The sequence below is a fragment of the Amphiprion ocellaris genome, chromosome 23 (genome assembly GCF_022539595.1).
Source record: "Amphiprion ocellaris isolate individual 3 ecotype Okinawa chromosome 23, ASM2253959v1, whole genome shotgun sequence".
Lineage (NCBI taxonomy): Eukaryota > Metazoa > Chordata > Actinopteri > Pomacentridae > Amphiprion > Amphiprion ocellaris.
The window spans coordinates 24,198,086-24,342,264 of record NC_072788.1 but is presented as its reverse complement, the minus strand read 5'-3'; the positions used below and the strand labels follow the sequence as shown (position 1 = coordinate 24,342,264).

The 144,179-nt window shown below is 38.0% G+C and overlaps 4 protein-coding genes and 1 long non-coding RNA gene across 9 annotated transcripts; 1 reads left to right on the top strand and 4 right to left on the bottom strand.

Moving 5' to 3' along the window:
• Nucleotides 1–19,773: 19,773 nt before the first annotated feature.
• Nucleotides 19,774–67,376, bottom strand: rbm46 (RNA binding motif protein 46). The gene is made up of 11 exons (XM_023262474.2): nucleotides 67,239–67,376; nucleotides 64,737–64,913; nucleotides 60,622–60,802; nucleotides 58,214–58,370; nucleotides 55,467–55,596; nucleotides 50,147–50,244; nucleotides 45,918–46,299; nucleotides 37,479–37,678; nucleotides 35,572–35,674; nucleotides 22,022–22,259; nucleotides 19,774–21,157 (listed from the first exon to the last, which is right to left on the bottom strand). The coding sequence occupies exons 1-10, from the start codon at nucleotides 67,255–67,257 to the stop codon at nucleotides 22,024–22,026; spliced, it is 1,683 nt and encodes a 560-aa protein (XP_023118242.1). The 5' UTR covers nucleotides 67,258–67,376; the 3' UTR covers nucleotides 19,774–21,157; nucleotides 22,022–22,023.
• Nucleotides 67,377–73,642: 6,266 nt separating this feature from the next.
• LOC129348177 (uncharacterized) lies at nucleotides 73,643–74,929 on the top strand. Its single transcript, XR_008600657.1, has 2 exons — nucleotides 73,643–73,936; nucleotides 74,589–74,929. It is a non-coding gene; the product is annotated as an uncharacterized LOC129348177 (long non-coding RNA).
• A 3,617-nt stretch (nucleotides 74,930–78,546) lies between these two features.
• Nucleotides 78,547–104,429, bottom strand: LOC111575125 (lecithin retinol acyltransferase-like). 5 transcript variants are annotated; one of them, XM_055007554.1, is made up of 7 exons: nucleotides 103,454–104,429; nucleotides 87,239–87,302; nucleotides 84,906–85,126; nucleotides 84,354–84,459; nucleotides 83,074–83,148; nucleotides 82,139–82,291; nucleotides 78,547–78,809 (listed from the first exon to the last, which is right to left on the bottom strand). In XM_055007554.1, the coding sequence occupies exons 3-7, from the start codon at nucleotides 85,115–85,117 to the stop codon at nucleotides 78,654–78,656; spliced, it is 702 nt and encodes a 233-aa protein (XP_054863529.1). In that variant the 5' UTR covers nucleotides 85,118–85,126; nucleotides 87,239–87,302; nucleotides 103,454–104,429; the 3' UTR covers nucleotides 78,547–78,653. The 5 variants fall into 5 exon arrangements, with proteins under 5 accessions (XP_054863529.1, XP_054863533.1, XP_054863531.1 ...); XM_055007558.1 differs by having other exon boundaries at nucleotides 84,906–85,102; XM_055007556.1 differs by lacking the exon at nucleotides 87,239–87,302 and having other exon boundaries at nucleotides 84,906–85,102.
• On the bottom strand, nucleotides 89,256–97,880 carry LOC111575111 (lecithin retinol acyltransferase-like). Its single transcript, XM_023280043.3, has 2 exons — nucleotides 96,503–97,880; nucleotides 89,256–89,608 (listed from the first exon to the last, which is right to left on the bottom strand). The coding sequence occupies exons 1-2, from the start codon at nucleotides 97,058–97,060 to the stop codon at nucleotides 89,456–89,458; spliced, it is 711 nt and encodes a 236-aa protein (XP_023135811.2). The 5' UTR covers nucleotides 97,061–97,880; the 3' UTR covers nucleotides 89,256–89,455.
• Nucleotides 104,430–104,585: 156 nt separating the features above from the next.
• Nucleotides 104,586–136,282, bottom strand: lratb.1 (lecithin retinol acyltransferase b, tandem duplicate 1). The gene is made up of 20 exons (XM_055007552.1): nucleotides 136,023–136,282; nucleotides 135,219–135,319; nucleotides 133,704–133,773; nucleotides 133,272–133,402; nucleotides 133,096–133,184; nucleotides 130,791–130,890; nucleotides 130,482–130,525; nucleotides 129,627–129,704; nucleotides 128,670–128,866; nucleotides 124,952–125,016; nucleotides 124,757–124,863; nucleotides 124,581–124,683; nucleotides 123,197–123,296; nucleotides 122,176–122,215; nucleotides 122,033–122,084; nucleotides 120,847–120,955; nucleotides 118,547–118,630; nucleotides 117,674–117,791; nucleotides 111,178–111,268; nucleotides 104,586–109,116 (listed from the first exon to the last, which is right to left on the bottom strand). Exons 1-20 carry the CDS (start codon nucleotides 136,174–136,176, stop codon nucleotides 109,042–109,044), a joined length of 1,908 nt encoding a protein of 635 aa, XP_054863527.1. The 5' UTR covers nucleotides 136,177–136,282; the 3' UTR covers nucleotides 104,586–109,041.
• Between the last annotated feature and the right edge of the window lie 7,897 nt (nucleotides 136,283–144,179).

Below are 144,179 nucleotides of genomic sequence, written 5' to 3'. Positions count from 1 at the left end.
CAAAATCTATCAAAAAGTAGATGCAAAACAATCAAAAGATGTGAAAATCAACCTAAATTAGATGCAAAAACACAGATAGAAGTGGAAAAAGGCCACAAAGAGGTTCAAAATGACAAATTAGAAGCAAAGGGACCATAATCAGATGCAAAACCACTAAAGGAGGCACAAAATTACTAAAACTGGGTGCAAAATGACCATCAGATATGAAAAACACATTCAATACAACAAACATTAGAAGCAAAATGACAAATCTTAGATTCAAAACAACCAAAAGAGGCACAAAATTACAAAAAAAAGGTGTGCAAAATGATCAAGAGATGTGAAAAATATCCTAAATTAGATGTAAAATGGCATAATGACGTTAAAAAACAAACAAAAAGATGCAAAAATGACAAAAAGTTAATGAAAAAGGACCAAAATTAGACAGAAAACACTAACAGAGATTGGAAATTGTGATAAAGAAGTTCAAAATGACCAACGACGGATGCAAAAGAACCAAAAGAGGCACAAAATGACTAAACATAGACGTGAAAACACCAAAAGAGGTGGAAAACACAGATAAAGGTTCAAAGTGACTAAAATTAGATGAAAAATGATGTAAAGAGGCACCAACTACATGTAAAAACTCACAAAGTGGCAAAACTAACAGAAGAAGTACAAAATGAAATGCAAAATTACCAAAATGACAAACAAAACTGATATAATGAGAGACGAAACAAATAAAAAGAGGCAGGAAAGATTAAAATTAGATCCAAAACACCAACAGGGTGGAAAATGACCATAAAGAGGGTCAAAGTTATAAACGTCAGATGAGCCAAAAAAGGTGTGAAATTATTCAAATTAGATGTAAAATGACAAAAATGAGATATAAAACAGTCCAATGGTCACAAAACATCCAAAGCTCGATGTGAAACACCAATAAAGGTGGAAAATTGTCAAAATTAGAGGCAAGACAGGCAGAGAAAGAGACAAAATAAAACTATAATGACTAAATTAGATACAAAACAACCAAAAGATTCCCAAAATTACAAAAACAAACAAAAAACAGGTGCAAAAATGACCAGGAAATGTGAAAAAAGACCACAATTGGAAACAAAACCACAAACAGAGACAGAAAACCAACAGAAGTAAGAAATGGTCAGAGAGATGCAAAATTACAAACATGAGACGCTGAAGAGCCAAAGTAGGTTCAAAATCACTAAAACTACAACGAAAGCAACTAAAAGAGGCAAGAAATTACCAAATCTGGGTACAAAATGGTGTTTCTGTTGTATGTGAACATTGGTTCATCACAGAAACGTTTTGTCCACGAGGCCATCTTTAATAATTGATCAGACATTTGTCGCATTTCAAACATTGTGAGAAGCGGCAGAAGATGAAACGAAGCCATCAAAGGCTCAACTTCTACAGGCAAAGCAGATCAAATTACAGCTGGACAAAGTGGAATTTCAATGGGATTTCTGTGAGCTACGACCAGAGAAAGAAAGAGCCAGAAAAGAACCACTAAGAGACACACAAGAGATGACCGACAAGTGACAGGAAGCAATCAAAGACACACAAACCCATCAGTTCTGGACAGAAAACGACCAAAAAGTTGTGCAAAATAACAAAAATCTGAGCCGAAATGACCAAAAGACGCACAACACAGCCACAGAGCTCAATTAAATACTAACAGCCAATCAAACTAACGACCAAAAAAAGACGAAAATGAGCCACAAAAAAACATCAGAATGATTCTGAACAATCAATCTTAGATGTAAAACGACCACAAGTTCATGTAAAATGTAGAAAACGACCAAAAACCTGCACAATAAGACACAAGACGGCAACAAAAGAGGCGCAAAATGACGGAAACTAGACGTGAAACGACCAAAAGATGAACACAACGAGCAGAAATAGACACAAAGCAACTGATGCTGGACATAAAACGACAAAAAGAGATGCAAAACGACCAAAACGTGACACAAAACAATCAATCTCAGGCACCAAACGGCCAAGAAGTCGTAGAAACAGCAGAAATTTGATGCAAAACGACCAAAAGAGGCACAACTCGACCAAAATAAGATGCAAGACGGCTAAAAGTTGTCGAAAACAGTCACGATGACACACTTTTTTGTCATTTTGCATCTTTTAGTGTCATTTTTGAGCCTTTATCTGTCATGCTGTGGTTTGATTTTGCATCTTTGGTGTCATTTTTAAAAATGTTTTTGATTTTAGTGTCATTTCTGCATCTTTATGTGGAACATTTTTCATCATTTTGTGCTGTTTTTCCATCTTTTGTGTCATTTTTTTCATTGTTTTGTGCTATGGTTGCATCTTTTGTGTAATTTCTGGACGTTTTATGGGGGTTTTTGCATCTTTTTGTGTTATTTTTTCATCTTCTTGTGTTATATTTCATCTTTTTGTGTTGTTTCCATTTTCTTGTGTTACATTTCATCTTTTTGTGTTATTTTTTCATCTTCTTGTGTTATTTCATCTTTTGTGCTATTTTTTTTTTTAATTTTGTGATTTTGTCTGATTTTTGACTTTAGTGTCATTTCTGCATCTTTGTGTCACTTTTTTTCATCATTCTGTTATTTTTTGCATTTTTAATGTATTTTCTGGACATTTTTGCATCTTTTATGTCATTTTTGTCTGTGATTTCTATGTTTTTGACTTCTCAGGCATTTCTGCATTATTTTTCATGTGTCATTTTATACGTCCTTTAGTGTCATTTTTGAGCCTTTATCGGACATTGTTTTTATTTTGCCTATTTTATGTAATTTTTGAAATCTTTTTATGATTCTATGACTTTTGACTTTAGTGTAATTTTTCTGTCATTTTTTCATCAATTTTTGTCATTTTTTGATAATTTTGTGTTATTTTTCCAAGTTTTGTGCAGTTTATGGACATTTTTCTGACATCTTTGCAGCTTTTGCATTATTTTTTCATCTTTTCTGCCATTTTTGCACATATTCTGTGATTTTTGTCTGATTGCTGTGGTTTTTCACCTTTCAGGTGTTTCTGCATTTATTTTTTCATGTCATGTTGCATCTATTTGTAGAATTTCTTTCACCTTTTTGTCTGCGATTTTTGATTTTACTGTCACTTCTGCATCTTTTTGTGAAATTATGTTATTTTTGCATCTTCTGTCTGATTTGATGCTTCTCTTTAATGTTTGGATCGTTTTTTCTGTCATTTTTGTGTTGGTTTTTCCTCCTTTTCTCTCATTTTTTGCTTCTTTCCATCATTCTAATTGTGTTCTATGTAATTTCAGGTTTTAATCAGTGATTTTTTTTAGCAGTAAAACTCAGCAGGAAGCTTCTTTAAAACCAGAAGCTGATGATCAGAGTCTCATCAAAACCAGCATTTTTCAGGTAAATGAGGTTTGATGTTGGAGATTAACCGGTTTGTTATTCAGACCTAGAACTCGTCCTTCTCATTATTCTGGGTTCCAGCTGGTTTGTGTTGATTCGGAGAAACCGAAGCAGATAAAGAGTTTCCGTCTACCTGAGGACTGACGGATTGTTTGTATCTCTGCTTTCTTTGTGTATTTCTAACCGACAGATAACGGCGGTAACTGAGAGACAGCTGTCGGCTGATCAGCCTTTCCTGCACTCGGCTGGATCTATTTCTGTCAGCTGGAGAGGAAACACTGACTCACCGCTTCTGTTTATCCACCATGAACTTTAAAAGCACAGATTTGCTTCTGGGAGCTGCTGAATCCTGATTATCCAAAACTTAACTGACTTTCTGAGTTAAATGTCTTTACTGCAGAAATACAAACATAGAATCCAACACTAACATGTTTTTGACAGCTTCGACTCTGGATTTTTAGTAGTTAAATTGAAAATTTTTACAAAAATGTCAAGTTTTGGACCAAAATATTCTCACTTTAACCCTCAGGTGTACCACAGGGATCCACTGTGGGCCCACTTTGGTTCAGTTTACTCACATTTTCACATTTTTCCTAACTGTGGGCTCAAAATGAAACACAAAAATTACAAAAAGTAGCACTAAATATGACGCAAAACAACCACACAGAGATGCAAAATGATCTCAAAGTGCTGAAAATTAGCAAAATGTGATTTAAAACAGCCACAAATGACACAAAACACCCAATATGTCACACAAAACTACCAAAAATGCAACCAAAATGACCAGAATTCTACACCAACTGTCAAAAATGTGACATAAGAAACCGCAAACAATCACAAAATGAGGCTAAATGATCAAAATGTGACAGAAAACCAAGATGTCACATAAAACATTTAAAATGTGTCGCAAAATGATCAATCTGTGGTACAAAACTTCTACAGAATGACGTAAAATTACCCAAATTTGACACAGAATGATCAAAATGTGACAGAAAACAACCCAAAATAGCAACAGGGCACAAAATTGCAGCAAAATGGTACAAACTGATCGATTTTAGACACAGAATGAGCACAAAGTTGTACAAAACAACAGAAATCAGATGCAAAACAACCACAAGCGGCACAAAAACAACCAACCCTAACCAAAGCAAAGTGAAACACAACACGACAAGAATATGCGGCAAAACCAACACAACGACACACAAAGGCTCCAGAGTCGCTTGACTCCAGAGCATGATACTGCCACCACCATGCTTGATGGTAGGTTTAGTGTTCTTTCAGTTTAAGGCCTCACCTTCTCTCCTCCACACATATTTCTGATCAGTTTTTCTTCCATCTGACCACAGAACTTTTCCTCTAGAAGGCCTTTTTTTTGTCCATGTGATCAGCAGCAAGTTGTACACGATATGTTTAAGGAGTGGTCATTCTGTGCATCATGTTGGTAATGTTGTGCTCGGTTTTAATAATTTTGTGCCTTTTTTTGGTCATTTTTTGTATAAAGCTCCAGAGCATGATGCTGCCACCACCATGTCTGATGGTAGGTTTGGTGTTCTTGGGGTTAAAGGCCTCACCTTCTCTCCTCCAAACATAGTTCTGCTCAGTTTTTGCTCCACCTGACCACAGGATTGATAATTAAAGCTGCAGTACGTATACTTTTAACTCCGAAGTTACGTCCAAAAAGACTCAAATCCGTTCAAACCCAACAGTGTGTAAAGGTTGTGTACTTTTGTCTTCTATGTACACATAAATCCAGTAATGTCCATTTAAAGTCGTATAAAGTATTGCCATTTGACAGATATTTAGTCTGCAGCGGAGATAAAACTTTCCAGCGTATTTATCTCCTCCTACAGCTGATAGAACAGGAATGCTCGATTTATTGATACGAAGCAGTCTGAAGGAAACATTTGATAGTGATTCTGGGTTTTTGGTGTCATGAGGATAAACAGTTTTCCTTTTCCTGATAAAGAGGAGGCTCAGGAATCTTGTGACGTGTTTTTGCCTCCAGGAGTTTATGGACGGCGGTATCTCTGCAGCTCTTTTACGAAGAGGAATCTGTTTTGCTGAAGCTCAGTCGGTTGAGACGCCATCAATCACCTCTTCTGACGTCTGAGCTCATCGATCAGGACTCCTGAATCTGCAGAAATCTCCTCCAGCCTGACATGACGAACGAGGTTTTAAGTTTATGAGCTCTCAGATGAAGGTTCAGGGTCGAGGCCGACGACACCCGCTTTAGATTTATGCTTTATTTACGGGGTATTTTTTATTCGCACTTCCATTTTTGGCACTTTTATCTGTTTCAAATTAAACCTCTGAATTCCAAACACATTCTGGGAGGTTTTACTTCAGATCCAGTCACATTTTTCACTGGAATCTAAAGTCTGCAGCTCAGTGGAAACAGAATAAATATGAAGAAGAGAAAACTCAGAAATTCAAAAGCATGTTGCTGCCACCACCGTGCTTCACATCATAATGATACTGCCACCACCGTGCTTCACATCATTCTGTGTCATTTTTCTTCACTGTTGTTTGTTTTTCTCTGCCATCCAAAGTCCTGCAGCTATGTGGAAGCAGAAAAAACAGGAAAAAGGACAGAGTACTCAGAAATGTCTTCTGTTAGTAGGAAGACAAAATGTTCCCACTAACAAAATCAAAAAATCTGTCTAAAGTGACTTAAAGCTTGTCTAAAATGACACAAAATTTGTCTGAAAATGACTTAAACTGACCCAGATTGCACTCACAATGACTGAAAACTTGTCCAAAATGACTCCCTGACATTACTGGAATTGTGTTTATAATGACCTAAACCTATCTGTAATGACTCATAACCTGTTAAAAGTGACTCAAAACATGTTGAAAATGACTTTGAAGAAAACATCATGCATGAGAGAGAACAGTTTAACAAGCAAAAACAGTGAAATTATCCTTAAAACAGCCCCAAAGGCCTCAGAGGGTTAAAATGAATCACATGCCGCTCTAGATTTGTCGAACTTGATATTTCTGGACTGAGTAACGTCCCAGTAAAATCCAGCTTTTTCCAAAAATACGCCTGAAACTCCGAAACCCCTGCTGCAAACATGAAAAGCTGTAAAAAGCAGCTTAGAGGGAAAGCAGGAAACGCTGAGAGAACCGTTTCCCTGCAGGACGAACTGACAGAGTTTGTTAAAATCATCGGCTTCATCTGCAGACTGAAAACTTCCAACTGCAGGAAGAAAAAGCTCAACGTTCACCACAAACCGGCAGAAAACCAGCAGCAGCCGGGAGTTAAAACCAAATAAAACCCAACAGACTGATCAGAGCTGCAGAATATTTAAGCTGAGTAATAAAAAAAGATCGGCACTGAAGAGTGACGCAAAACAGTCAAACACAACATCTCACAACTTTCTGCTGCCTAAAACAGAAAGAAAATCTCATCTGCACTGTAAAAAATAAATTAAAAATTAAAGCTGTAAGCAGCATTGGTCAGGTCTTCACGTCTTTGCGGCTCAGCTATCCCACACATGTCCAACAGGTGGCGCTGCAACTGAGAGGGTATTTCAACCTATGGATGTGATGAGGGCTGGACTCTGATCACACGTAAAGTTTACAGCAGATTGGAGCATGTTCAGGCCAGTTAGTCAACACTTCCTGTTTGATGGCGAAACATCTAAAATGACCGCATTCTGCTGGTCGTCATTTCCACGCCCTCAGACTTTTGTGGAGCATTTTGCTAAGTTTTGATCATCCATGCCAGGGGTACATCCTGGTAAAATTTTAGCTCTTTCGGGGTTACCCTGTTTGAGTTCATAGCTTTTGAAGAAGTTCAAAAATTACACAAAATTGTCCAAAAATATGAATCATAATTCAAAATGGCTGACTTCCTGTTGGGTTTTGGGTATTGGTACAGGAGAGTTTTTTGTGTCTCCCAATGAGTTACATATGCGCACCGAATTTCATAGCTCTAGGTGAAACGTGGTCTGGGGGCTGAATTTTCATAATATTCCAGGGGGCGCTATTGAGCCATTCCCCTAAAATATCACATTTTTTCGCTGGTCCTGATGTGTGTGCAAGTTTTGATGCGTTTTTGAGTATGTTTAAGGCGTCAAAATTGCGTTTCTTCCGTCCGACAAATAGCAATAATAATTCCTTGCATTCCATTAGGGTCCTCGCATAAATTAAAACATTTGGCAGAAAGGGAATCAGAAAAACATATTTTAAAAACTAAAAATCAGAGACTTTGACAGTTGTGTAACTGGAGGTGAATGGAGGACACTCAGGTGTTTAGAGAGGAACCGAGTGGAAACTCCATCTACAGAAGTTTGGTTCAACTGGAGCCACTTTGGCTCGACTTTAAAGCGTCTGCAGAAGGAAACCGTCGCTGTGACTGACTGAAGAATAAGCAGAACTGCTGTGAACAGGAGATTAAACAGCTGCAGCCATGAAAGCATCTCCAGTATTTAACTCAAACCTGGATGAGCTGACGTCAACATGGTTTTAAGAAACACCTAACTATAAACCTGTTATATAAGAAAAAAATACAGTTTTCTTTTGGGAAAAACTAAAAAAGCCAACAGCTACTCATGAAGCTCCACCATTAGCTACTGCTGAGGCTTGTTGAAACATCCAGCTGTGGCCAAGATCAAGCTTATGATGGTGGTTTTAGGTTTTCCTGAAGAACATCTTCATTATTCCATTTACTTTGTGGAAAGCACCCAGAACATGATACTGCCACCACCATGCTTGATGGTCAGTCAAGCATGGCAGTGTTGAGTTTACAGCAACTGCTACAAATGAAAATATTTGGTTAAATTTGTCCCTTTCCACTTCAGTTCAGTACTTCTGGTTTCGATCTTCTGGTTTATGTTTGATTCCTCTGGAAATTATACCTACCGTCAAGCATGGAGGTGGCAGTATCATTATACTATCAATTTAATTGACTCAGACTTGTTTCTTCATCAGGTTCTTGATGGGTTTAAGTCAGGACTTTGGGGAGACCAGTCTAGAACCTTCATTCTAGCCTGATGGAACCATTTCTTTACTACGTCTGATGTGTGCTTGGACTCATTTTCTGGTTGAAACATCCAACTGTGTCCAAATAGTGTCGGGGGTCATAATAAGGATTAGGATGTGGAGGTCAACATGAACTGGGGACGACGCCAGAAGAGCCGTTAGCAGAAACCATCAGCAGAAGGTTGATCTTGGACACAGCTGGATGTTTCAACAAGACAATGAGTCCAAACACGCATCAGACGTGGTGAAGAAATGGTTCAGTCAGGCCAATGAAGAATAAAGGTTTTAGACTGGTCTCTCCAAAGTCCTGACTTAAACCCATCAAGAACTTGTGGACTGATGAAGAAACAAGTCTGAGTCTGAAAGACAATACATTTAAGGGAACGGCACCAATTCCTAAATTTGTCTGCATCAGACTTGAGTCAGTTAACTTGATAGTATAATGATACTGCCACCTCCATACTTGACAGTAGACATAGATTCCAGATGAGTCAAAGATAAACCAGAAGCTAGAAACCAAAAGAATCAAACTGAAGTTAAAAAATTGACAAATTTTACCAGATATTGGCATTTGTAGCAGTTGCTGTAAACTCAACACTGACATGGTCTTTCCTTGTGGATGTAAACTTTAGTTCACAACCATACATACCGGATTGTCGCGGTTTAAGTTGGAATTAGATGCTTTCATGAGCCACCATTATCATAGTAATAGTCCCACCACCATGCTTGACTGACCATCAAGCATGGAGGGGGCAGTATCATGTTCTGTGGAACTGGAGCTTTACACAAAGGTGCCGGGCATCCAGATCTACAGCTTAAGTTTTGTTCTGTTTCAAAGCAAATTCGAGGTCTTTTCCGGATTGAATAAATCCAATTTACAGGTTAACAAAACAAATTCAAGCCGAATTACGCCGGAAACCTCTGTGGGAAACAAACCTGGTCCAGTTCAAGCCAGAATCTCGTCAAACTGCGCCACAACATGTCTGCATTTGACTGAGAAAATGATGAATCCAAATCATGCATGAGTCATTTTTACGTACATTTGATGATAAAGATGCAGAAAAACTGAAATGTAGGGTAACTGCACCTTGTCAATATTTTCGGCCTTCCAAAAATTCACAAATCATGCCTCCAGATGAGCTCATGTTCTATTTAAGGCTCTAAACATTTTATCATATTTTACTTTTCCACTTGAAATGCAGCTTTTCTCCCCGGTTCTGCTTTAACTTCCATTTTTCTTGTCGCACTTTTAGGAACAATTCACAGGAAAACACAAAACTCTGATGTAGTTCTTGGAGTTGCAACGATATAATGAAGGTTCGACTCTTTGTCCTCCACCTCCAGAGTTTTGTGTTGTAAAAAGCTTCGGTTTGTGTGTTTCATTGTGTTCTCTGTAGAGAGTAGGAAGTTGAACAGAAGTCATAGACGCTGAACTATCATTGTGCCTTAACAATCTGTTGCTGGGGTTCGTTTTCTTATTTTTCCATCAAGGACAATGGTTTTATTCACCACAGTTCTCTGTAATAAAAGCTGAAATACAGTCATTATTGGATTCAACACAGTTTTCTTCGGGGAAATTGTAGAAAGAGAAGCTTGAGGCTGCTTTTGTGCTGAGAAAAAACTCAAGGAAAGGACGTCCAATTGTGCTGTTGATATCAATTTTTAAAGAATCAGCTCCAGCAACTTCAACAAACCCAAAGAAAAAGAGCTAAAGGTGTTTACGTTTTTGAAAGACTGAACGCTTATGATACATTTAAACAGCATCTCTATACAAATCATCCATGAAAATTAATTGTTTAAAAATGACTAGATTTTAATGTAATTAAATGATATTTAGTCAAAGTGAGAGTGTTTTTCTTGTACAAGGATTAAGTTTTTATTCCTCTGTTGGACTCGGTGTTGGAGGTTAAATGCATTAACATACTGACGCTACATATTTTGGAGGTTTTCTGAGGTCACGGCTGTTTTTAAAACTGAACTCCCACCAGGAAATCTACATAAGCTGCCTGCTCTCAGGTCCAACCTTCTCCGCTGCTTCTGATTTTAAAGTTCAACATGCAAATCAGCTTCATTTGTGAAGTCTGTGGGGCTGCCAGATAATCTGCCATTTAAACTTCAGTTTTCCATCTCGTTGTGAAAAGACACAAGACAATGTCAGCTACGTTTGCTGTTGTATAATCTGTATTTTTGCCATTTAGTCTTTGTTTTGTTTGGAGATAACCTTAAAACAGTTAAAACTGACCCATGTCAGGGACAAATTATAATAAATAAACAACAAAACAAAGTTAGTGCTTTGTGCAACTTTCGAGTCGCTACTATTGATCCTGCCGCTGTTTAATAAACTTCTAAAGCAACAGACTAAACCACTGCTCCTGCTTTTAAATCTTCAACATGCAAAAAACTTTCAGCTTAATTTGGTCTGTCACCTTAAACAAATCTGGAATTGAAACTTCAGTTTTTTGTCTTCCTGTGAAATGACAAAAGACAATTTTAACTACATTTTTACTTGTATATAGGCAGTCCTCGGTTTATGACGTCCTCGACCTACGGCGTTTCGTCGTTCATATTTATAGTCAGGTCTTCGGTTTATGATGTAAGACCTTTCGTCCTTACGTCGGAACTGATTATGTGGAACTAGTTGGCGAGCAGAGTGGAAGAATACGTCGTCACGCGGCGCTATACAACGGCTTTGTTTACATTGTACACCACCTTATATTGTGCTACATTCACTAACTTTTTGTCCATTATGACTCCCAAGCGTGATCAAGTACATCAAGTTGGAGAACCAGCTTCAACATTAAAGTGACGAACATCTTCATGCTTGAATAATTAAAATCCCAGCACTTTCACTTTGGTATTCTGAGTATATTTTAACACTCCAGTGCTTCTATGTGAGCATAACTCTGAATACAGGGTTAGAACTTGTATAAAACCTACATCTACACCCTGGTGTTGCTACTTTTACTTGAGATCTTCCACCTCTTGTCATGCTAATCACACCAACTTCGAGGCGCATGAACCTCAGCTGCACATACTAACACGCTGCATATAGCATTAGCACGTTAGCATGCTGCAGAGGCTACCTCGGTCAGCATGGGGTTAAAAGTCTCGAGGAATGAGGTCGCCACAGTTTTACTGTCACACTTTGTCCTGCAGTTTTGTTTTTAGTGCCTCGAACTTTCCCCCGAGATGAAGTATGAGCGCGAGCAGCACATAAATTTAGGTTTGCCTCCGCAGACAGCCTAATCGGAACAGTGAAATAGAAGAAAAAGGATCTTTTAATGACCACATTTGTTTCTGGCTGAAACGCGCCGATGACAAAAACTAATTCCTCTCATTTTCACAAAGCGAAACTGCATAAAATCACCCCACAGAGTCTCCACGGGACCGAGGCCTTCGATGCCTCCCAGGAGGGAAAATCCAAACACAAAGAGACTCGTGTCCGTTGTAAAGTCCCGGAGCGTTCAAGTCCAGTTTCTAAAAATTCAGAGGGAAAAGAGGCTCCACTTCAAAGCAGAGTTGGGTTTGTAACAGAGAAACTGCAACGTTGCCTCCCCAGGGACTCATGTCTCCGAGGAACATCTCAGATTTGGATTAATTGAAGCAGATCGGCTGTGATTTAAATCCTGTGTAAATGTGCCACATCGGATTTGTATAGTAAGGATTAAAGCGCTAACTAATCCCAACGCTCATTTCTTCTTCTGCTGCCAGGACACCTGGAGTCCACAGAGGAGCTTCTTAGCAGCAAAGTTCGGAGGGCGATTAAATTAGAGCAGCGCATCGGTGATGCTCATTAAATCTGTCTCGAGAACCAGTTAAGAGTCGGCACACTTTCACTTCACTTTTTTTTCCCTTTCACAGTTCACATTTCGACAGACCGAGAGGAAGACGTGCTGAAATAAGAAAAGTGTTCACAAAACGATAGTGATAAAGAAAAGTAAGGAAATCTAAAGGAAAAGCAAATTTAAACTGTACATGGGGAACATAAAAACAACTTCAAAACCCCTCATGTAGAAGTTTAACATCAGATAAAGGTGGAATATTGAAGTGTGCAAACCTAATTTATGATTTTTATTGGTAAGTCAAAAAGCACCCTGCTAAGTTTTTAATCAGGGATGACCTGATAATGGGAATTTTTAAGTAATCGGTATCGGAACAAATGTTTGAAACATGAACAAGAAGCCACAAAAATGGCCATCACATCTCCAGTGGGATGTAGGATCAATGTTCTGCTTTATACTAGTTTAACTTAGCACTCATTTGCTGGTCAGAGGTCATTAATCCTCATCATCGTCTCTGTCATGATGCTCCTTTACTTACTAAACCAACTACAGAGCTGAAACAGTGCAAGAGTCGACCAGGTACTACAGCTAATCTACAAAACCTGAAAAGAATGTATAAATTAGGAAAATAAGGTCGTTAAGCCTCATCAAACTCTCTGTCATGGAGCTCCGTTACCAGCTAAACAGTAACAGGTACTACAGCTAATCTACAATACCTGAAAAAAATGTATCATCTAGGAAAATGAGGTCATTAACCCTCGTCAACATCTTTGTCATGGTGCCCCTTTACTAGCTAAACAGTAACAGGTACTTGCAGCTAATCTACAGCACTCAAAAAATGCATGATTGAGGTAAGTGTACTACATATATTAAAAGCCGGAACAACCTTCCAAAAAACAGGGAGATGCCTTAATGGAAAAATGACATCCCAGCATTTGACGGAAACTGCAGAATTTTTCCTTACATCTGTCGTCACAAGGAAACAAAAATATCAACCACATGGCCACTGGGAGGTATGATCGCTGATCTACAATTATCTCAGTTGAACACTCATTCACTGGTCAGAGATCATTAAGCCTCATCACAGTCTCTGTCATGGTGCTCCTTTGGTGGCTGAACTCCCTACAGTACGAAACAGTAAGAGGCTCCTACAGCTAATCTTAAAGGTCATTCTTGAAAAATGGATTATCTTGAAAAAAAATCAGGTCATTAAGCCTCATGGAAGTCTTTGCCATGGTGATCCTTTGCTAGCTAAACACAGAGGCTCAACCAGATACTTCTGCTAAGGAATAATGCTTTAAAAAATGTATTATTGATGAAAATGTAGCGGCAGATACTAAATGACTCCGATCAGGAGAATAGAATAGAATGTGTTTTATAGTCATTATACAGTGGACAACGGGATTGGAGAGCTTCTCCTTTTCAGTGCAAACACAGCAGAAAGTGCAAGATAAAAGCCCTAAAAATACAGTCTCTATTTACAAATATACAATATAAATCTCACAAACGATAAATATCTTACATGACATATAACAATGAAACGTCTGACTTGAAAATGATAATGACAAAGTGGGAAATTTTTGTTTACATCTGTTGTCACACGGAAACGTGAAAATGGCCATCATGAGTCCACTGGGAAGTACGATCACTGTTCTACTTTATCCCAATTTTCTTTAACACTCATTTGCTGAATTGAGGTCATTAAACCTTATCAGACTCTCTGTCATGGTGCCTCTTTACCCGTTAAACTCTACAGTACAGTATTAAACAGGAAAAGCAAAATATACCGGCGGACTGGAAAATTAACTTCCGGCATTATCCCGTTTACTATAATACACATTTGCTGGCCAGTGGTCATTAAGTCTCATCCAAGTCTCTGTGATGGCGAATCTTTACCAGCTAAACACCCCCCAGTATTGGTAGAAAAGGGTTGAATTTACTTAGTTTAGACTTCTTAAAACTTAGAGCAAACTAAAAGACTTATAACAGCTAATTTTCTAAGGAATCCCTACACTCCTGACTCAAAGTCTCCATCATGGTCAAGCTCCGTCTTTTACAAGCTAAACAGTACTAAAGAGCAAACAAAACACAACGAAAAAAAGATGCCAGACTGTAAAATGAACTCCCAGCGTTGTCAGAAGCACAGACGAGAAAACAGTGGAAGGCGGCAGGACACAAAGCTCAGACTTGGGGATGACTGTTTTTGTGCTGACGGAGAAACAAAGCGTGGCGGCGCTATAAAGAGCAGAGGAGGAGGAGGAGGAGGAGGAGGAAGAGGAGGATCACATTAAACATTAACTGTGTCGACTCGGATGTATTTGTTCCCTCCTGCTGATAATCACACAGTCTTCTCATCTCCTAATTAGAGCCACAAATATCCCACCGTCGTCCCTCCTGCTGTTTTCGTTTTCCATAATCCCATCTGCTTAACTTCTGTGCCTCCTCCTCCTTCATCCTCCATCATCCTCCTCCTCCCTTTTCAGCTCAACTGGTGCAGAAAAACAACATTGGTTTCGTTCCTCCTCCCTCATTTTTTTCGCATTATAAAGCAACTTGAAGGAGGAGGAGGAAACATGAGGCTGAAATTGAAGCTACAATATATTACCTCCTTTTTCTCCTCCTCCTGTCTCCATCATCTGCTTTCTTATTTATCATCATCTTCTTCTACCACGCCTCGAATGATCTGAAGGAAGACAAAAGGACAGAAAATAGGAAATGTCAAATGTGGATGAAGAGGAGAAAGAAAAAGGAGGACAAGAATGATGGAGGAAATCCTCCTTTTTCTGTTTTCTTGTGGAAGAAAAAGGAGGTGAGAGAAATGATTGTAAGAGGGGAAGAAGAAAACTAGGAGGAGAAGGAGGAGAGGAAGGATATGTGGATGAAGAGGACGAAAACTGGAAGGAAAACAAGGAGGAGATGAAGGAGAAAGTGAAAGTAGGAGGAAAATAAAGAAAAGGAAAAGAAGAGGAAGGATTATCTGTTGAGGAGAAAGGAAGAAGGTGAAGACAGAGGAGGAGAAAAAGAAAAAAGGAGAAGATGAGAGGGAGGAAAATGAGAAGAGAAAGCAAGGGAGAAATGAGGAGAGGTGAAAAAGGGGTGAAAAGAAAAAAGAAAAGAAGAAGGATTACAAGAAGGAGAAGAAGACGAGGAAGAAAAATGAAGAGATGAGGGAGAAAGAGGAGGACTAGAGGGATGGGATGAAGGAGAAGGAGGAGAAGAAAGAGGAAAAGGAGAAGATGGACAGGTGGGAGAGGAAAAGAGAAAATAAAGGAGAAAGAAGGAGATGAAGAAGGAAGAAAGGACAAAGAGAAAAGATGGAGAAGGATTACAAGAGGGATGAGGAGGAAAACTGAGAAAAAGATGGAGAAGAAAGTGAAAGGAGGAGGAAAATGAAGAAAAGGAGGAGGAGAAGAAGAATTTTAAGAGGAAGAACTTTAGAGAGGACGAGGAGAAAACTGGAAGGAACCAAGGAGATGAAGGAGGAAGTGAAAGAGGTGATGAAGGACTGTAAGAGGGAGGAAAATAGGAGTAGGAGGAGAGGTGGTAAGGAGGGAAGACAACAAAAAGAAAAAAGAAGCATAGAAATAAAAAAAGGAAAACAAAGATGGAGGAAGGAGGAGGAGAAAATACTGAAGAAGAGGAGAAGAAGGATTATAAGAGGGACGAATGGGAAGAAAATGAGATGAACAGGAAGGGAGAGGAGGAGAGGAAGACTTATAGGAGGGATGAAGAGGAAAAGTGATAGGAAAACGAGGAGATGAAGGAGAAAGAAAGAAAGAAAATGAGAAGTCGAGGGAAAAACAAGAGGAGACAAGGAGGAAAACGTAGAGGGAGGAGAAGGAGGAGAGAAGATGAAGAAAAACTAAAATAAACAGTTGAAGTGAATCAGCAGCTTTTCTTAACAAACACAAAGAGGAAAATAAAACCAGTCCAATTATGTTCAGTGGAGCAGGTCGAGTCATTTCGCTAGAAACTGCTGCATGATGGGAAAAAATAGAAGAGTTTAGATCAAACTTGCTCATATAAATACACATTTAATTATACACCAGGGTGAAGACCAGGAGAGGAAAACAAGGAGGAGGAGAAGAAAAAAGATGAAGGAGTGAAAACGAGGAAGAGAAAAAAAGAATAAAAAGGCAACAATTAAAGCTGCAAGCAGCGTTGGTTGGGTCCTTGCAACCTTGCTGGTCAGCGAATCCAAGCATGTCCACCAGGTGGCGCTGCGACTGAGAATGTATATTGGTCTATGCAATTAATCAGGGCTGGACTCTGATCACATGTAAAGTTGGAGGCAGATTGGAGCATGTACAGGCTAGTTAGACAGCACTCAAAACTGTGATTTTAGATGCGACAGAAGAAATAAAAATAAATCCATGGGTTTCAATAGGATCATCACAGCATTTGGTGGAGAAGGAAAAGAATAAAGGAGGTGAAGAAGAAAAGCAGCGACCTCTGAAAGACAGAATAAACTGATGAGGCAGAAATGTTTCATCTCTGATGTCTGGAAAACGACAGAAAGAAACAGGAGGAAGTAAGAAAAATGTGATAAAATAGAAAATAAATCCTCCCAGTGAAGCAGCAACATCTCCCAAACATACCTCAATTTGTTGTTCTGTGTATATATATAAGCATCCATCCAGGTGTTTCAGCAGTTTTCTCCCAGTTTAAAAACAGCAGCTCCTCATTTTTCTCCATCAGCAGCTAAAAGAAAGAAAGACGACTTTGATGTCTGTTAAAAACTACGCAGCAAAAAAACAAAACAACACAGCAACAAGCTGCTGAAAACACCTCGAGACTCACTTTTCTCACAACACACACAGACGCACACAAAAAAACATTAAAATAGACACAGACGCACACTAAAACACACACAAAGACGCTGACAAACACAGAGACACTCAAATAGACACAAACGTACACAGGAACCCACTGAAACACACACAGGGATGCACACAAATGCACTGAAACACAAACACAGAGAAATACAGACGTAAATAAAGTCTAAACGGGTTGAAGAACGACAGAAATGATTAAAAACATGCTGAAATGATGGAAAGATGTTCTGATTTTACAAGCAAATGACTGCAAGTCAATCTGGGATTAGTGGAAACACATAAAAGTGATCATTGATGAGAATAATACACAGTCAATCAGCAAGAAAGACACAAAACAACCACGAATAAACGCAAAACGATCACAACGAGATGCAAAACGGCCACAAAGACACACAAAATGACCACAAAGAGACAAAAAATGACCACAAAGAGACAAAAAATGACCACAAAGAGACAAAATGACGACAGAGAGACAAAATGACGACAGAGACATAAAACAATCCAGTAAAAAGATGTGAAACAACCACCATAAAATTACACTAAAGAAAGTGAATTTAACAATAAAAAAAACCAGCAAAACGAGGTTAAAAAATGAACATGACGGCGCTGTAATATTTGTTTTCTCCTGGAGGGTTCTTAGATGAAGCCGCTGAGGAAGCTGAAAGCTCCAGAAGAACCAGTAAATGGACCTGGAGGTGTGAAACAAAACAAAAACCTGAGAAGAAAACAAGTCTCTTCATTTCTGAGCTGTTAAACTTGAGGGAAAACGTGCCTGTCGCCAGGTGAAAAGCTGATTTCTCCGTCTGCGTTGACGTTTTCAGTTTTCAGGATCTGGAGCAGAAAGTTTGTGTTTTTGTCCCCGAGGCGCTGAAGGTTCAGGGTTCAGAAGGATGTTTATGGAGAGAACAGAAAGCAGAGCTGCAGAGGAAACACAAACTTTAACAGCAAAACACACGAGTCTGAAGGCAAAGAAATCTGTTGGATTTTCTTTATCCAACAGGTATCCCAGATGTCCTGGTCCAGACTCTGCCTGAAAACATCCACAAGAAGGCAACAAAACATCAAGAAACATGTGGGTTTTATTCCTCAACATGAAAGATGATGTTTCGTCAAGTTCCATCATTCAGAGCATCTGCTGCAGTCAATACATTACAATAAATACCTGTTAATGCCACATTTTCACACCAAACCAGTGAGAAACGACCAGTAGCAAAGCCTGTAATTATTAATTACATTCAATGACATCCTAAAGCAGCGAGCATGACACACAAAACTACACAAAAAGCCATGAAATGACAAGAGTACAAGCACACAAAGAAGACCACAGAAAGTAAAAAGACCTGCAGATGTCAAAGAAACACAAAACAACCATAAAGAGACACAAAACCACCATAAAGAGACACAAAACATCCACAAAGAGACACAAAACATCCATAACGAGATACAAAACAACCACAAAGAGACGCAAGACAACCATAAAGAGACACAAAACAACAATAGAGAGACACAAAACAATAACAATGAGACACAAAACGAGACACAAAATGACCACAATGAGACACAAAACGACCACAAATAGACACAAAACAACCACAAAGAGACACAAAACAACCACAAAGAGACATAAAACAACCACAAAGAGACACAAAACAACCAGAGACATAAACCAATCAGAGACACAAAACCACCAAAACACAAAATGTGGATTCAGGCACAAAAACACTTAAATGTGTAAACTATTTCCTGGGTTATCAGACTAAAAGCACAGACGAGCTGAAAATAATCGACTGTGGCAGAGTTTTATTCCAGTTTTTTACACCCCAAAAACTACACAAAACTCCTCATGTTGTTCATTTCTGTTTGTAATTTCATGTTGTGGTTTTCATTCAGAATCAAACCTTCATCACTTGGTGTGGAATGTCTCTAATAAATAGGGTCACATCTATAAAAACTAACCATCTAATGCCCTTTTCCTGATTCCTGTTGCTGAATAAATAACTTTGACGGATTCAATTTTAACCAATTCCAGTTTCTAATTACAAACGGGCGGATTTGTGAGTTCACCGAATTAAAAGGATCCGAAATTATTGAATTCTCTGACACAAAAATTAGTTGTTTTTTTTTTTTAACACAATTACACCTTAAATCCTCCAAAAACATCAATAAAACCGAGAACTGGGAGAACTTTCTGTCCATAAAACACGAAACATTCACAATCGGACTCTAAAAATGAGGTTAAACTGCACAAACACTGTATTTATATTTATATTTATGCAACAGAAAACATTTTAAATCCCCACAGAACAATAAACATAAAAATCCTAAAATAACCATCAATAAAAACTATTTTAAACCAGTGAAACATTCTTAACTTTCTTCGAAAACCTTCTCCACACTAATATAAAATATTTTATTTATTATATTTATCAATTTATTTCTCCTGTTGCCTGTAAGTCATCTGTAAAAAATTTATTATAATTTTTGGGGAGGTTTCCTGCAAAAAAGCAGACAAAAAATGGATTAATATGTGAATTAAATGTAAAAATAAATCAAGTTTAACATTTACAAGCTTACAGAAAACTGATAAATATCCAGTTATGTTGTTTATATTTGAAAAATGATCAATAAATTAACAAAATTAAGAAATACAGGGAGTGCTTTTGTGTAAATTGATCCTATAAAAAGACAAATTAATTTATTCTGGGTCAGTTGAACGTGCAAAAATGTAAAATGAAAGTATAAAAAGCTTCAAAAGACATAAAAACAATGAAGGAATATTTACTCAGGTTGAAATTAGGCAACTATAAAGCAAAATATGAGTAAATTATAAATGCTTTAATGTGTTTTCTACACTTTGCAGCTACAAATACTGTATAAAACTGTCAGAAACTGAATGTGGTTAAATCTGCTTTTTCTCTTTTTCATTTTTAATAGTTTTTTTGCTTCTAATTGCCTTAAAAATCCTCAAAAACAAGTAATTAATCATTTAAAATTAATTAATCGAGTTTTAGTCTAAATGGTTCCTGAAAACACAAACATATTTGAAATTTTTGCATATTTATAGAAGAAAAATGTAAAAGAGAGCTCAGAATTTAAACAATATGAAGCAAAAAAATTATTAAAATATAAAAATAATGAAGGAATATTTACTCAGATTGAAATTAAGCGACTAAAAAGTGAAAAATTAGTAAATCACAGCTGTAAAATAAACATTTTACCGTTTTTTACACTTTACAGCAACAAATATTGTATAAAACTGTGAGACACTGACTAAATTTGGTTAAAATCTGTTCTTTCTCGACATTTTTGAATTGTTTTTGCTCCAAACTGCCTTAAAAATCCACAAAAATAATTAAAATCAAATAGTCAAGCATTTTAGTTTCTGTAGTTTTTTCTCCTGGAAAAAAAATTGCATATTTAGAAAACAATGTTCTATGAAAGAGTATTACAGCAATATGGAGCAAAAAGCTTCCAAAAATATCAGAATAATGAAAGAATATTTACTCAGGTTGGAATTAAGCTGCTATACAGTGAAATGTTAGTAAATTACAGCTGTAAAATAAAGATTTTAAGGTGTTTGAACGCTGAGCAGCTACAAAGTAGCGAGAAACTGACTGAAGATGTACAAATCTTCAGAAACGAGACATGAAGTTGGTAGTTTCTGGTTTCAATCAATGAAAAAGGAGAAAAGACAACAACAGGAGGAGCATAAAGTGCCTCGGTGGACTCAGGTGAAATAAATCAGCGGCTGCAGAAGATAAATGAACCGTTTTCTGCAGAGGTGAGCGTCGTAGCGGCGGGATGAAAGGAATGTAAAAGAGGCTCTAACGTGGTGGAAAATCTGCTCTTATTGTAGCTCTGCACACCTTTACAAACCTCAAGTATCACCGAGGAGAGGAAGAAACTGTTCGGCCTGAAAGCTGAAACCAAACGGGGACAAAAACACGAGGAGTTAGCCGTGACATTTAACAGTCGTCTCCTGTTTGTTCTTTTTCTGTTTATCGGAGGCGATAGAGGAGAAGAAGAAGTTAAACACCGTCCCGCTCTTCCTCCCTCACCTCGAACCCAAGATAAAAACACAAACCAGGGTTACAGAAACACTGCGATAGCGAACATTTAGTAATAATAAAGACGGTCCTGCCTGCTCTTCCTCCTCCTCAGAGTTCTGCTGACTCTCCAGGACCTCCAACGGCACCGGCTGGGTCACATGGAAACACAATTACAGAGCGTCAGGCGGTAAAAACACAACAAGCACAACTGGAAAACAAGTGAAAATCAACACAAACTGATGATACTATCTGCTGTAGTTTAAAGAAACATCATGATCCCTCCTTAAAAACACATAAAAGTGTATTAAATTGTTAAATTCACTCAATTTTCGGTGCAACTGCTGTGAATTGTGCAACATCTCCACAAAAATTAACAATAAAAACTACAACTGCATGAATTAAAATTAACGCATCGCCACCTTCTAAGTAGATATGAACAACTTTTTAACAAATAGCTGCTTATTTTCACATCTAGTAGACCCATTTATCCCACAATACTCTCTTTTAGCTCTGTTTTTGGTCTCCACCACCTCCTGAGGGAATTATCTGTTGAGAAACAACCAAACAACCACAAAACAACAGAACAGAACCACAAAGATACACAAAATGACCACAAAATTACCAAAAAGAGACACACAAAACAACCACACAGAGGAAGCCATAAAGTGAAATATTAGGAAATTCTAGGTGTAAATAAAGGTTTTAATATATCTGAACACTTTACACCTACACATGTGACATAAAAATGTGGTTTAAAAGTGACTTTATTTTTATCCCAGTAGTTTTCTTCCTGTTAACTGCATTAAAAATCAGTTAATGAGCTTTTATGATGTAGATCTGATGGCGTTTTCATACCGTTACTAAACAGGCCTAAGTGTTAACATAGATAAATAAAATCCGACCTATTAAGATCAACATAAGAACAACCAGGTGGCTGAAAAACAAATCAGTGACTCCTGGGACAAAAGTTTGAAATCTTTAACTGAAAACAAGTGGACGTTTCAGCGTCTCACCGTCAGTAAAAAGGCGACGGCGGGCTGATGTAGAGCCTCTGGATCTGGGAGGAGGTGGGCAGCGAGGGGGTGGGGAATGGAGACGGAGCTGGAGGAGGAGGAGAGGTGAGGCAGGAGGCGAAGGCTCGGCCTCCACAGGTCAGAACTCCTGGACTGGTGACCGGCGGCGGAGACATGCCCAGAGGAGAGGAAGGGCTGCTGGGAGATTCACAGGAAGCTGCACTCAGGAAGGACGAGTCTGGAGGGACGAGAACATTCCAATATTATTTCAAAATAAGCAGCGATATTAAACATTAAAACAGCTGCAGCTTGAAGCGCTGAAGATCCACACATGCAGCTTGTTGAATTATAAAACTAGAAGAACAACTTATGGTGGAAAGGGTGAAGGAACGGGAAGCAAAGCTGATTTTCTACAGCCTCACTCATGTATTCTTTACGTTTTTCTTCAATGTGGTTGATTTTCACTGCAACATAAAGTCCTGCAGCTCTACACAAACAGAACAACATGAAGGAGAGAAGATTTGTTGTTTTATGTCCCAACAGTATGGAAAGAACTGTGTGAGTTACAACCAGTCGAGCACGTTTCTCAGAGTTTAGGGGTTCAAAAATAAACAGATAGACGAACAAGGAGCCTCATGTTTAACCCCTCAGTGAAGCACGTTTTATTTTTTAAAAATGCCAGAAATGACGCCGTTTGTCAGAACCAGAAACTGCAAAACTGGAATATTTGTCAGGGTTTCACCTTTCAGACAGCTCTTGAAGCGCAAAATAAAATTTCCTCTATTTATGCTACATATCACATTTAAGAATTCATTAAAAAGAAACCGTTTGCACCTGATTTTGTAAAAGAAAAAAATAGAAATTCTCCAGAGCTCCTATGTGAAACACAGACGCTGGCAAAAAATGTCTCCACATGCTACAGTTTTGTGGGGTTTTTGTCAAGTTTTTGTCGTTTTCTGTCTCATAGTCTCGTTTGCCATTTCTATAACTTTTTGTTTTTTTCTCAGTTTTATGTAGATCTTTTGTGTAGTTTTTGTCATTATGTGGCTATTTTTTGTAATTCTGTGTCTAAGTTTCTGTCTCGTTTGCCATTTTGTGTAACTTTGTCCTTGTTTTTGGCCATTTTATGTCATTATTTTGTCTAGTTTTTTGTCATTTTGTGTCTAATTTGGGTTGTTTTTTGTCATTTTCTGTCTCTGTCATTTTGTTCTGTTTTTTAGCCATTTTAAGTACATTTTTTTTGTGTAGCTTTTGTCATTATGTGGCTATTTTATGTAATTTTGCATCTCATTCTGTCTTGTTTGCCATTTGTCATTCATTTTTTTGCTGTTTTATGTTGTTTTCTTGTCACTTCCCTCAGGATTAATAAAGCATCTATCTATCTATCTATCTATCTATCTATCTATCTATCTATCATGTCATTTCTGTTGTTTTGTCTCCACATATTTAACTATCTCCATGTTTCCTCTCTAGCCTTTTCCTCTCTACTCTGCTCATTATCAGTACAAAGATGTTTCACCATGCTGAAAGGATCTTAAACAACCTGCTCCTCCACTCACTCTTTCTAAGCCATGCTGCATTTATTTTATTGATCCAGTAGGTTGTACTTTCCTCTCATGATCATTTTGGATCAGTTTTGTTGGTCATCTCTCATTTTTGGCGACTTTTGTGTCTCATCTGTGCAGCTTTTTGTCTGTTTTTGTTGATTTAGTGTCCGATTTGAGTCATTTTATGTCTTACTTTTGACGTTTTGTTTCCACATATTGAACTATTTCCATGTTTTCAACCTCTACAGACTTTTTTCCCTCTTTTTCTGTTCATCATCAGTAGAAAGATGTTTCACTATGCTGAATGTATCTCTAACAACTTGCTCCTTTGTTCACTGTTTGAACAGAGGAGCTGTTCACTGTTTGGTTGCTGAATTTATTTTATTCATCCAGTAGCTTTGATTTTCCTCTCATTCTCTCTGTGGAAACACTGCCTGCAGTTCAACCTGGAAACTCTGAATTTTTGAATTTTGGTTACTCATGGCTTCTCGGTTGACAGGATCTGCAGCAAAAGCTTTACTTTTGCTGAATCCTTGAATCCAATGTGTAGAATAACGTGATTTTGATAAAATTTCACAATTTTAAACTCTGATTTCGTTGTTCTTACTGACAGCAGACCATACAGGATTTGTTGGAAGACCGTTGGAAAGACAAAAATCTAACTATAGTTTCTGTTTTTACAGTTTCTGGCAGATAAACTGTGGATTTTTATGGTTGATTTTCATTAATGAAAACACACCCTTCAAAGCCAAATGGTGTGTTTTAGGGTTCTAACTGTCCAAGGTTTGAATATATGATGTAGAACCAAGGGCGAAATAAACAATATTTGTTACGATATCCTTCTATTTATAAGCTGTTAATCAAAATATAACATTAGAAGAAAGATGGACAAACTCGAAAACATAAAACATACTCTTTGTTTTTGCAGTAATACATCAAGACATGGTGAAACATGAATTACTTCAACTGTTTTTAAGCAAATAAAGTGAAAAAAACTACTGGTTCCGTACTGACTAAAGATTTTTGGACTAAATGTAATAAAACAGCAGCTTAGTCACTTTTTGTTGTATGGTGTACTTAGATGTTAGTTTTTATTATAGTAGATGTTAGCTTTTATTATAGTATTTACTTTATCTTTATTTTTATCTCTACTATTTGTTAAATGTTTAATGTAGCAGCATTGCACCGAGTCAAATTCCTCGTTTGTGAACCTCATAAACAATGGCAATAAAACTTATTCTGATTCTGATTCTGATTCTGAACAACAGAAATAAATCTAACATTGGGACTTAATATAAAGAGCCTATTAGCTTCTACTTGTGACGCTTCATCGCTCTCATCAAGCTTCTCTGAATAGCTGTTCTTAAAGGACTGAACCAGGTCCAATCTAAAACTAACTCAATGATCAGCTCCTTGTTGGCAGGAAACACCGAGACGATGTTACAGATTCAATTAGGGAGGAAGAATCGCCTCCGCTGACAGCTAATTCCTGAGCTCCTTGGAGATTTCTAAACTAATTCAAGTCTCTGATCATGTTAGAAAGTTACCACGTAGATGGTGATGGGGTCAGGCTTCTGTCAAAACAAATGGCGGTTTGTTCAGAATAAAAGATGCCTTTGTTCTAAATAAATGTTTCTGTTCTGAAGGTTTGAAGGATTTCACCATGGATGTTTTCTCCGATGTGTAACATTTATTAACCCTGTCAATGCTGATTTAAAAACACTCGTTTCTGCGGTGTTCTTCAAGTCAAATGTAGGATCTTTTGATTGCTGCGTAGACTACGGTACATGGATCAAAAAGTGACATCAAACAATCACCAGCAGGTCAACGTGTGGTTTCCACGACAACCAGAAGAGGGTCTGCGGTTACCATCCAGAGAAGAAACAGCACTTTTAAGAGTGGAAACGTCTCCAGAACTGGAGAAGAGTTAGGGTCCATCCATTTGGTTGTGCAACGTGAATTCTTCCCCTCAAGTCGGACTGTCAACACAAAGTTCTACCGTATCGTCCTGAATTTTGTCATAATGGCATCTTGGTGCTCATATATTCGTCACTCACGATCTGCCCTTTCGACAGATTTCACTCCTTGAGACTTCTTCCTCTTCCAAAACTAAATTCAAGCTGAAGCGTCGTCGTTTGGACACACTTTAGGAGAGTCTTGGGTGCTGAACAGGAGCACTTGGAGTAGTGTATCGCTGCACTTCACTGAGGATGGCAACCAAATTTAAATCAGGTATGGTATAGTACGGGTTTGAAGGTCATACCATCCAAAGCAGGAAAAAATAGTTACATTTATATAACTTATGTGACATTTTAGAAGCTTAGACGGTTAACCCATGAAGCCCCAAAATCCATGACTGATGACTGCATGTTATGTTTTGAAAAAAAAATTTTTAACCACCAAAATTACACTGTTTATCATAAGGAAAATGTAAAAACAGAATGAAGAAACTGTGACTGTTCTCTCAGAAGGATTAACCAAATCTAATCTTCAAATCATAACATTTTATCATAATCACTAGATCCTGTAAGAAACAAACTTCTGTATCAGTGTCTGATTTTCTGCATTGGAAAACTGACACAACACTGCCACCATCAGTTCAAACTGGAGAAAACAATAGTCAATGCTATGGCAAGTTTCTAGGATCTTGTAAAAGAACTACAGTACAGTGAATTTCAGTTTTATATGAAGCAAGAAAAGCAGTTCTGATATATGGCAAAGCCGGAACCATCAAGTGGTTTATGATCCCCTAATAGATTACCTTGTCGCGGTTTAACCAAAAAAAATTACATTGTCAAACACCACAAAGGTTCAATGATATTACATGAACCTGGTTTTCGTTTGCACAAAATTAACCTAAAATACCACAAGGTAAATCTTCACCACAACAAATAAGAAAACGAACTAAATCTTGCAATAATCAACATGATCTGTTTATTCCCACAAAGAGAAAGGAAGTCCAGTCCGGGTGTTCTTAGATACCCTTTTGTATGCAGTTCGAACTGCCAACTTAAATACTCCATTCCAGGCTTTCCAATAATCCAACAAAAAAAGAATCAAACAAGGAAGTACTCTACTGCTGTCCGTTCAGCTCCAGGGAAAAGAGTAATCCAACGTAAAGCGCTGCCGTCCGGTTAAGGAACGGAGGAGTAAACGAAACTCGCTGGCCTTGCTGACTCACGTATGCTGTGGGGATGTGCCGTGCTGCAGTTTTGCGTCCTTCAGGGGAAGTCCAAATTCCGATGGCAACAGGTGGCTGAAGACCACAGGTAACTTATTTGCCTGAGGAGGCCGACAGACACCGGATCCAGTCTGTCACTGACGTGCCACCGCCATACTGCTCTGGAGGAGGCCAGATATGAGGAAGTCGCACGGCCGGCTCACCGAGAGCGTGGAAAAATTAAGCCATATCACTGGCTGGAATGCCGATGGGGTGTGGGGGTCAGGATTAATTATATATTTTTCCCATGCATTGAGTGCAATATATTTTTGCTGTCGCCGCAACTCTTCTGAACAATACTAGAAAGAAACGGTGTCTGTACATACTATAGGTATTGTACTACTTACATTTTTAAATTCCATCCCTATATGTCCTCTTTGCTCCGAGGAAACACTGCCTGCAGTTACGCTGAACTTTAAATCATGACTTGACAGTTACACCAACTAGTGTAGATTTTGGGTTAGGGTTACCTTGCTGGTTCTACATCATATGTTGAAACTTTGGACAATTCCAACCCAACAACACACTGCTTGGCTTTGAAAGGTATGTTTTCTTTCTTTTTTTTTTTTTTTTTTTTTTTTTAACAAAACAGCCCCTCAGCTGCCTCATTCCTGCTATTACAAACACACCAGTATTTTTTTACAGGACAAATTTGCAGCTCGAGAAGCCAGAATATCTGACAAACTCTACTGAACAAACTTCAACTACTGAAAAGGAAAGAGGAGCGAGAACTTCCTAAAGCTGCTGGAGGCTCTAAAAGTCTGCAGCTTGTCCAGAATCAGAACAACTTCGCCCACGAGACAAACGCTGAAGACGCCTCATCTGTCAAGTTTAGCCATAACAACGAGCATGACAATCAGAAATACTTTATTGATGCCTGAGGGTTGACTTGCCTAGAAATGATACATGACAAAAACTTATGTTTGTTTTTCATAAAACTCTGCTAAAAACATGAACATGTAGCTGAATCTGCCTTGTATAAATAGTCTGTAGTAGTGTTAGAAAAACAACCCATGCATTTAAGGGTCAAGTAGCAATTTTAATCAATACTGGTTAGAGTAAAATAACAATCAATAAACCACAGGTCTGAGACGAACACATAAAGAAGAGTTCAAGGAGAAGATATGCGTGAGGAGGAAGGAGCCACATTTTGCATTTTATGGGCTGAGCTCTGACTAGCAGAGATATTCGGCTCCCTGTGGAGCTGCGAGCGCAATAAAAAATGGATGCAGTATAAGAGAGTTTGATTAAAAGCGTCCACCACAGGGTGGACTTCCAGTAGCCAGGGCGCTCCCAGCCTTCCTCTTCAAAATAACACTAAAAACATTTTAATTGCATTGGGTTGGCAGCTGGTCGGTGCTTCAGACCGGAGGGAAACAAACCTGCTTCCTGCAGATCAATTAAGTAAACTCTGAATCGCATTTCAGCCCCTTCGTGCTCTGAAGTGACCCATTTTCTGACTCCTTCTTTCCTTTTCACACTGTGTCAAGATCTCTTCATGTCCCACTTCTAACAGCATGGATGCTGAATTAATGCTGCACTTAATCTCCTTCCCACAAGAGACACGTTCAGCAAAACCTCAAGTTCTACTGTATTTTCAAAGGGATGAACTTGGGGACAGGAATCTGAGGGACTCAGCGCCAATAAAGCAGGCAGACTGAAGATTGTCAACCAGAACGGTTGTCGTCTGTGTTGCAGCATGAAGGCAGTCCCAACAGCGGACGCTTTTTGGGAAACATTCTGAAATTAAAACATTTCAAAGGTTCAGCTTCCCAGCGTGTCTGCTGTCAAAAGATCTGTCATCTACTGCAGCGAGCTTCATTTCAAAGTCTCTCTTTTCTGAAAATTAACATAAATGTAGAATTTGAGTCGATGTAAATCATGAAATTCCTGCACAAAAGATGGATCAACAAAATGTAAGCACAAATACACTTTTTAGGGCCAAATACGAACCCTTGACTACTAGTACCAAGAAAGACTATGAATATGTAGAATAGAAAAGTAAGTGGCATCACGTCAATTAATTGTTTTATCAGTTATTTGTTTATAAAAACTAAACTAAAAGTTGAGAAAAATGTCGGCCCCAAGAATCACTTGATCCCTACCCACCAGTAAACATGGTGGTGGCAGCATCATGATGCGAAGCATGGTGGAGGCAGCATCATGATGTGAAGCATGGTGGTGGCAGCATCATGATGTGAAGCATAGTGGTGGCAGCATCATGATGTGAAGCATGGAGGTGGCAGCATCATGATGTGAAGCATGGAGGTGGCAGCATCATGATGTGAAGCATGGTGGTGGCAGCATCATGATGTGAAGCATGGTGGTGGCAGCATCATGATGTGAAGCATAGTGGTGGCAGCATCATGATGTGAAGCATGGAGGTGGCAGCATCATGATGTGAAGCATGGTGGTGGCAGCATAACGATGTGAAGCACAGTGGTGGCAGCATCATGATGTGAAGCATGGTGGTGGCAGCATCATGATGTGAAGCATGGAGGTGGCAGCATCATGATGTGAAGCATGGAGGTGGCAGCATCATGATGTGAAGCATGGTGGTGGAAGGATCATGATGAAGCACGGTGGTGGCAGCATCATGATGTGAAGCATGGAGGTGGCAGCATCATGATGTGAAGCATGGTGGTGGCAGCATCATGATGTGAAGCATGGAGGTGGTGTAGCATCATGATGTGAAGCATGGAGGTGGCAGCATCATGATGTGAAGCATGGTGGTGGCAGCATCATGATGTGAAGCATGGTGGTGGCAGCATCATGATGTGAAGCATGGTGGTGGGCATCATGGATGTGAAGCATTGTGGTGCCAGCGAGAACTTCCTAAAGCTGCTGGAGGCTCTAAAAGTCTGCAGCTTGTCCAGAATCAGAACAACTTCGCCCACGAGACAAACGCTGAAGACGCCTCATCTGTCAAGTTTAGCCATAACAACGAGCATGACAATCAGAAATACTTTATTGATGCCTGAGGGTTGACTTGCCTAGAAATGATACATGACAAAAACTTATGTTTGTTTTTCATAAAACTCTGCTAAAAACATGAACATGTAGCTGAATCTGCCTTGTATAAATAGTCTGTAGTAGTGTTAGAAAAACAACCCATGCATTTAAGGGTCAAGTAGCAATTTTAATCAATACTGGTTAGAGTAAAATAACAATCAATAAACCACAGGTCTGAGACGAACACATAAAGAAGAGTTCAAGGAGAAGATATGCGTGAGGAGGAAGGAGCCACATTTTGCATTTTATGGGCTGAGCTCTGACTAGCAGAGATATTCGGCTCCCTGTGGAGCTGCGAGCGCAATAAAAAATGGATGCAGTATAAGAGAGTTTGATTAAAAGCGTCCACCACAGGGTGGACTTCCAGTAGCCAGGGCGCTCCCAGCCTTCCTCTTCAAAATAACACTAAAAACATTTTAATTGCATTGGGTTGGCAGCTGGTCGGTGCTTCAGACCGGAGGGAAACAAACCTGCTTCCTGCAGATCAATTAAGTAAACTCTGAATCGCATTTCAGCCCCTTCGTGCTCTGAAGTGACCCATTTTCTGACTCCTTCTTTCCTTTTCACACTGTGTCAAGATCTCTTCATGTCCCACTTCTAACAGCATGGATGCTGAATTAATGCTGCACTTAATCTCCTTCCCACAAGAGACACGTTCAGCAAAACCTCAAGTTCTACTGTATTTTCAAAGGGATGAACTTGGGGACAGGAATCTGAGGGACTCAGCGCCAATAAAGCAGGCAGACTGAAGATTGTCAACCAGAACGGTTGTCGTCTGTGTTGCAGCATGAAGGCAGTCCCAACAGCGGACGCTTTTTGGGAAACATTCTGAAATTAAAACATTTCAAAGGTTCAGCTTCCCAGCGTGTCTGCTGTCAAAAGATCTGTCATCTACTGCAGCGAGCTTCATTTCAAAGTCTCTCTTTTCTGAAAATTAACATAAATGTAGAATTTGAGTCGATGTAAATCATGAAATTCCTGCACAAAAGATGGATCAACAAAATGTAAGCACAAATACACTTTTTAGGGCCAAATACGAACCCTTGACTACTAGTACCAAGAAAGACTATGAATATGTAGAATAGAAAAGTAAGTGGCATCACGTCAATTAATTGTTTTATCAGTTATTTGTTTATAAAAACTAAACTAAAAGTTGAGAAAAATGTCGGCCCCAAGAATCACTTGATCCCTACCCACCAGTAAACATGGTGGTGGCAGCATCATGATGCGAAGCATGGTGGAGGCAGCATCATGATGTGAAGCATGGTGGTGGCAGCATCATGATGTGAAGCATAGTGGTGGCAGCATCATGATGTGAAGCATGGAGGTGGCAGCATCATGATGTGAAGCATGGAGGTGGCAGCATCATGATGTGAAGCATGGTGGTGGCAGCATCATGATGTGAAGCATGGTGGTGGCAGCATCATGATGTGAAGCATAGTGGTGGCAGCATCATGATGTGAAGCATGGAGGTGGCAGCATCATGATGTGAAGCATGGTGGTGGCAGCATAACGATGTGAAGCACAGTGGTGGCAGCATCATGATGTGAAGCATGGTGGTGGCAGCATCATGATGTGAAGCATGGAGGTGGCAGCATCATGATGTGAAGCATGGAGGTGGCAGCATCATGATGTGAAGCATGGTGGTGGAAGGATCATGATGAAGCACGGTGGTGGCAGCATCATGATGTGAAGCATGGAGGTGGCAGCATCATGATGTGAAGCATGGTGGTGGCAGCATCATGATGTGAAGCATGGAGGTGGTAGCATCATGATGTGAAGCATGGAGGTGGCAGCATCATGATGTGAAGCATGGTGGTGGCAGCATCATGATGTGAAGCATGGTGGTGACAGTGCCATGATGAAGCATGGTGGTGGCAGTGCCATGATGTGAACCATGGTGGTGGCATCATGATGTGAAACATGACGGTGGAAGCATCATGATGAAGCATGGTGGTGGCAGCATCATGATGTGAAGCATGGAGGTGGCAGCATCATGATGTGAAGCATGGAGGTGGCAGCATCATGATGTGAAGCATGGTGGTGGAAGGATCATGATGAAGCACGGTGGTGGCAGCATCATGATGTGAAGCATGGAGGTGGCAGCATCATGATGTGAAGCATGGTGGTGGCAGCATCATGATGTGAAGCATGGAGGTGGTAGCATCATGATGTGAAGCATGGAGGTGGCAGCATCATGATGTGAAGCATGGTGGTGGCAGCATCATGATGTGAAGCATGGTGGTGGCAGCATCATGATGTGAAGCATGGTGGTGACAGTGCCATGATGAAGCATGGTGGTGGCAGTGCCATGATGTGAATCATGGTGGTGGCATCATGATGTGAAACATGACGGTGGAAGCATCATGATGAAGCATGGTGGTGGCAGCATCATGATGTGAAGCATGGTGGTGGCATCATGATGTGAAACATGACGGTTGAAGCATCATGATGAACCATGGTGGTGGCAGCATCATGATGCGAAGCATGGTGGTGGCAGTGCCATGATGTGAACCATGGTGGTGGTGACCCTCTCAGGGGTCATTTTATTTTATCATGTTTAAAATTGGTCCCAATATTATTTCAAAAATGGTTTTCAGGTGAGAAAAATGCTAGTTTAGCTTGGAAGAGAAGAAAAAAAACAGTGAAAAAGACGTGTTTTTGGATTCACTTTCTGTCAGAAGCTTCTTTTCTGTTCTCCATGAGACTGCGGTGCTTTAAAGGTGAAAAACAGTCGAACATCTTTCAGGAAACACAGCGTAAAAACAGTTATTCTCTCGTGGCGTTCCTCACTCAGCCTGCCAGCTGCTACAAGCGGCTACTTTGTCGTTCTCACAGCACAGATTAAACATTTCATGGACCGCTCGTCGTTGATTTGTTCACGGCATCAACGTTTTTCTGCCAGAAATCTGTCAGCTTTTGTAGTGAGCGGGACTCCTCAAAGCTCCGATATGTTGTTCCATTGGCACCGGCAGGGATTCAGTTAACTCGGAGGTAGGCTCCAGGTGGACTGAATTCAGACTCCACAGCATCATGAAGCTGCCAAACACTTCCTGTTGCTTTCTCTGGAAATGGAGTTTTCCTTCGGTTTCAGGTGACCCAGTATTTAATTCAGCTGTGGCCCCTTTAGGGTCCTGAACTGCCAATCAGCAGCTCGTCTGAACTGGTTCTACTCTAGTTTAATTTCCTTTATCTGCAAAATGCCAACTGAAAACATTAGAGGACAATAACGTGAATGTGAATAAATGATGGAAGTGTAGAAGTGAGCTGCTGAGGCTCCAGGCTGCTGAAATAAGTCCAGCTCTGAGGTCTGTCGTCTGAATACTAATAAAGTGTGTCAACCTCGTTTCTGAGCTTCAGATTATTATCGCCTCATAAAAAATGTGATTAAAAGTGACAGCACTTTTGATTTATGATGCAACGTAGGCTTGGTTCTGTTTCTGCAGCGGAGAGATCCAAATGAATCTGATAAAATCTCATTCTTCTGGTATGTTTGGTTACATGGTGCAGCAAGAAAAGGAATGACGGAGGCGACATTTGTTATTTTCTCTGGGGAGGAGAAACCTCTGATTGTTGCAGCTACTCCAGCTGTCATGTGATATTTGTGAGTTTGCACAGAGATGATCTCTGAAGCGGTGCTGAATAGATTTAGTTTTACATCAGTGTTTTAACCCTGTCAGTCCCTAAACCTGCTGCTGGGGTTGAAAAGGTTCCAAAATAAAACTGATTTTAACTTTCCACAGGTCCTTGAATTACTCATGTGATGTGCAAAATGAACGGTGAAATACTCAAAACCGTTTGCATCAGATCCTGTTAAAAAATAATTAAAAATCTGAGCTTTTCAGCAAAAACGAGTCTGAATGACTGATAAAGAAAGAACTGTTAGACATGAACTGCAGGCAGTGTTCAAAAATACTGGATCAATAAAATAAACACAGCAAGTTGTTGGAGACACATTCAGCATGGGGAAACATCTTTCTACAGCTGATGAGCAGAAAACTGTACATGTGTGGTTTCCATTGAGGCTTTAGAGTTTACGCTGCAGTGACGAATGACATTTAAGGTTAAACTGTGGAAACTCTGGAAAGAAGATGTCCTGAAGAACCCGTCTACTCTGAATAAGTCATCTAATCTGCATTCTGTTGAGGACTTGGGTTCCTGGCTACAAACGAGGCATCCCTCAGAGCTGTGGATTGGAATTATCAGCCAAAAACCCCGACTGTTCCCGGCTTCATCACTGTGAAACGCACCGCCGACTACACGCCTGCAGTAAGCGTGTTCCAGCCAGCAGAGCCAAGCCACACGGAGCAGCAGGTTTCATATTTATGCTTTAACCACCGCTGAAGGCCAGCTTTCTAAAACGCTGTCTGGGCAAGAGGGGGGATAATAACGTCCACGACACTTAGAGGAACAGCAAACTGAATGTTTGTGACCCGAGTGACACATTAAAGCACATTCAGGTCCATTAAAGCTCAGAAACTCCCTTCAGTCTGATCCACACTGAACTTCTAGTGTTTTACTCCAAAACCCCATTTCTCCAGATACGTCCTCAACACATAATCACAGAGCAGAGAGCAGCTGTGAAACCCACACAAACACCACTTTAAAGGTCCCATATGGTGGAAATACATTTAAATACGTGTTTGTGGAGGTCCTAAAAACATGGAGGTGGAGATTAAAAGCTGTTAAGATACGAACAAGCTTACATCTGTCATTACTCACTGAACTAGTCACACTCCAGATGTACAGTCACAATTTATGTTGTTTACATCTGTCCTGGTCATTTTGTGTCTCTTTATGGTCATTCTATGTCTTTTTGTGGTTGTTTTCCATCTCTTTATGGTAAGTTCTCGCCTCTTTTGGTCATTTTCAATCTCTTTTTGGTCAGTTTCCGTCTCTTTGTAATTGTGTTATGTCTCTTTTGGTCATTTTCTGTCTCTGTCATCATTTTTTGTTTCTTTGGGGTCATCTTCTATGTCTTTGTGGTCGTTTTGTGTCTCTTAGTGGTCATTTTACATCTCTTTATGGTCGTTTGTCTCTTTATGTTCATTTTCCATTTCTTTATGGTTGTTTCTGTCTCTTTATGGTCATTTTCCATCTCTTTATGGTTGTTTTCTCTCTATGGTCATTTTGCATCTCTGTTCTTTTCTGTCTTGTTATAGTCGTTTCTGTTTCTTTGTGGTCATTCTGCCTCTTTGTGGACCTTGTATCTCTCTTCATGGTCGTTTCTGTCTCTTTATGGCAATTTTTTGTCTCTTTATATTCATTTGTTGTCTCTTTATGGCAATTTTTTTGTCTCTTTATTGTTATTTTGCATCTCTTTACGGTCGTTTCAGTCTCTTTGCGGCCGTGTTGCATCTCTTGTGGTTGTTTTCTGTATCTTTATTGTCCCTGTCTTCTCTTAGTGGTCATTAATGCTCTTTGTGGTTGCTTTCTGTCTCTTTGTTGCCATAAATAAGACAAAAAGTGTAGATTTTGTATTTGTTGGAGAAATTCTGTTGCTGTATCCAAACTTGGGAACCAGGCGAGCAAACTAATCCGCTTTCACTCCAGATTAAAAATGTAAAATTATGCGTTGGTTTGTTTAACGTCATACGAAGCCTCGCAGCACCTCAGCAAAGGAACCCGCCTGTGGATTTACATGACGGCATGTTTACACATGCAGCCAGTAGATCCCAGGCCAAGCCTCATTTCATATTTACATGTGTGGCGTCTCAGCACATGCTGAGCTGGATTTATGCCTGCCGTGTTCTGTGAATATTGAACAGTACCCAGGTTCCAGAGGGCGGTCTGGGCAGCCAGCTCCTTGGCGTCGTCCAGCAGCACACACAGCTTGTCGGGCATCCAGGTGCTCCGTGTGGACGGCATCACCACCTACACAGACACACACACACACAAGCAGCTTTGAACTCCTGACTCTGGGTATTTGTAGGGATCAAACAAGCAAACGTGGACGTGTGTCTTTATTAAGTGGCTTCTGTGTTGTTTGTTTTTGTGCGACTTCAGCAAGTTTCCCTGAGAGAAATGTCAAGTGTTGAAGTGTGGTCATTTAATTGTGTGTTTTTTGTCCATATATGGTAGTTTTACATCTCTTCATTGACTGTTTTTGTGGTCGTTTAACGTCTTTGTGGTAGCTTTGTGTCTCTTTGTGGTCGTTTTGTGTCTCTTTGTGGTCGTTTTTTGTCTCTATGTGGTAGTTTTGTTTCTATTTGTGGTAGTTTTGTTTCTATTTGTGGTTGTTTTATGTGTTTGCAGTCGCTTTGTGTCTCCTTGAAGTCATTTTGCTTCTGTTTTCCATTCTTGTGGTTGTTTTGCATCTTTTTGTAGACAGTTTTTTAGTTTTAGTGGTCATTTTGCGTCTCTTTTTGTTTCTATTTGTGGTCGTTTTGCGTCTTTTTGAGGTCATTTTGCATCTCTTTGTGGTCATTTTGCGTCTCTTTGTGGTCATTTTGCGTCTCTTTGTGGTCGTTTCACGTCTATTTGTGGTCGTTTTGTGTTTGTGGTTGTTTTGTTTGGATTTGTGGTCGTTTTGTGTCATTTTGCGTCTTTTTGTGGTTGTTTTGTGTCTCTTTGTAGTCATTTTGTGTCTATTTGTGGTTGTTTCATGTCTATTTGTAGTCGTTCTGCATCTATTTGTGGTTGTTTTGTGTCATTTTGCGTTTTGTGGCTTTTTGCAATTATTCTATGTCTATTTTTGGTTGTATTGTGTCTCTTTGTGATCTTTTTTTTCCTTTTGTGTTTTCATCATAGTTTTGTGTGTCTGTGGTCGTTTTTTGTCTCTATGTGGTAGTTTTGTTTCTATTTGTGGTAGTTTTGTTTCTATTTGTGGTTGTTTTATGTGTTTGCAGTCGCTTTGTGTCTCCTTGAAGTCATTTTGCTTCTGTTTTCCATTCTTGTGGTTGTTTTGCATCTTTTTGTAGACAGTTTTTTAGTTTTAGTGGTCATTTTGCGTCTCTTTTTGTTTCTATTTGTGGTCGCTTTTCTGTGTTTTTGCAATCGATTTGTGTCTCTTTGTGATTGTTCTGTTTTTCTTTGTGGTCATTATTATGTGTTTTTGTGGTAATTTTGTGTCTCTTGTAGTTTTGCATATTTTTGCAATCGTTTTATGTCTCTTTTTGGTCGTATTGCGTCTTTTGTGGTGTTCTATGTCTCTTTGTGGTCGTTTTATTTTTGTTTGTGGTCAATATTTGCTGTTTTTGTAGCAGTTCTGTGTCTCTGTGGTAGTTTTGCATGTTTTTGCCATCGTTCTATGTCTCTTTTTGGTAGTTTTGCGTCTCTGTGGTTATTTTATGACTTTTTGCAATCACTTTGTGTCTGAGGTCGTTTAATTTTTTCTTTGGGGTCATTATTTTGTGTTTTTGTGGTAGTTTTGTCTCTGTGGTAGTTCTGCATATTTTTGCAATCATTTTACGTCTCTTCTGTGTCTGTGGTAGTTTTGCGTCTTTTTGTGGTTATTTTATGTCTTTTCTGTCCTTTTGCAGCTGTTTTACGTCTCCTTTTGGTCGTATTGTGTCTCTTTATGACCGTTTTATTTTTTTAATGGTCATTTTTTTGATGCGTGGTAGTTTTGTGTCTCTCTGTGGTCGTACTGTGTCTCCTTATAGCATCTCTACATACAGCGGGATGTGAGGTGAGGTAATCTTTGTGTTGTTGTACATGAGCAGCAGACTGTAAAGACCTTGTAGACCAGCAGCAGCTTCCCGTCCAGTCCAGGTGTGGCGTACAGGTGGTACTCGGGCGGTGACCAGTAATGTTTGCGGCAGTAGAACTCCAGCAGGCTGACGGCGGAACCGATCTGACTCTGTTTGAGCGACAGCAGGGTGGTGGGAGACAGAGGAGTCCCAGGCATCAGGGGCAACACACATCTGTCCAGCTCTTCTGATGGGACAAACACACAGAGGGTCACAGCTTCGTTTGTCCACTGTTCAATAAAGGTTATTCAAACAAGATGGCTGCAACCAGAGTGTTGACAGAAAGAGAAAACTAATTAGAAACATGTTGACTTTAAATAACGTTCTACTGGATTTGTTTCAGTCTGCAGTCATAGCTGGAAGAATTACTCAACTCTCCGCCTCATCTGAAAACAACTCATAACTAATAACTCTTTTTTTCCTGCATTTATTCTCATTGTTTCACTCCACGAAAGGGGTGTTAACATTTTGTGAGATTGATGCATATTTTAGTCTTGCAGCCGTAACTCTAATAACTAATAACTCTAAACACACAGAAACATACATTTAGGATTCTTGATTTACTGAACGTTTACATACGTTGTTGAAAAGTTGTCATTTGGTACTTGATTTGATTTTATGTTCAAACTAGGAATGTTGATGTTTTGTCTTTCTTTGTGGTCGCTTTGTGTGTTTTTGTGGTAATTTGTGGGTTTTTTTGGTCGCTCTGTGTGGGTTTTTTTTGGTCATTTTGTGTAATTTTGTGGTCGTTCTTGTGTTTTTTAGAGCTTCTGCAGGAATCAGCCAGTCAGATTTAATGCTTTTTAATGCCATTTTAATGCTATACTGTAAAAATTTTAATGCCATTACCGTGAACTCAAGACAAATTACACAGGTTTGTTTTTTGTAAAAGATGATTTTTATATGAAAACTGTTCCTGCATTTTACTGTTTCTGAATCGAGAAACATTGCCTGGAACAATTCAGAAATGCTTCCACTGGATGCGTATGAGTGGTGCTGCATATCAGTGTTCAGACACCAGAGCACCTCCACCTGCAGCGTTGCATTCCACCCAAAAGATGCCTGAAGACTGTCTGATGTTCCAACGGCAGCGGCGGCTCTGGTGGGAGCAGTGGTCACTACAGATGAGGTTGTGCTGTTTGTGGTGGTCGAAGTAGACGCTGCAGACGTTATGCTGTTGGTCAGGTAAAGTAACTAGTAACTAGCCACAGCTAACCGCTGTCTGCCTCTCACAGCCGATCTGTGGACGTCAGACTGCATGTGACATTTCATGGCGTTGACACCCATTGGAGCAAGCTTTTTTTTTTTTAATTTTTTTTACAACCACTGCAAAATCCTTCCCCTTCTTGACCACCAACGGGCTGTAGTCATTCACTAAATTCCATGTTTTCGAGCCATTTTTGCTTGAATTTGCATTTCCCAGCTCTCCTCCACCTGGTCCAGCCTGCTGACCACTTCCCAAACATCTAGTTTTACGGCAATTGTACCCGACCGGCCGGAACAATTATCACAATGGCATGTTTACGCAGATGTAAATATCTGGCAAATTGCATCCTATAATTACACATTATTATTGTTATCAAATATTTTTCTTGAAAACTGCAGAAAGATGTTTTAATGCAACTGAGAATCAAATTTATTGATTTTTAATGCCATTTAAGGCCTTAATTTTCACAAAATCAACTTAATGGCTATTAATGGTTTTTAATGCCCTGCAGAAAACTTGGTTTTTGTGGTCATTTTTTGTATTTTTGTGGTCATTTTGTTTGGGTTTTTTTTTGGTCAATTTGTGTGATTTTGGTTATTTTCGGTGTTTTAGTGGTCATTTAGTGTGTTTTTGTGGTCATTTTACATCTTTGCGGTCATTTTGTGTCTCTTTGTGGTAATTTTCTGTGGTTGTTGTTGTTTTGTGTCTCTGCGTTTGCAGTTATATTTCGGTCTTTTCGCATCTCTTTGTGGTTGTTTTGTGCCATTTTATGTGTTTTTCTCTAGCAAACGATCAACTTTGTTTAGATTTAGAAGTTCAGGGAAATGACTGATAATCGACCAACAGCATTAATAACTAAAGGATTACAACCAGATTAACTGACACATGAATACAGTATTTTGAAACTAAAAGTTTACATCTCCAGTTTACAACCAGATTTAGTCAAATATTCGTCATTAATAAGACACAGTTCGGTTGGTGATAAACCAGATAAACAAATTATCTAGACATGAATGAGTAACAAACTAACATTAGACTTCATACAGTTTACTTAAGTTGTATTTTTTATTTATTTTTCCTCTGATGAACTTACAATGTTATTGTAACTGTCTAATACTTTCCACTGACACTGAACTAAATTAAAAACAGCTCCAGAACTCAGAACTTGTGATTGAAACGGAGCTCCGGACTCGCCGGTTATCTCCTCATTAAAGCAGCAATCATGGAATGTGACTGAGTCAGCTCGGCTCCATCTTCCCGACTTTACATCTCAATTATTGCCTCCCTAAATCTCCCTTCTCTCTCTTTATCTTCCTCCATATCTCCATCCAGTAATAATAAGTCTAATTGCTTTCTGTCAGCAAAGTTCCTTCAATTATAGAACAGTAAAAAAAAAAAGCCATAAATAAATAAGCTCAGGAACCACTGCAGCAACAAAGACTTTTCAGAAGCTGCATGAAGCGTCGCAGACATTAGGAGCAATGGAACGTATCGGGTTATGCTAATTGTTGGGATATTCATTAGTACATGCATCTGTGTCAACAAGCTCAGTGCAGCTTGTTTGTGTTGAATGTAAATGAACGCAGCTCTGGTTCAACATATGGAACTAATTAATGTTCCAGCTGAGCAACGTATCGGCTTCAGGAAAAGCTTCACAGCCTTTGCCTTTCACCATCAAACCACTGGCTTTAATATTACTGCCTGCTGATTCTTTTATTTTATTGTCTGAAATCTGTGGGGGAAAAAAAACACACAAAGAGAGTTTTAAAAAAAAGAGAGACGCAAAATCATTGCTGAGGTACACAAAATGACCAGAAAGAGACCAAGAGATGGAGAAACAACACAAACAGATGTGAAACCAATGAAAACAGACATAAAACAACATAAAAATATGTAATCCGAGTGAAAAGGAATGCCAAGAACCACAAAACTGAGAAAAAAAGATACACAAAAAACAGAAAGAGATGCAAATGCATCACAAAGAGACAAAAATCACCTTTAATACAATCAAAAAGACGAATATGACCGCTAAGAGACATAAATAACCACAGAAAGATGCAAAATAAATGGAAAACTGTCACGTAGACACAGAAAATGACCAGAAAGAGAATAAAACTGACCAAAAAATGTGCAAACTAAATGCAAAACAGCTGCAAAGAGATGCAAAAATACAGCAAAGAGATGCAAAGATACCGCAGAGAAGCAAAAATACCAGAGACGCAAAAATACCACAAAAAGAGATGCAAAAACAAAGCAAAGACACGCAAAAATATCACAGAGACGCAAAAATACTGCAAAGAGACACAAAAATACCACAAAGAAGAGCAAAAATACCAATAAGAGATGCAAAAATACAAAAAAGTGGTGCAAAAATACCACAAAGAGATGGAAAAATACAGAAAAGAGGTGCAAACATACCACAAAGATGCAAAAATATAGGAAAGACATGCAAAGAAACTGCAATGAGATGCAAAAAACTATGACATGCAAAAATACAGCAGTCACCCAAAAATACTACAAAGAGATGCAAAAATACCACAAAGACACGCAAAATACTGCAAAGCGACACAAAAATACTGCAAAGAGAAGCAAAAATACTGAAAAGAAATGCAAAAATACAGCAGAAATGCAAAAATACAGCAGAGATGAAAAAATACTGCAAAAAGATGCAAAAATACTGCAAAGAGGCACAAAAAATACTGCAGAGACACACAACTACAGCAAAGGGAAGCAAAAATACTACAGAGATGCAAAAATACCACAAAGAGGTGCAAAAATACAGCAAAGAGATACAAAAACAACAAAAAGAGAAGCAAAAATACCACAAAGAGATGCAAAAATACCGCAGACATGAAAAAATGCTACAAAAACACTGCAAAGACATGCAAAAATAACACAAAGAGGTGCAAAAATACAGCAAAGAGATGCAAAAGTATCAAAATTGAGTAGAAAACAACCATATCAAAATGCTTTAATGCTGAAAATAGCAGCTTTTTATGTTGATTTAAACCGATAATGTGAAGAATTTGATTCGTTAAAGATCAGCTACAATTCCAGTCAACTCAGATTCTCTCTGGCTAAAATAAAAACTACACAACGTTCATTAGACGACAGGAGAGCCGGCGTTTTCAGATTCACGCCGGCCGGAGCTCAGCTGGGAGCAGCTTCATTTTCAGGGCAGAAAAACCTCGTCTTCATTCTGAATCTCAAACCAGATGTGTTTTTCTTTGACCAGGCATCTATTTTCCAGAGTGAGTCGTCTTCCCAGGAGTCTCTCCTCATCACCACTTCATCTCTCCACATCCACATCTCTGTCTCGGTGTCATCTTCCCTCATAAATATTTCACAGCCCATTTGTGGGAGAGTTAACTCGAAAAACTTTTCTCATTTTCACTAAATGTCCGCAGGCGTCGAGGGAAATTGGCAGTTTTTGCTTCGTCACCAGATAATTGTCTCGGCTGTATCGATGTAACGGGAGAGGCTTGATGAATGTGGTTTGTAATGGATGAGGCCAAACCTGCTCAAAGTTAGAGGAGGAAAAGAAATCAAACAAAAACTGAAGGGAGACGGTGTGGATAAAAGAAAGCAGGTGCAGGAGTTCATTAGAAGGTCCAGCAGAGAATGTTTCTTACTCCTCTGAGTGACGTTATACTGATTGTTTGGCTCCGGAGGATCTTTTCTATCCGAGTCACGGAGATGATTTCAGAAACAAAAGGTTACGGCTGCTCAGGGAGAAGTCATCTGGAAGCTGGAAATGTGTCGGCTCAGAACAAGCAGAACTGGATGGCTGATCAGTGCACGTTACCACAATGTGACAGCAGCATTCAGCTGTCAGTTTTTATAGGAAGAAAACTACACAAAAACACACAGAAACACCAGAAACAGAGAAAAAGCACACACACAAAAAGACAACAATATGCAAACTAGCTACTAAGAGACAAAAAACAAACACCAAGAAAAGATGCAAAATGAAGACAAATGAACATAAAATGAGCACAATGAGAAAAGACTGACTAAAAGAGATGCAAAACAAAAATCAGGAGCCACGAAATGGCGACTACACACACAAAACAAACAAAAAGAAAAAAACTAATATAAAAAGACGCAAAACAAACAAAAATAGATCTTAATTTCTTGTGAACAGACATGAAAATCACCTCTTAGGCATACAAAAGGATTACTAGATATAGAACAGCAGTAAAGACACGCAAAAAACACCACAAAGACGCAAAGTAATAAAAATAAGATGCAAAATGACTACAAAGACACAAAGTCATCAAGAAGAGATTAAAATCGGCTAAAACAGAAGCAAAATGTGCATAAACAGACGCAAAACTAATGTAAACTGAGACAAAACAACCCCAAAGACACACAAAATGACTTAAAAGAAAACCCAAGGGCCAAAAAATGACAGCAAAAGGACCAGAAACAGAGATTAAACTACTTATAAGACGTATAAAAAGACGATAAAATGCAAAATAGCTACTATAGGAGTAAAAAACAACCACAAAAAGATGCAAACCATTAAAAAAACAGATGCACAATGAAGACAAATGAATGTAAAATGACCATAAGGAGAATAAAACTGACTAAAAGAGAAGCAAAACGAGCACGGACAGATGCAAAACCAGAGCAAAACCAGAGCAAACAGAAATAAAACCACCAAAAAGACACACGAAATTACTTAAATATGAAAATCAGGAGCCACAAAACGGCACCAAAAACACAAAACCAGGGAGAGATGCAAAGAGATGCAAAATGAACAAAAACTCATCCTAATTCCTTGTGAACAGACATGAAAATCTCTTAGGCACACAAAAGATACAAAATGGCAGCAAAGTGATGCAAAACACCGCAAAGAGACACAAACCAAAAAAAATGAGATGCTAAATAACTGACAAGAGACAAAATGATCAGAAAGAGATTAGAACTGACTAAAACACAAGCAAAATGAGCATAAACAGATGCAAAACCAGCACAAACTGAGACAAAACAACCCCAAAGACCAGAAAGAGAACAAAACTGACTAAAGAGATTCAAACCAAATGCTAAACAACTCTAAAGAAACGCAAAAATACCACCAAGATAACGTAACTTTTAAAAGAGATGCAAAATCCATGAAATGGCACCCAAAATAACCTGAAAGAGATTAAAACTGAATAAAATGCAGGCAAAATAAACACAAACAGATGCAAAATCAATTAAAACAAAGAGAAAACCACCTGTAAGACACACTAAATTAATCAAATATCAAGAGCCACAAAATAATGACAAGCACACAAAAAGACCAAAAACATTCATCACGGAAAGACAAAGCCAAACACAAAAGTATGCAAAACAAGCACAAACAAATGCTAATTCAATACAAACACAGATAAAACCACCTGTAAGATGCACAAACGGACGACTCGGTGCAAAAAATTAGCACAAAAAGACGTAAAACAATAGAAGAGATGTGAAATGAACACAAGTAAATGGAAAATTTCACAAAGACACACACAATGACCAGAAAAAGATTAAAACTGACTTAAAGAGAAGCAAAATGAACATAATACAGCTGCAAAGAGACACAAAAACACCACAAAGACCCCCTAACTTGGTCTAAAACCTTTAACTCCAGAGTTTAGTTCCTCCATGTGTCACCTAAGATTCACATTAATCAACACATTGATTGAAAACATGGGCAGGTTTGTTATCAGGTGGAACAATGAGCTGATTTCACTGCATGAAATCTCAGTAATGAAGCAGAGAGGATTCAGGCAGCGGATCTAAAACGGAAATAATCGTCCAGAAACCATGAAAACCATCAGTCATCGTTAATATTTAACAAACCGGCAGCTCACAAACCCAGATAGAGACCAGCCTCGGTGTCACACAGTGGGCGGAAACATTCATAAATACACAGACTTATGATGCAGATATTGTTCACGGTTTTGGCTCTTTTTCTAGGGGTTAACATTATCTTGAATTTAACAAAACAAGGAAACTAACAGTAAATTCTTCAAAATATTACAGCTAGAAACTGTTAAAGATGTAGACTGTTTTTTTTAAAGTGTCACCAAATAAATGGGCGTTCAGCTCTTTCTCTCAGACTTTTCATAGCACTGGGCCACTTTTGAAACATCAGGTAGAGGATTGTACACTTTCAGGTTTTATGTGTTGTGTTTATGGCTAAATTCAGACGCCTGCAGCAGCTTAATGACATTAATGAACTGTAGTTGAACAAAAACATGAAAAAGACACACAAAAACACCACGACGACACACAGGAATATCACAAAGACACACAAAAACACCACAACGACACACAGGAACATCACAAAGACACACAAAAACACCACGACGACACACAAAAACACCACAATGAAACACAAAAACACCACGACACACAGGAATATCACAAAGACACAGAAAAACCCCACAACGACACAGAAAAACACCACGTAGACACACAAAAAACCCACAATGACACACAGGAATATCACAAAGACACACAAAAACACCACAACGACACACAGGAATATCACAAAGACACACAAAAACCCCACAACAACACAGAAAAACCCCACGACACAGAAAAACACCATGTAGACACACAAAAACCCCACAATGACACACAAAAACACCACAACAACACACAAAAACACCACAACGACACAGAAAAACACCACGTAGACACACAAAAACCCCACAACGACACATAAGAATATCACAAAGACACAAAAAAACACCACGTAGACACACAAAAACCCCACAACGACACAGAAAAACCCCACGTAGACACACAAAAACCCCACAATGACACACAAAAACACCACAACAACACAGAAAAACCCCACAACACAGAAAAACACCATGTAGACACACAAAAACCCCACAATGACACACAAAAACACCACAACAACACACAAAAACACCACGACACAGAAAAACACCACGTAGACACACAAAAACCCCACAACGACACATAAGAATATCACAAAGACACAAAAAAACACCACGTAGACACACAAAAACACCACGTAGACACAGAAAAACCCCACGTAGACACACAAAAACACCACAACGACACAGAAAAACCCCACGTAGACACACAAAAACCCCACAATGACACACAAAAACACCACAACAACACAGAAAAACCCCACAACACAGAAAAACACCATGTAGACACCCCCCCCCCCCCCCCTCCACTGCTGTTACTAACTCCTGAAGCTGACCTGTTGTGTAGAAGGGGCTGCCCAGGCGAGGCGGCGGTCCGACGGGCCTCAGAGGAGAACATCCTTCTCTGGTTCCTCCGTCCAGCAGGAACATCCCGTCTCCTGCCCCTCCTCCCCCCAGGTGCCTCCTGCCGCCGTACCTCCTCCCGGCCACGCCTCCGTCCTTGGCGCCCGCCGGCTTGGCCAGCATCACCTCCACGGTGGCGCCGTCGATCTGGGCGCCGTTCATGACGCTGAGCGCGGTGACGGCGTCGCTGCGGCAACGGTAGTGGATGAAGGCGTAGTCGGTCAGCTTCTTGACTCGCTCCACGGAGCCCGGCTTGAAGTAGGAGAACTCCTGACGCAGAGTCTCCTCCGTGGTGTCCAGCATCAGGTTACGAACCTGAGAGGAAAGAAAACAGTCTGGATGCCGTGAACGAACGCAGTAAACTAGTTTTATTTACATCTGACAGCTAGATCATTTATTCAGACCAAAACAATCCATCACAGAGAGACGCTAACAGACATAAAAACATCTAGACTAGATGACTAGATGCAAAACAACTACAAAAATCTGCAAACCTGGAAAAAAATAACAAACTTAACACAAACAATTAACCACATAAACACAAGATTAAAACTGACTGAAACAAGTGCAAACTAAACACAAAAATGCCACAAAGATACAGTTTTTTTCTGGGTCAATATGGAAATTAATACTTTTATTTTGTGATTTTAAAAGTTATCTTAAAAATAACTATTTACCTAAATATACTAAATATACTGATATTTGTTGTGGATGTTATTTACAGTTTTATCCAACTTTTTTTGTAGTTAACACGTAAATGTAAAATTCTGTTTTGTGATTTTTACTAGTTATTGTATTTAATTTAACAAAACATGGAAAATTTGTGAAACAACAGCTTAAAAATAACTGTTTACGACTTTCATTGATCATTTTTCTCTCAAAAAACAGCAAATATCTGTAAAATAAAACTTGTTTTACGCTGACTGTAATACGAATAATTGTACAGTAGAATGGTATTTAAAAAACATATTTGTTGTGGAGATTATTTTTGTTTTTTTGTGGTTAACCCATAACCTTAATAGTTTTATTTAGGGATTTTTTATTAGTTATCTCTAATTTAACAAAACGGGGAAAAAAATAATTATTTACACTTTCATTCATCATTTTTCTTTTAAAAAAACAGCAGATATCAGTAAAATAACATTTATTTTGTGCTGATTTTAACATTAATAATTTTACAATATAATGTTATTGGAAAAAACTGATCTTTGTCGTGGAGGTTTTTTACAGTTTTAGTCTGTTTTTTTATGGTTAACATGTAAATTAATACTTTTTCTCTGTGATTTGACTCGTTTAAACACCGAAAATGTGTAAAATAACTTAAAAATGATTTATCATTTTTTAAATCTTAATTCTGACCACTTTTCTTGCAAATAACAGCAAATATCTATAAAATAAGATTAAGATTGCTGATTTAAACACAGTAAAAAATAAAATAGAGCAGAATATATTTTTTAAATGGCTGCAAGGTGACAGATAAAATGTGCAACATTATCTGACATGAAATACTCTTTTTTTCAACCACAACACGCACTGAATCATGTATGAAAGCCGGGTTCATCATCTGTTTTATCAAATTCCTGTCAGACTTTAGTGAAGCTGGGACTTCTCATCTCTTTAAATAAAGCCAAAATGACTACTTCCAGTTCTTCCCAGCTTGAAGACTGGAGCTTATAGAATAATTTACAGCCTTAAATGTGAAAAACAGCCAGATTTAGTGGCGCTAAACCTGGTGTGTAACAGAATTTCTAACCTACTGGATAATAAATCAATGAATGATGGATGAAAATGTCTGAAGGGCTCAAGAAGACAAACGCATTAAAAAGCAGCTGATTTTAGCTCCCTGCTACAGACTTTTCCAGCTGATCTTGAAGGCAAACTGGACCCTGCAGCCACAGAGGACTCTTATTGAACCGAACATCTGACAGAAAAAATAAACCGTCCTCTGAGAATTAACGGGATTTCATAACGCCTCCTCCCTAGACTCCCTTCAAACTGGAAATCTGCTGCTGCTGATGAGGAACGGAGCAGAGTTTGGGTGAAGTACGGAGCTTTTAGGCAGTAATTGATCCCCTGGAGGCCCGGCGGCTTCCTGCTGCTTCTTCACCTTTGATCTGAACGAGGCAGCCGAACGTTTCACCTGCTGAACCCCAACTGTGACCTGGAAAAGGCCAGCAGTCGACCTCCTGACTCCCAGTCGTCCCTAATTAGAGGACCTAAAAAGGCTGAGGTTCAGGAGCTATTCTGGGATTGAAAGAACTGCCTCTGAAATTCTCCTGCATCTACTTTCCCTCATTTCTGATCAATAAACGCTCGTTAATTCAACGTAAATTCAACCTTTCACATCTATTAGAACATATTAACACGTAAAATCAGGTTTTTTCATGATCTTTAACTGTACAAGCAATAAAAACCATACATAACTGTCCAGAAAAGTAAATGCAATGAGTCTCCGTTATGTTATTTCCCAGAAAGCTGTATTTTATTGTCATTTGTGAGGAACAGAAATATGCATCATGCTTCAGGAAATGTAAAATTTTATGTTCTATATTTGCTACAAAGCTTCAAATCAACGTCTTCCTTCAATTAAAAGTTAATATTTTCATGAAAAAGCTCAAGACGTGCAGGTTATCTTATCTATTTATCTCTCTTCAGATAATTACCTGAGAAGCCATGCTGCTTTTTTGGTATTTTATGCAAATTTATCGCATTAAAAATTAGATTTAAGAGTCTTATCTGTGTTGATGTTTTGCACAGATTTTTATGAGAACATCTGTAGCATTTTGGTCAACTGAGGGTGTTATAAAGCTGCTATATAAATACATTTAAGCTGAGATGTTTTGACCAGCAGAAAATAGATTTATTTTGAATTTAACTCTCTGAACTCCAAAAGACAACAAGAAGATATGAAAGGAGTGCAATCTTCTCAAACAAAAACTCAGTTTTCAGCTGAACTGCAGCCAAATATTACTTTTTTACTTTTGTATGATGGACATGTTGATTCCATGTTGTTTTTTCTATTATTTGCAAAATAAATTGTCAATTTTTTAGCAATTTTGGACAAGTTTCAAATCATTTTTGGACAAACTGAGTCGGCTTTGACATATTTGGCACCAGTTGGGGCAAATTTCTCATCATTCTGGAAAAGTTTTGAAATATTTTGGAATAGTTTTGTAAAAATTTTTCTTTCTTTTTTCTGACGTGTCATTCTACCTGCACAGAAGACAAATTGAGCAAAAAATATGAAAAGCCTGACGTTAAAGATCCAGAATGGCCGCCTGGACCAAACACCTTGCTCCTGCGATAAAATGTTCCTCATCCATTTTTATGAAAAATCTCAAAACGTGCAGGTTTTCGACGTGATTTGGTCGCTCTTATTTGTCTTACGTTGGAAATTTAACAGCAAGATTTCCAGATATTTATGGATATGGATATTTAATTCCAGATTTAGTCAGTGTTGTACAATTAATTCCAGATTTTGTACATTTAATTCCAGATTTTGTCAAGTTTGTAATTTAATTCTAGATTTTTTACATTTAATTCCAGATTTTGTACAATTCATTCCAGATTTTGTCAATTTTGTCCATTTAGTTCCAGATTTTGTACATTTACTTCCAGATTTTGTCAATTTTGTACATTTAATTCCAGATTTTGTACATTTAATTCCAGATTTTGTCAATTTTGTACATTTAATTCCAGATTTAGTAAATTTAATTCTAGATTTAGTAAATTTAATTCCAGATTTAGTAAATTTGTCAATTTAATTCCAGATTTTGTACATTTACTTCCAGATTTTGTCAATTTTGTACATTTAATACCAGATTTTGTCAATTTTGCAAATTTAATTCCAGATTTTGTAAATTTAAGTCCAGATTTTGCAAATTTTGTACACTTATGCGCGATTTTAAATGTAGTTTTTTTTTGTTTGGTTTTTTTTTACAGTTTTCATCACTCTTGGTTGGTCTTCATATTTGATATTTATATTTTATCTTCACACATCTGGGGTTTCTTTATAGAATTGAACAGTTTGCTTCTGATGCGTTCTAGTAAAACTATTAAACTACTTCCTTCCTGCCACTGATCAAGCGTCTATTGCTGCTATTATTTAACCACCCAGATCGTCTTTTAAAGGCACCAAACACTGTATCCGGTATGCACTTACATAAAGCACTCGGACTCGTTGCATCACCTCCTCATCCACGTCTTTCTCTGGTTCGGCCCAGTCCACCTGGATAGAGTGGCCCCACAGCTGGAAGGTTCCTGTTCAGGATCAAGAGGTTTTATCAGCTACAAGTTCATCAGGATGATGATGACGACGACGACGACAACAACAACAACAACAACAACAGCAATCCTGAAAAAAATAGAAGAAAAAAGAGATGTTGAAGGTAAAGTTCAGGAGATGCAGTCATGTGTTTGTTCTGTTAATGTATACACCCACATGGTCGACACATAGAATAGAATAGGATAGGATAGGATAGAATAGAATAGAATAGAATAGAATAGAATAGAATAGAATAGAATAGAATAGAATAGAATAGAATAGAATAGAATAGAATAGAATAGAATAGAATAGAATAGAATAGAATAGAATGTAGTTTCTTTATTGTCATGTGATGAAGTTTACTTGGGGTATTAATACTATAAAAACAGTGAAGCTGGTGTTGAATTTCTGGATACGGCACACTGCTGAACATGTACACCATAAAAGTAGCGCAGAAATTACATACCAGATGGAGTTGTAGATGTAAACATACATAAATGTAACATTTTAGTAAATAAATACAAAACACATGAGGTAGTAGGTGCAAAGAGGTCCAGATTTCTACATTTTGTAAATTTAACAGTGAGATTCCCAGAAACAGATTTTTTTTTTTTTTTTTTTTTTTAAGTTATTTTTTGGCTATTATTGACTTTATTTGAGAAGTTAGTGAAGAGGCAGACAGGGAGAAGAATGGGGGGCAGTAAAAGGCCTTGAGCAGGAATCGAACCCAGGCCACTGCTTTAGGAACCATAGGCCCTGTTTATGGGTCGTACGCTCAACCAGTTGAGCTACTTGGTGCCAGAAAATTTTATGAATTTACCAGTGAGATTTCCAGACTTTGTAAATGTTAATATTAGTCTTCAGATATTGTAAATTTGTAATTTTAACAGTGAAATGTCCATATTTTGTAAATATAATTCCTCATTTTGCAAATTTAACATTGAGATTTGACATTTCAGATTTTGTGAATTTAACAGTACTTACATTGTGCCAGTTTGTACTAAGACTCAGTAGCTGTACAGTTTCATGCTTCACAACAACCACATCCTGACTGTCACATTTCAACGTACGGACAAATAAACAATTTCACACATAACTGAACACTGTCTCTGGTTTCTCTGCAGCCGAACACACAGGGACTAAATAATCTTGTTACTATAAGTAAATCCTCAACTTTCAGTCAATCCAGAGCTTCCAGCGCTGTGGTACAGAGATTAGAAAGTAATAAATCAAAGGGAACTGAGTGCTTGTGGGTGATCCACATGAATGTATTGAACATTTAACATCAATGTGCTGCTCTGCAGGAGTCCAGGGAGAACATTGATATTCAATACAGAAACTTTAGAGCGGACATGTCAGACTCAAGGATCAATTGTATCCAGGTCGCAATGTAATATTTTATATCTTTGAGAATTGGCCCGTAGGTATTTTGCGTGGACCTCATTGACACTACAAATCCCAGACTGCATTGTAACAGCTGGAGGTAGTGCTCTGGTCCACACCCCAACATAGTAGGTGATGCACCTTTATGCTGGATGCCAACTGCCAATAAACTACCAGAAGAAGAAAAAGAAGAAGAAGAAGAGCTCCTACGCTACGCCCAACTTTACTGACAAACTTTAAGTTAACGCTTAAGTCTAAAACATGTCCAAACGAAAGGTAGACTGATGGGAGATCAGTATACGTTCACTAGCATAATGGGAAAACCTGTTTGCCTTTTATGCGGAGCTGACGTGGCCGTTTTCAAAGAGTATAACCACGAGGATCTGAACACACAGCAGAAGCTTCACAAGGTAGAACAGCGACAAAGAAACCTGGCGTCACAACAGACGACGTTCAAAAAAGCTAAATCTCAAAGCGAGGCTGCCGTTAAAGCTAGTTTTATAATGGCAAAAGAAATCACTACATCAGCCTGGACATTTACAGAGGGAGAGTTTCCATGACTGAAGTGTGTGAGGTCGTCTGTCCAGATAAAAATCAAGCATTTTCAAACATAAACCTGAGCAGAAACACCGTGACAGACCGGACATGTGAGCTTGAAAAGACTTCACTGCTCATTCCCTCGCTGTGGCTGAAAGCAGTGACATAACAGATATTGCTCAGCTGTCAGTCTTCATCCACGCAGTGAACTCTAATTTACACATCAGAGGAGCTTTTGGGAATTAAAGCGATGCACGGCACTACCACGGCGAAAGACACATTTGAACAAGCATCTTATTGTGTGAATGACATGAAGCTGCCTGGGAACAAACAGGTGGGACTAGCGACAGACGGGGCGCCTGCAGTGTGCGGTGAAAAGAGCAGATTAGTGGGCAGCATGCAGGAGAAGATGCAGCGGGAGAAGCTGACATCTACCAGCTAACACCTAGAAACACTGTGTGGCAAAGCACTGGAAATGGAGCACCGTGATACAGACGGTTAACTTTATCAGAGCCACAGGTGTCAACCAGCCACTTTAAGGCTTTTCTTGAGGAGGTATGCGCTGAAAATGGTGACGTGCCGTACCACAAACCACAACTGCTCAACAGACTCTGAGCTGCGTGAAGAAATCTGTAAATCTATGCAGTGCAAATGAAATTCACTGTGGACTTAGCAGATGAAAAGCGGCTGTGTGAACTGGCGTTTCTTTGTGATGTATCAAACCATGTCGATGCGTTAAACCTCCAGCTTCAAGGACAGGACCATCACAGACGTACGCTGCACTGAGAGCTTTCAAAGCCAGGCTGTGTCTGTGGGAGATGCACATGATGCAAGGAAACTTCGCTCACGTTCCGTGTTGCCAGGCTATGTTGCTCCAAGTGTCAGCCACTGTTTCCAAGCACACATCTCACTGAAAAACTGGACATAATGAGCATCGAGTTCACACAGCGATTTATTGACTTTGAAGCCCAGAAAACTAAGTTTGATCTTTCCAGCAATCCTGGAATTCTGTGTTGTCACGTTGGAAAGGGTGATGTGGATATTCAGATGGAGCTGCTGGACCTCCAATGCACTTAACCCTTAACCCTGTAAAACCCACTGTTGCAGAAATACAACATCAGTTTTTTATATATATATATATATAAAAAAATTTATTTTGTTCCAATTTTTTTGCTCATTTTATTTTACATACAAACACACAATTTTTGCTCATTTTTTTTTCTATATTCGGGTCTGACAGGGTTAAAGCAAAAGGCTCTGTCAATTTCCTGTACCCCATTCATTGTCTATGTGAAACATATGCACGATACAGCACGGATGTCCGTCCGTGTTCTGCGTTCCACCGGACGGTGATTTCTATTGCACTGTGCGCTCACTTCCGCTTTGATGGTGTATCATGCTCAGACGATTCGTCGTTAGTTGCAGCTCTAAACGGAGCCCTCGCCTGTTTGCTGGCCATTAATGTTAGGTTACTAACCTAGAAGCTGCAACTCTGCCGCTATGTCCTTCCATGCTGCATCCTTTTTTGTCCGGTTGTGGTACGAGGACACATCAAAAAGGCCTCTGCTGCCGCAACTCTACTAGGCTGTCTTCTTTGTTTAAATCCCACATACTAGTTTTGATACATTTTGCCATTGTCACCACAAATCATCTATTTGGGTTTAGTACTGATCAGTACGTCATTTCATCCTGCATTTCTATTGGTTAGTTAGTTGTTGTAGGTCACAGCAGCAATCACACTGTGAGACGATCACCCCAAATTTCTGGCACTGTCAAATTTTATGTCAGCTTGTCTTTGGTCGCAAGACCATGACAACGTTCACCCTTGAACCTGTCTCAGTGCGACGTAGGACCACCGACTTAGAGCCAAGACCAAAGATATCGCCACGATTTTGTCACGACTGTTATCTTTCGTCTGGGACGGCCAGAGTGTTGAGTGTAAAGACTGTAAAGTCAGTGAAAACTTTCCAATAGAGACCAACACAAAAGGCCACTGATGCATCTTTATTTGAAATTTGTTCTCTGTTTAATCAGTGAGCTTGGTTTTGTTATGAATAATTTATTGTGAGTTGGAAAAAGTATAATTCATACTTCTGTGTGAAGTATTTCTGACAATACATCTAAAAAGACCAATTCATTCATTATAAATAAATGTTTGTGCTGGTTGGCCCAGGATTTGGAGTCAGTTCTTATGTTGGGCTCCCTCTCTGATTGAGTCTGACACCGTTGCTCTAGAGGTTTATTAATCACTGTTTTCTCTCTTAAATGGCCAAATGTTAGAAAACAGCTGACTAAAAGGTTTAATAAGCTCAGAATTGTAATCAGACGCTGCAGTATTCAGTGCTGTGGCTCCCTCTGCTGGACACTGACTACATTTTCCTGTTATTTCTCACCAGAAATGAATAAAAATGTGTTTTGTGCTTCAGTAAATGCAACCACAGTTAATAGTTTATGTTTTACATTTACAGCAGCTTTGGATCAACCTTCAAATGATTCTCCTTTGTTGTTTTCAAGAAAAACCTCAAGAAGCTCATATTTTCAGAAGCTTTCGACTGTTTTAAATGGTCTTAATATTTCATATCTAATTTACATTTATTGTTTTACAAACTAATGCTAAAAGTATTTCATTGTACTCTAGTTTGTGTTAAAATTTGATGTACTACTTTTATCCTGTTTTGATGTATTCTACCGATTTTTTTGCAGCACTTTGGTCAATTCAGGCTGATTTAAATGTGCCATATTATACAAGATATTCTCATTTAGTTTATTTCATGAAATGGGTACATGAATAAATGTCATTTTTAAATGTAAAAGTTGCATTTATTAGCCAGAAACCGTAAAAACAGAACAATTTGTCATATTTTTAATGTCTGAAGTGCAGCTCGGTTAAGAAAAATAACCAGATATGAGCTTAAAATTGTGACATTTGGTCAAATTTACTTTACTGTGCACGTCTTACTTTAAAATCCACCGACAATTCGAACAGATTCTGTGAAAAACAAGAAATTCTGCAAAACTGATTTTCTGAAACGGACTCAGATAGGAAACAAGTGTGGAAACAAATCAAAAATGTAAATATTTACAGAGAACTTATTGTTGATTCTATGTTTTTTTTCATATTTTGCTAAATAAATTGTCAAATAAATTATTTCAGGTCTTTACGATTCATTCTAAGTGTGTAATACCATCCAGAAGACATTTTTCCTGTCTTTCTAGTCATTATTCTGTTGTTTCCACAGAGGTGCAGGACTTTAGATTGCAGTAAATATGAGGTACAGTGAGTAAAAATGAAAGTTACCAGGTATGAGCTTCCTCCTGGCCATGGCAGCAGCTTTGTGCGATTCGTACTCGACGAAGGCGAAGCCTCGATTCCGGCTCTTGTCGGTGGAGCTCGGATACACGATCACATCCGTCACGCCGTCTGTCACCTGGACACAAACACACAGGAAGGGAAAGGTGAGGTGATTACAGCAAATACAGGTAAACATGCAGAAAATGTGTGTTTTATGGCCAGAAGTATGAGGACTTCAGTGTTCATGGTTTAGGCTCCTGAAGTCTGACAGTTCTCATTTATTTAACATTTACTGAATGCTTGTGTGTCTTTAAAATATCTGACAACATGTCAAATAGATAAAATGGAAACAAAGACACAAAAATTTACCCAGAACAAACAGCAACAGATACAAAATAGTGACAAAGAGACATAAATTGATCACAGAGAGACAGAACCAAATACAAATACATGTAAAATGAAGAAAAACAAATACTAAATGAGTAAGAGATAAAAAAAGAGATTAAATGTGACTAAAAGAGAAGCAAATGAACAGAAGCTGAAGCAAAACTAACACAAACCAAAACTACCAGACAGACACACAAAAAGACCAGAAACAGACACAAATCCATCAGTAAGACAAAACAAAATATAAAGAGATGAAAAATGAACAAAAACAAGAGCTAAATAAGCACGAAGAGACACAAAAATCAGGACTTATAGATGCAAAATGGCTGTAAAGAGACACAAAAATACCACAAATATAGCTCAATTAGAAAAAAGAAGATTCAAAATGACCAAAAGATGCACAAGATGACCAGAAAGAGATTAAAACTGACTAAAAAAGAAGCAAAACGAACACAAAACCAAAGCAAACAGACAAAACAACAACAACAAAAAAAGGTTCATAGGAGCAGGTATCAGTGTCAGCGATCACAAATGAGTTGGAAAAATTGATAAACTCTCTGGCACACATGAAAAACTACCAAGCCAGCAATTTTAGAGTCACACAGCTCAGTTTTCAGGCCAGAAAACTGCTTTTTTTAAGTCTGGAAAAAGTAGAAGATCTAAAACCAATCCATCGAATATAGAATGGGCACAGTTTCAGACTTTCTTTGTTTTACTTCAGCTACAACGTGATATTTCAGATTTGCATTTAATCGCCTACATGTCTTCACTTTTTGAGTTTTACATGTCTATTTATATTCGTGCCGTCTTCGTCTTCACACATAAACCTCAGGAGGAGGAAACACTGAGCTTCATTTCCATATCTGTCACTTTGTGCTGAATTCAATCTGACAGCGACTGGCGTCATTAACGGGCTGCACACCAGCCTGTTGGAAATAATCACAGCGCTGTCACAGGAAACACAACAGCTGACAGCTGACTGTCACATCACAGAACAAATCATTTTTAGAATTTACATGAGCTGATGCTTTGATAGCTAAAAAAACAAGCTGTACTGTGATGTAGTAAGAAAAAAAAGCACATTTAAATATGTTTAATCCATTATATTCATGTAAATTAAGGCTGCAGACTCATTCAGACTTTTAAAATGTCACATATTTTACTGATACTTGACAAGGTATGAAACTAAATCAACACCTTAACAGCAATTTGTCGCTCTGAGTGACTTTCTCAAAGTTCTTAAGTGACCAGTTGATTCATAAATTAGTGAATTTATCAACACAAAGTCAATTAATCATTTAATTCATCAATACTTGCAGCTTTAATTATTGCTTCTGTACTTTAAGATAAAATCCCACAGCAGCACCTAAAATAACTGTACAATTTATCCATATTTAAACACCTTAAAACATATTAAATCTATTAAAATCAAGTAAATTAAGGCTGCAGACTCACTCAGACTTTTAAAATGTGATCTGACGCTCTGATATTCAGCACCAAATGTCAGAAACAAACTTTTACGACATTAACACTTTAATGAAACAGCAGCACCTGAAGCTCAATATACTGTAATAATTTACATTTTCATAACTTCTGCTACGTTTACTGCCATATTATTCCATTTATATTCCAGTAAACGGCACAAAACATGATGTAAACAAAAAGTTTTAATGCAAAAACTGCAAGTTTAAAGAGGCAACATGAGAGAAATAAACAGTCAACAGCAAATAAATTTGAGTTTCTATTAAACGCCTGAACAAATTAAAATGTGCGAAGGGTTTTTTCCTTTAAGACAAATACTGGAATTAAAAATGTGCTCAGAAATGAAATAATTGTTAGATGACGATACAGTTCCTGACTAAATAAATTGCAACAAAAACCTAAAGCATCAGGGACAGTAGTGTAGTAACACATGAAACATATAGTTCACTGTTTGTTATTAATTAATGAAGAACTTCAGTGCACATTTTAATGACTTTTTTTTGTCTTTTTGTGCTCCAACACAATCACATTAACTACATTTATTATGACCATAAACATTTACTACTAAATATATTTTGTTAATAGAATCCAAGCTGAAAATCTTGGTTTAAGCCGGTACATGAGTGTGTTTTTCACAACAAATTAGCACATTTATGACACTAATGTTGGATTATTATGTGATTATTATTTATTTCCTTCATCCTGCAGGTTAAACTGAAAAGATGCACTATAAAATCACTGTAACTAGCCGTTTTCTTCCGTCAAACATCTATTAAAGTGAACAAAGAAGAACTGAAGCCATTTTACTCCAGTTGACGGAGATTTTTCATCAAATTTTCCGTTTGTTTGCAGATTATTTATATACATTTGCATGTTTCTGTTACCTTCTTCATCTCCTCCACGATCTCGTCCTTCTTCTTGTCTTTGGGAATGGATCCGACGAAGAGCCGGCAGTTGTCCAGACTCACGCAGACGCCGATGAACTTCCCCGGCCGGACCTCGTAGTTGTCCAGCATCTGGATGGACCGCTGGGCTGCTTCTCTGCACCAGAACCACACCACAGTCACCAGTTTACCCACAATTCATCACATTTTAAATCAAAGTCACACTGTGGTGCTATACTGTAGAATAAATGTGGGTTTTTAATCTAGATTTTCACATCCGTGAGGCTTTAATATCAGTGATTCAGCTCTGTTTGCGATACTACCGTTCAAATAGTGGAAAAGTTTAAAACTTTGCTGTCATTTAAACTCATAATTAATGTGTTTAAAACAACAAAATCCACCTGCTGAGACATTTTAAGCTGATTTTTGACGTGTTTATTATACTCAAGTGAAACTATTGTCTGAATTTAAAGCTGTTTTGTAATTTAAACTGATAATTAGTGTTAGAAATAAAGATGGTTTCAGGTTGGTGTTTTACATATTGATCATACTCAGGTGAAATTAATATAATACTTTTATGGAGTTTTCTCATTTAAACTGATGATTACAGTGTTTTAAATACAGAAATCCACCGACAGTTTTTAAAGTGCATTTTTGACACACTTTTATCATGCTCAGGTGAAATTAATGTGTTTTTAAGGTGTTTTTTTCATTTAAATTGATAATTTATGTGTTTAAAGCAATAAAATCCAAATGCTGAGACATTTTAAAGTAGATTTTTGATGAGCTTATCAGACTCTGGTAAAACTAGGGCGATAACCTGAAGACGTTCTGTCATTATACTGATAACTGCAGCGTTTAAAATAAAGAAATCGACCTGGTCAGTGTATTTTAAGCAGATTTTTGATGTGTTAATCATACACAGATGAAAGTAATCTAATTTTTTTTAAGGAGTTTTCTCATTTAAACTGAATATTACAGTGTTTTAAATATAGAAATCCACCTGCTGAGAGTTTCAGGTACATTTTTGACACATTTATTATACCCAGGTGAAATTAATGTTGTGATTTTAAGGTGTTTTGTCATTTAAACTCATAGTTAAAGTGTTTCAATCAACAAAATCCACCTGCTAAGATATTTTAAAGTAGATTTTTGACACGTTTATTATACTCAGGTGTAACTATTGTCTGAATATAAAGCTTTGCTGTAATTTAAACTGATAATTAGTGTCATTAATAAAGAAATTGACCTGCTAAGACTTTTTCAGGTTGATATTTTACGTGTTTATCATATGCAGGTAAAGCGAATACAATATTTTTAGGATGTTTTGTCATTTAAACTGATGATTGATGATCCACAGAGACATTTTTAAGTAGATTTTTGACATGTTTATCACACTCTGGGGAAACTAATCTAATATTGTAAGGTGTTCTGTCATTTAAACTGATAATTACCTAGTTTTAAAAAAGAAAATCCACCTTCTTCAGTAATTAGTGTATGAATTTAAAGCTGTTGTGTCATTTAAACTCGTGATTACAATGTTTTAAATACAGAAATTCACCTGTTGAGAGCTTTTAAGTTGATTTTTGATGTATTTAAGAACTTCAGTGACATTCTTTCAGGGCATAAAGTAAAAATAATCCTAAGCCTGAATTGTTTTGCTTTTGGGTGGGGGTCGGGGTACAATCTAGCTAACTAATAAGAAATTAAGATATCTGCCTTCGCAAACTCAGGCTGCAGATTATAGTAATACCAAAAAAGTTCAGTAGGTGGTGGTAGGTACTCCATCTGATACAACATGGTGCAAATATATTGTTTAGCAACCAATCAGTTAAAGACATGGAAAAAGGACATTGATTAAATTTTTTACAACACGTCCACCATTTGCACTATTTATTCTGAAATACAACTATGTAAACAGTTACAGTGCAAAAAAATAAATAAAATACAACTGGGAAAAGGTCCTTGAATTTCTTTTTGACACCATCTTTAGTGTCAACACACAGCTGTAAACACTAAAGATGCAAACATGTTTTGTTATTGTGGTACACATCCACAGGGAACATAAAAGATTGCTTTCCAGCATTGGATGCTTGATCGACATACAACTGAGCAGACAGATGATTTACAGGCTTCATCCTTCTACAGTTGTGCTAAAATTGGCTGCATCTGACAAAATAAATGCTTCACTGGTGGGCTCCTTGATTTCAAAACAGACGACCATGAAACTTCTCCTATATGCTGAACGTGGTTCACCGAAATGTGTTAGATGAGCACTACAACAACTTAAGCCTTGTTCACTTTAAGCCATGTTCTCTGGCTGTAATTTAAGAGGAATTTAGTAGTATTGGGCTTCTAGAACACATACAGATGATTTTCTGAGTCACTAAAATGTGCTTTAACATTACCTGTTAGTGTACATGACGAAGGCGTAGCCGCGGTTCTCTCCGCTGAACTCCATCATCAGCCTGAACTCGTAGATCTTGCCAGCTCTCTCAAACAGAGGGACCAGGTGGTCTTCGTACATGTCTCTGGGAATCTTCCCCACGAAAACCTCACAGCCCCGAGGAGGAGGCTGGCCTTCCCAACCTGGACCCGCAGAACCCAGGTCAGTCCACATATCAGTACAGTTTACAGCACACTGAGGCTGAACATTTACTTTTTACAGTCTAATATTAATCAGAGGTCAATTAGAGTAAATGTCAGAACTGTCCACCTGTTTTTAGACAAGATAAAACTTGTTTGCACCAGATATTACCCAGAAAGAGACAAACATAACAAACACATTGTCTAAAACGGTAGGAAAACAATAACACACAAGACACATTGCTGAAATAAACTACATGTGCTACAATAACGCTGGACTAGAACTATATGAAATAAAGCTAATACAGTGAGGTAATAAGTAACATCACAGAAAAATTTAATATTACACTGGATAAAGGAGATAAAAATTAACTACAGCACATTATACTGACATGAAAGTTGAATACTGCATTTGAAAATTTCAAAGACAATGAAAAATTGCACCTGAAAATGAGACGAAAATGAAATATCGCACCTGAAAAATTCAAAGAAAATGCAGCATTGCACATTATAGCAAATTAAAATGAAAAATTGCACATTAAATGGACATTCTAATTAAATATTGCACCAGAAAATAGCATGAAAATGAAATATTGCACATTATTGATATTATAAATATTGTACTTGAAAAATTTGATTTAAATTAAATATTTCACATTATATTGACATGAAAATGAAAGATAGCACATGGAAAGTAAATAAAAATGAAAGATTGCAACTGAAAATTTGATGAAAATGAAATACTGCACATTAGTTTTACATTAACATGAAATACTTCACAGTATACCAACACAATAATGAAATACTGCACCTGAAAATTACATGAAAATGAAATACTGTGCATTACATTGACATTATAATTAAATATTTCACATCACACTAACATTATAATTAAATACTGCACCTAAAAATAAATGATCGTGCATTACATTATCATGAAAATGAAATATTGCACCTGAAAAGTAGATTAAAGTGAAATACTGCAACTGAAAATTTGATGAAAATAGATTATTGCATCTAAAAATTTGCTTAAAAAAATAAATACTGTGCAATACGTTAACATAAAAATGAAATGTTGCATTCGTTTGACATTAACATTAAATACTTCATATTATATCAACATAATAATGAAAGATCACACCAGAAAAAATGAATGAAAATGAAACATTGCACCAAAAATAAATCACTACACATTAGCATGTCATGAAAATGAAATATTGCATAACACACTGATATTGTAAATATCCATCCATCCATCTATTTATTTTAACAAATAATTATATCAGATATATTATGGAATTTATTTATTTTTAAAAATACTTATTAATTATTAATTTATTTAAATATTTAGGATTATATTTATATTTAAATACTACTTAAGCCTTATTAAATAAACATTTGATTATAATTAAATATTCCACACTACAATGACATGAAAATGAAATATTGCTCCTGAAAACTTTGATTTCAATTTAATATTGAACAATTACATTAGCATGATAATGAAATAGTACATAGTATTATTTTAATTTCTATCTCAAACTATATTTAGGTTTTTTATTTTTGTAAATACCAACAATTTTCATACCTTATTTCCTCCACCAGCAGGATTTGCAGGTTTTTATTTTTCTTAAATGTAACATGAGCTACTGAACGGGTTGAGTTTGGTAGGATAACATTATTTGTTTTTCACCGACAAATCAAAGAAAGGATGGTTTTACCTTAGCTGACATGTTTCACCTGCAACTGCAGTCTTCTTCAGAGCATCATCTGACGTGTGCTGATCATGTGACCTATCTGACAGATCTGTCAGAATCTGTCAGACCTTTATTTCTTCTTCGTGCTTGAATTGTATATTTCCTGTGTCTACAATCAATTCAATCTCCGATGCAGAGACAAAGACATAACACCAAAAAGCCTCAACATCAGGAACCCCATCCCAACAAAAAATGCAGAAAACATAATAAACAAAGCAAAGAAGGCTCTCATCAGAGAGAGGATAAGGACTACGGTAAATAAACTGGAAAAAATCAACACACTTATACAGGATTATTCAAACGAACCCAAAGAACGCCTCACTTTGGAGCCAGACATACACAAGGAAATAAGTTCACATTTAAAACGCACACATGAAGAATTCATTACAACGAAAACTCGCCACATCCAAAAACTGAGCAAACTAAGAGAAAGAAAAACAGAAATAAACACACGCATACGCACACACACACACACACACACACACAAAATTCAATAACAAATGGGTACGAAACTTATCACAACGCACCCTCACAGAACATGAACAGTTTTGACAAGAGGCCTCAATTTCACCATCACACCCACCACAATACCACACGAAGAATTCATACTAGCAACAGAATTAGCATGCCAGAAATTACAGGATCAGGGACACAAATCGGAACTCCGAAACACAATAGCAGGCATTTTAAAATCGGCAAAACTTCCGCACAGCAACATCACCAAGCAAGAAACAAAAGCAATAAAATTATTTACAGTCAAAAACAAGGTTTTGCAATGGGAGATCCACTATCTGCAATAATGAGTAATTTGTTCATGGAGGACCTAGAAACCAAAGCCATCCACACAGCACCCACACACTGCAGACCCACACTCTGGAAACAATATGTTGATGACATCCTGGAAATAATAAAATCTGGACATACACAAGAACTTACCAATCATCTGAACAACATGGACGACACAGGAAATATACAATTCACACACGAAGAAGAAATAAACTGGACCATTTCATTTTAGGACTTAAACATACACCACAGACAAGACGGCAGCATTAAGATCACAGTTTACAGGAAACCTACACACACAGACCAGTACCTGCTCTGGACATCAGAACATCCACAGCTCATAAACTATCAGTAGTTAGAACACTTTATGAACAGACCAGCATCATAGCAGACGATAAAGACAGACAGGAGGAGGAAAAACACATCAAGAACGCACTCATACTCTGCCAATACCCGATATGGGCCATCAACAAAGGAAAACAACAAGCTAAAAACAAAGTTAAAAAACAAACAAAAGGAAACACAAACAAAACGCACACAACAACTGGACAATAAAAACAAAGACACAATCACCATCCCATATATCCGTGGGATAACAGAACCCACAGAGCGCATAACGAAAAAACACAACATCAACACAGCAGTAAAACCACATACAAAACTCCAGCAGCTATTAGTCCATCCCAAAGACAAAATAGAACCAGACAAGAAATGCAACATCATTTATGAAGTTCCACGCAAACCTTGCGAGAAAACATAGATTGGAGAAACAGGCAGAACACTCAATACAAGACGAAAAGAACACCAGACAGAATGCGAAAAGGAAACAACTGGACGACTCACAAGAACACAAAAAGAAAAAGCTGAACAAGAAAACAAAAAATCAGCCATCAGGGATCACTGCAAAAGAAATAATCACATCATGGACTGGGACAGGGGGAGGATTGTAACATCAGAGACCAACAAGCATAAACGATGGATCAAGGAGGCCATCGAGATCAGGAAGCAGGCGAGCTGCTCCATGAACCGAGACGAGGAGCTACACCCTCTAATACCTGGGACTCCATCCTCCAGAGACCACCGGAGGGTGGGGGGCGTGGCCTATCTGACAGATTCTGACAGATCTGTCAGATAGGCCACGTGATAAAAAGGACACGTCAGCACACGTCAGATGACGCTCTGAAGAAGACTGCAGCTGAAACATGTCAGCTCAGGTAAAACCATCTTATCTTTGATTTGTCGGTGTAAAAGGAATAACGTTAACCTATGATAGTTAACAACAAAATGAACATCATCCAAAAAAAATAGGGTTGAGTTTCCCCAGGGGGATGAATAAAGCCTCTACCTGCCTACTTATCTATCTACCTGGCTGATTCTCCAGGTGTTTTACGTACCTGGCGGCGGTCCTCCATACTTCCTCTGACCGTTCTCCTGCACCATGTTGTACCCCGTCTTCTCCATCAGAGCCAGCAGAGCCATTTCTTTAGGACAGGAGGCGCTGAAGTCGTCCCTCCCCTGGAGATGGACCCCCGAGTCTCCATCCACGTCTCCAACCGACTCCCGGTCAGAATCTGTCCGACCAACACCACAGTTAGCATCTGCAATCTGGCTACTGGTGTTTGCTCAGATCTAAAATCAGCTCAGAACATTATAGCTTTAAAACTTGAACTTTTACACTGATTTCCTGCTCCGACTGAGCTTCTGAACTCACTGAAATGAAACCAATTATCTGTGACACGTCTGTCTTTGAGATTTAGTAAATAATAATCACTTGCAGCTCCAGTTGCTACTTCCGATTCTTGTTAAACTTTAAAACTTCCGTTATCCATGTTAAATTTTAACTAGAACCTGAAGACTGACTAAATAAAATCTGTTTAGATTACTGTTAAGAAAAAACAGCACAAGAAGACCTAAACTAACTTCAACATTTAACTATATTTAAACCATTAAAATCATTTAAATAAAGAATACATTCTTATTTAGACTTTCAAAATGTGATTTTACTTCCTGTTGTTGGATCAGATGTAAATCTAAGTCAGTACATTAAGCACAAAATGTGAAATAGAAATAAAAACTTAACTTTTACTACAATATGTTGCTTTGACAGAGCTTTTGAAGATCCTGAAATGACCAGTTTATTAACATATTAGTGAATTTAACGATACAACAGTCAGTTAATCATTTAATTCATCAGTACTTTCAGCTTTAGTTAGTACTCCTGAATCTTGCTCAACTTTAAAATGTATTTTTAAGACCAGGAGGTTTCAGTAGAAACATCTTAAATTAAATTATTCAAATTAAAGTCAAGTTATTTCAGAGAAAAAACACTAACTATAGTTAACTCACACTTACTCTGAACCCTGTAACTAACTCGATACATTAGGCATAAAATGTAAAGTAAAAATAAGAAAATGCTATTTTTACTGTAATTTGTTGTTCTGGGCTTCTAAAGGTCCTAAAACTACAATTCCATTAATAGATCGGTGAATTTAACAATTTAACAGTCAGTTAAATATTTAATTCATCAATACTTGCAGCTTTAATTATGACTCCTGAATCTTGTTCAACTTTATAATGTCTTCTTAAGACCAGGAGTTTTTGTAGGAACAGCCGTAGAACATTTTTTTAAAAAATTAAAGTCAAGTTATTTCAGAGAAAAAACAAGAAACTAAAGATTGAAAACACAAAGCAGACGGTAAATCAAAGTTGAAATTACTATGCCGTGATAAAACAGTCCAGGAAAACCTCAAATAACTGCAACTATATTCAATCCAGACTTACTCAGATGTTTCTAATTTGATCTTGCTTTCTGATATCAGATCAGATATGAAACTAACTCAACAAATTAGGCAAAAAATTTCAAGTAGAATAAGAAAATGCTATTTTTACTGTAATTTGTTGCTCTGACTCGGCTTCTAAAGGTCCTAAAACTATAATTTCATTAACAAATTAGCAAATTTAACAATTTAAAAGTCGATTAATAATCTAATTCATCAATACTTGCAGCTTTAATTATTACTCCTGAATTTTGTTCAACTTTAAAATGTCTTCTTAAGACCAGGAGTTTTTTTAGTCAAAGTTTAAATGGCATTTAACTATATTTAATCCAGACTTACTCTGAACACTGAAACTAACTCAACACATTAGGCAAAAAATGCAAAGTAGAAGTAAGAAAATACTGTTTTTGCTGCAATTTGATGCTCTGACTGGGCTTCTGATGGTCCAAAAACTATAATCTCATTAATAGATTAGTGGATTTAACAATTTAACAGTTGATTAATCATTTAATTCACCAATACTTGCAGCTTTAATTATTATTCCTGAATTTTGCTGAATTTTAAAAAGCCTTTTTAGGACGAATGGAATTGTAGAAACATCATTAATTAAATCATTCGATTTAAAGTACTGCATTTACATTTATATTTTCCTGCCAAAACTCCTTCTAAATCTCCTCCTAAATTCTCCTTACTCAAATCGTATGTTTGACTTTTAATACAGTTCATTAAATGCTATTTTATTACTTGGTGAGTCTAACATTTTGTCTCTTTTTCACTTATATTTATTATGTTGTTAAACTGTACTAGTTTAGCTAATTTGCTAATTTCCTACTAGAAACCATTTTTATGACCTTCCAGGAGTTTTTATTAGCAACTGTAAGCACCATTGAGCGTCATTAAGAAATTATAAGAAAAAGTTAATTTTCTAACTAGATTTATTTAAGTTTAAAATTTAAAAATATGCCGGAGCAGCCGCGGTGAAGCTAGCTAAGTTAGCTACGTTAGCTAGCCTGTATGCTAGCGGCTCTCCAATGGTAACTTCAGCTTCCCCAAAAAACTTCCTCCAGCCGAAAGCTAGTTCGTTAAACGCTAACTCTGCAGCATCAATTAAACTCTTACCGCTCCGGTCCAGAGCCATTTCTCCTCCCGCCGAAATGTTTTTTCCTCAAACGGCGACAAACGGCGTCAAATACCAACGAACTTCTGCACTTCGGTGACGACTTCACCGGGAAAAGAGGGAGTCAAACTTGATGACCGCTTCTCCAATCAGCAGGCCGAGATTCTGAGTGACGTGACGTTGACCACGTTTCAGTCAATCAGTACGTTCAGAAGTCCAGAAGGCGGGACAAAATAAATGAATAAATACCTTTCCCTTGAAAAAAAGGTAATAAAATAAGAATAAATTACTAATAAATAAACAAATAAAATGCATTACACACTACTAAAATAATCTAAAAAAAGTCTGCGATGCTCTTCTTGTAAAATAAAATGAAAATATTCTACAAATTAAGAAAATACACTTTTAAAAAATAGGTGTAATGCAACTAAAAACTATGCAAGAAACAGTAATGAAATGAAATTAAAAATTGAAGTAAAGTCATTGAAAATTAACTAAACAAACCAAAAAAATGCAGGGTTGTACTTGTAAGATAAAAATAAATTAAATTAAAATAAAATGTATTACAAATTATTGAACTGAACAGAAAAATGTACACTGTTCCTCTTGTAAAAATAAAACTAAATATGAATAAAATATTTGAAGAATTTATAATAAAAACTACAAAAAGTGCAATGTTTTTCTCCTAAATACAAAATAAGATGAATTATAAATTAATAAAATGCACTAGAAAATAACTGCAACGTTCTCTAATTCAGAATAAAATAAAATGTACTGTAAATACATAAAACATGATTTAAAAAATAAGTGTAATAAAACTAATAAACCAATGGAATCAAAATTAAATTTAAAACGAATGTAATTAATCAAAAATAAATTAGACTAGATTCCACATTCCCCGAACGTTTGCCTAATTGGTGATCTAACGCAAACAGCCCTTCCAGACATTCATATCCAACCCACACTTGCAGCTATCGCCATTGCCAAAAAAACTATCTTAGTTAACTGGAAAGATAAGAAAGCCCTCAACATCATCCATTGGCTGAACCTCCTCACAGAACACATCTCACTAGAGAGAATATCTGCTATCAGAAAAAACCAATTGGACTCCTTCAAAGAAAAATGGTCTCCATTTATTAAATCAATAAATATTAATCTATAGCCTCCGCTTGTATGTGGGCGTATGCCATTTCCCTCATAAAACTGTAATTATTATTCTGTCTGTGTGTATGGTCTGACTTCTCTCTGCTTTATTTCAGTTTATTAACCCTCTACCTTTTTAAGTAGGATGGCACCATGGACTTCAAGGCTGTGTGCATGCCCTAGTGGTGTCCCTTCCCTATTGCTCTTGGGGTTGCTCTCTGGCTCTGCGGGGCCTGCGTGGCTCGGGCCCCTCTGCCTGGGGGTGGGTGTCCCCGGTGTCTCTCCCTTTGAGCCCTGGGTCTGCTGGGCCTGTGCGCTCTCCTGGGGCCTTGGGGGTGGCGGCGGCTGGTCTCTTCTGGGGCGCCCTGGCTGGCCCTGGGGTTTGGGGTGGGTCGGCCCTCCGGTCGCTCCCCTGTCCTTTCCTGCTCTGCTTCCCTCCTCCTCCCTCCTCTCCTGCCTGGCCGCTCGTCCTCGTCCCTCTCCCTCCCCTGGGGGGGCTGGGGGCCCTCCGCTGCCTGGGGGTCTGGCATGGGGGCCGGGTGGTCTCTCTGGGGGGGTGGCTCTGGCTCATCTGGGCACAGGCCTTGGTACTTGCCTGTGTGCCGCCACTGGAGATAAATTTCTGCTGGCTGGGGGCTTCTGTCCGGGCCCGGTGCTGTCCTGGGGAGTAGTGGGGTGGGTGGGGTCTCGGTGGTGCTGCGGGGTGGGCGCCCTGCATCCTGGACGTACCGGCTCCGGGGTGGGCGTGGGGGCTCGTGGCCCTTGCTTCCTAGTGGTGCGGCCTGGTCCTCCCTCCGGGGCAGGGTGCTGCATGCGGTTGGCCCGTGGTGGGGCTGTGGCGCCTACCGGGGCGCTGGTCGAGTGCTGCGACTTCTGGGGGTTTTGGTGCTGGCTGGGCCGGTCGGGTTCGTGTGGGCTCACCTCGGCCTCTTGCCTCTGGGCTCTGGGGGTCCTCTGCATCAGTACCGGTGGTCTTACTACCTGTCTCCCCCGCTGCTCTCTCCTCATGGGCCGGATCCACACCAGACTGCCTCTTACTGTGCACTTCACATACTTCACACGTCACTGTATATAGTTACTCTTAGGCACATATAGGGACATGACAGTTAGGGCCCTGAGAGCAGGTGGGGGCAGGAGTGATGGGCTCTGTGGTGGGGCGGATGGCAGGGCTCTACGGCCTTGTCTCTTCCCCATCACCCTCTTGCTTGCCTCCCCTGCTCTCTAATTTGTTTTTAATGCACCACACACACTCACAGCTTGGGGGTAGGTCTGGGATGGCTCGGGGAACTTGGGTCAGGGTAGGCTGCAGAGTAGCCATCCTCTGTGGTCCTCTGGCCCGCCCCCTAGACGCCTCACCCAGCCCCCCCACTTTTAATGCACCACATGACACTCAGGGTTACACTATCACGGTGCAGGGATAATGTCTCCAGTCTGGGATCGGGAGACATATTAACAGGGAGTAATGGGGGGGTTTCACTAATATGGCCTCACTGGTGGGACCCGGCCCCCTTATAGCTATGGGGTGGCGGGGGTGGACCATCATCCGTGTTGCTGTGGCTGGGGGGTCCCCGGAACCTCGGGGCTGTGGTCGGGGGGGGTTCTCCTGCGTGCCTGACGGGTCCAGGCTGGTGCGATGGCTCTTGGTGGGCTGCGGGGGCTGGATTGGACGTCCTGGTGGGCGCTGTAGCTGTACTGCGGGCTGGTGGCATGTGGTGGCTCTGTCCTGGTGGGTTGTCAGGGCGCATTGCGGGGAGTGGGGGCCCTGGGTGTACTGCGCTCACCTGGGGCCTGGTGCGGGGGGTATGCGGGGTGCCTCCCTGTTGGCGTCGCCGGGCCCCACCACACTGTCCATTTCTACCCTCTGGACTCACATCGGGTCCCGGCTCCGATTTCCTCTGGCCGGCTCCCGGTGGCGGCCTGCCTTGTGATGGGCTGGTTGCCATCCCTTCGGTGGGCCGCTCGGCCCCTGTGTCTGGCTTCCTGGCTGTGTGGGGCCGTTGGCCCCCTCGGGGGAGGGAGAGGGGGTGGAGTTGGGCGGGTCGGGTGGTGGGGTGGGGGGTTTGGTGGGGGCTGGGGTGGGCGGGGTTGGGGTTTGGGTGGCGAGTGGGTCCTCGTGCCCCGGGCCACCTGGGTCAGTCTTGACACGCTGGGGGTGTTGGTAGCTGCTCCCTCCTGTTCTCCGGGTTCGCGTCGTTCACGGTGGCCCCGGTGGCTCTCTGGGGGTGCCGCCCTGTGGCTCCTACGGCCCGGGGGGAGGGATGCCCTGTTGGCTTGGCCCTGCCTTGCCATGATTGCTGTTCTGGGCTTCCGGGTTCTTCACACTTGCATGTTTGATCAGGTCTCGCCAGCTACTGCCGAGTCCCATTGTCAGCGAATGATGGGACCCACCAGAATGTGCTGAGAATCTCTCCAGAGTCTCTACCCTAAACTCATTCTCTCTCGCACTAGTATCCTCTTCTGGCCTGTTCTATTCTATTCTATACTATCAAGACACCCACAATTATGGTGCTCAGTACCGTTTGTTTAATTATTTATTTATTGTATCTCTTTTTCTTTTCTGCTGGTTTGGATTTCTTTTCCATCCATCCATCCATCCATTATCTATACACCGCTTAATCCTCACTAGGGTCATGGGGGGGGCTGGAGTCTATCCCAGCTGACTCAGGTGAAGGCAGGGGACACCCTAGACAGGTCACCAGTCTGTCACAGGGCTACATACAGAGACAAACAATCACTCTCACATTCACACCTACGGGCAATTTAGAATGATCAATTAACCTCAGCATATTTTTGGACTGTGGGAGGAAGCTGGAGTACCCGGAGAAAACCCACACATGCACAGGGAGAACATGCAAAGTCCATGCAGAAAGATCCCGGGAAAGCCGGGACGTGAACCAGGGATCTTCTTGCTGCAAGGTGAAAGTGCTAACCACTACACCACTGTGCAGCCCCTTGGATTTCTTTTCTTTTTTCAAAATTTTTTTTATTTTTTTATTTTTTTTTAAATTGATTGACAGTTAGTAGTTGGGAATAACACACCACCTTACTATCTTTAATTGCAATAGCACCGCCTGTTAATTTCTATCCCTGTTCATCCTGTCCAGTCTTTGTTTCCCCCACACATCACTGAGGTGTAGCACTGCCCTCCCTGGCTTATAATAGGGAATTCTAATAAAGAATGTCTGCTTAGCTTTCAGGGAGGGCTGGTGATGGTCACACACATGCACTAAATATTAAAATATTTGGCTGCAAGACTAAAATATGCATCGATCTCATACAATGTTGACTCCCCTCTTGTGGAGTTAAACAATGAGAACAAATGCAGACAAAAAATAAATAAATAAATAAATAAATTAGACTGAATGAAATGTACTTAAAATTACATTTAAAGACAAAAAACAAATAAACTAATAAAACAAAACAAAGATATGAAACAAAACTATGGAATCACAGGAGTGCCACAATAAAATATAAATAAATAAATAAATAAGGAAATAAATGTGTAAATATAAAGAGAAATAAATAAATAAATAAATGTGGAAATATAAAGAGATATAAATGAATAAATAAATAAATGTGGAAATATAAAGAGAAATAAATAAATACATAAAAAGGAAAATTTTGTCTTTGTTTTTCCCTTTTCTCTTTTTTTTTTTTCAATTTTGTCATTGTCTTTTCCGTTTTGCATTTGCCTTTTCCTTTTGGCACTCCTCAGTCCACCAAGTAAAAACAAAGACAATAGACTCTGCTTTCACTTGGTGGACTGAGCTGTCAATCAAATGGCTCTGGGTGGGGCTTTCTGTCCAGGTGAGTAGTTGTACCTGATCACAGGATTCCTGCCTGACAGCAGCTCCTAGCACGACTGAAGTCAAGTGATGTCACCGTGGCGCTTCGGCTGATTCTACCAGCAGACACTGAAAGTAGTGATGGCTGATCGAGGCTTTGTTGAAGCTTCGACACTTCATTCAAAACATGGTTCATTACTCGAGGCCTCAATGACACACACAGCTCGAGTAGGACATCTAGTGGTCAATAAAATGAAGTGCAATCAAAACGTGGTCGTTGGTTCATGGATTGTTTTGGATTTGATTCGCCATGCACACATTCCTGTTTGACTACACTAGATGATTGTATGGGTTCTAGTGGACACAAAAATAATATTACTAGTAATAATAATGACAATAACTATTGAAGAGCATGTTTCTTATTTGCCATGTTTGTCTGTATCCCTATATACTCTTCACTTATATTCTGTGTTATGAAACATTTAAACGGTGCTGCTCCATTCATGAGATGCTCTACAAATACAGACTGATGTCATTTTCACATGGGGCTGGTGCAAATAAAGATTTTATGGATTATTATGGATTTTGGCAAAGTATGTCTGGGGGTTTATTGGTAAAGAGGTCAGTAAAGAGGGTGTGCTTATGTAACTGGTTATGAGGTTTTATTGAGAAATAATTTATCAACAGTTTTGGGACTCAAGCAGTTCCTTCTTTTACTCACTATCTCCCCAGCCTTAGAAAAAAAAACCTGTTCACACAGCACAGATGAGGCTGAAGTACACAGGAAATGTTTGGCTCCATTGTACAAATTTGGGTAAACGGTTTTGTGGGTTGCCCAGTAAGCCAGTGGGTCTGCCGTTCTTTCTACAATTGCATTCGCTGTGGCGCTTTGCATTTGCCAGGCTCTACTTGCGTCTTCGTCTAATAGGCTCCACAGTTGAACTGAAAAATATTGAAGATCATCATCATCATCACCAGAAATGTCAGTCATTCCCTATTCAGAAGAGAAAAAAGAATACCTGTGGAAGGTGCTGCTGGTGGTGGAGGACGAGGCTGTGGTGGTGCTTGTGACGTAGATGACTGCTGCTTGGTATTCTTTATGTTAATTGTTGTGCATTCTGTTATTAAACGTTCTTTCACACTGGCTGCCACTCTGATTGGTGAATCCAAAAGTTTTGAACTGCAGAGCCACAAGTGTAGCAACAGCCAGTGAACTGTTCTTTTCTTTGGTTTGTAGTCTGTCAGCTAAGCACCTGACAAGGTTCTGTGCCAGGTGTTGTGGCATGGGGGTGGTGAGTTGGGAAAATATATATATATATATATATATATATATATATATATATATATATATATATATATATATATATATATATATATATATACATATATATATATATATATATATATATATATTCTCTACGAAATACGAAATCTGACATACTGCTCTCTCAAAGCAAATCACGGCAACAACAGGAAAAAAAAACAACCTACTCTGCGAAAAACAATTCAAATGAACGACACTAAATAGGGATCTCCTATCCCGGAACACTCGATCCCGCTGAGTGATTCACATAACAAACCGAACCAATCAGGTGATTCGAAGCAGTTGAGTGCTTCAAACGTCACTGAAGTGATTCAAACGTCACGAGTCACGTGACCAAACCACGCCTCGGCACAGTGGCTCGATATGTTTGCTTCATGAGCTACAGCGCATGTGTCGAAGCCTCGGGTATCAGAGGACCATCATTAACTGAAAGGGCTCTGATAGTTCAGTAAGTTAATGTTTATTTTCTTATTGGTGCCAGTTTTAATGCACTTTATATACACCTGTAGTGTATGATATAATTTGTACCGTGCACTCCAGATGTCGATGGAGTTTATTTCTGTGTGTGGGTTGACCAGAGAAGAGAGTTAGCATCCAGTAAATATTAGCTTTAATGTGAATTAGCGATGCTAACCGAGCTAGCTGCTCAGTAGTAGCCTGATTAAAGCTAACGTAGCATTAAGCTAACGATGTTTGTGTTGAGTTTCATGTAAACAGCTGAAGTGTGTTGTGTCAGTGTAATGTGGTACATTTAGTTAATAAAACTGTTCATAGAGATGCTGGTTCACATTAATGTAACGTTTAGAAAACATAAATGTGATTAAAACAGTGAGGTTAAGGTTCTGTGTTGTCAGTAGTCCTGAATATCTGCTGAGTCTCTGAAGTTAAACTGGAGAAAACAGTAAATCTGCTCTCTAGTCGTTGTTTAATGACTGATTCACATGTTGTAGTACGTATTCCTGCAGTGTAGATTGGAAAAATAAACTCCCAGAATATGATCAAAGTAATGAACACTACAGGTATTAGATTTAATGTTCCAGCAGTTGGACTGAAAGAACCTTGTAGATCTTTTTCTCACTGTTAGTGTCTTTTCCTTCCAGTCTTGGTCTGGATCATTGGGAACATCTAGTCTGATCGACTGAGAGCTACAGAGAACATGAACATCCAGCTGTGGTTGTCTGAAGTCTTTTCTCCTTCATCATTGTGAGGAAGAGCAGCACTGATGTCCTCCTCATCCTTCCAGTAATAACAATAATGCTGCAGATTCAGCTCCTCTCTTCATAATACAACTTGTCTTGTGACTGTTCAGTTTTTACACTTCACTGTCAGCAACACATTATATATTTCATCCATTTATTACATGTGTTTACACATCTTTACAGTTCACAATAGTTAAATAATGTAGTTTTAAAATGTGCAATAAAGGTAATAATGAAGCTCCTGCCCTGAATGTGTTGATGTTTTAATGCTGCATATCTGCTATAAATAACATGGACTTTTTATATTGTATTTCTGCTCCAACAGCAGAGATGCAGTTAAAGGTGATAAATAGAACCTGTGAATACTAAGAACAGAGAATAATAAACTGCTGAGAGTTGGTCTGTCCTTCTGTAAGTGAAAGCTAAACAGGAAGTGGTTCACTGAGGATGTCGTCCATTCAGTCTCCTTCTTCACATAGATGAGGTTTTCCTTCTGTTGGCTTCACTCAGAAGATCCTCACTGTGAACATGAGACACCTGAGATGAAGAGAGACATCACAGTATCAGCATCAACAGCAGAGGTTCATCATTACTTTGATCATATTCTGGGAGTTTATTTTTCCAGTCTACACTGCAGGAATACGTACTACAACATGTGAATCAGTCATTAAACAATGTTAACGACTAGACAGCAGATTTACTGTTTTCTCCAGTTTAACTTCAGAGACTCAGCAGATATTCAGGACTACTGACAACACAGAACCTTAACCTCACTGTTTTAATCACATTTATGTTTTCTAAACGTTACATTAATGTGAACCAGCGTCTCCATGAACAGTTTTATTAACTAAATGTACCACATTACAGTAACACAACACACTTCAGCTGTTTACATGAAACAACGCAAACATCGTTAGCTTAATGCTACGTTAGCTTTAATCAGGCTACTACTGAGCAGCTAGCTCGGTTAGCATCGCTAATTCACATTAAAGCTAATATTTACTGGATGCTAACTCTCTTCTCTGGTCAACCCACACACAAATAAACTCCATCGACATCTGGAGTGCACGGTACAAATTATATCATACACTACAGGTGTATATAAAGTGCATTAAAACTGGCACCAATAAGAAAATAAACATTAACTTACTGAACTATCAGAGCCCTTTCAGTTAATGATGGCCCTCTGATACCTGAGGCTTCGACACATGCGCTGTAGCTCATGAAGCAAACATATCGAGCCACTGTGCCGAGGCGTGGTTTGGTCACGTGACTCGTGACGTTTGAAGCACTCAACTGCTTCGAATCACCTGATTGGTTCGGTTTGTTATGTGAATCACTCAGCGGGATCGAGTGTTCCGGGATAGGAGATCCCTATTTAGTGTCGTTCATTTGAATTGTTTTTCGCAGAGTAGGTTGTTTTTTTTTCCTGTTGTTGCCGTGATTTGCTTTGAGAGAGCAGTATGTCAGATTTCGTATTTCGTAGAGAATATATATATATATATATATATATATATATATATATATATATATATATATATATATATATATATATATATATATATATATATATATATTCCCAACTCACCACCCCCATGACACAACACCTGGCACAGAACCTTGTCAGGTGCTTAGCTGACAGACTACAAACCAAAGAAAAGAACAGTTCACTGGCTGTTGCTACACTTGTGGCTCTGCAGTTCAAAACTTTTGGATTCACCAATCAGAGTGGCAGCCAGTGTGAAAGAACGTTTAATAACAGAATGCACAACAATTAACATAAAGAATGCCAAGCAGCAGTCATCTACGTCACAAGCACCACCACAGCCTCGTCCTCCACCACCAGCAGCACCTTCCACAGGTATTTTTTTTTCTCTTCTGAATAGGGAATGACTGACATTTCTGGTGATGATGATGATGATCTTCAATATTTTTCAGTTCAACTGTGGAGCCTATTAGACGAAGACGCAAGTAGAGCCTGGCAAATGCAAAGCGCCACAGCGAATGCAATTGTAGAAAGAACGGCAGACCCACTGGCTTACTGGGCAACCCACAAAACCATTTACCCAAACTTGTACAATGGAGCCAAACATTTCCTGTGTACTTCAGCCTCATCTGTGCTGTGTGAACAGGTTTTTTTTTCTAAGGCTGGGGAGATAGTGAGTAAAAGAAGGAACTGCTTGAGTCCCAAAACTGTTGATAAATTATTTCTCAATAAAACCTCATAACCAGTTACATAAGCACACCCTCTTTACTGACCTCTTTACCAATAAACCCCCAGACATACTTTGCCAAAATCCATAATAATCCATAAAATCTTTATTTGCACCAGCCCCATGTGAAAATGACATCAGTCTGTATTTGTAGAGCATCTCATGAATGTAGCAGCACCGTTTAAATGTTTCATAACACAGAATATAAGTGAAGAGTATATAGGGTTACAGACAAACATGGCAAATAAGAAACATGCTCTTCAATAGTTATTGTCATTATTATTACTAGTAATATTATTTTTGTGTCCACTAGAACCCATACAATCATCTAGTGTAGTCAAACAGGAATGTGTGCATGGCGAATCAAATCCAAAACAATCCATGAACCAACGACCACGTTTTGATTGCACTTCATTTTATTGACCACTAGATGTCCTACTCGAGCACTGTGTGTCATTGAGGCCTCGAGTAATGAACCATGTTTTGAATGAAGTGTCGAAGCTTCAACAAAGCCTCGATCAGCCATCACTACTTTCAGTGTCTGCTGGTAGAATCAGCCGAAGCGCCACGGTGACATCACTTGACTTCAGTCGTGCTAGGAGCTGCTGTCAGGCAGGAATCCTGTGATCAGGTACAACTACTCACCTGGACAGAAAGCCCCGCCCAGAGGCATTTGATTGACAGCTCAGTCCACCAAGTGAAAGCAGAGTCTATTGTCTTTGTTTTTACTTGGTGGACTGAGGAGTGCCAAAAGGAAAAGGCAAATGCAAAACGGAAAAGACAATGACAAAATCGAAAAAAAAAGAGAAAAGGGAAAAACAAAGACAAAATTTTCCTTTTTATGTATTTATTTATTTCTCTTTATATTTCCACATTCATTTATTTATTTCTCTTTATATTTCCACATTTATTCATTTATTTATTTCTCTTTATATTTCCACATTTATTTCCACATTTATTTATTTCTCTTTATATTTCCACATTTATTTCCACATTTATTTATTTCTCTTTATATTTCCACATTTATTTATTTTTTTCTCTTTATATTTCCACATTTATTTCCACATTTATTTATTTCTCTTTATATTTCCACATTTATTTCTCTTTATATTTCCACATTTATTTCTACATTTATTTATTTCTCTTTATATTTCCACATTTATTTATTTATATCTCTTTATATTTCCACATTTATTTCCACATTTATTTATTTCTCTTTATATTTACATATTTATTTCCTTATTTATTTATTTATATTTTATTGTGGCACTCCTGTGATTCCATACAAAACAAATGAAATGTAAACAAAATGAAAACAGTATTTTGATAAATATCTACAATTAAAGTCATGAAGCTAAATAAATATATATAATAAAAATAAAATTAAATTTAAAAAAGTTTATACAACACAAGTTCATATATTAAAATAAATTTTAAATAATAAAATAAAGCAAATACAGTGCCAAATGCCTAAATAAAATATATAAAATATAATGAAATTTTAAAAATTCATAAAATAAAAACTGTATCAAAATAAATTGCAAACTGAATATAATAGAAAAAATAAATCAGTTAAATATAAAGAAATATTTGTTTCTAGATTTGCACACAGACAGGCAGTGAGATTAAAAATGTGCATGAAGGCATTTTATTTAAAGTGATTTATTGAGTCTTTACAGAATGAGACGCTGCTGTTTTCCTCTCATTAAATGACTAGTTTCAGTTTTTCCTTCTTGGTGATGGATGGTTTGCTTCATGCAGCCATCCAGATGATGAACGGCAGCAGAGCAGTCAGCAGGACCAAACCCACACTAGCAGCTCCTAGATACAGCAGCAAACACAACAACAACAATGCCGTCGCCTTGGCAACACGACGACTCAGCAGCAGCTTCCTCACCGTCTTACAGAACTACAGGAGGAGAAGAAGAAAGAAGAGAAGGAGGAGGAGGAGGAGGAGAAGAAGAAGTAGGAGAAGAAGGAGGAGGAGGAAGAGGAGGAGGAGAAGGAGGAAAAGAAGAAAAAGAAAAAGAAGTGAATGAAAATTCCAGCTACATGTCAGATATTTCTTCTTATTGTCTGTTTCTGATCAGTTTAGATTTCTCTGTGGTCATTTTTAAAATCTGTGATTTTCCCTTTGGAGTCATTTTGTCTCTTTGTGGTTGTTTCATGTCCACTGTACCTTCTTTGTGGTTTTGAGTCTCTTTGTGGTCATTTTTTTTATCCATTTGCAGTTGTTCTATGTTCTGTTCTGTGTCTTTAATGACAACTTTTGTAACATTTCTTATTTGTGCATCAGATTTTAAGGGTAGTTTCATCAGAAAACAGTCAAAATGTGCCTTCAGCCCTGAAACCAGCATGTAGCTTTTAAATCTGCCACAGTGACTCATTGAATCAGAGTTTCTACATCAGAGCAGGAACAATAGAGCCTTCAGCTGGTTGCTGCAACTCAGAAGATTAACCCAATTAGAACCTGCTCTGATTCATGATCACACATAATCTGTAGCCACAAATAAACTGAAGTCTGGAGGTCAGACTGGAAGCAGGAGAAAACACCACAATATGCAGTATTTACTGGAGGACAAGAGTACTGCGGGTTAGATAGTACTGATGGTTAGATAGTACTGATGGTTAGATAGTACTGATGGTTAGATAGTACTGATGGTTGGATAGTACTGATGGTTAGATAGTACTGATGGTTAGATAGTACTGATGGTTAGATAGTACTGATGGTTAGATAGTACTGATGGTTAGATAGTACTGATGGTTGGATAGTACTGATGGTTAGATAGTACTGATGGTTAGATAGTACTGATGGTTGGATAGTACTGATGGTTGGATAGTACTGATGGTTAGATAGTACTGATGGTTGGATAGTACTGATGGTTAGATAGTACTGATGGTTAGATAGTACTGATGGTTAGATAGTACTGATGGTTAGGTAGTACTGATGGTTAGATAGTACTGATGGTTAGATAGTACTGATGGTTAGATAGTACTGATGGTTAGATAGTACTGATGGTTAGATAGTACTGATGGTTGGATAGTACTGATGGTTAGATAGTACTGATGGTTGGATAGTACTGATGGTTGGATAGTACTGATGGTTGGATAGTACTGATGGTTAGATAGTACTGATGGTTGGATAGTACTGATGGTTAGATAGTACTGATGGTTAGATAGTACTGATGGTTGGATAGTACTGATGGTTAGATAGTACTGATGGTTAGATAGTACTGAGGGTTAGATAGTACTGATGGTTAGATAGTACTGATGGTTAGATAGTACTGATGGTTGGATAGTACTGATGGTTAGATAGTACTGATGGTTAGATAGTACTGATGGTTAGATAGTACTGATGGTTAGATAGTACTGATGGTTGGATAGTACTGATGGTTAGATAGTACTGATGGTTGGATAGTACTGATGGTTAGATAGTACTGATGGTTAGGTAGTACTGATGGTTGGATAGTACTGATGGTTAGATAGTACTGATGGTTGGATAGTACTGATGGTTAGATAGTACTGATGGTTTGGATAGTACTGATGGTTGGATAGTACTGATGGTTGGATAGTACTGATGGCTAGATAGTACTGATGGTTAGGTAGTACTGATGGTTAGATAGTACTGATGGTTAGGTAGTACTGATGGTTGGATAGTACTGATGGTTAGATAGTACTGATGGTTGGATAGTACTGATGGTTGGATAGTACTGAGGGTTAGATAGTACTGATGGTTAGATAGTACTGATGGTTGGATAGTACTGATGGTTGGATAGTACTGATGGTTGGATAGTACTGATGGTTAGATAGTACTGATGGTTAGGTTAGATAGTACTGATGGTTAGATAGTACTGATGGTTGGATAGTACTGATGGTTGGATAGTACTGATGGTTGGATAGTACTGATGGTTAGATAGTACTGATGGTTGGATAGTACTGATGGTTGGATAGTACTGATGGTTGGATAGTACTGATGGTTGGATAGTACTGATGGTTGGATAGTACTGATGGTTAGATAGTACTGATGGTTAGGTAGTACTGAGGGTTAGATAGTACTGATGGTTAGGTAGTACTGATGGTTGGATAGTACTGAGGGTTAGATAGTACTGATGGTTAGATAGTACTGATGGTTAGATAGTACTGATGGTTGGATAGTACTGATGGTTGGATAGTACTGATGGTTAGATAGTACTGATGGTTAGATAGTACTGATGGTTGGATAGTACTGATGGTTGGATAGTACTGATGGTTGGATAGTACTGATGGTTAGATAGTACTGATGGTTGGATAGTACTGATGGTTGGATAGTACTGATGGTTAGATAGTACTGATGGTTAGATAGTACTGATGGTTAGATAGTACTGATGGTTGGATAGTACTGATGGTTGGATAGTACTGATGGTTGGATAGTACTGATGGTTGGATAGTACTGATGGTTGGATAGTACTGATGGTTGGATAGTACTGATGGTTGGATAGTACTGATGGTTGGATAGTACTGATGGTTAGATAGTACTGATGGTTGGATAGTACTGATGGTTGGATAGTACTGATGGTTGGATAGTACTGATGGTTGGATAGTACTGATGGTTGGATAGTACTGATGGTTAGGTAGTACTGATGGTTGGATAGTACTGATGGTTAGATAGTACTGATGGTTGGATAGTACTGATGGTTGGATAGTACTGATGGTTGGATAGTACTGATGGTTAGATAGTACTGATGGTTGGATAGTACTGATGGTTGGATAGTACTGATGGTTGGATAGTACTGATGGTTGGATAGTACTGATGGTTGGATAGTACTGATGGTTGGATAGTACTGATGGTTGGATAGTACTGATGGTTGGATAGTACTGATGGTTAGATAGTACTGATGGTTGGATAGTACTGATGGTTGGATAGTACTGATGGTTAGATAGTACTGATGGTTGGATAGTACTGATGGTTGGATAGTACTGATGGTTAGATAGTACTGATGGTTGGATAGTACTGATGGTTGGATAGTACTGATGGTTAGATAGTACTGATGGTTGGATAGTACTGATGGTTGGATAGTACTGATGGTTAGATAGTACTGATGGTTAGGTAGTACTGATGGTTAGATAGTACTGATGGTTGGATAGTACTGATGGTTAGATAGTACTGATGGTTAGGTAGTACTGATGGTTAGATAGTACTGATGGTTAGGTAGTACTCAGAACTCAGTTCTGGTGTTCCTGGATGTCCATGTTGGTCACCTGGAAGGTCTGGAAGCTCATGACGGTTCCGTATCTGCAGTACATGACGTAGTGTTCACAGTTGTACCACAGCAGGCTGTACTCCACGTTTCCCAGCAGCTTCTCGGCCCGACAGGCCACATCTTCCTCCTGCAGCGCTGCACGGCTGCACATCTGCAAACACAGGCCGCTGTTAGGGCTTTTATTTTGAAGGAAACACGTCTGCGAGTTTACTTTCCTGTTTTCACTTTTTTATCCAGCAGTTAAACCACAAAATAAAATAATATGAAAGTTATTTTACAAAACAACACATTCAGATTTTTATGAATATTTTAAGATCATCTCAGTATTTTTTCCTTTTAGTTGAGGATTTTTACTGTTCATTGCAAACTAACCACATCAACATATATTTAAATACACTAAAAGCTAATATAAAGTATGATTTCTGCTTTGTCTCTGGTTTTTGTTGTTTTTTTTTTTTTAATAAATACAAATTTTAAAGTACATTCCTCTCTAGATACCACTTCAGTGTCATTACAGTAAGTACACTAATGCAGTAGTGTATATTATATTACTGTTCAGTATGTTCATTTGATGTATGCTAAAAAATATAAATATCTGAATGCTAATATATTAGGTGAATTCAAAAAGATGCAGTAAAGTGCAATAAAATAGTTAAAATATTTTCTTTTTCATATTTAAATCATCAATTTTTTATTATTTTGCTTTGAATTTGAATGGTTTCTTTCTTTTTAAACATTATAATGCATGTGATACATGAAAAATTCGTCTTTTACTGGAACTTATTAGATATTATTCATAAATATACATCCAACTACACTGTTAGTATGTTGAAAATGAGCAGCTTTAAGTTGCCAAGAGGCTTCCTGCACAGACGTTAGTGATCATGGACATTAAATATGATTGATTTAAGAGCTGAATTAGTTTTTGCTCACCCGGTCCATTGGGTTCACCAGAATCTCTGATCCATAGGCGAAGTCCTCCACTGAGTCCACCCTGATGCTGCCACACTGACAACACATCACATTTACACCTCTGTCTAGTAGTGTTGTGATCGATTAAACAGCTAAATAAAAACCTACAATATCAAAGAAAAATGACGTTCTGCACAAAACGTGTAGCTCAGGTGCTGCAGTATGAAAAACAGCCAAAAAAACAACCACAAACAGACACAAAACAACCAAAAAGAAACACAAAATGTAAAGAATGAGACAAAACACACACACACACAAAATAACCACGAGACACAAAATAAGCAGAAATAGACACAAAATGACTATAAAGACACAACATAATGACCAACAAGAAACATAAAATGACCACAAATAGATATAGAATGAGCAAACATGGACACTAAAACACCACAAAGACCCAACAAAAGACTACAAATAGACACAAAACAGTCAAAAAGAAACACAACGTGACCAGAACAAGAAAAAAACAACCATAAAATTACCAAGAAGCCACACAAAACGACCAAAGAGACACAAAATATGCAGAAACGGACACAAGATGACTATTAAGACAAAAAAAAAGACTACAAATAGACACAAAGCAATCAAAAAGAAGCACAAAATAATCCAAACGAGACAAAAACAAACAGAAAACAACCAAAAAGACACAAAATAACCACGAGACACAAAATGACTATAAAGAGATGCAAAATCTCCACAAACAACACAAAACAACCACAAATACACAAAATAATGAGTTTAAAGAGACACAAAATGACCATAGAGATTAAAAATCACCACAAATAAATATAGAATGACCAAATATGGTCAATAAAAAACACAAAAACACAAAAGAGGACTACAAATAGACACAAAACAATCAGAAAGAAACACAAAACAACCAAAAATACACAAAATGACAGTAGAGACACAAAATAAGCAGAAAAAGACACAAAATTACACAAATGAGACACAAAACTACCAAAACAACCCAAAAAATAACAATAAATACACAAAATAATGTTGTCAGAGAAACACAAAATAACCACAGAGGCATAAAATCACCACAAAGAGATAAAACAACCAAAGAGAAACACAAAACCAGCAGAAACACACAGAAAAATGAGCCCAAAGAGACACAAAATGAGCCCAAACAGATATAAAATGTCCAGAAAAACACAAACAAACCTGTCAGCATGATGTCACTGTGATAAACATCTGAAGAGACAAACTTGTGTATCGGTGTGTTGGGTTCAGACTACCTTGGCCAGTACTCCCAGTATAAGTCTGGTGTTGGTCACCACCTGCTTGATCCTGAACTGGTCACTGGACACGACGGGCAAAATGTCTGGGATGAAGTGAGCAACTCTGGAGGAAAACAAGAAGACATGGAGGAGGAGAGACAACATTTAAATCAACATTTGCTCTGAATGCGACAAAAGAGACAAAATAATTATAGAACTGAGACAAAACAATCATAAAAAGAAACAAAACAACCACGAAGACACAAAACAACCTCAAGGAGACACAAAATAACTATACAATTGATAAAAAATAATTACAAAGACTGAAAACAACCACAAACAGCCAGAAAATAACCACAAAACACAAAAAACAACCACGAGACACAAAACAACCATAAAAGACACAAAACAACCACAGACACACAAAACAACCACAAAGAGACACAAAATGACCACAAATAGAAGCAAAACAACCACAGCACAAACTGAATCTCATCTTCTCCTTCTTCTTCTTCTTCTTCTTTTTCTCTCAGGACGTCCGACCAATCAGGAGGCAGCGTTCAGACTCACCTGTCTCCTCCCAAGTAGATCCCAAAGTGGGTGAAGAGAGTTCGAGGGACTTCCAGTAGATCTCCTCTCCTGAACATCACGTCATACCTGCTCTTCTCCACTTCCTGCTTCTTCTTCTCCACTTCCTGCTTCTTCTTCTCCTGCTCTTCCTGCGGCGGTGCGAGCGTTGCCGTGGAGACGGCTGTCAGCGCAAGGAGCTGCAGAGGAAACATGTTGAAGGACTGAAGGAGAGAACAGGAGCTGAGCTTTATAGAGCTGCTGATCCAGGAGGATTACTGTAACACAACTACATACTGTAACACAACTACACACTGTAACACAACTACACACTGTAACACAACTGCACACTGTAACACAACTACACACTGTAACACAACTGCACACTGTAACACAACTACACACTGTAACACAACTACACACTGTAACACAACACACACTGTAACACAACTGCACACTGTAACACAACTACACACTGTAACACAACTACACACTGTAACACAACACACACTGTAACACAACACACACTGTAACACAACTACATTGTAACAAAACACACTGTAACACAACACACACTGTAACACAACACACACTGTAACACAACTACATTGTAACACACTGTAACACAACACACACTGTAACACAACACAAAGACACACTGTAACACAACACACTGTAACACAACTACACACACGGTAACACAACACACACACTGTAAGACAAAACACACTGTAATACAACACACACACTGTAACACAACACAAAGACACACTGTAACACAACACACACTGTAACACAACTACACACTGTAACACAACACACACTGTAACACAACGAACACACACACACAACTACAGGACTAGGCACTGTGACACAACACACACTGTAACACAACTACACACTTTAAAACAACACACACACAACTACAGGACTACACTGTAACACAAGACACACACTATAACAGAACACACACACAACTACAGAACTACACACTGCAACACAACACACACACTGTAACACAACACACACACTATAACACAACACACACACAACTACAGGACTACACACTGTAACACAGCACACACACTGTAACACAACTACACACTCTAACACAACACACACACTGTAACACAACACACATACCATACCACAACAACAAGATTACACACTGTAACACAAAAGACACACAACTAGCAAAAAATTATGAAACAGTCACACAAAAAACTGACACAAAATTATAAAAAACAGACACAAAACCCCACAAAGACGCACAAATCATGCACAACGAAACACAAAACAAACACAAGGAGACACAAACTGACCACCGACACACAAAATAGTAAAACAAAACAGACACAAATGACTGCTCAGTGTGTCTTTGTGTTCATTTTGTGTGTCTTTGTGTTCATTTTGTGTGTCTTTGTGTCGCTGTGTGTCTGAATCTGAACTGTCCTGAGTTCAGCAGCTCAACATTCAGGATTATTTCCATGAATCGACTTCAGTCTGTTTCTCAACTTGTTCACACATTGTGCGTTCAGCAACACAACGTGGTTACACAACAGCTGCTGTGTGTTACTGCATCACAACGGCAAAAGTGTAAACCTGCCACAGAATGACACAAAATGATGAAGAAAACACAAAAAATGACCACAAAGACACACAAAATAACCACAAAATACACAAAATGATCACAAAATACACAAAATGACCACAAAATACACAAAATGACCACAAAATATCCACAAAGCAGCACAAAACAAACATAAAGATACGAAAAACTGCCACAAAGTAACTCAAAATGATGAAAAGGAGATGCAAAATAATCACACGGACGCACAAAGCAATGAAAAACACAAATCAAACACAAATAACACACAACCGCCACAAAACACACAAAATGACAAAGAACACACAAAGAAACAAACACACAAACATACAAAACGTACACAATGTCAGTTTGTAGTCATTCAGTGAAACACAAAACAACCACAAAGAGACACAAAATGATAAAAACACAACGACTACACAAAGAGGGAATACATTAAAGTCAGTTCTGTTCAACGTAGTCGTTTTATTTTCACATTCATGTCTGTAATCAATTTAAAATTCATCTAAAATATACTTAAAATCTAAACACATTTCTTTTTATTTATTATGAGATTTCATTACCAGGAAAAACACTTTGAGCAACTAAAAAATATCAGATTTAAGCTTTCATGGCTCTAAAGTGAAAATGATCTGGACTCAGCTGGATATTTATTCCACAATTTCATTTTTAAAAAAACTTTCTGAGGACTGACAAGTTGCGATTTGTAAAATTTGATGTTATTTTTTACCCATAAATGAGTGGAGCTGCTGTTCGTGTTGCTGTAGTTCCCTCAGATCACCAGCAGGTGGAGACTAAACACAAAGAGCAGCAGCTGATGTTTACATTCATCTGTTGATGTTTATTTTAGGTTTTATTGAGGAATGTAACTTGATCTTCCCAAGTTCATTATCATAAATCAACAAAGTAGAAAAATAAAATAATTAAAGGAAGTAAAAATGTTTTAAAATGGAAATAAAATAAATAAATGGTTAATAAAATTCAAATAAAAAAGTTTTGAAAAATACAATTTAAACAGTTTTAACGAGAAAAAAATCTGAACATATTGGACTAGCTGTGGTTTGAAGCAAAGTATAAAAAAAACTGCAAAAAAAACATTTAAAGATTTGTGGAATAATAATTAATAATGTTCATCTGTGAAAATAACAAATATCTGTAAAATAATGATATTTTTATGGGATTAAAATACTGAAAAATTGAGTGATTTTGACACATTGTTAAAAATATATTTAGTAAAAAACTATTTTTTATGATTCCATCCATTATCCATCCATCCATTATCTATACACTGCTTAATCCTCACTAGGGTCATGGGGGGGGGGTGGAGTCTATCCCAGCTGACTCAGGTGAAGGCAGGGGACACCCTAGACAGGTCACCAGTCTGTCACAGGGCTACATACAGAGACAAACAGTCACTCTCACATTCACACCTACGGGCAATTTAGAATGATCAATTAACCTCAGCATATTTTTGGACTGTGGGAGGAAGCCGGAGTACCTGGAGAAAACCCACGCATGCACAGGGAGAACATGCAAACTCCATGCAGAAAGATCCCGGGAAAGCCGGGACGTGAACCAGGGATCTTCTAGCTGTAAGGTGAAAGTGCTAACCACTACGCCACTGAGCAGCCCTTTTTTATGATTCACTATTCTTTATATAATATTAATATTTACATATTTTAAATAAATCATTAATTTACAAATAATATACATGTAATTAATAATAAATTATAATATATGTATTATTATTATTTATTTTAAATGGAAATAAAATAAATATATGGTTAATGAAATAAAAATAAATAAAAGTGTTTTTTAAAAAATACAATTTAAACATTTTTTAATTATAAAAATTATACATATATTGGATTATTTGTGGTTAAAATTAATACGCTTTTGTTGCACACGGTGGAAAAAGTCTGTAAAAAACAGTTAAATATATGTGAAATATTAATGTTCAAAAACTGTGAAAATAACAAATATCTGTAAAATATTAATGTTTTTATGAGATTTAAATACAGAAAATTAGCTTAATTTTAAGGCCAAAAACTAAAACAAATCATTATTATAAAAAACAAATTTTTTAATGCTATATTATGATTTTAAATTTTTTTTTTGACATTTATTTATATACGAGTTTTCTTGCAGTCAACATATAAATGAATATATTTTTTGGAGTGAATTTACCAGATTATCTGTAATTTAACAAAACAGTGAACATTGGTAAAATAATACTTCAAAAATTATTCAACATTTTCCAATTATTAATTTTTCGATCAAATAGCAGTGAATATCTGTAAAATAATCAAATTTTTTGCTGATTTAAATACAATAAAACTGTAGCTTCTCGTGTTTTTGAATGCTGTAAGAAAACCGATCAGTGTTGGTAAAAGTAGTTTTATTTCCAATTTTGAGCTGTTATTTTTGGAGTAAATATGTATATTAAGATTTAATTTCTTCTGAAATTTAACAAAACTGTGAAAATTTTGTAAGATTAAAGAAATGGCTCCGTAAGTAATAACGTGTTCATTTATTCATTAATTGAATCATATTTTTCACATTTATTAATTTTCTCAGGTTTTTCTTAAATACAGATTTGTTGATAAATTTAAACAAAACTGCAATTTTTAGAGATATTTTATTATGTATATTATATAATTATTATTTTCAGCTTGATTTAGCAAAGAACGGCTTCAGAGGATCAAACTAAATAAAATAAAATAATGATTGAAGACCAGAAGTCGAGCTGATCTGCTTCCGTTTTCTTTATTGACACGATAAAAACAGCAGAAAGAGTTACAAGCTGTAAAAATAGATTCTGTACAAAAGTCTGGACTGTTAGGAAACTGTTTATCTACATATTTACAGGAGAACTGGAGCCTCGGCCCGTTTCCTGGATGCTAACGCTGCTAATGCTAACCACCCAGAGCTAGCGTTAGCATCCCCCTTAGCTGGCCATCCACAGGGTGAACGGGACCAGGATGGCGGGAAGGACGGTGCCGGACGAGAACCCCGAACACATGACAGACAGCAAGCCAAGCAGGACCGCCAGGACCACGTTCCGCTGGTCCCGGATCAGAGACTTGAGCCACTCGCAGAACTGCAGACACCAAAGAGAGAAGGTTTCATTAGCGCAGCTGCAACATGAAGTCCAGATTAACAGAGAACTCCAAGCAGAGCGAAGTCAAGACTGAACCAGACCCGGAACCAAAACCTATACCAGGACCAGGACCAGAACTAGAACCAGAACCAGAACCAAAACCTGTACCAGGACCAGAACCAGAACCAGCTGTGGACTTTGAACATCTCAGAGAACTGGGATTGGTTCTAGTCTGGTTTTCTATTTAGTCTTGGATTTGCCTTCGACTGGTGTTTAACATTGTTCTGGACTATTTTAGGCAGGTACCAGACCCAATGGTAGACTGGTACAAGACCCAGTGGTAGACTGGTACCAGACCCAGTGGTAGGCTGGTATTGGACCTGGTTTTAGGCTTGACTTTTTTTACTGGTTAGACGGAAGTTGGACCGGGTTTTGGACTTGCCTTAAACTATCCTTAGACTGCTTTTGAATGATGTTTAGGACTATTTTAGACTGGTACCAGACCTGGTTTTGCATTTGTTTTGGACCACTGCAGATGGAGGTGGTCTTGGACTAGTTTTGGACTGGTCTCAGACTGGCTTTGCATTTTATTTTAGACTGAAGTTGGAAATAGTTTTAGACTGGTATTGGACCTGGTTTTAGATGTGCTTTTGGACTTGTTTTGTTTTACTGGTTAACCTGAAATTGGACATGATTTTGGACAGACTTGGTTTTAAATGTGCTTTTGGATCTTGATCCTGCAGTGGTTTGGGACTGGTATTAGATGTGGTTTTAGTCTGGTTTGGTTTTGTTTAGGACTGCTTTAGACTGCTATTGGACCTGGTTTCAGACTAGCTTTGGGCTGGATTCTGATTGAAGTTCGGCACAATTTAGGACTTGACTTATCTTTAGACTGGTTTTGAACGATGTTTAGGACTGTTTTAGACTGGTTTTGGATGTGGTTTTAGACTGTTTGAGACTGGTATTGGACCTGGCTTTGGACTAGTTTTGGACTGGTCTCAGACTGGCTTTGCATTTTATTTTAGACTGAAGTTGGAAATAGTTTTAGACTGGTATTGGACCTGGTTTTAGATGTGCTTTTGGACTTGTTTTGTTTTACTGGTTAACCTGAAATTGGACATGATTTTGGACAGACTTGGTTTTAAATGTGCTTTTGGATCTTGATCCTGCACTGGTTTGGGACTGGTATTAGATGTGGTTTTAGTCTGGTTTGGTTTTGTTTAGGACTGCTTTAGACTGCTATTGGACCTGGTTTCAGACTAGCTTTGGGCTGGATTCTGATTGAAGTTCGGCACAATTTAGGACTTGACTTATCTTTAGACTGGTTTTGAACGATGTTTAGGACTGTTTTAGACTGGTTTTGGATGTGGTTTTAGACTGTTTGAGACTGGTATTGGACCTGGCTTTGGACTAGTGTAGGACTGGTATCAGACTGAAGTTGGATGTGATTTGGGGCTTGTCCTTCACTGGGTTTTAACGTTGCTGTGGACTTGATTTTGGATCATTTTAAACTGGTACTGAACTTGCTTCCAAGATGGTTTTAGACTGGACTCATGGTTGACTTTGGACTCATTTTGAATTTTGTATTTCACTGGTTTTGGACTAGTTTTAGATTGTTATGGACCTGGTTTTGAGCTTTTATTGCGTTTGTTTTGGACTTGATCTTAGAATGTTTTGGTTCAGGTTTTGCACTAGTTTTGAACTGATCTGGGACCAGATTTTTAGCCAGTTTTGAGCTTTGTTTTAGGCCTGTTTCGAACTTGATTTAAGACCACTTTGGACGTGGTTTTGGACTAATTTTATATTGTTTTGGATCTGGTTTTGGACTAGTTTTATATTGTTTTGGATCTGGTTTTGGACTAGTTTTATATTGTTTTGGATCTGGTTTTGGACAGAGTTAGGATGTGGGGTTTGGACCTGGTTTTGGACTAGTTTCAGACCACCTTTGAACTGTTTTGTGATAAGGTGTTGGACTTTGTGTTGGACTTGGTTCTGGACATTTCTGACATTTCCTTCACTGAAAAGCTTCCTGGAACAAAGAAACCTGCTGCAGCCTGAAACCGAATCAGACAAACTCCAAATAAACCAAAATAAATGAAGCCTAAAGAACTTTAGAGCTGCGTTGTGTCCAGAAGCAGGAGGATCTCTGAGCTGCTGTTTGTTTAACTGGAGCCTCTGAGGCCTTTAAAAGCTCCACTAATGAACTCGAGCGTTTAGGTCCAAATGACAGGAAGTGAAACTGGATCAGGGAAAGTCTGAGAGCTGCAGGAGGAAAAAAAAACTAAGTCTGGTCTTCACCTGAACCGCCCCGTTTAGATCCTGGAACTGGAGAATTTAACGTAAATATACAAATAGTTAGTGCTGGTTTGTGTTTCTACCAGAAAGATTGAACATTAAAACACAAGGAACTTTGTAAAATGACCGAGGGGCCGAGTTTCAGACTGGTTTTGGAAGTGGTACCACGTTTTATACTGGATCTGGATTTTGACTTGTTTGAAGGTGGTGTTGGACTGTTTAAGGACTGGTATTGGACTTGGTTTATGACTGGTTTGTTGCAGTTATAAACTGGTATTAAACTTATTTAGGATTGGTTTTAGGCTAATTTTGGATGGTTTTAGACTGTGACGGACTTGGCTTAGTTTTAAACTGGTTATAGATTTATTTAAACTGGTTTTAGGCAGGTTTTGGACTTGATTCTTTTACTGGTTTTAGACTGATTTTGAGCTTGATTTTAAACTGGTTTTGTACTGGCTTTAGGACAATTTCTGACTGGTCTATAACTGGTTTTGGACTTGGTTTTACGCTGGTTTCAGACAGGTTTTAGACTGTTTTTGGAATTGGTTTTTAGACTGGTTTTTCATGATTATTACTGGTATTAAACTTATTTTGGGGTGGTTTTAGACTGGTTATGGACTTAGTTTGAGGCTGCTTTAAAACAGCCTTTTGGACTTATTTAGGATTGGTTTTAGGCAGGTTGTGGACTTGATTCTTTTACTGGTTTTAGATTGATTTTGAGTTTGATTTTAGACTGTTTTTAAACTGATTTTAAACTTATTTTGTATTGATTTCAGGCAAATTTCCGACTGGTTTAAAACTGGTTTTTGACCTGGTTTTACGCTGATTTCAGGCAGGTTCTGGACTGTCAGGTTTTTATGATGTGTGGTTCTGTTTTGTAGAGTTGTGATATTTCAAGCGGAATCATTTTATACTACATGTCTTATTTAAAATTTTATCAAAAATAAACATTTTGCTCGAACCACATTCTGTAATAGACAAAAAAAAAATAGCACAATTATAAAGCCATGACTGACTGAGCTGTATGGTAAAATTCAGAGAGTTTTGAGGTTACAGGAAAACCAAACCTACTGGATGAATAAAATAAATGCAGCATGGCTCGGAAACAGTGAACAGAGGAGCAAGTTGTTGGAGATACATTCAGCATGGTGAAACATCTTTCTACTGATGATGTAGGAAATAGTTAAATATCTACAGTATGTGAAAACAAAACTGTCAGCAAGAGACATGAAATGTTACACATGAGACAGAAAATAACATGAAGGAGACGCAGAACGACTAAAACAAGGCAGACAAGGACACAAAACAAGTAAACTGAGAGACAGGCGACAGAGACAAGAAAGAACACAATGAAAATGACAAAAAAGTAATAGTGTGATACAAAATGATTAAAAAGAGACCAAAAACAACCACAACTAGACACAAAAAACCAAATCAAGGCACAAAGTGACACAAAACAAGAAAATGAAACACAACTAAATCACATTGTGATGCAAAACTCCGAAAAGAGACCCATAAAAGATAAAAACTGAAACAAAAACATCCAAAGCAACACACAAAATGACCAAAACAAACCAAAAACAACCAAAAAGAGACACAAAATAACACAAAACAAGAAAATAGGACACAAATAAACCAAACTGCAATACAAAACTCCAAAAAAAGACACACAGATGACAAAACTGAGACACAAAATGAGACAAAACAAGAAAATGAGACAAAAAAACTAAATGTGGTACAAAATGCCAAGAAATGGACAGAAAATGACCAAAATGAGACAAAACAAGAAAATGAGACAAAAAACTACAAAAATGAAACAAAAACAACCAAACAGCAATAAGAAAATGACAAAACTGAGACACAAAAAGACTGAAATGAGGTAAAAAAAAAATAACACAACAAAACTAAATGCACAACAAAACAACAAAAAATGGACAGAAAATGACCAAAAGAAGGAAATGAGACCCAAATAAACCACACTGTGATACAAAGCTCCAAAAAAGAGACACACAAATGATAAAAACGAAAACAAAAATGACCAAAACGAGACACAAAACGACACAAAGCAAAAAAATGAGACAAAAATAAACCAAACTGAGAAATAAAAATGACAAAAACAAGACATAAATGACAGAAAATAAAGATTAAAGAGACTAAACTTTTCTTTTCCACTGCTGGTTTCACCAAATGTTGTTGATTCTATTATTTGTTGTTTGTTTCCACTGAGCTGCAGGACTTTATATTAGGGTAAAAAATGAGCTGGGAGTTAAACTGATTTGTTGTTCTGAGGGTTAAACGTGACTTTCTGGTCTGGTGCTGGTCTGAATCTTTACTCTGCAGATGTTTGTTGGTTTTCTGCTGTTAAACTGAGTCTCTGCTGCTCTCTGGCAGCTCTCAATGCAGCTCTTGTTCTCAGGACTTTTCCGAGCAGCGACCCAGATTTTCCTCCTTCAGAAGCCGTCTCTCTAAACGCTCCGGAGAGATTTTCTGACTGAAGATTCAGACGTCGCTGCAGAACCCAGAATTAACGAGGACTTCTGCAGTGACGCACTAAAAGAACATTTGTTTTGTGTTCTGACATTTCATTAAAGCGAGACGACGCCTCCTTCAGCTGTGGTTTGGGTCTTCATCTGCACTGGAGTTACACAAACTGTTGTGTGAAAGTTTAATAATCATAGCAGGACTTTAAACTCTGTGTGCAGCGAATAAAAACAAAACTGTAAGGCAGAAAACAAGCAAACCGAGACACACAAATGACAGAAACAAGAAAGAAAATGAGACAAAAGACAACTAAAACCAGCAAAAAATGACAAAAACAAGGCACAAAATGACACAAAACAAGAAAATTTGACAAAACCCCCCACAAAAATGAGACACAAAATGACAGAAACAAGAAAGAAAATCATGAAAATTACACAAAAATGATGAAAATGACAAAAACCAGACACAAAATGACACACAATAAAAAAAATGAAAAAAAAAAACTCCAAAAATGAAACACAAAATAAGATACAAAATGACAGACTTAAGAAAGAAAATAATGAAAATGAGAAACAAAACAAGAAAATGACACAAAATCACACAAATGAACAAATCAAGCAAATTGCGATATAAAGTAACAAAAAATATGACACAAAAAACAACTAAAGACACAAAACGAAACTAAACCAGAAAATGAGACACATCACCCAAACTGTTGTCTAGATGACATAAATGAGACATTAAATGGCACAAAACTAGATAAATGAGACACAAAATCACAAAAATGAGCCACAAAATGCAGGAAAAACAAACAAAACTTGGACAAAAAATTGCAAAAATTACATACAAATCAACTACATTGAGACAAAAAAGACAAAAAAGTTTTAAAAAGCTACAAAATAGCAGAAAAGAAGAAAAACAAGATGCACAAAGAGCAAAAACAAGAAAGAAAATAATGAAAAAGAAACACAAGACAACAAAAATTAGACACAAAATGGCAGAAAGGAAGAAGAAAAAAGTTTAAAAAGTTATAAAATAATAGAAAAGAGAAAGAAAGTGATGAAAATGCAACATAAAATGACACAAAACAAGAAAATGAGACACAAATTAAGCAAATTGCGAAACGAAGCTACAAAAATGAGTCACAAAATGGAACAAAACAACACAAAATGGCAAAAAAAAAGCAGGAACAAGAAACAAAATTGGACAAAACAAGTAAACTAGACACAAATCAACTAATTTTGCAATACGAAACTACAAGAATGAGACAAAAAACTACAAAAATGAGACACACTACAAAAATGAGACAAAAAACTACAAAAATGAGACAAAAAACTACAAGACACAAAACTACAAAAATTAGACAAAAAAACAACGAGACACAAATCAATAAAATTGTGATATAAAATGACAAAAATGAGGAAAAAAAATCGCAAAACTGATCTACAAAATGGCTCAAACCAAAAAATTAGACAAAAAACTACAAAAACGAAGGAAAATGATAAAAACGAAGCATAGAATGACAGAGACAGAAGATGTTGGGTTTTTTTTTCCCACTTCGCACGTTAATATTTAATTTTCAGAATCTTCAAATTTCTTCAGATTATTTTAATCATCAGTTTCTAGATTCACTGTTTGGTTCTAAAACGTCAGAAAATGTGGAAAAATGTTGACAGAGTTTAATGAAATGTCCAAAAATATTCAGTTTACTGGAAAGAAACCAGAAATATTCACATTTAGGAAGCTTCAGTCACAGAGTTTAGACAGTTTTAGTCTTTAAACGTGATTCAGATCAGTTCGGAATTAATTAAATAGCTGAGAACTATTTATTTACTGTAGCAGCGCTGATTTTAATTAGGAATGACTGGTATTTTGTAGATCTGTTTTTTTTGTTTTTTTTTTTGTATCTGCAGCTGTTTAAAAGACGGTTTTGTTTTGGTTTGTCTTTCTTTTGAATATCCAAAGTTTTTCTCTGGTCTCTTTCTGTTTGTAAAGAAGCTAAAAGTGGATCAGGGACCAGGTCACAAACCTCCAGAACCTCCAGAACCTCGTCTCCTCCTCGGTGCGTAAAGACGCACACGGCGCGTAAAAGGCGCAGCGGCCGGTTCCGGTTCTCACCTTGTCGGTCTGGCGGCTCTGCGCGGCTCCGTAGCGGCAGTAGGTGACGAAGTGCTCGCAGTTGTTCCACAGCAGGCTGTAGGACACGGAGCCCACCAGCCGCTCCGCCCGTCGGGCCACCTCCTCCCCGGGCAGCGGGCCGCGGGGCACCGCCCGGTCCATGACGTTCAGCAGTATTCCGGCTCCGTACGCGAAGTCCTCCACGGAGTCCACGCGGATGCTGGCGCGCTTGGAGAGGACGCCGAGCAGCAGCCGCGTGTTGGTCACCATCTCCTGGATCTGGCGGCTGTCGGCCGTCAGCGCCGGCAGGATGTCCGGGATGAGGTGCGCCACCCGGTTGTCGCCCAGGTAGATGCCGAAGTGGGTGAAGAGGATCCGGGGCACCTCCAGCAGGTCTCCCCGCTGGAACCGCTGCGGAGCTCCGGCGGGCTGCGGGGCGGACTCATCCCGCTCACAGCGCCTGCTGAGCGGCTGCTCCCGGCGCAGCGGCGGCAGCAGGCTGGAGAGCTTGATGTGGAGGAAGAGCTTCTCCAGGAGGAAGGTGAGCGTGTCCAGCATGGCTGCTCCGGGACTGATGCTCCCCGGAGCCTCCGCGGAGTTTAACTCCTGCAGGAGGTTTGGGGGGGAGGAGGAGGTCACATGACGGCAGAGGGGCGAGTCAGAGGAGAAACCAGAGCAGAAGAACCAAACCTCAGTGACCTTTAATGAACCAAGAGGTGAACATCAGAGCTCCAGTCCAGCAGCAAAAGTCCTGCAGATGCCAGCAGCCTCCAGAAGAACCAAAAGGTTCAGAGCTGTGAGAACTGCAGCCTCAGCTCTGTGTTCAGCTTCCAAAACAAGAAGAACATCAGCCAGCTTCCATCAGCTGCTGTAGAGAACAACCAGTAGGTGGCGCTGTAGGCTGCTAGCTGCAATAAAAAGAACAAAACCGCTATAAAAGTGTCTTTAAAGTGGCTTAATAGAAAAAAAACTTGAAATTTATTGCTGATGTTAACTTTTCTAATGCAGAACTTTTAAATAAAGTATTAAAATGCTGCGTTACGACATAAGTTCAGCTGATTTCTGCAAATAAACAGATTTCCTTCCACCTCCTGGATGTAAAACCATAAAAAAAGAGACTACTGTGGTGTTTCTTTGTCACTGTAATTTGTCAGGATTTTATTCCTGCTGCAGTCAGAGATTTCTCTTCAGATAAGTCAGATTCACAGACACAAATTAACCTGACTGTGATGAAAAAATACAAAAAAAGAGAGCAAAACGAGAAAAGCGACCTACTGCATGGCACAAGGCTAATAAAAAAGATGCACAAATGGCAGACAAGTGAGAAAATGATGAAAATGAGACCAAAAAAATGATCAGAATGTCTCACAAAATGACACAAAACAAGAAAATGTGACTACAAAAACGAGACACGAGGAAAAATGAGCTACAAATCAAATTATGAGAAAACACTCCAAGAATGAGAAAAATGACAAAAACAAGACATAAAATAAAATAAAATCTGTAAACCAAGACACACAAATGGCAGAAACAAGAAGGAAAATGATGAAAATGGGACACAAAATGAGACAAATCAAGACAATTTGAAAAAAAAACAACAACAAAAAAATAGACAAAAATAAAGCAATAAAAAAATGACAGAAATGAGACACAAAGCAACCAAACTGTGATACAAAATGACAACTTGAGCTACAAAGGGACAAAAAAAGTACAAAACAAGATAAACAAGACACAAATGGCAGAAACAAGAAGGAAAACGATGAAAATGAGAAACAAAATCAAGAAAATTAGACAGAAAAACTACAAAAATTCCAACCATCCTTCATTCTCAACCTGCTTTTCCTCGAAAGGGAAGAAGAAGAAGAGGATTTTGGGGGATTAAGGATGGATTATGGAGACCCTCACTGGGCCGCCGCCCCCCACAGAGGCGTCCTGAATGAGTGTAGAATGATGAGGTTTGGCTGCTGAATGGATGTGTTGATACGACCCCGACAAAAGGTGAATGAAGCTGAGTGACGGCCTGAGAGGACCCAGTCTGAGTGTGTGTTCTGTTTCAGATGCTTTTATGGGGACCGTCGGCCAGCATGGACCCTGCGAGGACACTTTTGTTGTTTGGAGTTATGTTGCAAATTTTTGAAGTCGTTCACGTGTCTTTGTAGTCGTAGTTTGCTTTAAGTCGCTTTGTGTCTCTATGTTGTCAGCATCTTTTTCATTTTTTCCCTGGATAGTTCATTAAAAGCTATTTTTGTGTCCCTGTGTAGTTGTCTTTCATTCAGTTTAGTCTCATTGTGGTTGTTTAATTTTTTTATTTCTATACTTAAAAAATCTTTTTGTGTCGAATAGTTGTTTTGAGCCATTTTATCTGTTTTTGTAGTCTTTTGCATTGTCATTAGTGTCTTCTCTACTCATTTTGTTTTTTAGAGTGATTTTGTGTCTCCTTGTAGTTGCTTTGATGAATTTAGCATCTTTTAGTAATTGTTTTATTTATATATGTACAGAAAGATGAGGCCAGCAATAAAGCTTAAGATATATAAAAACAACTAATTGCACAATTTAGGTTATAGAAAACACTAAACACACATTCAGACTCATAGAAAGCAGCTAACTACAAAGCTAGAGTTACAAAAAACATAGCTTATTACATGTCTAGTTACAGAAATAGCTAAGTGCACAGTAATTTCCATAGAAATAGCTAACATTAGTTAAATTTATAGAAAAACAGCTAACCATGAAGCTAGTTACAGAAAGACAGCTAACAACAAAGCTAAAGAAAGAAGCTAACTACACTTGAAAAATCATAGAAAGACCACTAACTACAGAGCTAAAGTTAAAGAATGACATTAACTACATTTCTGAAGTCATAGACAGCAGTTCATTACACAGCTAAAGTCACAGAAATAGTTAACTACAGAGTAAGGACCACTGAAAGAGCTAACTGCACAGCTAAATCTATAGATAATCAGTTAACTCAAAGCTAAAGATTTAGAAAGACAGTTAACTACAGGGAAAGAAGCTAACTACTCATCTAACATTGTAAAGACAGCTAACTTCATGGCCAAAGTTATACAAAGAGCTAATTACAAAGCAAAAGTTAAAGACAGCTAAGTACATAGCTAAAGTCTCAGAAAGATGCTAACTACATACTTAATGTTAATAAAAGACCGCTAACTACAAAGCTAAAGTCATACAAAGAACTAATAACATGGCTAAATTTGTAAAAGCAAGGTAACTACATACTAAATGTCATAGAAGGACAATTACCAACAAAATTAAGAAAAGACAGCTAACTACACAGCTAAATTTAAAGAAAATCAAACAATAAATGTAAAGTTATAGAAAGGGCTAATTACACAGGTAAAATCATTAAATGATGTAAACGACATCTAAAATTAAAGACCCTCAATACACATCTAAAGCCACAGACGGACAGCAAACTATGAAGCTAAAGCTATTGAAAGACAGCCAAATACACAGCTGAAGTCACAGAAAGATAACTGCACAGTAATGGCCGTACACAGAGCTAACTATTCAGCTAAATTTGTAGAAAATCAGCTAACTACAAAGATAAAGTTATAGAAAGACAGCTAACTAGAAAGCTAAAGTTACAGAAATTGCTAACGACGCAGCTAAATATATAAACAGCCAAATACAAAGCAAATGTTGTAAAAAGATGTTAACTATATATCTGATGTTATAGAAAGAAGGGTAACTACAGAAGCTGTAAAATAACATAACCAGTAAAATAAATATAGTTTAGTACGGTAAATGAGAGGATGTAAATGCAGTTGGAACCACACAGGCCGGTAATAAAAGTGTAAAATCAGAAGCTTAACTATAAATCAAAGCCTCCTTTATTTTGACCATCAGTCCAAGTCAACCTAGGTCTTCACAAAGGTAGATAAACAAATGTGTGTGTGTCAGTCAGCATGGCGCTAATGGCCTCCAGCTGTTTGTGGAGCTAAACACAGTCCTCACATTAGGCTAAAATCCTCAAAACAAACAAAAAACTAAGAAACCCAGAACACTTAAATGACCCGTCACGGCCTCCACATCTGTAGAAAGCACAATTTATATAAAATACAATAGTTATTTATCATTTTTATACACACAAATTATGCGAAAAACATACCTTTGGTGGCGACAGCCAAGTCGGACGTGGCTGATCCAGATGTTGCTCTGCAGATGTTGACTTTTGTGATGAGGCTGCAGGTCAGGTTTCCTTCTGATGACACCGTTTGAGCATCGCAGCTAAATACGGGGATTTAGTTTTGCATTTAAGCTCCCGCAGTGTAGTTTTATCTTTCAGATCTCATCTTGACCTCTGACATTTCTTGGAAACATTTCTAAATGAAATGTAAACCTGTTTCCTGTTCTGAAGCCTTCACATCGTGTCAATGAACTTACGGTTGTTGCTTATGAAGTTCTGAGTCTTTACAAGTAGTTTCAGTCCCAACAACTGTTTAATATAAACAATTTTTTGTCCAACTACAACCACAGACTGAACTGTTTTTAAGTGACTGTTAGGGATCCTGAATGAAGAAAGTTAAAGAAACACAGCTAAATACACAGCTAAAGTCTCAGAAATAGCTAACTACACAGTCACTTTCATAGAAATAGGTAACTACAGAGCTAAATTTATAGAAAAAAGCTAACTATGAAGCTAAAGTTACAGAAAAACAGCTAACTATGAAGCTAAATTTCAAGAAAAACAGCTAACTATGGAGCTAGAGTTACAGATAGACAGCTAACTACAAAGCTAAAGAAAGAAGCTAACAAGACTTAAAAAAATCATAGAAAGACAACTAACTACAGAGCTAAAGTTAAACAAAGATGCTAACTACACATCTGAAGTCATAGACAGCACCGTTAAAGTCACAGAAATAGTTAGCTACGCAACAAAAACCACTGAAAAAGCTAACTGTACAGCTAAATCTATAGACAATCAGTTAACGACGAAGCTAAAGATTTAGAAGGACAGCTAAATACAGGGCTAAAGTAAAGAAGCTAACTACAAATCAAATGTACAAAGACATCTAAGTTCACTGCTAAAGTTATAGGAAGAGCTAATTACAGAGCCAAAGTTGAAGAAAGACAGCTAACTACAAAGCTAAAGCTGTTGAAAGGCAGCTAAAGTTACAGAAATTTCATGCAAGTTGCCTGTTTTTTAGACTTCACATCACTTCGAGGACCTTATGGTTGTTGCTTATGAAGTTCTGCATCTTTACAAGTAGCTTCGGTCCCAACAACTGTTTAACAGAAACTAGTTTTTCGTCCAAGTACAACCACAGAGTGACTTTTAGGGATCTTTAAATATTAATTATGAAGACACTAGAAGAAAAGTAAGAACATTAGATGATTGATGTGTTGTTTGCCATAAAGATATCAATATAAAGTTGAATATCACATAGGTTAATGTTCTTATGTTTTCAGGGATTGTGATCTATTGCAGAGAATCTAGTAAAACCATAAAGAAGAAGCTACAATATATTGACATCCCACTAACTCCAGTGTATTTTATACTGTTTACTTCTTAAAAATGTCAACAGCAATGGCGTTCTTGTCCATAAACAGCTACAGAAAACAATATACAGCACAAACACTGGTGCTCACAGAAGAAAATATGGAATTAATATCAGAAATTTTGCAGACACCTTCATTACCAGTTTTGTGTCTTTGCTTTAAATTTGCAAAATGTCTGCACGCTGCTGGGGTTCTGTTTACTTCCATTTACCCAAAACTTTTGCATATTAATTCAGTTACGCTGCCATCCTTTTGTGGAGCAGAACTTTGGGAGTGACAGCGCCAAACAAAAAGCCTCACGGGGCGTCAAACGGAGGCACAAAGAGGAAAGAAAAATGACCAGCGGAATGTGATTTATCTCCTTTTATCTGCTGTGACAGCATAACAGAGAGACATCAACCTCTTGAAACGAGTCTCTACCACTAACTCCAGCACTGTACGAAGCAAACTACTGAACAAAATAGCAATCCATCCATAAAGGAAGTGTACAAGAGGCATACATTCAGCATTAACTCATGGTAAATTCAGTCGCTCCTGTTTCCAATAGTCAAAATGATGTGAACTATCAACTTAAATTCAATTAATTCACATTTTACAACAAATTTAAAATGTTTAACAGTGTACTTATTTTTTAAATTAAAAACTAAGCTACAAATGAAGTACCAGCATATAAAAGTAATTTTGTATACTAGATTCTAGCAACTTTTGGTAGGAATTTAGCTGTTATTGTTTTTTTTCCACCATTAATCGATTTTTATCAGGTGCACCTTGCAATTATGTGGAAAAACAACCTCGGTTTTGCCATTTCCAGATAAATTTTTTGTAAACGTAACATTTTTGGTGGTATTTTTGGCCCGTACAGCATAATTTTGAACTTGAAATTAGTTTTAGCATGAACATTGCAGTTAGCTGTTTCTCTGAGGTTTTAGCTCTTTAGTAAGATGTCTTTCTTGGACTTCAGCTGTGTAGGTAGCTTCTTTCTGTGACTTTACCTGTGTAGTTAGCCTCTTTCTACAACTTGAGCTGCATAGTTAATCTTCTTTGTGCGTCTTTAACTGCATGATTAGCGTGCCACTGTATATAACTCCATTAAATCATAACATTAAAAGTTATTATCACATACAAATAACTATTTTTTTTGTTTTACCTCCATCTACACACCACCTGCTCTGAAACATGCAGTTAGTTTACAGAAACAGTATTTATTCTGTTCGGCCTGGTGAGTCAATGCGACCAAACAACAAAAAAATGAAACTAAACTCTTTGTCCTCAGAGTGTTTGGGCCCCAGAAAAACCTCCCATCCTCCCATAGAGTCAGAGGCTGAATGTGCTGCTTCACCTCCATCAGTCTGAGCAGCACAAAGGCCTCGACGGACGACTGAACAACAGAAAACCTGCAGCTCTGACGCTGATTGATGCATAAAGACTCACACTGGTTCCCATGACGTCTGCATGTGCTGCATGTTAACCACCATCCTTCATCCGCCACTGTCAGTCTGATGCTCGACCGGTGCTGTAAAACACAAACAGCTGAGAAAAAAAACACATTTAAAGGCATCAAACTTCACTAAAATATTGTGTTAAGGTAATTTCAGGCCTCATTTCTTTACTATTTAACCCTTCCTTTATGTTGTTGGTCAAACTGACCCATTTTAAAGTGAAAAAAATCTAATAAGAAAATTATTGAAGTATTTTTTTCGCTATGAAATTTCTTCTACTTGGAGTGAAAATGGTTCATTGAACAGAAGACATGTATTGTGTTAATTTATCAACATCACTCCATTAAAGAAAAAAATTTTAAATGTGAAATAATTTTTAAAAAATCTGTCATGTAAAACTATTGTACTTTATATAGGTCATTCCAATGTACATTTAAAAAAGTGCTTTTTTAATTAAAAAAACATGCATTATCCTCATTGAACCATGATCTGTGAGAGGTGAAGAACACCACTGCAATAAATATTGAAAGAAACGTTTATTAATGGAGTTAATAATGAGATATAAACAATGTTTACTGGGATTTTTTTTGTTTCTGACATTTTTGGATAAATAAACATCTTTGCTGTTCCTGAGAAATGCACCTAATAGGAGGGTTAACCAAAGTTAACTAAAACCTGTGACTTGAATTAAAAAAAATCCTTCCAGGGTCATATTTGTGGTTTAGTGCAACTTATAATGTAAATAACACAAATGAGCTCAAATTCTAGTCAACTGAGGTGAATTTTAAGCTGTGAAAGTCATTATTAAAGAATTGAAACTTACTGAGTAACCCGTTGGTGCAAGGCTAACGTTGGAAACTTCCTTCATGGGTCATGTTTTAAAATTAAACGTCTAAAATTGACTGTTATTTTTGTGCAATAACGTGTTGACTGAGTGTGGCTCAACATCTTCAAACCGACTCTCCTCCAATCCACATTTCTAACTAAGCTGCCGTTCCTGAAAACAAATGTGTTTGGCTTCTGTTCTGTTGCCGTCGACACCTTTTGCTGCTCGGCTTCCTGTGACAAAGATGAGCCGGTTAACGAGACACATACGGGCAGTAAAGTCAGCTGGAAACGGAAGCTTTGGTAATAAAAATATCTTTAATCTCTTAGGTTTAGTATCTACAAAATCAGTTTTATACAGAAATGTATTTAGAAAGCAAGTGAAGAATCAGACTTTAGTAATGAAAAAGAAGGCAGAAGTTGATTTTTTCCTAAAATGCTCTTTAGAATTTACATTTTTAGTCGCTTAAGATCTTTAATTACAAGAGTTTAATCATTTCAAATGTAAAAATACTGAGTTTAGCCTCAACATGAAGTGATACAAAAAGCACATTTGGTTCCACAATAAGGACTTGTGTGGAGTTTAAATGCAACCAGTTGAGTTTTTGCATATCAAAAATGTGTTTGCTTGGATTAGTGTAAAAATCCAATAACAGACACTATATTGTTTTGCGTCATTCATCTATATGTGAGTTTAAGCTACAAGGCAAAAAAACACCAAATCACACAGTTCAACCAGAGTCTACATAATTTCTTTAAGAACTTTTCCTCAAACTTAGAGAAGCTTGAGCCGCTTATTTGTTCCTGTTGGTTTAATTCATCCTGTTGAAATGAAGGAAAACACTTCTGGTGTTCCACAAGGTTCAATTCTTGGACCCTTGGTTATCTCACTTTCAGCACTTTGATTCAGACTACAACTACTGGATGGATTTCCATAAAATTTGGCACAAACATTCGCTGTCTTCAAAACAATACACTTTGACTGAGGAATCTGGCAGCCGAGTTAGCTTCTTGGATTGCAAGTGAAACATCTTCAAATACCAAAAAGAAGTCCAACTGGAAAATTATACAGGTTTTTCTGGAGATATTCTAGAATCTGACCAGTGTTTCTCAAGGCTCAATGTGTAAACTTTTGCTTTTTTTTTTCAAATTTAGTTCAGAAAAGCGGTTTTCAAGACCTACCAGCTACATTTAAGCTGAAAATCATAACAATATGTTGTTTTTTTCCCATTTTTTGAGCAGGTCAAACTCAGAAAAGTGAGTCTAATTTGAATTTGGCAACTGAAACTGAACAAATGCTGTCTGGTGTTCCACAAGGTTCAATACTTGGACCCTTGCTTTTATCGCTTTCAGTACTTTGATTAAGTCTAAAACTACTGGATGGATTTCCATGAAATTTGGAACAGACATTCACTGTCAACAAAACAATAAAAACGTACTTTGACTGAGGAACCTGGCAGCAGAGTTAGCTTCTTGGATTGCAGGCGAAACACCTTCAAGAGTCAAAAAGAAGTCCAATTGGAAAATTACACAAGTTTGTCTGGAGATATTTTCGAGTTTGACCAAAGACAAACTTCGCCATACTTCAAGAAGGCAGTTTGTATTGGTAGTTTGGAAACTACTTAAAAAACATAACATACTGCGGTGTTTATCAAGGCTCAATGTGTGGGCCTTTGCTTTTTTTTTTGTTGATAAAATTTGGTCCAGAAAAGCGAATCTCAAGAGCTACCAGCTACATTTAAGATGAAATTCATCCCAATATGTTGTTTTTTCCTATTCTTTGAGCAGGTGAATCTCAGAAAAGTGCATCTAATTTTAATTTGGCAACTGAAACTGAACAAATGTTCTCTGGTGTTCCACAAGGTTTAATACTTGAGCATTTGCTTTTTGGCCAAACGAATAAGCAACTTTGTGGTACAAAGCGAAATATTTCAACATTTGGTGGATGAGTTGGTAAATTTTACTCTCATTTACTTTCCTGTTGTCTAACTGTAAACTGAGAAAGAATATATTTCCACATCTGCATTTCCACATCTGGAAAAACCCTGTGAAATATCATTATTTTCCACATTTACAGGAATCTGTGCAATACCTACATTTTCGACATTAATAAAGGAGTCTCATATTTTATGACCTACTTTTTGTCTACTAAATGCTTTTTGTAATGAGTTCAGAACACTGCTGATTGATTTCCGGCTGCACAAAGAAACACACCTTGAATAAAGTAAAAGTTTGGTTGGATTTTTGGGGAAATTCTCTGTAAAAAGCATCAGTTTCTATCTTAATGTTGGTTTGAGTGGTATGCTGGATCCTCTCGCTCCTAAAAAAAGCTATATTCCCAACAACCCCTGCTTATTCTTACGTTCTGACCAAAATATTGGCTGAAGGAAAGCCAATAATGGCAAAGAGAAGAGCATAAAATGACAAAACATGCCAGAAAATGAGCAGTGATTACTGGGAAATCCTCACAAGCATGACTTGTTTTGGGAAAACATCGAATCAGTTTTGGGGGAAGCATTGTTTAACAGTGATGAAGGGTTTCTCTGAGTAATTAAAACAAACGGTTTTTGTGGAGCAATATGCCGGACAGATGTGGATCCAAACTGTTGCGGTTCATCATTGAGATGTGAACATATCTGAGGGTTTACATGCAAAGGCTGACAGCTGCGGCTTCTTGACAGAAACCAGGATTTAGAGCTTTGATTCTGACACCTCGCTTTGTAAAAATCTGTCTCTAAATCCCAAAGATGGGCTGAGAGACTCAAACTTTTCCCGTGTGACTGAATTAAACTCTGCTTTCAATCGCTGCCTGGAAGAATCTGTCCTGCCAATGTCTCTGAATGTCTGTTTTGAGGACGGCTGTTTATTTATTGTTGCAGGCAGACTCTCTAATGTGGCTCTTTTTCTCTCCATTTGAGGATTTGTCTCTATTTATTCGACAAGACTTAAATCTAGTTCTTGAAAAGAGGTCAAGGGTCGCAGAGGAATTTTCCTGGAAACTGGGAGCTGGAAAAGCGGCGTCAGGAGGAAGGTTTGGTGAAATGGGGGGAGGGATGTGATTCAGACGAGGTGGACTTGATGAGATTTGAGCCCCGACGGAAGCTGCAGAGCGACTGCAGCTTCAGTCTGTTTGCAATTATGACTAAACAGGCTGGAAGCCACAGAGTTGGTTTGGTGGAAGGAGACGAGCATTCCTGCGGGCCGGCCGACATCGGAGTCGGGTCACACTGAGGTGAACCTGACGGGAGAACCGGGCGTCGGACCTGCAGTTCGAGTCTCCTCCGATATCCGACGGCAGAGACTCTGTTTACCCTCGGAGGGAAACCCAAACCACCGTCCTGGTTCCTGAGAGGTTGGAGGTCAGGGCAGCTCCAGTCTGGATCTAAAGTGTTTCCTACATCACCAACATGTGTGCTTCGAGCAGGAAAAACCTCTCAGACAGTCCGTCGCCAGCTTCCAGCAAAGCTCCGACACACTACAGTCATGGTTTAGTGCACATTTTAACCCCAAAACTGGGAGCTGCACAACTTGGAAACTTTTCGCTTTTCAGGTGCTTTGAGCTGCAGCCATCTTCTAGACTTCATTCTCCGCACTTGTTGAGATTTAAAATTCATCCTTAACCATGAAAGCAGGAGCCAAGAAAAAAAACAACAATTTAAGAAGAACAAGAAATAAATCTACGACGTTCAATGCCACATTTCAGCCAAAAAACAGCAAAAACGATGTTATTTTAGTCATTTTATCTATCCTATTTATCTCCTCTGGTTTCATTTAACCGTCTAAATTGCAGCTTTTCACAGTAAAGCTGCAATTAATCTTCTTATTTTACAGCAGGTGAAGTTCACCTCTAAAAAGTGCATCTAATTCGAATCCGGTGCTTGAGAGACGAATGTTCTATGGTGTTCCACAAGGTTCAATACTTGGACATTTGCTTTTTTGCCAAACAAGACGCAACACTTTGGTCTAGAGGGAAATATTTCAATGTGTGCTGTATGTTAGGTACAGTTTTGATTCCTAAAAATTTACAGTGCAGTTTTTCAGAACTTTTCAGACCTGCTGATATAAACACATCAAGTCTTATTGTTATTTCCAAATTTTTCCAAGTGTTTCTGATCCGAACAGCTGAAAGGTTGTTCGGTTTGGGTTTACTAGTTATGGAGCTGCTACTAACTGATTATGAGGATGTTTTAAATGACGCAAATTCTAAATCAGTCCATTGTTTAGGTGGAAATCAAGGTTTTTTTAAGGGTGCGATAATGAGAAGAGTTCACGTACAGTAAAGACAATCAGTCTAGGCTTCCCTATTTGACAGGAATCTGCATTTTTCAGTTATTTCTGACCATGAGGAGCAAAAATATGTCTTATGCTTGAGTAAATGAAACCAAAATGAACAAAACTGGGTATTTTTGTGTGGTGATTTTCCCTTAGAGCTGGCTAAGGCCTCTTGGAGGATGGGAAAATGTATTTAGTCAAACCCATGTAGTGAATATGTTCCTCCAAGTTCTACTTAGTGTTTCCGTTTTCTTTGGATGTTTCTGTTTGGTTTGCATTGTGGGCAAAATCCTCTAAATCTGTGCCAAATTTCATGTGCGTTGATGAGAATGTTGTGCTTTTCGAGTGTTTTTTTCGACCTTGTTTAGGGTGTTGGGATCTTTGTGTTTCTGTTGAGGTAAAACGTCTTTCAAGTCTGGCTCTCTTTCCTCCTTGTGAAGTGCCTTTCATGTCTCCATTTGCCTCCAGCTCTCACCACATCTCTCAGTCCACCAGCGACTTGAGCTCAGGGAGTCCTTTCAGCTTCAGGTCCAGCAGCATCTGACCGAAGGCTTTGCCCTGAGAACACAGAGGAAAACTCCATTACCAGACCGACACTGTGTGTGTTCGAGCTTTACGGCCACGTGAAGTGAGCATATTAGCACGTTGGGCTGCTTTGATGTGAATTCAGCGAGGAGGGAGGAAAACCTCACAGGAGTGTCGGGGAATAAGCGTTCCAAAGTTTAAACTGCATTTTGGCAAATTTCTGCAAGATCTGTACTTTTCAACATCCAAAAATGTGCAAAGTTGTATGTGCAAGTTTCTTCTCCTTCGACCTCTGAGATTCAAAACATTTAGTTTAAAATAAAATGCATGAAAATGCAAAGCCTCAGCATAATTTTGAGTGTGTTCACATCAAGATGTAAAGAACTGTGAACACATTGCTCTAAATTTAGGAGTTTAAAATAAGTGGACAGATGTACATTGAGTCACACACAATCCTTTTGTCTTTTAAAAATGTCAACATGACAGAAATTGCAAAAATAGAAAAAAGTAATATTTTCAACTTTCTGAGGGTCCTTGAACTACTCATGTGCAGTTCTATCAGGAAAATTAAGCAAATCTATGCTTAAAATTGGGGTTCTGCATCTAATTTCATCACTTTATTCTATTTGTCTTGCTCAAAAATTCACGAAACGGAAACAGTTTGCAACAGATGGTGGGAAAAATAAATGAAAATTTTGAGTTTTCAGGGGAACTGCAGGCAGTGTTTCCACAGAGCAGAGAGGAGACAGGAAATTAAAACCTACTGGATCAATAAAATAAATGCAGCATGGCTCAAAAACATGGTGAAACATCTTTCTACAGATGATGAGCAGAGTAGAGAGAAAAGGTCTGGAGAGGCTGGAAACTTTGAAACTGAAAAATATTGGAGAAATGTGACACAAAACAACAGACGCAAACTTACCCAAACTAGATGTGACATAAAACAACAAACAAGAGCCATAAAACAACCCAAATTAGATACAAAATGACAAAAAAGAGACAGCAACAAAACAGAGACAGAAAGTGACACCAAATGAGAGAACAAGCCACAAAATGACCCAAATTAGACAGAAAAATGACAGTACTAGGAAAAAAGCCAACATGAAATGGCCGAAAACAAGACAACATGACAAAAATGAGACAAAAAATTATACTAAATGACCCAAATGAGACAAAAAACCCCAACAAAAATGAAAAACCAAGACAGAAACAGTGAACAGAAGAGCAAGTTGTTGGAGATCCATTCAGCATGGTGAAACATCTTTCTATAGCTAGTAGAGGCTGGAAACATGGAAATAGTTGAATAAAGAGACAAAATGACCACAAAGAGACACAAAACAACATAAATGAGACACAAAACCAAAAAAAAGAGATGCAAAATGACAAAAATGAGATAGAAAATGACACGAAACAAGCAAACTAAGATACACAAATGACAGAAACAATAAAGAAAATTATTAAAATAAGACACAATAAAACAAAAGCAGAAAAATAATACAGAACAACAAAAATGGAAAAATGTTGCAGCAAATAGCACATTTTCTGTGTCAGTCTTGATTTCATGAGGAGCTCAGGAGAATTTCTAGCAGTTTTTATTTTACAAAATGAGGTACAAGCACTTGATTTGTGGCGAATTTTTCAAAATAACAGAATATTTATTCTAAAAACCCTATTTTAATCTCAGATTTGCTTATTTTTCCTGACTGAACTGTTAGTCACACACGAGAGTTTCAAGAGCTGACAGAAAGCTGAAATTCTGGAAAATTTTTCGCTTAAAAAAAAAAAATTTACTTTTGTACCCTAAACTTTGACAAACAGGCTGTATTGCATATAGAGTTCTTTCTGTAGTAAATGGTCACAAGTTGGACATGAAAGAACTTTTTCTTGTAGCCGTGGTTGTTCTGTTTCCATGGAGGTGCAGAAAATGTGCTAAAAAACAAACTGTTGGTTATATTTATGTGGATATGTTTGTTGTGAACAGGGTGAAGAAGAAGGCATTTGGCTGCTGACAGACTGAGGAGGGTTGAGTGGAGGGTTGAGTGGAGGGTTGAGTGGAGGATCTGGTTCAGGTTAGCGTGGAGGTCCGGCTGTTACCTGGGGGTCGCTGCGAAGAGACGCCACCCCTCCCCCGCCTAGCGAGCTCTGCAGGACGAAGTTGAGGCCATGGATCCCCGGCAGAGTGTATCTGCAGAAACACACAGCCATGGTAAATATGAAACCACACCCGTTACCGTGGCAACGCAAAACCCTCCACACACCTTTTAAAAGGGCAAAAAAAAAACCCAAAAAAACACACAGTCGACCAAATGTGTTAAACACACACACAGAGTCCTGCCAGCACAGCCTGGCAACATGTGTCGGCATGGAGGTTTATTGCACACGTAAATGTGTGTGTTGGCAGTGTGGGTTTTTGATGTGTTAGTGTGTGTGTGTGTGTGTGTGTGTGTGTGTGTGTGTGTGTGTGTGTGTGTGTGTCACAGTTAAGCATGCTTGATCAGTATGTGTGTTTGTGCACGTTTGTAAATGTGATCATATGCTAAACTGGTGAGCATGTGTGTGTGTTTAAGCAGTTAAAGCAGTTAAATGTGTGTGTTGTGTGTGTTGTGTGTGGCTGTGTGGCTGTGTGTGTGTGTGTGTGTGTGTGTGTGTGTGTGTGTCGGCCTCCTGCCGGGTTAACAAGCGGTGGAGGTGCACTAATGAAGCGTCTGTGGCGGCGGCGAGGCGTTTCGGGTGCGAGAGGAGACGCAGGTCAGCGAGCTTTACGACCTCCACCGCTTCATTACGCTAATCGCTAACACGCCGCGCACTGCGTCACCGCTCAAACATGTCCGCCGGTTGCGCACATGTGCAGCGTCTCCAGCGTACCTGCCACATTAGCACCTTTAGCATCTCGCGTCTCGCTCATGTATAGCTTTGCTTCATGTCCTCTAATCTCTACAACGCCTTATATTGTTTACTACTTACTCTGTTTTTGTGATGCATAGTCCTGACAGTGAAGCACGCTCCCTAGAAAATGTATTCACCCCCCCTTAGGAGGTTTCTGTTTTTATTGATTTTCAACACTAAAACGTGGTTAATTTAATTTGGTTTCATCCAGCAGGTCCTGCAGCTTAAGTGCTACTACTTGTTTTGTGTTTCTGACGCATAGTCCTGACAGTGAAGCATGGAGGCGGGAGTGTGATGATACACTGCTTATAAAAATCTATTCACTCTCCTTAGAAGTTTTCCACTTTTCAACACTAAATCCTGGTCAATTGAATTTGTTTTCGTTAACCAGGTCAAGCAACCTTAGCATCTAACATCTTGCTTCAACATAGTTTTGCTTCATGTCCGTAATTTCTGTATAATATATGAACCGCGCCCCCTGTTGTTCAATACAAAGAAAGAAGTGTTGAGGAAATTTCTGCTAAACAGCGGCTACTCAGGCCAAAAGTGGGAACAATGTTGAAATAAAACTGAATGAATGAAATTGTTTGCTTCTTGTTCTGTTTTTCTGATGCGTAGTCCTGACAATGAAGCATGGTGGTGGGAGTTTAATGATACACTGCCTATAAAATCTAATTAGAAGTTTGACTTTTTTATTCTTTTTCAACAGTAAATCATGGTCAGTATAATTTGGTTCCATCTGGCAGGTCCAGCAGCTGTAGCATCTTATGCCTGACTGACATATAGTTTTGCTTCATGTCCATAGTTTCTGTATAATAAACGAACAGCGGCTACTTTGGTAACAACGCTGAAGTGACACTGAATTAAATAAATTGTTTACTACTTTTAAAAAAAAATTTCTGATGCATAGTCCTGACAGTGAAGCACAGTTGGGGGAGTGTAATACCATTGTTCTTATAAAATCTATTCCCCCACTTTAGAATCTTTTTTCCACCTTTTATTGCTTTTCGATATTAAATCTTGGTCAATTTAATTTGGTCCTTTCTGACGGGTGGTGCAGCTTTAGCACGTTACGCTTCATTTTCATATAGCTTTGCTTTATTTCTGTAAATCTGTATAATATTTTGACTGCACCCCCTGGTGTTCAGCACATGGAAATACCTTTTATTACATATGGTTGGAAGAAGCTGTCATTTGTTATCATCCAGTTTTATGGAGTATGTGCATGAAGTATTATTTCTTTTTCAGGTAATTATCACTAGTATCTAATGGGCGCAAAGTATGAAACTTGAATTCAACAGTTTCATCTATTAAAGGATGTTATCTATGAAATCACAATATTATTGTACATTTGAAAAGCAAATAACTATCTCTGTAATTCCATGGATACTTTCTGTGTATTTCAAAATAACTGTGGAGCCTTTCATTTTATTATAGAACATCTAATCTGCTATCTTCTAATTTTACATGAGAGAAAACACCCTACTGTTCAACATAGAAGTGATGCAATTATTGAAAAGTGATGCAATTTGGAAACATCTGCTGTGTAAGCAATACTGCCCAAGGGTGTGTCCACTTCTGTTGTGTACGTACTGTATGTAAAGCTAGACTGTCAAATACTGCAGGAAATGAGACTTTCTCAAAGCTTTAACATGCTTTACTGGTTTTCTGTCCTTATTTTGCAAGACAGAAATCAATAAAAAAGTCATATTTGCTTCTATTATAAAGAGAAAAATGTAAACAACAACTCTGGACAAGCACTCCTTTCAATTTTTTAAAAATATCTTAGTCTGTACCAGCTGCCTCAACGTCTTTGTTATCTTGCAGAAAGCTCGTCTCTGTGCCGAGTAAATAAAAACACTTTTCTTGTGTTTGTTTGGAGACAACCTGAGCATCCAGGGCCTCCGGCGGTCCAACTGCAAACCCCTGCTTTCTATTATGTCTTCATACGGGCTGATTACCTTGGAGGAGGGGATGACAGTCAGTAATGTTGTGTCTTGGTTTCAGTGGAAGTTCCTGGTTTTCCTCAGTCTGTTGTGGTTTTCTTCATAAGTCCATTTCTAACCCACAGCCATCCTTCAGTGTCTTCAGTGCTCTGTTACATCTTTGTCCGTCTGGTACTTGTGGGCTTTAAAAATGGAGCCAGCTGTTTGGTTTTGGTGTTTTAAGTAGAATTTTAGATTTCCTCTAATTATCCGGAGGATTCACGATAACAAATGCTGCAAAATGTTATGCCTTAAAGGAAAACCGCCCTTTAAGATGTGCAACTAACAGTTTCATTACAGATGAATCAATACCTTTTTCAAATACATTTTGGATTGTTTTTGTCTTTCCTTGTAAAGACCTGAGACGTGACTTGGACTTGAGCTTTGATTTGAATTTGCGCTCTAAAGGGTTAACGCTACACCTGGACCTGCCTTCAAAGACTGAAAGATCTGGCACTTGTAACTTGTCTTTGACTCATCAGGATCCAATAAAATTGTCTTTCAATTACATTTTGTCTGTAAAATACCAAAATAATGGTTCATTAGAATTCTTCTTAGTTTTATGTTTTTCAACCAGCTGTTCAAGATATGAGACATGTCTCAGACCTGAAAACTGAATTAGATCTGTCCTTTCTTTAGACTGTAGACAAGATTTAAAGGCGAGAGACTTGAACACATTCGAGACTTGACTTGGACTGGCCTTGAGAGACTTGGTCTTCAGTGACTAAGACTTACTTTCTAAAGACTTTACTTCAGAGACTGAAAAAGTAGGACTTCTACTCTGTAGGATTTGAGATCTGACTTGGACTCGTCATCTAATATATTAAAAGGATATTCACTATGGTTTTTGTTAGTTTTTTGCTTTATCCAAATATTCAAAACTCATTTGGACTTTCCATCTAAAGACACGAGACTCAGCTTGGTCTAGTTTAGGTGAAAGATGTGAATGTAGACTTGAAATCCTCTAAGTTGTGAGACTTGACTAAGGCCTAATACATTCAAAGACTCAAAGACTTGGCTTAGACGAGTTATATAGTTAAGCCTTGATTTGACTTTTATCTCTAAAGATCTGAACCTTGACTAGGACAGGCTTTCAAAGACCTGAGACATGATCTGTTTTTTAGACCTAAAGAACTGCTCCTCAGAAATGTGAGACTTGAATAAGGCTAAAGAATTGAGTCCTCACTTGGACAGGTCTTCAGAGACTTCAGACTTGACCAGGACTTCAAACACTGAAAAGTGTAGGACTTGAACTCTGCACTCAACAGATTTAGGAATTGATTCGGACTGCGGATGCTCTTGAAAACTTGAGGTATGACTTGGTCTTCAACTCTAAAGATGTATACCTGGCCTTGGACTTGCCTTTAAAGACTCGAAGACCTCAGACATGACTTGGACCTTCCATCTACCGGTTTGAGTCTTGACTTGAACTTTTCTTCTAAAAATCTGACTTGGACTCCTCAAAGATGTGAAACCCAACTAAGGCCTAATACCTTCAAAGACTAAAGACCTCAGATTTGACTTGGACTTACCATCTACTGGTTTGAGATCTGACTTAAGATGTAACACTTGACTAAGGCCTAATACCTTCAAAGATTAAAGACTTCAGACTTGGCTTGGACTCGATGTTACAGAGTTGAGCCTTGACTTAGACTTCTCCTCTAAAGACTTGAGGCTTGACCTATACAGTCCTTCAAAGACTCAAAGACTTCAGATTTAATCAAGTCTTGTCCTTGGGTGTCACAGTATGTGTACTTTCCACAGATTTTTGTTCTTATCTGACAAACCTGTACTGTTTGGTACTTGAAAACGGGTTTAGCAGATTAAATATAGACGACTTTGGGGGGTTAAAGCACAATGCACAAAGAACGTGTTGACATATTTGGGGAAAGGTATAAAAACAGACTCAAAGAGTGGCAGGAATTCCCTAAAACGTCAAATAACAGAGATTGTGGCCTTGTAAAGTTCAGTGAGGATTCGTGATCAGCAGATAAACACTCTTTACTGTGGGTTTCCTGCGGTTTGAGCATCGTGGTTCCTCTGACTGCAGTATCTGACTATTATCCGCTCGCCTGCCACTCGGTTTCACATTGTTTTCTGCGTTTTTTTTCCCCCTGTCGAACGTCTGACAGCGATTACGCCGACCACAGATCGCTGCCACTGCGTGTGTTGAAATCTCTGACAGCTGGGTGGAGGAAGCAAAGCGGTCATCGCTTGTCTGGTGAACACTTTCGACTCCTCGACTGCAGATATTAGTCACAACCAAGATGGAAAGATACCGCTGCAGGAAAACCACACTAACATCCTCCATGTTCTTCTACTTGTTGTCTGTATTATCTGCTGAGCTCAGTCTGACCATTTAAACGCCAAGTTTATTTACTATAGTTCTATTTCTCAGAGTAGCTTTAGAAATTATTCAGATCCCTTCACTTGAATATACTTTATTATGTTTCAGATTTAATTTCAAACAAATGGGGTTAGGGTTCTCCTCCTCGGATGAACTGCTTTCAAGGTGTTTACTGCAGTTGAGTTTAGCGCATATCAAATTAAACCACACAACTTGACCTTCTGGTAGTGTTGTTAGTGCATTGTTGTGGTCAGTTTGTGTCATTTGTGATCACCTAGACTGAGATTTAGATGACTTTATTAATCCCTGGAGGGAAATTAAATAAGTTCTGGTAGGTTTGTGCCTTCCTGATTTCATTTTGCGTCACTTCGTACAGTTTTCGTGCCTCTCTGTGGTCATTTTGTGTCGTTTGTGGCAATTGTAAAGCTTTTTTAGTGGCTTTTGTGATAATTTTGTGCCATTTGTGGTCATTCTGCATTCATTTGTAATAGTTTTGTGTCTCTTTGTGGTAATTATTGCATCATGTGTGGTCATTTAGTGCCAATGGTGGTCATTCTGAATCCCTTTCTAGTATTTTTGTGTGTCTTTGAAGGTCATGTTTTGTTGTCTGTTGTCATTTTTTTGACCATTTTGACTCATTTTCAGTCATTTGTGATTAAACTGCATCCCTTTCTTTGTGCCTTCTTGATTTCATTTTGCATCATGTCTGGTCATTTAGTATTGTCTGTACTGATTTTTTTTTTTTTACCCTTTTGTAGTGGGTTTGTGCCCTTCTGTGGTCATTTTGTGCCATGTGCAGTCATTTTTCATCCCTTTCTAATAGTTTTGTGCCTCTTTGTGGTCATTGTGCATCATTTGTTATCACGTTGACCATGACTGTCATGTTATCAACTAGAAGATTTTGTCTTTCATGACAATTTTTGCTTCTTTTTCTGTGTGTTTAGAGCCACTTCTTCAACCCGTGCAGCAGATTTTAAAGACAGTTTCATTAGAAAAGAGTCAAACTCAGTCCTAAAACATGCATCTTTTTTTAAATTCTCTTATAGTTAGTCTCTGAGTGTTGGTGAGAAATATCATCTTAACTTTATGCCAAATTGAAAGTAATGTGGATCCATTGCATACGTTAACATCAAAAAACAAAAAAAAAGCCCAAGTAATAGAGTTATGAAGACAAACTTCTGCAAACAACATCTCTATGAATTTCTGTTTTCGCACTCCTGATTCTTGGTTGAACAACTCATGGATGCTCTATCATTTCATAATGTACGACACGTCAAGATAAACAGCAGAAGTTTTTCTTTGTGGTGATACCGGCAGTTTTTCTGTGCAACAAAGCGTTGTAGAGTCTTGGTGTGTTTTTGTCAGCACTCACCTTGTAACAGGGTTCTTCTCTTCCGGCGCGAAGAGGTGGCAGAAGTATTCCTGCACCACAGAAGAAGTCAGGTGTTTCTTCAGGTAGGGGAAGAAGAGGGGATGGCGAGCGATCACACCTGAACACAGACAGAGACAACTCGAGTGTATGTTGGTGTTCAATGTTGAAGAATAAAAAACACCTTCCGTTAATAACAAATGGAAGTGTGCCTGAAGTTTTTTCACATCAAAAAGTACAAGAATCAGTAAAACATTGTAGCATTGGACGCTAGCAACATTCGCAGGCTCATTTTGTCACAAATTATAAACAAAACGCATTTAAAGGCTTACTTCAGCACGCTACAAAAATATTTCTATTTGCAGTCTTCCTAGGAGCTGCATGACAGGATTGATCCATCAACAGCCAGTAGCCACATAGCTTAGCTTAGCATAAAGACTATGTAAAGTGACCAAAATCTACCTACCTGCACCGATCTGTAACTGTTTTACACGCTGGACTTTTTCTTGGCCAAAAAACAAACAAGATGTAACGATTTTATTGACCTCTGATAAAGCCAAGCCAGCTGTTTTAAATCATTATGCTAAGCTAACAGGCTTATGGATGGTTGTAGATTTTGTACGATACCAGACGAAAGTGGTATCAATGTGAAGATGTAACTCTGCAAGATGAGCTAAAAGAAGGATATTACTGGAAACGTTGGAACATAACATCTAAGCTAACCACTGCCAAAGAGAATCCTGCTCTCAGACTGGTTGGTTTTAAATAACCAAACTTTGCTCCTTCTGGTGTGGATGAAGTGAAGGTCGGCTTTAATCTGCTGTGTTTTAGCAGTTTAGTAAATGTCGTGTCTGAGGTTTACTTCTTAGTTCTCACCGATGTTAGCCGAGTCGCCTTTGTCGCCGCTCCTTGTATAGGCCAGCTCCTCCAGTCTGTAGCTGTTTGGTCCGCTGGGCAAGTCTGGAAGAGACCGGAAAACCAAAAAACTTGATTGCTTTGCTCAGCTAACGGTGACAAAATACCTTCTTAGGGATAATTTGAGCTGCCACTGAGTCCAAAACCACCAATATTCAAACAGAACTACATCAAGCAACCCTTGACAAAAACCTTATCAAGAACCATCTGAGCCCTGTCAAAGACACTGTTAACCCCTTAAGGACTCCAGAACCTCCGTAAAAACCCAGTACGCTTCCACATAAACCTCATCATGACCAACATGAGCCCCCTCAAGCACTATTCAAGCACTCTCAAGCACCTGTCAAGGACATTTTAACCCCTCTCAAGCCAGGTAGACCTTCAGATAATGCTCATCGAGAATCCCATCAACGAAGCCTGGAACACCTTAAGCATGATTTAAGCACCTGTCAAGGATCTTCAGGCCCTCAAGGACCATTTAATCTGAATTTTAACCTCTCAAATTGTAAAACTGATTAAAAAGTCTGTTTGAATGCAGCTCCTGCCATCAGAAATGAATAATACTGGAATAAATCACAGCTCCAGTCGGTCAATAACTGCGATTCATAAACAAAACCAGGTGAACACATATTAAAAACAGCAGCTCTGTCCTTTCTCATTTAATTTGAGTGTTTTGTACTCTCTGGGGTTGGCCTTTGTGATTGGAGAGGCCTTGTTGTGCTCAGCCAGGAATGTGAAGGTAGGGGAAGCAGCCAGGACTTGGTATGCAAGTGTTTTTCTCTCTGATGTTGTCAGTAAATTTGGTTTCTTTAAGCTGGGTTGAGAGACTCTTAGCAGCTTGTCTGAACTCTGCTGAGTGTTGTGCAGAGCCATGTGAGTAAAGCGCTGGTTTAAAGGGTGAAAGGATGAAAACTGGCACAGCTTGTTATTCTCAGGAATACCACATATACAAAAGACACACAAACACACCCACACTGTGGTAATGCTGTGTAGCTGTGGAGTCCAAACTGTTTCTCACAACCTCTCACTGATCTGAACGTCTGTCTATTGACTTTTATCAGAATGTTAGTTAACTTTAAAGACATTTTTACTATAATTTTATTTTATTTGTTATGTCTTAGCTTGTGGTTTGTTGTCTGGAGGTAAACAGGATTGGTTTCTGATTGGGTGGAATTAAACTGGATCATAGTTCTGGTCAGTCTCTGTTTGTAGTTAAATCACCATTTCTGTCCCTTAAGGAGTTCTATAACCTATTAAAACCTATCTCATCAAGCATGCCAGAAACTTTCTAAAAATCAATCAAACCTCCTCAAGAACTCTGGAACATCCCTGAGGACAACCCCAGAACCCTTAAAAAACCCTGGAACTGACTCAGCTACCATGTAAGCTTCCTAAAGGATTCCTAAAACCTTCTCAAAGAACATCTAATCCTCTCTGAACACCTCAAAGATTACCTGAAGTACTCGCAGACCATTTGAATCCATTGTGGAACTTTGGAAGGCTGTCAAAGATCATCTGAACACCCACGAAGGCTAAGAAGGTTTTCCAAAGGGCACCATCAATGACCCCTGGAACCTTCTCAGGAACCATCAGATTTCTTTGGGACCTGATGCAGCCTTTCAAAGGTCTCCAGGAACTTCTTCAAGGACACCTGCAACCATTACAGCCCTGGAGAAATTCTGTAACTTCCCAAAATCATTCATGCCTCTTCAAGAACCCTGGAATTCTCTCAAGGACAAAAATCCTTGAGGACCCCTAGAATTTCCTCAGCTACCAGGTAAGCTTCCTGAAGAACCCCTGGAACCTCCTCAAAGACCATTTGAGCCACCTACAGAACCTACAGACCTCCTCAAAGACTATTGAGGCTCCCTTGAAGACCAAGATGGCTTTAAAAGATCTGTACAGGCATTCAAAAATTCCTGGACCCTCGTGAAGGACCCATGTAACTTCATCAGTTCCCATTTGAATGAAACACCCCCATCAATGACTGTGGAAGTTGCTCCAAGAACCCCCAAAACACCACCAAGAAACGTTTGCACACTCTTAAGGAACTCCTTGAAGACCACTATAGTCTTTTCAAGGACCCCTGGAACTTTCTGAGGCACAGATGGTGTTTCTTCAAGGACCTATGGAATCTATTCAAGGCCCCGTGGAACCTTCTGATGTACCTCCATGTCCTCATTCTCTACAACCAAAAAGTGGTTTTAAGCATGTCTGTAGACACTCAGGTGTTGTAGTTAAACCACCGAGTGCTTCTTTACCTGTGTCAGGTACGTCCTCTGAGGTGGGCAGGGCTTCATCCTGCTCAGGTGTGTCTGGCCCCACCTCTGAAAGTGACTCCACCAGTTCTCCACCGGCATGAATGTCCACCTGCCGTCACATGAACACCTACTGCTGTTAGACTACATTTAAAGATATTTAGCTCTATTTCGACTCTATTTACATCAGAATATTTATATAAACAGACTCATAAGAGAGAATATTTAGATATTTTTTTATTTTTCTACATTTACAAAAAGTCTATGGATAAAGCCATTTTTATATAAATATATTTTAGTTCATAGAGTCGCTTTTCCCAAAAAAATTACTGCAAACATAATTTCAGATCTGCATCTTTATATACATTCAGGCTACATATGGTTATTTATCATGTAAAAAGATATTTACATAAAGAGATTTTATGATATTCATAATCAGAAACACATATTGATCCTCTTATATTACGTCACGTTATTGAGATATATATCCATTTATCCACTTTATATAAAGACATATTTACTTACATAAATATCATTTTCATGTATGTATTCTTATTTATATAAGCTTTGCATTTGAATATTTCTAAAAATGTATTTTAAAATTGCATATAAAGATATTATTATACACCTTTTTCTTATTTAGATAAAGATATTTTAAGAAATGTGTTGAAAAATATACTGAAAAATTTATATTTGTCCAATTCTTATCCGTAAAGAAATATATAAAAACATTATGAATATATATCTTCACGTACAATCACTTTGCAAAGAACGTTATTTACAAAGATGTGTTTAAGATATTTAGTTTCATAGACACTACAAGATTTTTACCTACATATATAGAGTCTGTGGTTTATATCATAGTTTTCTTTTTTTTTTTAAGACATTTATTCTGATAAATAGCCACTTTATAGAAGTGCATTTATGTGAAGATGAATAAAAGCTTTCTATCTTCATAAACATTAATTATATTTAAACAAATTCATAAAGAAAATCCTCCTTATATGTAATATGTGACTAAAACTATGGATGAACAGGAGTCAAACACGGGGATTTTCAGTGAAACCCGGACAGACAGTAATTCATGACAAACTTCCTGACACATCAGGTTTCTTCTTGAAATTACTTCATCACAAAAAATCAAACAAAATAAATTGCTGACAGTTAGTTCTGCCTGTTTCTGACTCACCGTCAGCTCAGATTTGGGATGTAAGAAGAAAAATGGCTTCAGGACGGGAGACCTGGAAACCAAGAGGACAGAGATGATTAAACATTCTCTGATTACCGTGAGGTTTGCATAAAAACCAGCGATGCATCTGTGTTTGAACTCACACTCTGGGTCTCCCGCCCGCGATGCCGGTGAGTCCAGGAGCTGTGGAAAGAGACAAAGTGTGAGTTTTCCAGTGTTGGAACGAGATCAGCTTGGTGTCCTAGTTTCAGTTCAGAAACTCTGACAGCGTCGAACCTCCCAGCAGCCACAGAGTTCAAACCGAGTGTCACCGTAAACAACATGAGGTTCAGCAGGTCAGAAGCCTCCTTATCTGCAGCAGGACCAACACTTGGTTTAGGGAGGAACTCAAACCACAGAGTTCAGTTTCGTGAGGTTTTTTAATCCACTTAATTACATAATAAATACTTGGGATTACACTGATAAACCTACATGTTTTAGGAGAAGAATCTGGAGAGAACCCGGTTTCATATCCACAATCTCCAGAGGATGATTAATAACTTCCCCTCCAGAACCCCTGGAACATCCTCAAGGACCCTGGAAACACCTTGGACCACCGTCAAGCACCAGTGTTTTAAAAGAATCTTGTTCATCTTTCTGTTTTCGTGATAGCAGTTGACTTTTGTGGACTTGAAATCATGCTTTCTCTTGCTAAAATAAAGTTTTAAATGAGGTTTACTGCTCCTTTCGCAACTGGCCCTGACATTTTAAGATTATTGACTACAGAAACATAAAGAACGGGTAAAAAAAAATTGGGTAAAGAAAGTTGGAAAACTCGAAAACTTTAAGTTGACTTCACGAATTTGGACAAACTTTATTAATCGTGTGTAACCAAATGAAGCAGTGGATTTAAGTTGATGATGAAATGATGGAACCCTGGAGGATTTGTCCCAGTTTTACTTAAATAATAATCAATCGATTTCACTGCACACAGTGGTGCTCTTATGGATTATGCAAGTCTTCCATGGCTGATCTGCTTGCGGTTTTAACTGTACACATGATTCTCTTATGCACTTATACAACCATCGGAGTTAAACCACCTCGGGTGTTTTCAGCTCATATGGATGTTAAGTGGATCAAAAAGGCACTTTTATACCAAACGGGGTTAAAGAGAGTTTGCCGTACCCATGCCGGTCCCCGCAGGAGCCACTTCCCTGGAGAAGATTTCCAGAGCTTTCTTCTGTTTGTGGTGGACGGCCATCCAGATCACCGCCTCCCTGGAGCTCTGCAGGCACAAAAAGCCAACATCAGCCGGAAGCTGTCGAGCAAATGTGTCGTTCAAGAGCAAAAGAAGAGCAGCAAAGGCGGCAAAAAGAGGCTTGAAACAGGCTTAGCTGCGACGCTGGTTGAGGGTGGAGGGCTGAACAGAGCGACCGATGGAAGGGAGTTCAGAGGCGTGAAACGGGATTAACTGCTGCTTTAAAACTGGGAGTGATGATGAGTCTGGACAAGGTTAAAACATTGGAGAGAAAGAATGAGGAAAGAAAATACAGAAGAACCAGCAGAGATCCTCTAAATGGAAGCTGGATGAGCCACACAAAAACTACAGTAGTCAGACCATTCTACACCTCAGAATGATCTGATGAACCTCATTATCACTGTGCTTTGAGGGGAAAAAAAAGACATATTTACTAAAACTAATCACAATCGTCTTGGGCGTAGCTAACCAGCTAAGACGAGGACGAGGTTCCTTTAAGGGAATCGTTTGAGGGGAACATAGTGACTCAGGCTGGAACAAACCAACTGACCCAAAGTGGAAGGAATCAAATGACAAACCTGAAGGAACCAACTAACCAAGACAGAAGAGAACCAACTGACTCGGCTGGAAGAAACAAACTGACCCAAATAGATAAACCAACTGATCCAGACTGGAAGGAACCAACTGACGAAACTGGAAGGAACCAACTAAGCAAGACTGGAACAAACCAACTCGCCTAAAGTGGAAGGTACCAAGTGAAGAAAATGGAAGGAACCAACTAGCCAAGACTGGAACAAACCAACTAACCCTGATAGAAATGAAGCAGCTAACCACAATGGAAGGAACCAACTGACACAGACTGGAATCAACCAACTAACCAAGACAGGAAGGAAAAACTGGCCCAGACTGGAATGAGCCAACTGACTGAACAAACCAGCTGACCAGACTGGAACAAACCAACAAACCGAATGAATTAACTAACCAGACTGGAACAAACCATTTAAACCAGACTAGAACAAACCAAACAAACCAGACTGGAACAAACCATTTAAACCATATTAGAACAAATCAACAAACAAAAACTGGACCAAACCAGTTGAACCAGATTAGACAAACAACTGGTCCAGTGTAGACGGAACCAACTGACACAACTGTAAGGAACCAGATGACCCAGGCTGGAAGGAACCAGTTGACCCTGACTGGAACAAACCAACTGACCCAGACTGGAAAAGACCAACTAACAAAGATTGACACAACCAGCTGACCGTTTGGACTGTACCATTAGACCCAGTGTCTGTGAACATGTGTTACCTTGTTGCAAGCGTTGGCGCCGTACGTGTCTTCAGCTCCGAGAACCTGGACGTTGACGGAGCTGAAATCTTCCATCCCCAACTGCTTGAACATTCGCTTGGTCCTACAAACCACAGACGACAGAGTTATTCCTGCTAATCTGTAAAGTTCAGAGGATCACTTCCTGTCGCAGTCACCGTTTGATGATGCTGTCTGCGGTTCGTCGGGCCTTTTCTGCCGCTCTCGAACCTCCGACGGGACAAACCGCCGTCGCTCTGAAACCATCCATGTAAGTCGCACACACCTGGAGGAAGGAGGAACTCATTATTATGGAGATGAAACTTCAAAATAAAGGTCACAAACTAAACGCAAAGATCGTAAAGCAGTTTTACCTTGTAGTCATGAGACGGAGCAAAGCCTTTAGCTCCGGTCACTCTGACAGCACCTCCGTCTACACCTGAAAACACACAAACACACCTTGTAAACTTTATGGATCAGTAACCTGATCAATAAGATGAGTCACAAAATCAAGTCTGGTGGATCCTAACATAAACACAAACCGTCAGACTGTCCCTGAGTGCTTAAATCTTATTTTGGAAGATAATTTACAACATATTTTGGATTAATCTATTTCCTATATAAGTTAATGATGTCTTTTATTTTGAAAAGCCTCTCTGTGGCAAAGCATACACAACTGAACAATATCGATTTTTTTTCAAATTTATCATTAACAAAATTTGTATTAATGACATTACAAACAATACTACAAATACTACTACTGCTAAAATTAGTAATAATTAATAACATCATATTTTTATTACAATTATATAAAAGCATAGATTTTTACTCTTTATTCAGTTTTTGCTTTGATGATTTTATATATATATATATTTTAAATTTGTTTTATTGTAATTGTATTTTTATTAGTTTTTCTTTCATTAAATGTAATTTTTATTTAACTTTTTTCAAAATTGAATTTGTTTTACTCAATTTTTAAAAAAATAATTCCATACCCAAAATTCTACTGAAAAAGCTTTGCTTATCATAATAATTTTTTTAAAATTAGTTTTTCTATTAAAGTCGAGTTATTATATTTTCAACAATAGTATTCAACTTTTGCCAACAATTTTTTACTTTGATTATTTTCCTTTCACAGTTGTGAAATTGATGTTATTTTCAAAGATTTTATTCTTAATTTTTAACTTTTGAGAACGATTTTGGAATTTTAGTTTCTTACTATTATTATTTACTTCTACAATTATTTAAAAAAAAACTATTAATAATTCTTGAAATTATTTTAAAGTTTATTATTTAATATCATTTAAAATTATGGCATTTGCATATTTTATTTTAAATACTTTCTAAATTTTTACACTTTTTATATCCTTTCAGCTCGTCTTTCCTGTACAGTTTCTGAGTTTTCTCAGACCGTCGACATGTTTACATGTTTCGCCTCCTGACTCATGAACTCTGGAAACATCAGCAGCACTTCGTTCACCTTCGACTGAACCGAACTGCTGACTCACAGTTCGTCTTTGGTTCAGTGTCCTGCTGCTCCAGGTCATGAAGATGTTGAACAGAGTTCAGCCGAGGCTCAATTAGACGAAATATTTACATTTTTAGCAACAGCAGCAGCCAAGAGTTCAGGAAATGGGACGTTCTGGTCGAGACTCGACTGATTCTCCGGGTTTAAGTTCACAGATCCTGACCTTTTGTATTTTATGAAGACATTCTGGTGCAAGTTTTATGAGAAAAAATAACTTGTGTAAATCACAGTTTCAACACATCAGTATCTGAACAGAAACAGCAGCAAACTGTGAAAAAGCAGGAAAAAAGCAGAATTTTGTCACTTCTTCTGCTACATGTCTGGGTTTTGTTGCTCAATAGGTCTTTTTCCAGAAATCACATCATTTCAGTAAGAAATAACCAGGTTCAAATGACTTCATATGCTCTAGATGCAGGATTTTTATGTAGATTTATGGTTTATTAAAACAAACAACTAACTAAAAAATATCAATAAAATTCCAAAAACAGACTGAATTTAATGTCGAACGTAAAATAACGTTAAAAATCATCTGGAAATAATCCTAAAATTAACATTTTTTATAGAGAAAATTTTAATTTCTTGACCAAAGACAAAGATTCTGCTAATACATTTGCAAATTTATCACAATTTCACAAATATTTCCTTCAACTTTAAGAGACAAAACTGTTCAAATAAGTTCAATACTGTTGGTATTTCTAGAATTAGTGAGTATAGTGTCTGGAATTTTACACAGATTTGTTTATTGTTGTGTGTTTTCATCAGCGTATAATATCTATAACCGCTGGCAATCTGTAAAAAAAAAAAAAAAAAAGCAAAGCTGTTTATCATTATTAATAATCAATCCATGGATCTATGTCATTATACATATTTAATATTTATTTTATAGGTAATTTAACTGTTTAAACACATGTAAATGTCCTTTATTAAACTGCCTTAAAATATATAAATTATGTAAAATTAAGACTGAAAAATGCATTTTAATTATGAAAAATAATAGGATTTCAATGAGATGGTTATTTTTTTGTTATTTGACAGTATATTTGTTGTAGTATTACTGTACAGTATTACAGTTTTTTTCTTTTAAATTTGACAGTTTATAAGGAAGACTGACTTTAGAGATAATGTTGGAATCTCCTTATTCTACATGCCTCGTTTAAAAATTTGGCAAAAATAAACTGTTTAGTTTAAATAGATTCTGTAAAAATCCAAAAATTCTGCACTCATCGGTTAAACCAGGAAGTCATGACCGACTCAGCTGCGACCAACAGTCATGTCACAAAAACATCTGGAAACATGGAGATAGTTAAAGATCTACAGTAAGAGGAGACAGAATGACCAAAATGAGACACAAAACAGCAAAAATGACACACAAAATGACAAAAAACAATAAATGTGGGACGCAAAACAAAAAAAAACAAGACAAATTGACACAAAATTACAAACTAAACAGAAAACGAGACAAACACACAAAACGACCCAAATGAGACACAAAATTAATAAACTGAGACACAAAACAAGAAAAAAGCCAAATTGACACAAACGGCCTCCCACGTGTGTTTTCTTTTGGAGGATAAAGTTAAAACGGATAAAAACAGACCTGCTCTGTGCTAAAAGAGTGAACTTTCTGAGCTGTCTTCTTTTCTGGGTGCAGAACTGGATCAGTCTGAACTTGTGCAGGACTTTCCTCTGCATATTTTCCAAATGTAAACACAACATATATCACTGGTGCGATTATTTACTCTAGGAGAGCAGGAGGAGGCCGAGTGGAACCACACAGCTCTGGGAGAGTTTCCTCCACCAATCAAAAAAACTCCTGAAATAATGAGCCACAAGGAGGCGAAGCGAAGCTGCTTATCGGCAGGTTCAGAACCGGGTCGCTCTGGTCGACAGAACATTTTCTGGTTCAGCCGGAGGTCAGGAGGAAGCTGGAGATAGAAGCTGCAGATGGAAGCTGCAGATGGAAGCTGCAGATGAAGCTGCAGATGAAGCTGCAGATGGAAGCTGCAGATGGAAGCTGCAGATGAAGCTGCAGATGAAGCTGCAGATGGAAGCTGGAGATAGAAGCTGCAGATCGAAGCTGCAGATGGAAGCTGCAGATGAAGCTGCAGATGGAAGCTGCAGATGGAAGCTGCAGATGGAAGCTGCAGATGGAAGCTGCAGATGAAGCTGCAGATGGAAGCTGCAGATGAAGCTGCAGATGGAAGCTGCAGATGGAAGCTGCAGATGGAAGCTGCAGATGAAGCTGCAGATGGAAGCTGCAGATGGAAGCTGCAGATGGAAGCTGCAGATGAAGCTGCAGCTGCAGATGGAAGCTGCAGATGGAAGCTGCAGATGGAAGCTGCAGATGGAAGCTGCAGATGGAAGCTGCAGATGAAGCTGCAGATGGACGCTGCAGATGGACGCTGCAGATGGAAGCTGCAGATGGAAGCTGCAGATGGAAGCTGCAGATGAAGCTGCAGCTGCAGATGGAAGCTGCAGATGAAGCTGCAGCTGCAGATGGAAGCTGCAGATGAAGCTGCAGCTGCAGATGAAAGCTGCAGATGAAGCTGCAGATGGAAGCGTACCTGGCAGCTCCTGCAGCAGCACCTGGCTGAAGTCACAGGTGACGTCGGGCAGCAGGTATCTCCGCGGATCGCCGATCTCGTACACCAGCTGCTCGGCGACTGTACCGAAGGACACCAGGCCACCGGTTCTGGGCGGTTTGGACAGAACGAAGGAACCGTCGGCAGAGCACTCGACCACCGGGAAACCCATGTTGTCCCTGGAACAGAAACAGGACGAGAGTGAGCGAGACCAGATGCAAAAAGACAAAGATGAGATGAAATGTGATATAAATGACATAAACTACAAAAACAAGACAAACAATGACTAAAACTAGACACAAAATGACCAAAACTAGACACAAAGTGAGGAAAACTAGACACAAAGTGAGCAAAATTAGACACAAAGTGAGCAAAACTAGACATAAAGTGAGCAAAACTAGACATAAAATGACCAAACCAAGACACAAAATGACCAATACTTGACATAAAATTACCAAAACTAGACACGAAACGACCAAACCAAGAAACAAAACCACCAATACTTGACATAAAATGACTGAAATCAGACATAAAATGACCAAAACTAAACACAAAATGATTAAAACTAGACATAAAATGAAAAAACGAGATACAAAAGAACAATAATGACACCAAAAACAACTAAAATTACCTGAAAAGACCAGAATGAGACACAAAACATAATTAAGAGACAAAATGAAAAAACGAGACACAAAACAGCACAAATTGGACAAAAAACAAGAAAAATAAGACACAAACTGACCAAAACTACATAAAAATCAACAAATTGAGACAAAAAAAGAACAAAAAATAAGTCAAGAAAACAAAAACGAGGCACAAACTAACAAAAATGAGACACAAAGCAGCAAAAACGAAAGAATCAATCAACAAGACAGGACACAAAGTGATGATGTCATGTTTTGTGACATCACACATTAATTCATGATGTCAGAAACCTACCAGTCGGGGACTTTGTGCCAGTCGGTGAAGATTCCTCCAGTACTCTGAGCTCCACATTCAATCAGGTGACCTGCAAGACTGAGACATGAACTAAAAGTTCAGCATCACAGATAACAGACTTTATTATTATTTATATTTAGCACATTTATCATGGGAGAAAAGCTGTTAACTGCTTTTTATTATATGTGTTATTTTAGATTTTTATGTTCTATTAGGCAACTTTCAATTTATCTTTACAGTATTATATTGTTTGAAACCTTTAAATAAATTAAATGTAATTAAATTTAATTAACTTAAGTCTTATTGTATTTTGTTTGCAATCTGTAGATTTAATTAATTAATATTTATTTTTACTGTATTTTGTTGTTTGATTTTAATATTTCAATTTATTAATATTTTTTGTAACATTTTAATTTATTTCTAGTTTTAACATCTCCTTACTGCATTTCATTGTTTGTGTACAATTTTTAATTTTGATTTAATTTATCTTTATTGCATTTCCTCATGTTTGCACCATTTTAAAAGAAATTAAAAATATTTTAAATGTCATTTTTTTGCATTATATTATTTGTATGTAGTCTTTAAATTTTAATTAATTTAAATGAAATTTAATTGATCCTTATTGTATTTATTTTAACTGAACTTTTTTTTAAATTTAAATGTATTAAAATTACATTTTTTTGTATTTTGTTGTTTGTTCTCAGCCTGATATTTAATTTTTATTTAAGCTGCTTTCAACAAACGTCTCCTCATAAACAGATGATATTTACATTGTAGGATAATAAACCAGACGTGTTCTGAGGTTTAATATTAATCATTTATTATTAATACAGCAGCAGGTTTGTGTGTTTTTACCTTCCAGCTGCCAGCAGGTCATAGTCGCTCCTCTGCCATCCAAACTGCAACACAAAACAAACACAACTCAGCCACTGCTGGACCCACAAACACCCGGAACTCAGTCAGTTTGATACTATTAATTCTACACACAGAAGATGTGATGAAACAACACAAATATGACAGAAAACAACACAACCAAGACACAAAACGACACAAATTAAGACAGAAAATGACAAAATGAGACAGAAAATGCAAGATTCAGTTTGATGGTTTCCCCGTCAGACACCAGCACCACAACATTTTGTGTGTCAGTGTGTAGGTCCGTACGGTGTGCATCAGAGGCCCCAGAGCGATGGCGCTGTCTACACAACGACCCGTCACCACGATGTCAGCTCCCAGGTCCAGACAGCGACGGATCGGAGCGGCTCTGAAAGACAACAGCTGGTGGTGGTACACTGAGTTACGCTGTTGTGTTGTTGTTGTTGTGTTGTCGTTACTTCCTACTCCAGATATGCGTTCATGCTGTGGAGGGTTGTTGTGTTGTTGTTGTGTTGTGTTGTCGTTACTTCCTACCCCAGATATGCCTTCATGCTGTGGAGGGTTGTTGTGTTGTGTTGCGTTGTGTTGTTGTGTTGTCGTTACTTCCTACCCCAGATATGCCTTCATGCTGTGGAGGGTTGTTGTGTTGTGTTGTGTTGTCGTTACTTCCTACCCCAGATATGCGTTCATGCTGTGAAGGATTGTTGTGTTGTTGTTGTGTTGTCGTTACTTCCTAACCCAGATATGCCTTCATGCTGTGGAGGGTTGTTGTGTTGTTGTTGTGTTGTCGTTACTTCCTAACCCAGATATGCCTTCATGCTGTGGAGGGTTGTTGTGTTGTTGTTGTGTTGTCGTTACTTCCTACCCCAGATATGCGTTCATGCTGTGGAGGGTTGTTGTGTTGTTGTTGTTGTTGTGTTGTCGTTACTTCCTACCCCAGATATGCGTTCATGCTGTGAAGGATTGTTGTGTTGTTGTTGTTGTGTTGTCGTTACTTCCTACCCCAGATATGCGTTCATGCTGTGGAGGGTTGTTGTGTTGTGTTGTGTTGTCGTTACTTCCTACCCCAGATATGCGTTCATGCTGTGAAGGATTGTTGTGTTGTTGTTGTTGTGTTGTCGTTACTTCCTACACCAGATATGCGTTCATGCTGTGAAGGATTGTTGTGTTGTTGTTGTTGTGTTGTCGTTACTTCCTATCCCAGATATGCCTTCATGCTGTGGAGGGTTGTTGTGTTGTTGTGTTGTCGTTACTTCCTACCCCAGATATGCGTTCATGCTGTGGAGGGTTGTTGTGTTGTTGTTGTTGCTGTGTTGTCGTTACTTCCTACCCCAGATATGCGTTCATGCTGTGGAGGGTTGTTGTGTTGTTGTTGTGTTGTGTTGTCGTTACTTCCTACCCCAGATATGCCTTCATGCTGTGGAGGGTTGTTGTGTTGTGTTGCGTTGTGTTGTTGTGTTGTCGTGTTGTCGTTACTTCCTACCCCAGATATGCCTTCATGCTGTGGAAGGTTGTTGTGTTGTTGTTGTGTTGTCGTTACTTCCTACCCCAGATATGCCTTCATGCTGTGGAGGGTTGTTGTGTTGTGTTGCGTTGTGTTGTTGTGTTGTCGTTACTTCCTACCCCAGATATGCGTTCATGCTGTGGAGGGTTGTTGTGTTGTTGTTGTTGTTGTGTTGTCGTTACTTCCTACCCCAGATATGCCTTCATGCTGTGGAGGGTTGTTGTGTTGTTGTGTTGTCGTTACTTCTTACCCCAGATATGCGTTCATGCTGTGAAGGGTTGTTGTGTTGCGTTGTGTTGTTGTGTTGTCGTTACTTCCTACCCCAGATATGCGTTCATGCTGTGGAGGGTTGTTGTGTTGTTGTTGTTGCTGCTGTGTTGTCGTTACTTCCTACCCCAGATATGCCTTCATGCTGTGAAGGGTTGTTGTGTTGCGTTGTGTTGTTGTGTTGTCGTTACTTCCTACCCCAGATATGCGTTCATGCTGTGGAGGGTTGTTGTGTTGTTGTTGTTGTTGTGTTGTCGTTACTTCCTACCCCAGATATGCGTTCATGCTGTGGAGGGTTGTTGTGTTGTTGTGTTGTCGTTACTTCCTACCCCAGATATGCGTTCATGCTGTGGAGGGTTGTTGTGTTGTGTTGCGTTGTGTTGTTGTGTTGTCGTTACTTCCTACCCCAGATATGCCTTCATGCTGTGAAGGGTTGTTGTGTTGCGTTGTGTTGTTGTGTTGTCGTTACTTCCTACCCCAGATATGCCTTCATGCTGTGGAGGGTTGTTGTGTTGTTGTGTTGTCGTTACTTCTTACCCCAGATATGCGTTCATGCTGTGAAGGGTTGTTGTGTTGCGTTGTGTTGTTGTGTTGTCGTTACTTCCTACCCCAGATATGCGTTCATGCTGTGGAGGGTTGTTGTGTTGTTGTTGTTGCTGCTGTGTTGTCGTTACTTCCTACCCCAGATATGCCTTCATGCTGTGAAGGGTTGTTGTGTTGCGTTGTGTTGTTGTGTTGTCGTTACTTCCTACCCCAGATATGCGTTCATGCTGTGGAGGGTTGTTGTGTTGTTGTTGTTGTTGTGTTGTCATTACTTCCTACCCCAGATATGCGTTCATGCTGTGGAGGCTTTTGGGCAGCTGCTGTCTTCCGCTGCCGTCGGCCATCTTGACTTCAGACAGGCTGGCCCTCTGACAGGAAGGAGACACGTTTGTGAGAAAACACCGACGGAAAACAACAAACAAACAAACGGCGATGATGTCAGAGGAGGGGCTTACGTGGGGCATGAGGTCATCGCCGGTCACCACGGCGACCTTCATGTCCAGGCCGGCCTTCTTGACGACGTCCTGGATGGCGGCGGCGCAGGCCAGAGGGTTGACACCACCAGCATTACTGATGACACGGACACCTGAGGAGGAGGGGCAGCGGTCGCCATGGAAACACACTCTGGGATGTGTGGTGTTGTACTGGTGTGTTGTATTGTATTGTATTGTGTCACATTGTTGTGTTGTATTGTGTTCTGCATGGTAATATTGTGCTGTACTGTACTGTGTCATGTTGTGTTGTGTCATATTTGTTGCATTATTATGTCCTGTTGTGTTGTACTAGGCTGAATTGTGTTGTGTTGTTGTGTTATTGTTTTGTTGGGTTGTTGTGTCGTTGTGTTACTGTGTTATTGTTTTGTTGTGTTATTGTGTCGTTGTTGTCACCTTTCCTGTGGATGTCGTTGATGAACGGAGCAACGGCGACTTGAACAAAGTCTGGAGCAAATCCCAGATTCTGCACAGAACACAGTTATTAGAATATTATAGAGCAGCGCCTCCTGCAGGCAGAGAGGTGCACCACACACAACACAGACAGCAGACACAACAGACACACGACAAACACATGACAGACACACAACGCCTCCACGCTACAGCAGGAACATTCAGTGGAAATAAAGGGAAAGAAGGAAAAGCAGAAAAAAAATGAAAACATCAACAACAAGTTACTGTTGGAGAGCTGCACTTAGAATTACAATTGATTTACACTTTATTTAATCTTTGTTTATTCATCTAATGATCTATCAAAACATGATATATATATATATATATATACATATATATATATATATATATATATATATATATATATATATATATATATATATATATATATATATATATATAACAGAAATATAAACATGTATAATATGTAAATGAAGTACTATTATTTTCCTTTTTTATTTATTTTATTTATATGACATTATTATATTTGTGTTAATAAAAAATAAGTAAGTATTCAATAAAAAAACATCTGAATAAATACAGACATAAAAAAATAAAATAGTAGAAAAAAAATCCCCTTAGTAACTAAAATGTATTCATAAATATAGTTAGATAAATGAGGAAAAAATTAAGTAAAATTTAAAAAAATGTTTGCACAGATCTGTCTGTATTGATCGATGAATAATAGTAATAATAATAATATAAATACAAATAAGACATTTAATATATCTGTACCATTTTTTATAAATTAATATGACATAATTATATAATATAATAATACACTTTTCAAACTGTCAAAAAAATCATCAATTTAAATATATAATATTCAAATATGTAATAAATACATACATAGTATCATAAAAATAATGAATAAATTAAATGAAAAAATAATACATAAACAAATAAATACATGTAAGTTAAATAAAAAATACAGAAAAATATTTCAAAGGTTTATTTCTGCTTTAATTCTGGCCTCATTAAATGTGTATAAATATTTAACGACATTTAATACATCTATAGTATTTTTAATAATATTTAAATAATATCATTATATAATATAATACTTTCCAAATTGTCAAAAAAAATCATTAATTTGAATACATTAAAACATGCAATAAATGCATATATAGTATTATAAATGTATTGAATATATTAAATAAAAAAATACTACATACAAATTTCAATACAAGTAAAGTAATTAATTTATATAATAATAGATTTTTCATATTGTCAAAAAATAAATTTAAATATATAACATTAGAAAAAAATATATATATCGTAAATATAATAAATAAAATAAGTGAAAAAATCTAAAATGTGAAACACATGCATAGAAAACGAAATAAAAAATGAAGATAAATGAGGAAAAACGTTTAAAGGCCCTAATCTATGTGTATTGATGGCTAGTTGTGGGACCTGATCACCTGATTATTGATCAGAATGGGCTCCTTTACTTACAGGCATCTTGGTCTTGGCAGCAGTGAGCAGCGACATGGTGATCTCACTGAGGTAGTCGAACACCAGGAAGTCCAGCTTCCCTCCATGGATCAGCTGAGGCACTGCAGACACACAAACACAAACACACACACACACACAAACACAAACAGACACACAATCAGCACTTCCACCAACAAACCCTGGTGATTCAGATCAATTCAACATTTAAATGTCTTGGTCCGACAAGTCTGATGCTTCTGCTTCCTCCCTGAGAAGCTAAACGGATGTTTTTGTTTATGAAAATCTGGTTTTATAAATTTTATTTCTTCGATAAACGAGGAAAAAAGGTACAATATGATGATTTCACTGAAACTTGAAATGTTTCTGTGGAGTTTGTCTTCACTTTAAAATGAAAACCGACTAAAAAACCCCCCAAAAGAAATCAAAAGAAATTCAAAGTGACGACAGACAATAAACTGACAAATAAGCAGACACAGCATAAAGAAATACAAAACAACAGACACACAAAATAATCACAAAGACATACAAAATGGCGACAAAAATACACAACACAACCACAAAGACACACAAAACAACCACAAAGAGAGAAAAACAATCAGAAAGACATACAATGACAAAAATACACAAAACAACCAGACAAACACACAAAACAACGACAAAAACACACAAAACAACCTCAGAGACACTGTGATCTCCGACAGACACACACAGTTGTGTATCCAGCCTGCTCACACCGCCTCTCTGCGGCTCTCTGTGTCCGGGAGGAGCTGCCTCTGCTCGGGCAGCTCCTCCAGGTGAGTCTACCTGAGGTGGCGGTGTCTCCCCAGAACCCGGAGGCGCAGCCGATCCGGACCGAACTCTTCCCGGCAGAACTCGAGTAACACCGGGAGCCGCTCCGGTTCTGACGCACCAGGTTTGCGTTCAACCGCCTGCCGAGTAACTGCGGAAAACGCGACATGATTTTAAAATAAACTGAACTAATCTGAAGAAAAGAAGAAGAAGAGAGGCAGAAATCTGACAGTTCAAGGTGCACCGGTCTGCCTACAAAAACAGTCCGACTGGAAGCATCCTGTCCGTCCAAAGGTTCCGTCCGGTCTGCTGCAGATGGGTTCCGGCCTGATTAATTCAACCTGCAGTAAATACTGCAGTACTCCGTTACAAGCACTTAAATACAAATACTTCAATACAAGTGCTTAAATACAAGTGTTGTTTTTAATATTTTATAGTAATTTAGTTTCATGAGCTAATTTTATATGTTTTTATCTCGTTTTCTGTCTTCTTGTTTGTATTTATTGTTGAAAAAATAAAAAATAATTCAAAAAAATAAAACATACATATAAACCTCTATTCTGTTTTGTTGTCTGTAGTATTAAATAAATCATTTTTTCAGCAAATTTCAGTTAAACAAGTTTATTTTTTAGGATATTTTATTAATTTTCTTTATTTTTTGCGTGTTTTTGTCCTCATTCTGTCTTGCGTTATTTCAATTTTTGTAGGAATTGAGTTTGTTTTTTTTCCTTTATTTTAATTTAATTATACATATAATTTATTTTTATCACTTCTGCTATATTATCTTTTGTCATGCTTTTCACCATTTTAAAATTAGTTGATTCAAAATTATTGAATATTATAAAACTGAATAAATATGATTTTTTATTTACAAGCTGAGTTTATACGTTTTGATTGTGTTGTTTTGTTGTCTTTAGTATTATATATATATATATATATATATATATATATATATAAAAATAAAAAATTTTTTCTTTTTTTCAAGTCAGTTTCATAAGTTGATTTTCAAGCTTTTTTATTTCATTTTCTACCTTTTTTTAAGGATATTTCATTCTTTTTTTGCATGTGTTTTTTGCCGTTTATGTCTTGCTATTGTTATTTAAATTTTTGTAGAAATTGAGTTGATGCATTTTTCCGTATTCTGTTTTTTAGTTTTACATGTTTTGTTCTATTTATTTTTTTAAAAATTATTTTTAGATTAAAAGTTGAGATATAACAGAATAAGTAAATTTGTTGTATATTATGCTTGTTTTATTTTGAGGAGTAAAGCAGTTTTTATCTTGTTTTTCTGTTTTTCTTATTTACACTTTGGCTGTTTAACTAAACCTGATGCGGTTTGATTTGAGTTAGTGGGAAATTTATGAGAAATACGTATTTGTAATATTTATAAAAACTTCTCGTGCTTTTTGTGTGTTACTACTGAGTTAATCTTGAACTAAACAGCTTTACATGAAAAAAACAACCACAAAAATACGCAAAAGAGCCAGAAAGAGATACAAATAACCACAGAGATACAGAAAACAACCAAAAAGAGACACAAAATGACAACAAAAGCAGACAAAACAACCACATTTCATTTAATGTCATTATAATAAATTAAACATAAGAAACTGATGAAACAGGTTAATAAAAATGACTGTAACTAAATGATTATTTATATAATGCGATGTCAGCAGGTAAAGGTTTGTTTCATTCCCTTTATTTACTAGAGATGAAAGTGGCTGTTGGCAAAAAACCCTGAAAATTTTTTTTCTAAGCAACTTTGCCAAGTGAGCGCCGAAGGCAGCCTTATGCGAGTGCCGAATAATAAATTATAATAGTGTCATTGTTACAATTAAATTAACAGAGCATTATAGTCTTTATTAACAATAAGAATATATATAAAAAATTAAAATGACCACGCAATATTCAATGAAGATAAAAATTTAAAAATGACCAAACAATATAGATCTTCAATGGAGTCTATCTTATCAAAAGCAAGCACAAATGATATCTAGTCACTCAAAAAAAATGAAAAAATTGAGGTCTATCTATTTTTGTAAAAAAAAAAAAAAGTTCCTAGTTTGTCTAATTTCCTGATATATTCAGACAAGAAATCGTCGTTCGTATCTTTCTTTTCTAAAACATGCACAAATAATATTCATTCAAAAAAAAAAAGAAAAAAATATTCTAAGTCCTGACCTGAAAATAATTTCGGCAGAACTTCCCCTAAGGGCCAAGCCCAGAATTTCATAACCCCCTTCCCTCACAAGAATAGCACAAAACTGTGAAAATGTTAATAAAAATGCGGAAACATTCCTGTTAACATGTTCAGTAATGTAAACTATTCAGTAGTTTAGTCCCCCATATTTCATATATTAATCATTTCATACTCTAGTCTAGATGTGTCACTAATCTATTATAAGGATTATATTATAATATCATTAAGACAGGAACCTTAAGACACAGTAAACTATCAATATATTGATATCTATTTTTGTAAAAGTTAAAAAAACGTACCTGGTTTGTCTAATTTCCTGATATATTCAGACAAGAACTCGCCGTTCGTATCTTTCTCTTCTAACCACGACCACCGGAACGCGTTCTTGACTGTCGCATCTATAGCACGCACGTCAGCGTGCCTGTCTACCTGTTTAAACATTGTCCTGACAGGTACGGGTCATTACATTTACACAAAAGCAAAGGTCGTCTATTCAATGAGCGCTACTCAATGATTCATCTCTCCTTTGTACTCAAAACTGGCGCTATTCAGTGCATCCGCTCTCGCAAATTCTCGCAGCAATGTATTCAGCATTAGATTGGAATCGCGTCAATGAACGAGATTCAAAATGGCTGCCTCCGTACAGGAATATAAACAACAAACAACACATTTGCGATAAGAATAAGATTTTCAAAAAGAATACTATCAATCAAATTCTGATTTTCAATGAAAACTTCGATCAATTTTCCCAGATTCCCGGAAATGAACTCACAAAATTTGAAATCCCGGATTTCCGGGAAAACCCGGAAAACTTTCATCTCTGCAAATTACAAGAAAACCTGTAGGAAGACATCAAGTTTAGAGGAAAAACATCAGAATAATAACATTTATCAGGCAGAGATTCATCCCGAGAGCCCTGAAACCTGCAGAAAGATGCGAAATTTAGAGGAAAAACTGAGAAATTCCACCAAAACCTGCAGGAAGATGCTAAATTTAGAGGAAAAATGGAGAAAGTACACCAAAACCTGCAGGAAGATGCTAAATTTAGAGGAAAAATGGAGAAAGTACACCAAAACCTGCAGGAAGATGCTAAATTTAGAGGAAAAACATCAAAATTATAACATTTATCAGGCAGAGATTCATCCTGAGAGCCCTGAAACCTGCAGAAAGATGATAAATTTAGAGGGAAAACGAAGAAATTATACCAAAACCTGCAGGAAGATGAAAAATTTAGAGGAAAAATGGAGAAATTACACCAAAACCTGCAGAAAGAATTTAAATTTAGAGGAAAAATATCAGAATTATAACATTTATGAGGCAGAGATTCATCCTGAGAGCCCTGAAACCTGCAGAAAGATGATAAATTTAGAGTAAAAATGAAGAAATTATACCAAAACCTGCAGAAAGATGCAAAATTTAGAGGAAAAACATGAGAATTATAACATTTATGAGGCAGAGATTCATCCTGAGAGCCCTGAAACCTGCAGAAAGATGATAAATTTAGAGTAAAAATGAAGAAATTACACCAAAACCTGCAGAAAGATGCTAAATTTAGAGGAAAAACATAAAAATTAGACCACAGCCTGCAGGAAGACATCAAGTTTAGAGGAAAAACATCAGAATTATAACATTTATGAGGCAGAGATTCATCCTGAGAGCCTTGAAACCTGCAGAAAGATGCTAAATTTAGAGGAAAAACTGAGAAATTACACCAAAACCTGCAGGAAGATGCTAAATTTAGAGGAAAAACATCAGAATTATAACATTTATGAGGCAGAGATTCATCCTGAGAGCCTTGAAACCTGCAGAAAGACGTTAAATTTAGAGGAAAAACTGAGAAATTACACCAAAACCTGCAGGAAGACATCAAGTTTAGAGGAAAAAAATCAGAATTATAACATTTATCAGGAAGAGATTCATCCCGAGAGCCCTGAAACCTGCAGAAAGATGATAAATTTAGAGTAAAAATGAAGAAATTATACCAAAACCTGCAGAAAGATGCTAAATTTAGAGGAAAAAAACGAAGAAATTACACCAAAACCTGCAGGAAGACGTTAAATTTAGAGTAAAAACATCAGAATTATAAGATTTATGAGGCAGAGATTCATCCTGAGAGCCTTGAAACCTGCAGAAAGATGTTAAATTTAGAGGAAAAAAATGAAGAAATTACACCAAAACCTGCAGGAAGACGTTAAATTTAGAGGAAAAACATCAGAATTAGAACATTTATGAGGCAGAGATTCATCCTGAGAGCCCTGAAACCTGCAGAAAGATGCTAAATTTAGAGGAAAAACATCAAAATTATAACATTTATCAGGCAGAGATTCATCCTGAGAGCCTTGAAACCTGCAGAAAGATACTAAATTTAGAGTAAAAATGAAGAAATTATACCAAAACCTGCAGAAAGATGCTAAATTTAGAGGAAAAACATCTGAATTATAACATTTATGAGGCAGATTCATCCTGAGAGCCTTGAAACCTGCAGAAAGACGTTAAATTTAGAGGAAAAATGGAGAAATTACACCAAAACCTGCAGAAAGATGCTAAATTTAGAGTAAAAAATGAAGAAATTATACCAAAACCTGAAGAAAGATGCTAAATTTAGAGGAAAAACATAAAAATTAGACCACAGCCTGCAGGAAGAAATCAAGTTTAGAGGAAAAACATCAGAATTATAAGATTTATGAGGCAGAGATTCATCCTGAGAGCCTTGAAACCTGCAGAAAGACGTTAAATTTAGAGGAAAAACATCAGAATTATAACATTTATGAGGCAGAGATTCATCCTGAGAGCCGTAAAACCTGCAGAAAGATGATAAATTTAGAGGAAAAACTGAGAAATTAAACCAAACCCTGCAGGAAGACGTTAAATTTAGAGGAAAAACTGAGAAATTATACCAAAACCTGCAGGAAGACGTTAAATTTAGAGGAAAAACTGAGAAATTATACCAAAACCTGCAGGAAGACGTTAAATTTAGAGGAAAAACTGAGAAATTATACCAAAACCTGCAGGAAGATGATAAATTTAGAGGAAAAACATCAAAATTATAACATTTTTCAGGCAGAGATTCATCCTGAGAGCCCTGAAACCTGCAGAAAGATGATAAATTTAGAGTAAAAATGAAGACATTATACCAAAACCTGCAGAAAGATGCTAAATTTAGAGGAAAAACATAAAAATTAGACCACAGCCTGCAGGAAGAAATCAAGTTTAGAGGAAAAACATCAGAATTATAACATTTATCAGGCAGATTCATCCTGAGAGCCTTGAAACCTGCAGAAAGACGTTAAATTTAGAGGAAAAACTGAGAAATTACACCAAAACCTGCAGGAAGACATCAAGTTTAGAGGAAAAATATCAGAATTATGATGTTTATCAGGTAGAAATTCATCCCGAGAGCCCTGAAACCTGCAGGAAGATCCGAAATTTAGAGGAAAAACTGAAAAATTATAACATTTATCAGGCAGAGATTCATCCTGAGAGCCCTGAAACCTGCAGAAAGACGATAAATTTAGAGTAAAAATGAAGAAATTATACCAAAACCTGCAGAAAGATGCTAAATTTAGAGGAAAAACATAAAAATTAGACCACAGCCTGCAGGAAGAAATCAAGTTTAGAGGAAAAACATCAAAATTATAACATTTATGAGGCGGAGATTCATCCTGAGAGCCTTGAAACCTGCAGAAAGATGATAAATTTAGAGGAAAAACGGAGAAATTACACCAAAACCTGCAGGAAGATGATAATTTTAGAGGAAAAACGGAGAAATTACACCAAAACCTGCAGAAAAAATTTAAATTTAGAGGAAAAATATCAGAATTAGAACATTTATGAGGCAGAGATTCATCCTGAGAGCCCTGAAACCTGCAGAAAGATGCTAAATTTAGAGGAAAAACACAAAAATTAGACCACAGCCTGCAGGAAGAAATCAAGTTTAGAGGAAAAACATCAGAATTATAACATTTATCAGGCAGAGATTCATCCTGAGAGCCTTAAACCTGCAGAAAGACGTTAAATTTAGAGGAAAAATATCAGAATTATAACATTTATCAGGCAGAGATTCATCCTGAGAGCCTTGAAACCTGCAGAAAGATGATAAATTTAGAGGAAAAACATAAAAATTAGACCAAAACCTGCAGGTAGATGCTAAATTTAGAGGAAAAACTGAGAAATTACACCAAAACCTGCAGAAAGATGCTGAATTTAGAGGAAAAACATGAAAATTAGACCAAAACCTGCAGGTAGATGCTAAATTTAGAGGAAAAACTGAGAAATTACACCAAAACCTGCAGGAAGACATCAAGTTTAGAGGAAAAACATCAGAATTATAACATTTATGAGGCAGAGATTCATCCTGAGAGCCGTAAAACCTGCAGAAAGACGTTAAATTTAGAGGAAAAAACGAAGAAATTATACCAAAACCTGCAGAAAGATGCTAAATTTAGAGGAAAAACATCAAAATTATAACATTTATGAGGCAGATTCATCCTGAGAGCCCTGAAACCTGCAGAAAGATGTTAAATTTAGAGGAAAAACAGCAGAATTATAACATTTATGAGGTAGAGATTCATCCTGAGAGCCTTGAAACCTGCAGAAAGATGTTAAATTTAGAGGAAAAACATCAGAATTATAACATTTATGAGGCAGATTCATCCTGAGAGCCCTGAAACCTGCAGAAAGACGTTAAATTTAGAGGAAAAACTGAGAAATTACACCAAAACCTGCAGGAAGACATCAAGTTTAGAGGAAAAATATCAGAATTATAATGTTTATCAAGTAGAAATTCATCCCGAGAGCCCTGAAACCTGCAGAAAGATGCTAAATTTAGAGTAAAAAATGAAGAAATTACACCAAAACCTGCAGAAAGACGTTAAATTTAGAGGAAAAACATCAAAATTATAACATTTATGAGGCAGATTCATCCTGAGAGCCTTGAAACCTGCAGAAAGATGTTAAATTTAGAGGAAAAACGGAGAAATTACACCAAAACCTGCAGAAAGAATTTAAATTTAGAGGAAAAATATCAGAATTATAAGATTTATGAGGCAGAGATTCATCCTGAGAGCCTTGAAACCTGCAGGAAGATGTTAAATTTAGAGGAAAAACATAAAAATTAGACCACAGCCTGCAGGAAGAAATCAAGTTTAGAGGAAAAACATCAGAATTATAACATTTATCAGGAAGAGATTCATCCCGAGAGCCTTGAAACCTGCAGAAAGATGATAAATTTAGAGTACAAATGAAGAAATTATACCAAAACCTGCAGAAAGATGCTAAATTTAGAGGAAAAACATAAAAATTAGACCACAGCCTGCAGGAGGAAATCAAGTTTAGAGGAAAAACATCAGAATTATAACATTTATGAGGCGGAGATTCATCCTGAGAGCCTTGAAACCTGCAGAAAGACGTTAAATTTAGAGGAAAAACTGAGAAATTACACCAAAACCTGCAGGAAGACATCAAGTTTAGAGGAAAAAAATCAGAATTATAACATTTATCAGGAAGAGATTCATCCCGAGAGCCCTGAAACCTGCAGGAAGACGATAAATTTAGAGTAAAAATGAAGAAATTATACCAAAACCTGCAGAAAGATGCTAAATTTAGAGGAAAAAAACGAAGAAATTACACCAAAACCTGCAGGAAGACGTTAAATTTAGAGTAAAAACATCAGAATTATAAGATTTATGAGGCAGAGATTCATCCTGAGAGCCTTGAAACCTGCAGAAAGATCTTAAATTTAGAGGAAAAACTGAGAAATTACACCAAAACCTGCAGGAAGACATCAAGTTTAGAGGAAAAATATCAGAATTATAACATTTATGAGGCAGAGATTCATCCTGAGAGCCCTGAAACCTGCAGGAAGACGTTAAATTTGGAGGAAAAACTGAGAAATTACACCAAAACCTGCAAGAAGATGATAAATTTAGAGGAAAAACGGAGAAATTACACCAAAACCTGCAGAAAGAATTTAA

Coding starts and splice junctions, on each gene's coding strand:
- LOC111575125 (XM_055007554.1), bottom strand. CDS start 85,117: ATGTTTCCTCTGCAGCTCCTTGCGCTGACAGCCGTCTCCACGGCAACG. Junction 83,149..84,353: donor TACTGGGAGTACTGGCCAAG/GTAGTCTGAACC, acceptor ATGTGTTGTCAG/TGTGGCAGCATCAGGGTGGA. Junction 78,810..82,138: donor TGAGCTTCCAGACCTTCCAG/GTGACCAACATG, acceptor CTCCTCCTGTAG/TTCTGTAAGACGGTGAGGAA.
- lratb.1 (XM_055007552.1), bottom strand. CDS start 136,176: ATGTCGCGTTTTCCGCAGTTACTCGGCAGGCGGTTGAACGCAAACCTG. Junction 122,216..123,196: donor TCCTGCGGGGACCGGCATGG/GTACGGCAAACT, acceptor CTCTTTCCACAG/CTCCTGGACTCACCGGCATC. Junction 117,792..118,546: donor AGGCGACTCGGCTAACATCG/GTGAGAACTAAG, acceptor GTCTGTGTTCAG/GTGTGATCGCTCGCCATCCC.
- LOC111575111 (XM_023280043.3), bottom strand. CDS start 97,060: ATGCTGGACACGCTCACCTTCCTCCTGGAGAAGCTCTTCCTCCACATC. Junction 89,609..96,502: donor AGAGCCGCCAGACCGACAAG/GTGAGAACCGGA, acceptor TGGTGTCTGCAG/TTCTGCGAGTGGCTCAAGTC.
- rbm46 (XM_023262474.2), bottom strand. Junction 37,679..45,917: donor CAGCCCCTTCTACACAACAG/GTCAGCTTCAGG, acceptor TTGTCCCATCAG/AAGAGCTGGACAGATGTGTG. Junction 22,260..35,571: donor GACCGCCCTCTGGAACCTGG/GTACTGTTCAAT, acceptor TCGTCCCTCCAG/ACTCGTCCTTCCTGAGTGCA.